At 42.5% G+C, this 144,179-nt stretch overlaps 6 protein-coding genes and 1 long non-coding RNA gene across 10 annotated transcripts in view; 4 read left to right on the top strand and 3 right to left on the bottom strand.

Moving 5' to 3' along the window:
* Positions 1-48,036, bottom strand: part of MOSMO (modulator of smoothened) — a 49,331-nt gene extending 1,295 nt beyond the window's left edge. The window contains exons 1-3 of one of the 3 annotated variants that reach the window (XM_030578616.1): positions 47,754-47,841; positions 47,086-47,216; positions 15,459-15,671 (exon numbers count right to left, since the gene is read on the bottom strand). In XM_030578616.1, coding sequence (XP_030434476.1) covers positions 15,459-15,671; positions 47,086-47,125 — 253 coding nt within the window. In that variant the 5' untranslated portion in view covers positions 47,126-47,216; positions 47,754-47,841. Of the gene's footprint in view, positions 1-15,458; positions 15,672-15,768; positions 15,964-47,085; positions 47,217-47,753 lie in introns of all 3 variants that reach the window. The other 2 variants (XM_030578615.1, XM_030578614.1) reach the window with 2 other exon arrangements.
* Positions 48,037-51,821: 3,785 nt separating this feature from the next.
* On the top strand, positions 51,822-54,253 carry LOC115658426. Its single transcript, XR_004002274.1, has 3 exons — positions 51,822-51,903; positions 52,370-52,426; positions 54,174-54,253. It is a non-coding gene; the product is annotated as an uncharacterized LOC115658426 (long non-coding RNA).
* A 2,472-nt stretch (positions 54,254-56,725) lies between these two features.
* Positions 56,726-62,617, top strand: PDZD9 (PDZ domain containing 9; the record flags this gene model as incomplete). Its single annotated transcript, XM_030579194.1, has 2 exons — positions 56,726-56,934; positions 61,805-62,617. Coding segments are annotated over 2 exons (588 nt in total), but the record flags the coding sequence as incomplete, so codon positions are not given.
* A 96-nt stretch (positions 62,618-62,713) lies between these two features.
* On the bottom strand, positions 62,714-78,889 carry LOC115658424 (cytochrome b-c1 complex subunit 2, mitochondrial). Of its 2 annotated transcripts, none has more exons than XM_030577312.1 (14): positions 78,770-78,889; positions 76,491-76,583; positions 76,205-76,354; positions 75,266-75,330; positions 74,255-74,311; positions 73,788-73,912; positions 71,866-71,963; positions 70,455-70,512; positions 70,165-70,260; positions 68,761-68,960; positions 68,373-68,453; positions 67,609-67,685; positions 64,170-64,323; positions 62,714-63,058 (listed from the first exon to the last, which is right to left on the bottom strand). In XM_030577312.1, the coding sequence occupies exons 1-14, from the start codon at positions 78,803-78,805 to the stop codon at positions 62,975-62,977; spliced, it is 1,374 nt and encodes a 457-aa protein (XP_030433172.1). In that variant the 5' UTR covers positions 78,806-78,889; the 3' UTR covers positions 62,714-62,974. The 2 variants fall into 2 exon arrangements, with proteins under 2 accessions (XP_030433172.1, XP_030433171.1); XM_030577311.1 differs by lacking the exon at positions 78,770-78,889 and adding an exon at positions 77,519-78,494.
* Positions 78,890-78,997: 108 nt separating this feature from the next.
* Positions 78,998-97,184, top strand: CRYM (crystallin mu). Its single transcript, XM_030577313.1, has 8 exons — positions 78,998-80,078; positions 80,831-80,981; positions 81,998-82,060; positions 89,433-89,534; positions 90,083-90,266; positions 93,386-93,507; positions 94,211-94,295; positions 94,986-97,184. Exons 1-8 carry the CDS (start codon positions 79,906-79,908, stop codon positions 95,048-95,050), a joined length of 945 nt encoding a protein of 314 aa, XP_030433173.1. The 5' UTR covers positions 78,998-79,905; the 3' UTR covers positions 95,051-97,184.
* A 7,267-nt stretch (positions 97,185-104,451) lies between these two features.
* Positions 104,452-109,554, bottom strand: ANKS4B (ankyrin repeat and sterile alpha motif domain containing 4B). Its single transcript, XM_030578917.1, has 2 exons — positions 109,391-109,554; positions 104,452-105,538 (listed from the first exon to the last, which is right to left on the bottom strand). Exons 1-2 carry the CDS (start codon positions 109,552-109,554, stop codon positions 104,452-104,454), a joined length of 1,251 nt encoding a protein of 416 aa, XP_030434777.1.
* Positions 109,555-118,456: 8,902 nt separating this feature from the next.
* Positions 118,457-137,386, top strand: LOC115659253 (zona pellucida sperm-binding protein 2-like). Its single transcript, XM_030579193.1, has 18 exons — positions 118,457-118,530; positions 128,085-128,161; positions 128,523-128,606; positions 128,683-128,777; positions 129,271-129,429; positions 129,971-130,015; positions 131,097-131,261; positions 131,778-131,874; positions 131,972-132,153; positions 133,180-133,309; positions 134,325-134,506; positions 134,583-134,674; positions 134,784-134,908; positions 135,285-135,474; positions 136,233-136,368; positions 136,444-136,540; positions 137,097-137,180; positions 137,289-137,386. Exons 1-18 carry the CDS (start codon positions 118,457-118,459, stop codon positions 137,384-137,386), a joined length of 2,112 nt encoding a protein of 703 aa, XP_030435053.1.
* Positions 137,387-144,179: the final 6,793 nt, after the last annotated feature.

The raw sequence follows: 144,179 nt of genomic DNA, 5'->3' as shown, positions 1-144,179 counted from the left end.
ACATATTTTGCTAACAATAGAAAACACGTGTGCCACTAGAGTTTCCTTTAGATTAATTAAAATAAACCATTGTTTTCTAAATGCAGAGACACAGCCTAGAGCCCAAATAAAACATTCTGTTGAAATCTAACCTCCTCTGTAAAAGGCTCCAAGTTCATACTACACAAATAGAGCACCAAGCAATTGGTTTTTTTGTTATTTCACTTGCACAGTTATGTTAATATGCATAGATGGTGTCGCTTACAACACATATCACACTGTGTGCACACAAAGTGCCTGTCACAATAAAAGCCACTTATTAAAATTACATTAGTGATTTCACTCCTTCAGGTACTAATATGGGCTGACATTCCTTGCAATACATTTTAATACTCTACCCAAATCCACTACACGGCATCCAATATTATCTAGCTCTGCTGACATTCTCTGTTTTTCTGTAAGTGCTTATGGCATAAATAATCAATTTAGTATTGACAATGAGAGTGCAGTATACTAAGATCTTGACCAAGGCATAAAATGATGTCCTGACATGGCTTTTTCTACGAAGCAGCATGATTTTCTTCATGATAAAAAGATCAGATGTTGATTGTTTTGATGCTCTATTTACAACTATATAAATAGATGAAAAATAGTATCGGGCAGATACAGAATTTTAAGTGGTAGAGTTGTACAAGGCAACTATTAGACTCTTTATGCTTCTGCAAATCAACTTTTTATGCTTTATCTTGAAATACAATTATTCATTGTGATTTAACATTAAGAATTTCCAATACCCACTGACCCAACTAGTAAGCCTACTACTTTGGTTGGGAAAAAAAATAAAAAAAATAAACTGCATTGCCCCCTATCATAACTCTAGTCCCAGATTTGGACCTTAGCGTCCAAAATATGGGGGTTAGCATGAAAACCTCCAAGCTTAGTTACCAGCTTGGACCTGGTACTTGCTGCCACCACCCAAAAAATTAGAGTGTTTTGGGGCACTCTGGTCCCCCTGAAAAACCTTCCCTGGGGACCCCAAGACCCAAATCCCTTGAGTCTCACAACAAAGGGAAATAATCCTTTTTCCCTTCCCCCCTCCAGGTGCTCCTGGAGAGATACACAGACACAAGCTCTGTGAATCCAAACAGAGTGACTCCCCCTCTCCGTTCCCAGCCCTGGAAACAAAAGCACTTTCCTCTTCACCCAGAGGGAATGCAAAATCAGGCTAGCAAATCCAACACACACAGATCTCCCCCGATTTCTTCCTCCCACCAATTCCCTGGTGAGTACAGACTCAATTTCCCTGAAATTTCCCAGTAAAGAAAACTTTAACAGGTTTTAAAAAGAAAGCTTTATATAAAAAAGAAAGAAAAATTCATACAAATGGTCTCTCTGTATTAAGGTGACAAATACAGGGTCGATTGCTTAAAAGAAATATGAATAAACAGCCTTATTCAAAAAGAATACAAATCAAAGCACTCCAGCACTTATATTCATGCAAATACCAAAGAAAAGAAACCATATAACTTACTATCTGATCTCTTTGTCCTTACACTTAGAAACACAAGATTAGAAAGCAGAAACTACTTCTCCAAAGCTCAGAGAAAGCAGGCAGACAGACAAAGACCTCAGACACAAAATTCCCTCCACCCAAAGTTGAAAAAATCCGGTTTCCTGATTGGTCCTGTGGTCAGGTGCTTCAGGTGAAAGAGACATTAACCCTTAGCTATCTGTTTATGACACCCGCACAAAAACAACGCCTAATTTACACCAAATCATCTTCCCTCCTTCATAAATCAACTCTAAAACCTAGCCACCTCAAAAATCAGTTTAACCAACAATCAATTCTGCTTACACCTGAATAAGAGTAATTAATGCAAGCTCCTCCCTCCTACCACAATCAATCAATTAATGCTGGGCCTTACTTCTCTGCAGAGTACAGAAAGTCCTGTACCAGGGTTCTCTACACCACACTCCACCCCCAGCTGGTGGAAAGAGCTGCAGCTCCAGGGAAGCTCTACACTCCTTACCTCACCTTCCCATCTTGTGAAAAAAGTGTGGGCTCCAGCTGCTCTGCTCCCTCTTGAAAAAGGTGCTTTGGCTGCTCTGCTTCCTCAGCCTCTAGAGTTCCCCTTTCCCAATTAGCCCACAACTGGGCAAGAGCTCTAGTCTCTCTAGATGAGCCAGTGATGGGCTTGTACAGCACTGGAAAGTTATATTTACATTAGATATACTTGCTTTAATACACTTAGAAAGCTTCAGTTTGTCCAGATTTATTGCTTCCTGTCTGTTTCTTGACATACAAATGTTGAAAAAAATACTCTACTCTCTATGAACCTTATGTGTATTCAAGGCAGACATTTTATTGCATCTCTTTAGACCTCAAACGTCTCTTCGTAAAACTATGAATGCTAAGTTCATAGCGCATCACTGAAAAAAAAGATTTATTAGTGTGTTTTTATAGAATAGCCTTTAAATTCTAGTTTAGGTCATACATACAATGACTTCAAACTATTCCCCAAGTATTTGTGCATAATACAATAGGCTAATTTAGCATACTCAGACCAAGACTACAGCAGCAGCTGCATTTCATGTCAGGACTGACATGCACTATCATGATGGTTCTCAACCTGTGGTCTGTGGACCCTTGGGAGTCTGCGGAATATGTCTAAATGGGGTCCATGAAAGACTTAGCCTGAAAACTGACTCAACAGAATTCAATTATATATCCAGACAATAGATTTCCAAAGGGGTCTGCACCTCCATTCAAAAATTTTCAAAGAAGTAGGCACCTAAATTCAAAAATTTATAGGGGTCTGCAAATGAAAAAAGGATGAGACTAGACATGTGAAGCAGCTTACAAAGCACCTGCCTGCATGGTGACTAGCTGCATTACAATCTGTCTCTCAAACTAAAGGACAATATTTAATATTCAAAAGTCAAATTAGCCACTAGAGGGAGCCTATACCTCCTATTAATAATTGTCAGAACTCTATTTTGCGATAGATGGGAAGGAGCTTTGAACCTTATAGATTCTTTCACAAAAAAACCAAGAACGAGTTCCCCATTTTTAGCTGTTATGTTTTCCATAACTGGACTATGGAAGTGATTCTTGGATATATGCTGTTTGAATAGACCTGATAAACATAACAGCAGATGTTGCTTTTGCCATGTCCCCTTATGAAACTTGGTAGAGCTGGTCGCCATAAGGAGCCCATCGGTTCCAAAAAGCTCACTGAGGTGGGCCTTAAAGGAAGGGGACAGGACCTCAGGATGCCCTTGCCAGGGTTTCCAGCTGCATGTCCTGCAGGATGCTGCTGCTTCAGAGTGCATCTCAAGGGAGGGAGGCTGGAATGGGAAAGTAGAAGACCTTTGTGAAAGAATCTATGAGGTTGAAAGAAAGCATAGAATCAAATGAAGTAAAAATCTTAAATGAACCAAACTGTACTATAGAGTCTCTATGGATAGTAATTCTATGCTTGAATAATAAGAATACAGCAGTAGGGATATATTACAGACCACCTGACCAGGATGGTGATACTGACTGTGAAAAGCTCAGGGAGATTAGAGAGGCTATTAAAATAAAAAACTCAATAATAATGGGGGATTTCAGCTATCTCCATATTGACTGGGTACATATCACCTCAGGAAAGGATGCAGAGATAAAGTTTCTTGACAACTTAAATGACCGCTTCTTGGAAATGCCAGTCCTGGAACCCACAAAAGGAGAGGCAATTCTTGATTTAGTCCTAAGTGGAGCACAGGATCAGGTCCAAGAAGTGAATATAGCTGGACTGCTTGGTAATAGTGACCATAATATAAATAAATTTAACATCCCTGTGATGGGGAAAACACCACAGTGGCCCAACACTGGAACATTTAATTTCAGAAAGGGGAACTACCCAAAAAGGAAGAGGTTAATTAAACAGAAATTAAAAGGTATAACACCAAAAGTAAAATCCCTGCAAGCTACATGAAAACTTTTTACAGACACCATAATAGAGGCTCAACTTAAGTGTATACCCCAAATTAAAAAAACATAGTAAGAGAACCAAAAAAAGAGCCACCATGGCTAAACAAAGTATAAGAAGCAGTGAGAGGCAAAAAGACATCCTTTAAAAAGTGGAAGTTAAATCCTAATGAGGAAAATAGAAAGGAGCATAAACTCTGTGATGGGGGGAGGGGCGCCTGAACACATGCTGCCAGCTGTGCGCACTCTGCTAATCAGTTGGGCAGCATTTGAATTTCTCCTGGGTGGCCATGCAAGCGCACAGCTTACAGGGAACGCAGGACACTTTGGTGTTCCATCTCAAGCCACAGGCAATTGAGTATGAACTGGCAGCAGCTCTGCCTTTCCCTCCCCACATACACCCTCCTACCAGAGCAAGAGGATATCTAGAGCACAGGTGTAGACCCATGGACACAGTTGACAAAAATCTCATACTGAAATGGAGCACCCATAGAGATGCTACTCAGAGAATCACCTTAATTCAGGACCCTTGTGCATATGCATTATGATCATGTCATTAAAACTTGTATCATATGCTATTTTTTCACAGGACCCCATCTCATTCAGTGCACTGAATGGAGCCACCCTGGGAATCAATCAGTTTCGTGCAGTGAAGGAGACTTGTCTGTAAAACCCTACCTCATTTGTTGAGGAAATTAGAAGGTGTTCAGTGTGCTCTAGTGGGCACAGACTCTTCTGCGCACCTTCGCCCCCAAACGTGACCCCTTTTGTCCTGTCATCTCAAACCTGTTCCTGTCCCAATCCCGTCTCTTCCTTTCATCCCCCAGCTCCTGGTCTTAATCTTAAGAAATTGTGTTACTAAAACCTAAGAATTCCAATAATATCTTAATAGCATGACAAATAAGTTTGGTTTGAAAAAAAAACAAATAAAACAAATCTTTAATCAATATTCTTCCCACTTTAAAAAACAGCTCACAGCAGAAAGTCAGAGTGAATGGAGAATATATCTTTGAAATTTCTCTTCTGATGTCACTCTTTTTAAAAAACACTAGCACACCTCAAGCTTTATGGTAAGAGGAATCTAAAGATAAAACAGCTTCCAGGATAACACGTTACAGCTGAAACAATGACTACTTAGAAGATGGAGATATTTTAAAAATTAAAATATTTAGAATCAATGATACAAGCCACAGAAGTTAAAAAAGAACATCAAATAAATGAAAAAGATAATCCTTTACCTTAGAGTTTGGAACCCAGCTCATCATAAGCACTTTTGTAATGTTTGAGATGGTGTTTTGAGTTTAGAGAGATGTGATCCCTACCCTGAAAAGTTTATATAGTCTATATTAGACAAAAACAGACCAATCAGCTAGACAAAGGAAGAATCTAGTGAAGAGTGGGCTAGAGTAAATAGCAATACTGCAAGAGTAATGATTTCTGATATTTAACACTGTTCATTGTAGAAATGGAAGAGTCAATCACAATGGAGTTGACTATAAAATAATTAGCCCATAGTATGCAAGAGCCACATCTACATTTAATATGTGATATACTAAAGAAGTCAGGGGTGATGGCTTTAATTATGGAGGTTCCTTTGTGGAGTACCACCAGTTAAAGTTGAGTTTTTATACACAGCAGGTTTAAATCTATTAACACTTAAATCCCTGCCAAACCTGTTTGTTTCAGTGAGGAGCATAAACTTGAATTTACTAGGTAATTTTCATACTCCCTTCACTTAGTTTTCAGAATTCAGGCTCATTTAAAATCTCTCAGTCTTATTTCTGCATCGTCCCTCCCCCCACCTCAAATTCTACGGTTTTTTCAGGCCTCTTATAACTGCCATCAAAACACCAGGACTTAATTTCATAGCCAAGCTAATCTTGTAACAAACACCAAAAAAAGGTAGTTTGAAGAATTTTATTCCATTTACTGGTTATAACTGGTTTCCTTTATCTGTCTGCTCCCCAGGCACTGTAGTGAGGAGACACGGCCTCCCGCCCTGTCAGAAGGGGAAAGACCCGAGCTCGCCCCCTGATGGGCACAACTAGGCAACCTGCGGCCATTCTGCCGGAAGCAGAGGGGTGGGACAGGAAGCTGGACTATAAAAGGCCGTCTCCTAGCTCAGTAGGGAGAGGGCTGCCAGAGGAGCAGGACGTCTCTTCCTTGCTGCTGAGGCCTGAAGCTGAAGGAGACGGCTGCCTGACCAGCAGATTTACCAGAATTGTCGGAGATCACCAACGCTGATGAACTGCTGAGGCTGCCATTGGCTGTTTACCCCAGAGAGACTGAGGATGACCCTGGAGCCCAGGTGCCCCAAACTGGGAAGAGTAGGAAGGAGCCCAGGGACGCCGAATAGGGTTCGACTGTGGCATTATTGTGAACCGACTAGTGTATTGTGGGCTGACCTAATGGTGAACTACCCCACCACTAATAGGGCTCTGGGCTGGGATGCAGTGGAGTGGGAGGGCCTGCATCCCCCTACCCCTGGTACCCCACCTATGGAAAGTGACCACTTCCCCACTCAGAGGCCAGGAGGCCTGAATTGGTCTGGTGCCTGTCGGAGCTAGGGCGCCAGGTGAATTTACTGTTGCTTCTAGTAACAGCTAATTCCCCACATTGAACTGCTGGGCTCTATTGCACGGACTCAGCCTGAGCTGTAAAGTGTGAATTGCCCTGATTGAGGGACTGGGGCAGAAAGACTAATTAAAGGCCTGGGCTGATTGTCGGCCAGGCCTGCTAACTGCTCAATGCCCTGATTGAGGGATTGGGCAGAGGGACTAACTGCTAGTTGGATTAATCACCAGGTGGACTCACCAGCTGGGAGCTACACTCTGCTTGAGAAACAGCAAGGAGGCACAGCCTCCCACCCCATCAGAAGGGAAGAGGCACATGCCCTTCCTTACAAGTGTAAATGTCTCCCTGGGACATGCTTCTCTGCACCAAAACAAAAGGTTGCCAGTCCCTTAAGCGAGGTTCATTATGAGCTACTATGAGCAGAGTTGGCCATCCTAAAGAGCAGTTCAACACTGCAGGAGAGGAGAAGGAAGGAAAACATTATTGCTTCTTTGCTGACTCTCCTGCTAAGGGACCTGCTATGGGTCACCAGGAAAGGAAAAGCCTTGGAACTATGAGCCAGAGTAGGTGCTCTGCAGTGGGAACGCCTTCTGCTAAGAAGTGGTTGTACTGTTTCTTAATTAATTAAAAAAAATTATCCGTGTCTTACCTGAAAATTTCCTTTCTTGGAGTCATGAGGACCATAGATCCATAAGACTGGGACTCTATACAGCCTTGGAGGCAGACCAAATATATTAGAGGTGTGGCGCCACCTCTGAGGGTATGTTTACACTATGAAATTAGGTCTTTTTTTTTTTTTTAGAAATAGATTTTATACAGTCAATTGTGTGTGTCCCCACTAAGCGCATTAAATCAGCAAAGTGCGTCCACAGTACTGAGGCTAGTGTCGACTTTCAGAGCGTTGCACTGTGGGTAGCTATCCCACAGTTCCTGCAGTCTCCACCACCCATTGGAATTCTGGGTTGAGCTTCTAATGCCTGATGGGGCAAAAACATTGTTGCGGGTAGTTTTGGGTACCTGTCATCAGGTCCCCCTCCCTCCGTGAAAGCAATGGCAAACAATCATTTTTCGCCTTTTTTCCTAGGTTACCTGTGCAGATGACATACCACGGCAAGCATGGAGCCCGCTCAGCTCACCGTCACTACACGTCTCCTGGTTGCTGCTGGCAGACGTGGTACTGCATTGCTACACAGCAGCGGCTCCTTGCCTTCGCAGCAACAGATGGTACAGTATGACTGCTGTCATTGTCATCTCCTGGGTGCTCCTGGCCAACCTCGGTGAGGTCGGTCAGAGCTGCCTGGGCAGACATGGGTGCTCCTGGCAGACCTTGATGAGGTCGGTCAGGGGCGCCTGGACATAAATCGGAGTGACTCTTCTTTAAGTTTCATCTCATGGAAATTCAGTCCTGCCTGGAATATCATGCGAGCTAGAGGCTTCTGCCTCAGGCTGCTCTCCCAGCTGGCAGCACTCCAGCCTACCCCTTGCTCCCATGGCTCATGAAGCCTGGACAGTAGTAAGGAGCAGTTCAACTATAGGCTGGGCAAGTGCAGAATGGTGGTAGAACGTGCCTTTGGATGTTTAAAAGCTCGCTGGTGCTGTTTGCTGACTAGGCTGTTTGCGATTAGAATAGCACAGCAAGCTACGCTGCGCATCACAGAGGCTTTGAAAACCAGTTTCATGACTGGCCAGGCTTCGGTGTGACAGTTGTGTGCGTTTCTCCTTGATGCAAACCCGCCCCCGTTGCTGATTTTAATTCCCTGTATGCCAACCCTGTAAGCCATGTCCCGCCCCAGTGAGAGCAATGGCAGACAACTGTTGGGGATGTTGAAATGCCTATAGTTATCCTTGGGCACCCAGCCTACCCCTCAATGCCATGGCTCATGAAGTCATACACAGGCACTCTGGACAGTAGTCAGGAGCTGTCCAACTATAGGCTGAGCAAGTGCAGAATGGTGGTAAAATGTGCATTTGGATGTTTAAAAGCCGTTGCCTCTCGGGTTCTTTGGTAGGCTTGCCTGAGCTCCTTAAGTTTCATGCGGCACTGCTCTGGGTCCCTGTTATAGCCTCTGTCCTTCATGCCCTTGGAGACTTTTTTCAAATATTTGGGCATTTCATCTTTTGGAATGGAGTTCTGATAGCACAGATTCCTCTCCCCATACAGCAATCAGATCCAGTACCTCCCGTTCGGTCCATGCTGGAGCTCTTTTGCTATTCTAGGACTCCACGGTCACCTCTGCTGATGAGATCTGCACGGTCACCTCTGAGCTCACCACGACGGCCAAACAGGAAATTAAATTCAAAAGTTCGCAGCCCTTTTCTTGTCTACCTGGCCAGTGCATCTGAGTTGAGAGTGCTGTCCAGTGCGGTCACAATGGAGCACTCTGGGATAGCTCCAGGAGGCCAACACTGTCGAATTGCATTCACACTACACCAAATTCGACCCAGCAAGGTCAATTTCAGCACTAATCCCCTCATCGAGGAGGTGTACAGAAATTAATTTTAAGAGCCCTTTAAGTCCTCAAAAATGGCTTTGTTGTGTGGACGGGTGCAGGATTAAATCGATCTAACGCTGCTAAATTCGATCTAAACTCATAGTGTAGACCAGGGCCTAAAACCAGCAGTCAACACTTCCAAAGCCTAGGAAAAACTAAGCACTCTCTATAAGGGAACTTAAGCAGTAAGACTAAACAGAACAATCCTCATGCAGAGCAAGCAATTCAATGAATAATCAACTGAGCACCGATTAATAATTCGTCTTTTCTCAATTAACAGCCCATTCAGGGTGGCTTGGATCTGTGGACCTCATGACCCCAAAAAAGGAAATTTTCAGGTAAGACAGATACATTTTCCTATTCTTATTCATAATGAGGTACACAGATCTAGGACATTAGGATTTTTATAGCAGTGTCCACTTGGTGGCACGGAGGAACTATATACAGTTAAGTACAGATAACCCTTTCCTAATAGAAGCTAGAATACTACAGCAATGAGCACCCACTTACGGAAGGTAGCATCAGATGACAACTGGGATGTCCAGTGTACAGCATCTGAAGGTGCTGTAACCAGATGACCCATGTGACTACTTTACAGACTTTCTTGTCTGAGGCATATGATCTATCTGCCCATGAAGCTGCTACAGCATTGAGGGAGTTAGCTCTGATATTTGAAGATGAAGTTAGGCTTTTTGACTTGCATGCTTCTGAGATGCAATATCTCAGCCCCCTGGAAATGGATGATTTTGAGGCTCTCTTTCCCTGTGACACTGGATAAAAAAGCACAAACAAAGCATTTGTCTTTCTGACCCAATCTGTGTGGTAAATATATACTTTGAGAGCTCTGCAGTCATCCAAAGTATGCCACAATTTCTCTCTGGAGTGCAGTGGATCTGGACAAGAGGATGGAAAAACAATTTCCTGTTTTATGGAATCTGGAGTTAATTTTTAGTCTGAAGTCAGGGTCAATTTGAATACCCCTTTAGCTTTATGAACATGCAGTATTGACGTTCCAGAAAAAGAGCTCCTAACTCAGACACCCTGCACAGAAACATTACTTTATTTGGGCATAAGCTTTTGTGGGCTATAACCCACTTCATCATCTGATGAAGTCTGTTTCAGCCCACAAAAGCTTATGCCCAAGTAAATATGTTAGTCTCTAAGATGCCACAAGGACTCCTGGGTTTTTTTTGCTGATACAGACTAACATGGCTACCCCTTTGAAACCCAAAAAAAGACTGTCATCCAAAAAGGCCATTTTAATGGTTAGAAAGTAATGACACACCTTCATGAATTGTTCAAATGGAGGACTTCTAATAGCACTGAGAACCAAGGCCGCCTAGAGGATTCAGGGGGCTTGGGGCAAAGCAATTTCGGGGGCCCCTTCCATAAAAAAAAGTTGCAATACTATAGGATATATTCTTGTGGGGGCCTCTCTGGGGTCCAGGGCAAATTGCCTCACTTGCCCCCCCCCTCCCCACCCCGGGTGGCCCTGCTGAGAACCAGCTAAAAGCCAAAAATCAAAAACAACAAACCCCATTATGCACACCAGAAAGATGTAGAAGAGATGCTGCTCTCCTCAGAAAAACGCTGGATATCTGAAGATTAAATTCACTATCTGTCCATTTCACTAATGATGCTAGACAGACAGCAACTAGACCTTTGAGAGTCTGAACTGTCAGGCCTAACCCAAATCCATTCGAAGAAATTAGAGGATCTGTGGTCCAAATGCAGATGTGGGGGTGAAACCCTGGTGCTAACCCCAATGGTTAAAACTCAACCAGGCCCTTGAATAGGCTGAGTTAATAGATTTATTTCTGGAAGCGAAAATTGTGAGTATTAGATCACTAAATAACCTATTTGGCTTAAGAGGCTCTGGTTCAAGAACCAGGCAGCTGGGCTCAGACTGTCTGAATTCTGATTGGCCGTTGTAATAGCATATCCCTTCTGAATGGAAATCAGGTGGGAGGTTTTTGTATCATATCAAGGAGACTGCAGAACCAAAGCCTCTTTGGTCAGAATGGGGATACTAGAATTATCAGTGCTGCTTCTCTCCTAATAGTCTGTAGCATTCTGGTGTGAAGAGAAAAAGGGAGTTAAGACATAAGAATCCCTTTTGGCTATCTTTGCAACAAGGCATCTCTTGTCTTGGCTCTGTGATCCCACTGGCAAGAGAACAACACTGAAACCTTGTGATTCAGGTGGGAAGCAAACAGATCTATAGCTGAGATACACTTATCACCTGGTAAAGATATTTAGTAAGTCCCATTCTGGAGGATCTAAGTTTTGCCAGCTGAGCCAGTCAGCCACGACATTCAATTCTGCCTTGGATGTGAAGGTAACAAGTTGATTGCAGATTCTTTGCCCACTTCATCAGGAGGTGAGCTTCTCTTTGAAGGACTATAGTCCTTGTTCCTTTTGTCTGTTGATGTATGACATGCCTGAGGTGTTGTCTATCATGGTCAGGGCATTAGGTAAATTTGGATGAGGGAGCAGAGCTTTGAACCCATACTGGATTGCCCTGAGCTCTCACCACTTTATGCTGTGCTTTCTCTCTTGTTTGGACTAGACCCCTTGGGCAGTCCTTGAACCCATGAGAATCCTCCTGGGGTGAGACACCTTCACTGAGGTGCTGATAAGAGACATCTGAGAGATAAGAGAAAGAACCTCATGTGAGCACTGGATCTCTAAGAATAATCACAGAAGAGATCACTGATCCCAAAAGAGTATGAATTGGTACTTTTCTTGAGAGGTTGACTATTTTGATAGAGTTCTCTGCTTCTTGTGTCTTTGCTGCAATAAACAACTTTGTAGAGGGCAGTGACTGTTCCTACTCAGAGACAGGAAATACACTGAGACTTAGCTGATTTTTTTCAGAAAACCTTGGCTCTGAAGCATCCTTATTGCTTTAGTGGTACAATCAATGAGGCTTGGTAAAGAAGTCACCCAGGAATGGGTAGACATAGACCCTTTCCTGTCTGAGAGCAGATATTAACACTACCAGCACTTTCATAAATACTTGCAATGCTGTTGTTAAACCATTGCTGTATTGGTAATGTGGTGCTCAGAAGATAAAGCTAAGGCAGCATCTATGAGACTGTCAAATTGGACATAGGCATCCTTCATATCTACAGATGTCACGGAGACCCTCCATTGATGACAGCTAATGTGGATGTTACGGTCTCTATCTTGGCTTTTTCATTTTTTTTTTTAATGGATCTGTTGAGATACTTGATGTTGAGAAATGTTCTGTAGTCTTCTGACTTTTGTTTTTTTTAAGTAAAGGCACAATATGGAATAAGGTCGTGGTTCCTCTGAAGAGGATGAACAGATTAAATTATTCCCATTTGTAGCAGATGTTCTGTAGCAGATTTGTATGGCTCTCTGCACACCCTGACTCCTCCTATTCCTTAGGGAGAAGCCTTAGGACATGTGTTTTGTTTTATTTTTTACAAAGCCTGAGAGACAGCACACTTGCAACACTGTCCACCCAGATGACAGTTCTTTTGTTTGTTTATCTTGTTGGCCTGACACCCTGAGATCGTTTTCATGCCCAAAGGAGGGGCTAAGATTATGCCTGCGTGGATTTGGCTGCCTGTGAAGGGTCTGTATAGTGAGGAGGCCACTCTTTCAGGTAAAATTTTTTCCTCAGTTAGAAACATCTAGTCCCTGACCATTAGGGGGAAAAAAAAAGGCACAATTGTCTTTGATAGTGATACCAGGAGGACTTTTGACTGGTGTATACTAAGGAACCTTCTGGAAGATATGGAAACTCATAAGGGAGCTGAGGAGAACAGCCAAATACTTTCCCAGTCTTTAGGTGTATTAGGAAAATTGTTACCCCACTATCACACACTCAAAGGATGCATGAGGAGGGACATATAGCTATAGCTTGTCTGACGTATCGACAAACCTCATAATTGTAGATCACCATCCTTGGTACACTTTTTATCAAAGTCTATTCTCTGAGTGGTGTTTATTTTAATAATGTTATTATTTGAGTCATTAGCTATGATTTGGAGTACTGGCCTTCCTCTCATAAGCAGGGAGAACTCCCTTTGTGGGGTTGTGTGTATGCATGGCTATGGGAAACAGTGCATGTCCAAAGTGTGCACAGACTTGCCATGATGCACTCTGAGTGAGAAGAGGGGAACCCAACACTGACTATCCCCTGAGCTGGGCTCTGTGAGGGTGATCTGGGGAACTAAGTGCCTAGGATTTCTGCCTTGCTGTACTCCATGAAAGTGAGCAGAGGAACCAGACACTAAGGATTATCTGTCCTGCTGCATTCTGCAAATTTATGCCGTTTGAGGGAAACTGATTTCACTTTATGCCTTTTAGAGAGCCCCCTAGAGGAATCCCCTAAATCAGACTCTTAGGGTATATCTATACTACCAGCTGGATTGGCAAGTAGTGTTCAATGTATTGGGAATTGATTTCTCGCATCTCGTCTGGATGCCCGTACTCCACCTCGGCAGGAGGAGTAAGCAGAGTCGACGGGGGAGCCACGGCAGTCGACTCGCCGCTGTGAGGACAGCCAGGTAAGTCGAACTAAGATACTTTGACTTCAGCTACGTGAATAGCATAGCTGAAGTTGCGTATCTTAGTTCGATGCCCCCCGCTAGTGTAGCCCAGGCCTTAGAAAATGAAGGGGTCGGGGTTGTGTGTTTGATGTTGGGTTGACTAGAGGGGTCTGAACATCTTTCTTATGCCTACCCTTAAACCTCATCAAAAGAGGAGAGACATTTTAGACTGATGGTTTGGATGGGTGCGAATCTTCTGGTTACCTCTTGAGTAGCTCTGAGAAAGGGGTTTTGTGCTGGATGGGTTTCCAAAGCTTCTCCATGGTCATCAGACACAGCTGTGAATGTGGGCTCCGGTGGTTGGGTAGGAAACTTCCCTGACCCTCTGATATTGTGCTTCAACCTACACTCACCCCAAGTTGTGGGGGAAAAGGGAACAGAGGAGGAGTTGCCACTTTCTGATGCCGGGGCAAATGCTGTCCCGTCATGTGTATCAGGTTCAGGAATTTTTGTAGATAAGCTGCTACCATTGCTTCCAGGAAGCTTTCCTGATCGGGGAGGGAGACGGAAGGAAACCCTGCCCCTTCCTGAGCACTTGAGAAGCTTGGATCTTCACAGAACAAGCAATGATCTCCATGCAGGCACCTAATCGGAGGGCTGCTGCAAGGAGACACAATGTCAGAGTTTTCTTCTCTGCGATGCTGCACTACAGGTGGGTGTGCGTGCAGGGAATACAGAGTCCTCCAGTGACTGAGGAGAAAGGGAATCCTCTCTGTCAATAAAGGCAGATCCTGACATCTTGGAGAGTTTATGCCATTTTTTTCCCTTTTCTTTCTCACTAAATTTCCTCTGAAGCAGGGAGGAGCTGGTCTGCCTGCCTGCAGCTGGAAATGCAAATAGAAACTGACAGTTTCTCAGAGGTGAAGCCACACCTCCATTGCCTCTGATTGACAGGTTTAGTCTGCCTAGAGCAGTGGTTCTCAACCTTGCCAGACTACCATACCCCATTTCAGGTGTCTGATTTCAGTCCCAGGCGGTGGGGCTTTGGCTCCAGCATGTATCTTAGCTTTGCGGGGGCCTTGCTTGACACCTCACTAAAACCATCCCTAGGTCGAGAAACTCTAATATAGTATAAAAAGCAGTATAAACAAGTCACTTCTCTGTATAAAATTTTCACTAGTGCTTTTCAAGTAGACTGCTGTAAAACAAGGAAAATATTTAGATGAGTTGACATGCCCTCTGGAAGACCTCTGTGTACCCTCAGGGCTACATGTAACCAATGTCATGGATATGTGGACCTCATTACAAATAAGATAGAACAACTTTCATGAGAATTGTAACAAAACAGAGTTAGAATCAACCCTGCATCAAATGTTTAGAGGATACTTCAACAGGACTGATTTCAGGACAATAATGAGACCAAGGTCCACCAACACCCTCCTCCACATGTGGGTAAAAAAAGGCTACAACCACTCCATTATTCCAGCCAGCTACACTGGCCAAATTAAGAGTTCACATGACTCAGGAACAGCCTAGCCTTCCCCACTCCTGCACACCCATATCGTTGGGCCACTTTGTGACATTCCCTGTGGGGAGAGGGGCTGGAAGCTACCATGGTCCGGAGGTGTACTACTTTCTTCCTCTACCCTGGGGCTGCAACAGGTGATCAGCACTATGACTATAAAGCCAGGATCCCAAAGATCTTCTCTTGATTCTCAGCCACTTCTGGATACCAAACCCCTGATTTTAAAGAAGAGGATTATTTCCACAAAGCAGGAATTTAAAAGGAAAAGCATTCTGTCTGATCAGGGCAGAGTTTTACCACTGGTCTCTGGCAACAACCCCCACCCAGATTTGTTTAAAAAAATATCTACCAGTTAACCCTTCAGACAGGCTTATTGTGTAGCTGAAGTCACTTACTTCCAGTGAATGCTATCCAGCGGGCATATTTAGTAGCTTGTCTTCGCCAGTGGGAAGCCACTAGCAAACCACACGTGACAGTCAGTGAAATGATTCCCATAATGATGAAAAATAATGTGGTGACCCACTCAGGGGGCAGCCGTGGAGGAATACAGGTCCTGTCACGTCCATGGATGGTTTGACACTGTCGCACAAGGCCGACTGTGAGTGCACCTGAAAATACAGAGAGGTAAGTCTTAGCAGGATCTACTTTTCCAAAGTACTATTCTGAGATGTCCTCATCTTCCCCATTGAAGGCTCAGTGTCATACCAAGACTCAGTCTAGCCAGAGAGGGTGGACGTGGCTCTCCTATGAAGTCTGTCAATGTCATTCAATGTCAGCTGGAGTGGTGATATGGGGGGAGTCAGGGGGGAGAAGAGGGAGGGTGAGTCAGCTGGGTCTAGCGCTGCACCCATTTTGCTCAGCACAGTATTCGGAAAGGTAACACAAATTGTTTCTCCACACCTGTAAAATACAAATTTACTGCTGTAAGGCACAACACGTGTGTGTCAAGATCATAGCTAGAATGTGTCTTTTGAAGGATGCACTTGAGAATATCCCTTTCAGAATTCTTTCATCCAAGAGGGCTAGGTCAGTTCTTCTGATAGTTAAACAGGCAAGTTAAATACATACTAGGGTTTCTATGTTACCAGATTTAAAGGGCACTTTAAGCCATTCAGTACACAGGATGCAAGAGAATGGGTCTAATTATTACAAATATTCTAATGTTGTGCCACAACCTGCAGCCTATAGGAAAAAGAAACTAAGGTAATTAAAAAGTTATAGTTCATTTCCAGTTTAGTAATGGAAGAGTCATTTAACACACAGAATATAGGAAAGACAATAATGCAATGCACAGTTTTGTAAGTGGCACAAGATTAGGTACTTTCCATTAAACCCAAATAGTTTTGATTTTAAAGTTTAAATTTACTGCTTTCAAGCACGGCTGCTGGAATTAGGGGTGTTGAGGTGCGGCAGGGTTCCCATTATATTTACAGTTTTGTTCAATGGCTTTCAGCACCCCCACTATGAAAGCAGTGACATTGCAACAACTTTTAAGACGCACAAAGTAGTTTTTACGGTCCAATACTAACTGCAAAAAACTTAATTTACTGGAAAATTTGAGCCCAGACATAACATGAGAGTCAAAGAGACCGTCTGCCAATGTCTCTAAAATCTTGAATCCTGCATTTTGTGGTACAATCAATTCCACCCCTATTCAAAAATCCTTTTCACATGTAAAGATAATTTCCTACAGCCAAATCAAAGATAATACCATGTACTGCTGAGTTTATCTTACATTAGTTAAAAAAAATAATCAACCCCCTCCCCCAAATATTAGACACTGTAAACAAGTGTTGCTATACTTAAAAGGACACTTTAAAAATGGAACTGGGAAACTGAAGTTCTGTGAGCTATTCAGGAGTAGAAAAGATTTCTTCTGTATCCTATTCTTAATGCTTTTCCAAAAGAGAAAATATGCAAACCAAAAACACTCAACTCACTGACCGGAACAACGGCTGGTGTTTACACCTACCCTCCAGGATGCCAGGGCCAGAAATAGGCACAAACTCCTTTTGTGAGTGCACACAGACTGCCTGCTTATGCTCCCAGCACTCATGCCCAGCAGAATCAAAACAAACGCAGGTTGTTATTTTTGAGTAATAAGATAGTGTCCTAGGTCAGATTTTCTCTTTCTGCTGGAACATTTTAAAAACAAGAGCAGAATCAGGAATAAGCAAGTTCTGAACCAAATCTGTTCAACCAATTCTGGAATCTTTGTCCTGGTTTAGACCCTATTCAAATACGTCCCTTTAGTTACATGGTTTTTTTTTAACAAAAACATGCAGACAGGTTGAGTTCTCTCTTGTTAAGACAACCCTGCAAACAAACCTACAACCAACGAAGTTACAGCAACAAGATTATTCCATATCTTGGGAAAATTAGTAGTTTCTGCTCAAACATATAGAGATGTGTAACAGTAGGATTGATGTAGGTCAGGATTAAGAGCATACTGGCAGAGTTACACAAGGAAGTCTGCACTATACCTACATATGTAGGACAAGGCTCTAGTCTTTGCAAGAACTTTGGACTCCTCAGTCTTTTGCTGCTGAGAGCCACAGGGGCTAAGATAGGCCTTATAGATCTTGGACTGGACCTGAGCAATCTTCCAGAGGGTCTCACGTGGAGGGCTCCCTTTCGGACGAGGAGCTGCAGGAGATAGGGCTGGCGTTAGCGGGTAGCAAGCAGGGCAATTGCCTGGGGCCCCAAGCCACAGGGGGCCCTGCAAAGCTAAGTTACATCACAGCTACAGAGTCACTGGGGGTAAATGTAATACAAGTATTACTGTAATTTAATCTCTAAAAGTGGAAATAAATCACACTTAAAGCAGAGGTTTTCAAACTGTGGGGCACCCCCTCGCCCCCAGAGGGCACAGAGGAATGTTGGGAAGGGGCATGGCAATACCAAGCAGTTCAGGCGTCAGCCCTGGGCAGTGGGGCTTGGGCTTTGGCTTCAGCAGGGTAGGGGCCCGCTCCTTAGTTTCTGGTCCGGGCCCCAGTGAGTCCCGGACCAGAAACTAAGGCAGGAAAGTCTCTTTATCCTTGTGGATTCTGGGAGTGAATGCAGAAGATCAAACACCCAGAAGGTGAATGTCCTTCTCCAGGCACACGAGGCACCGTATGTGGCTGCAGTATGCCAGGAAGACACCTGGGCAGGAAACGCATATTTTAACCCCAGGCTCTTCTGCTTTTTCAGTTCTGCCATCACACAGAACTGAAAGAGAATCACCATCTGACTAAACGAACTGCTAACGCCAGGATGGACAAAAATCAATTATTTTTTAAAAATATATTTAAAAAAAAATCAGATTTTTTTGATAAAATGCTTTTTGAGGAAAAAACCTATTTAAAGATCGTTTTAATTAAGATACATTATAGCGCAAAGACATCTCATCATGGAATAGGGATTATAAATTCTAATTCTATAGTATGAGACAATATATTCATGTAATGTTTAAGAAAAGTTTTGTAAATGAGTTTCAATAGTTCATGGATTAAGGACCTGATTTTATGGAGTTCCAGGGGCTTCTGTATAGATTATTTAAGTTAATCTTTCTAACTACCCAGTGAGACTAGTGCTCAGTCTAGAAGATACCATCAGAGATGCTTAGTTTTGCTGTTCTCAAACTGTTGATTTGCATCTCCAGAGATAACATGCTTGTTAACAGCAAAAATGTTTTCAAAGAAATAAATAACTTACAGAGGTGAGAAATAACAGACCTCAACCCTACTGTCCCTGTGCAAATTTGTGTATACAGAGTCAATCCCTTACCTTTCTCTAAAAGTGCAAAGTTTCAAAAAGTTCAATGAATAGAAGATTGTTCGAAGCAGAATAGATCTGGACAAGGAGAAGACTTCTGGAGATAAATGTGAGAAGGGAGGGGCAGGCAACAGGAACAAAAGTGGAACTGTTTGAGCAGCATATTCCAGAATTTTAGAGGTCTTTATGAGTGTAGCCTTCATTAATTTGAAATCTGCCATTCTCTCACTAGAAGGGAAAATCTATAATGGCAGCAAATCCACCCTGGCTAATGCTAACTGAGAAAAAAGCAGCTCTAGCTTCAAAGAGCCTGGAGAGGTTCACGTCTGTCCAGGCACATGGCTGAAAATAACAGAGGTGGCAAGGGCATTCTGCCCTTTATATAGACTTGTCCTCAGAACGTCGGTGACGTTGAGTGGAGGGACTGGGAGAACAAGAGTGCTCTAATTCAGTGGTTCTCAAACTTTTGCGTTGGTGACCCCTTTCACACAGCAAGCCTCTAAGTGTGACCCCTCCCTTGTAAATGTATAAAAATGTGTTTTTAATTTAACACCATTATAAATGCTGGAGGCAAACTGGGGTTTGGGGTGGAGGCTGACAGCTCATGACACCCCATATAATAACCTTACAAGTCCTGAGGGGTCCCAAGCCCCAGTTTGAGAACCCCTGCCTTAGAGTCTTGTAAATTCTATCTCATGTGCAATCACTATTGCAACTGATTTACATATGCATGCACATGCCAAAGGACAACACTGTATATGTGTCAAAGAATTCAACACAAAGATTTCTACATGTTGCGTTTAATCATTTCAGCCATGTGCCTAATGCAAACAGACAAATTGATACCCAACAGCTGCCTGACACACTAACTCAGCAAAGGAAATCTCAATCAGCCTTTCATAGCCCACTGACAAGATGTGAGACAAGACAAGGCAAAAATACTGGACCAGATGTAGTTTTACACCAATATCTGCAGGACACTCGAGGTGTAGCTAGAAAACAGCCACTGCTTCTCTATTTGGGAGTCATCAAGTTCTATCTAATGTATAGAATGAAAAGGCATTTGTCACTCAGAGTAACAACTATAGCACAATAGCTGAAAATTCAGTAAATGTTCAAAGGTGCTGGATTAAACAGCTGTGGAAACAGAAACACTTTTTAGCCACAGAACGGATACAGCACAGGAACAGGTCCCTCCATCCTCACAGTGCCCACACAACTACTCCTGGGGAAATTCTGCAACAAAAAAATAAAAATTCTGCACACAGTATTTTCAAATTCTGCATATTTTATTTGTCAAAATAGCACAATATAATCACACCAGTTTCAATTATTTTTTGTCATTTATTTCAAAATACCTGTTAGCAAGAATGTCTGTAACAATACAGATAACAAAAAAGATTCAGAAAATGTTTTTTAAATTGATTCTTTACTAGGCATATTAATAGAGAACTCTGAGCAATGATTCATTTAAACTACAATACACAATCATATTTCCTGCACCCCCCCCCAGAAGCACTGCAAAGCCTTGCGGGAGTCAGGGGTAACGGAGGAGCTGAGGGAGAGGGAAGTAAATTGGTGGGAAGGCACCTGGGTGTGAACTTGGAGGGTTGTTGGGTATGGGTGGGAAAAGTATGGAACAGGTTTTTTGGGGAGGGGTTGGGGGAGACCGTTAGGGAGCTTCCCCCACCAGACCCTAGCTGACCCATAGTCTCTCCCATTCAGTCAGGCACATGTGTTCCTGTCCACATGTGTCTGTGCCCCCCCCAGCCACTCCCCTGTCCCTATGTGTCCCTGCACCTTCTCCCCATCCCCATGTGTCTGTGTCCCCATCCAGCCAACCCCATCTCTATGTAGCTCTGCACCTCCTCCCCTATCACCATGTGACCATGCCCCTTTTTCCCCCCATGGTTCTCTGCCTCCACTCTACTCAGCCCCTGCCCCAGTCTGTCCTTCCCCACTAGCCCTTATGAGCCTGTCTGACCCTCCCCCCAGCACCCCACACGGTCTGTCTCCCCAAAGCCCGTCTCCTGACTTGGCCTGGCAGAAGCTGCGAAGAAGGCAGGCTCTCTCTCTTCCCTAGCTGGCTGGGAGCTGCTGCTCTGTTCTACTGCCACAGTGCCCTCTGGTGGCAAAATGCAGAACTGCATCAACTTTTCAGAAGATTTTTTCTGCACAAAAAAATAAAAATATACACAGCTCATTTATTATGCGCACACAGTGGTGCAGAATTTCCCCAGGAGTAACTAACAGACCTTGAACTAGAGGGACCACTTGAAGGTCTGAGAATCTTTGTTTCCACACCATGCCTAACCTAACACCAGTCTCTCTCCTGAGACTGCCAGCAAGGGCGTCAACTAGTGCCAGTCCTGGAAGCAGTATAGGATACAGATATCTGGTCCACTAGGAACTGGATTCAAACTGCCAATTCCTTTCACATAGGACAAAGAGCCTTCAGAAGTTAACAAGTCAGTCTCTACTGACTTGGGCTCAATTTAAACCAGTAACCTAGAGATGAAAGGTTTCATAACCCTTTCCCTACCCCTGCATTGCCCCCAAGTCATCCAGTCCAGTAAAATACTGTCATTTTTAAACATGGCATATTTATGCCAAAACATCCACCTGAATCACTTACAAAAATACTCCTTTGCAAACATTTTCGAGAGGATAGCTTGACTAATAATTCAATGCAGTTTTACCAGTCTCATAAAAATAAAGCATTTCATATTTGTGTAGATATATCTGTCTGCTGCTCAAAACCACCAAAACTTCAACTCTTCCAACATAGTCAATCAAATGCCATCCTACTCCTGGTTCCTAGGTAACCAACAGAGCTACCAAGAAGGAAATCCATATAGTGTTGGAAAGAAAAAGACTGTTGCAGCTATTTCCCTCCCTAACACCTATGAATTATTAAAAGTGTCAATGATACCAGGACTGAGACACCGTGGCATAAGAAATGCACATTATAACAGCAGATTATTACTGTTCTTCATTATTTGCTTGTAGGAGAATCCAAAATTGCCCATGTAATGTATGGCCACAGAAAGACTGTTCCTGCCCTGAAGAGCTTACAACTCAATAAGAAACAGACACAAAGGAGGGTGAGGGTGGAGTGGGGATACCAAGTCAGAAGTACAATAAAAGGTCACATGGCCCATAAGTCTATTTATGAGATATTTCCTTTGTTCTTAAATCTTTCTTACCTCTTCACCTTGATACCCGCCCATCCCCAGTCCTCACCTATCACCCATTGCTATTGAACCTGTTACATTTTCCTGTTTTTATTTAAAAAAAACCAACAAACTACTTTCTTTAAAGGCATCAACTTCTATCCACCACATCTTCCCTAGCCACAGCCTCCATTCCAGTCTCATTACACTCCTACCTCCCAAAAGTAAACCACTTCCTTGGCACAAATGCTCACTACTAACATCAGACACAGTACTGTTACCCTTACAGAAGAGGTAAAAATAGCCAACTGTCATCTATTTACAGTCTACATATACTTAGCTTGCTCCCCCCCCCCCGCCACTTGTGCTAAAAATCCCTGGATTTGATCACCAGGGGAGTGGGGTGGTGAGTGAAGCTGGCAGAGCATTTTTCTTAAACAGGTGAAGCAGGTTCCACAGTCTGACAGAACCCACATCTTCAGTCACAGGACTCAGTGTAGAGCCATTCTGTTTACTCTGGATTTTGCTTAATAGGGTGATGGTAGGTAAAATTTTGGCTTATTGCTGATTGTGGCACATAACTTAGGCCTGCTCTACACTATGGGGTTAGGTCGAATTTAGCCGCATTAGGTTGATTTTAAAATGAATGTGTCCACACAACCAACTCCATTCCGTTGACTTAAAGGGCTCTTAAAATCGACTTCTGTACTCCTCCCCCGACGAGGGAATGAGCGCTAAAATCGATCTTGCTGGGTTGAATCTGGGATAGTGCAGGCACAAATTGATGGTACTGGCCTCTGGGAGTTATCTCAGAGTGCTCCAATGTGACCGCTCTGGACAGCATTTTGAACTCCGATGCACTAGCCAGGTACAGAGGAAAAGCTCCGGCAACTTTTGAATTTAATTTCCTGTTTGGTCAGTGTGGCGAACTCAGCAGCACAGGTGACCATGCAAACCCCCAGAATCATAGAGTGTAGAATGTTTCTACACTCCCCCTATCATCTCTGTCCCTGAGGTTATCGCAGATTAGAAGGTGAAAAAATACGCACTCACGATGACATTTTTCCGAGCTCAGACAGTCCTCCTGCACTGATAGGGCACAGCTTAATGCATGGAAGCAGAGGCCAGGAGAGAATTAAGTTAGCGCGAAGAGCGGAGGTAGGACATGATGCTGAGAAAAGCCAGCAAGAGCACAGACCCCCGCTGCATCCACTGTATAACTGCCTGCCATCCTCCCCATGTTCTATAGCCTCCTCACCGAGATGCCCAAGAACTCAGCGGAGAATCTCCAGGCATCCAGCCACTCCACTCGAGGATGGCCCAAGCAACAGAAGGTTGTCATTCAAACAGTTTGCTTATTGTAGTCACACTAAAAATCAATGTGGCCACATCCTTCCCTCCTCCCCCACCTCACCCGGGCTACCTCGTCCATTATCTCATTTTTTTTTAAATTTAATAAAGAAAGAATGCATGGTTTCAAAACAATAGTTACTTTATTTCGAAGGGTGGAGGGCGATTGGCTTACAGGGAATTAAAATCAACAAAGGGGGCAGGTTTGGATCAAGGAGAAACACACACAACTGTCACACCGTAGCCTGGCCAGTCATGAAACTGGTTTTCAAAGCCTCTGTGATGTGCAGGTGCTCTTCTAATCACCCTGGTGTCTGGCTGCTCAAAATTGGACACCAGGCGATTAGCCTAAACCTCTCACCCCGTTATAAATGTTTCCCCCTTACTCTCACAGATATTATGGAGCACACAGCAAGCAGCAATAACAATGGGAATGTTGGTTGCGCTGAGGTCTGATGTAGACAGCAAACAGTGCCAGCGAGTTTTAAAGTGCATGATGGTGAGCTGAGTGGGCTCCATGTTTGGCATGGTATGGCGTCTGCATGGGTAACCCAGGAAAAAAGGCGCAAAACCACTGACAGCCATTGCTTTCACGGATGGAGGGGCAACTGACTACATGTACCCAAAACCACCCGCGACAATGTTTTTGCCCCATCAGGCATTGGGAGCTTAACTCAGAGTTCCAATGGGCTACCCACTGTGCACTGCTCCGTAAGTCCATCCTAGCCACGGTAGTGAGGACACACTCTGCCGACTTAATACGCTTAGTGGGGACATACACAATCGACTGTATAAAAGCAATTTCTAAAAGTCGACTTCTATAAAATCGATTAAATTTCATAGTGCAGACATACCCTCAGATGCCATTGATATAAAACACTTAGGTTTAGTGTGTTTTAATAATGATTTAAGTAGATGAGCCCAGGCTAATTGGGCACTTTAAATAAAAATAAGGAAAAAGGAAGAATTGTGGTTTTCTAACGCCACACATGCAGGATAGCTTTTTGTATATAAATAGTGGAACAGATCAGCTAAGACTTCTGCCCTCCTCCACACACACTTTTTTTTTTTTTGACCAGAGGAAAAGAAAAGAGCTGCGGAGGGTTGTTCATTGGTGGTGAGAAGGCACTTTTTATGAAGGAAATGCTAACATTTTATTGTAAACTATTACATTGTACATTACTTGATCGCGGACAAGTAAATATTAAAAAAACCTGGCTAAAAATTCTCTCTTGTGACTGGAGAGCTCTCTTCCTCTTCATACACTGGAAAGGGGAACCAAATTTCTAGCTCTCTCTTCTTTTGTGCTTCTCTTGTATATGAGCTCAGTGTCAAAGCCTTCCATTACAAGAACAGTCCATGTTTTATTATGCCCAAATTCAGTAGGAGGGGATCATATGTATACAATAATGTGCAATACAGAGTATAGCTGCTAACAAAAAGAAAGACATTTATTAATTTTTCTGTTTAAAATGCAGCTCCTTTACTGGAGCATTAAGTAAGTAGTTCGGAGCTCTCCAGGAAGCAGCATTTTGTCATAAAATGAATCTCTAAGAGTTTCCTCTCAATAGTGTTCAATTCCTGAACACAGCCACCACATATGTAATAATGTTCCCCTTTCCCTACAGCCCCACCAAAACAGCACCTTCCTAGTAGCAAAAATGATGATGATCTCAACTGGAGTTAAACGTAATCTCTATGGCAATTTATAAAATGTTATAACCTACACAAACTTAAGATGCACAGTCCCTTTCCTATATTTAGAGACCCATTCATCCAGATCCATTTTTTTTTTTGTTCAAATCCCTTTCCCATCTTTTCATCTGGATTGTTTTCTTATCAACATCTTTTTCAATCAAAATTGTATATATCTTAGAAATTAAACCTTTTGTTCCAGCCTGCTCCTAGGTCAACTCCTCAAATGTGGTTACAGATCTAGATAGAGTTACCTGATATCCAGATTTCACAATAAAATCTTTGACTTGTAAATGCTGAAAGTCAAGTATGTCTAAACTCTACCCAACTGGTAACTGGAAAGAAGAAAAGTCCAGACCCACTTTATAGGAGGTACAGATTTCAGCTCGCTCTCTTTTTAATAGTGGTGGCCTGCAGAGGCAACAAGTTCCAACACTCTATGTTATTTGACCCATGTGAAGACCCCAAGAATCAAGATGGAGCACGGTATGGACTGACGCTCTCTATTAAATGTTAAGGATAACCATAGGGCTTACTTTAGCCAACTTAGCCTTAAGCATGTCTGCTTGCTTCCCACCTGCAGTCATGCCTCTCATGGAGGCTTCCATCAGCCAGTCGATGCACAGATGAGGACTTCTGGTGGGGGATAAATAGGACTAATTCAGATTTTAGACTAGACTACAGCAATTCTAATGTAACCCCACCTTATACAAAATAAGCAGAAGCTTTTTTGAAAGAGTATATTTCAAAGTTGTCCAAGGACTTTGGCAGCTATTTAGCGGGATACTTCCAATGCTATTTATAAGGATTTTTCATGTGATATGCTGTTTCAAGTGGTGCAGCTGCAGCTATAAAAGGGTAAAATGAGGCATTTACTTCTCTAAGTATATCTTGGTATACTTTGCCTTTTAATAAATGTACACACATGGAGCCATATTCAGGGCATGAGCTTCATATAAAGCAGAAGAACAAAATTCCATAGCCAGGAAGCTGCAGTTTGTGTGTCATTCCGGCCTTTCCCAAAACTCCATGGAATTTACATTACAGATTCACTGCTGCCATAGTCAGAGTGGGTGTTTCTGGGCATGGGATTATCAAGCTCCATACATTTTAGTGTATAACCCACCCAAGCTTCAAATCCTATAAACTCTGCCATGAAAGGGTTCTTCATGCTCTTGGCTAAGCCGTGCAGGACATTATGCAAGCGCTTTTGAGAAAGCCAGAATAGAGAGTAAAACCCTGCTTTTGCAGTATTCCTATTTTTTGCAGCATTTGTACCCATTTTGGAAGCCATATATGGGTGGGTGTAGCAAAGGGAAAGCAACATGATGAGTAAATGGTAGAAAACGACACAAAACTGGAAAGGGAGGGAAAATAATTTTGGTTAAAGGTACTGGGACAGCCTCTTCTGCTTACAAAACACACCCCTGACTTTTTATATAACTTCACAGGTTGCAGAATATTTGTATTTAAGGTCTTACCAAAAGATGCCTGTAACGTAAAGTAAACCACACGGTAGTCTTCTGATCTTTCTGAGATACAGGATTTGAGTCTATGGTTAAAGGGAATCTAGTTATTCCAAACCTGATGCTTAGACTATTGAGTTATAGACCTAGCTTAAAAACATTTACATAGCCATATGCAGTGCCATCAAGACATTTTCCAGAAAGACTCATATATACACATAATTAATGATTCACAAGGAAACCAGACAACCCCGTTTTCTCACTTCATTGCTTCACCACATACAGCATGACAACAAAAACAAACCTGGATTATACCTACAAAATTACAGTGACAAATTGGTATAGGTTATCCTGCACAATTAAAGCATAATTTTATAACCTGCCAGTTCATGAAGTGTGTTAACACTAACTAATCACAGGAAAGCTTTAAAGTTGAACCTTATTGGCCTTGTCTACAGCAGAATTTTCAGACTCGTAATTCCCAATTGCTACAGCTCTACTCGTAACTTAGGGGTCAGACTTGCTACACCATACTACCCCTACCCTACAACATGGCAGTAAAAATGCACAAGCCCCGACTGCACTAAAGTGTACCACAGTGCTACCACTTCCAAACTATACCAATGAAGTTGCACTTGGTAGTATACTAGGATATTTGGACCCGTAACTACATATAACCATTGAGGAGCCTGCGGACAGAGTGTGTGGGGGAGTATATAGCAGTTCACACTTCTGTTATTCCTGCTTGAAGATTGTTCTCTGTATGGATGATGTAATAGGGTAAATGTTCTTTTTGGGGAAGGCTTTGCAACAAGAAAGGTATAGAGGCTTTCAGTACCTACAAGTGAAAATTTGAGATGTATACACCACCACAGTGTAAGTCCAGCTTCTATCATAGATGGATCTACAGTTGTGGAGAATTAAAGATCTAATTTTTGCTTAAAAGGCATGTTAGAATAAATATTTGTAATTAATACAGAGAGGTTCCCAACATAAAGATTCCTGACTCACTTCTCCCAAAGCAAGTGATTTTTCCCTGGCTCTGTCTACTGATAAAGGACATACGTAACCTGTTCTAGGCCTCCACTCCTAAATTGTTTCACAGTAGTTTAAAATAAGTCTCCTCAATATAACAATTCCTCCTCTTTCCATACATACATTCACTGTCACTTTATCCCTGTACACAACCCCACATCAGCATGCAAGATGTGTGGGAACTTCTCTTTAATTATTAAAATACTGTCTGATGAGGAGACTATGGATTTCAACCAAGAATAAATTAACCTGAGAAGCCATTTGACAATTTAGCCCTACAATAATTTACCTCTGAATAATTAGCACTATGATAAGGTAGAGAGAGGTAGCACACTGATTTAACAAACTGGCTAGAGTCATCTGGATGCAAACAACATTTCCAGTAAAGCACAAGGTAGTTTATTTGCTATTGTTTTTAAACAAGGATTTTCTTCACAGATTAGGTCCAACGGGAGTAATTTAGTGTTTAAGCCTCTAAAGGACTTCACTTTTCTTATCCAAATATTCAGAAAGAAGCATGATAGATTTGTTTTCTACTGCACAGATACTAAGCCTGTTGTTCAGTCTGCAGACTGAAAGGTGAACAAGTCCAGACTTGTTGAAATAAGATTTATGAATGCAGGAGGCTGAATTCAGATAGTGATAAATGTGTTGCAAAACAGAGGACTAACCACTTACTGCAAATTCTGAGGAAGTACAAGAGCTCAAAATGATGTTTAGGTGAGTTTAGAATAATTACCTTTCCTGTCTTTAAGATGCATACTATTTCTTTTTAGCATTCTGGTCTTTCCTTCTTAATTATCTGCCAATTACTGTAATTATGGACCAAAAGCCTAGCAGTCTCACTGCGAAGTAGGCTAGTTTCTATGGACTGTCCAGCTGCAATACTGATCCACTCCCCACCCTTACTTTAACACCAATAGGAAAAAGCCAAAGGTCTGAGAAACCATATGTTCCTATAATGATATGCTATGGTCATAAAAGCAGAGATTTGTAATTGACTACATTCTTCTGTTAACATGTCACGTTTACAGAGGGTTTGCCCATAGATATTCTCCTTTCTGAAAGAACTCTTTAGAAAGTGTCCCTTCATGTCCCAGTTCATGGAGCTCATTATGAGAAGCACTGAGATATCACATCTCATTCTACTGCTAAGACACAGTTTTTGAAGGAAGCTTTGCCAAAATAGTTTCAAATAAACTAGGCCAACACTCTACATTATGCACTGCATCGATTCCACTGATTAATATAGGTTTCAGAGTGGTAGCCGTGTTAGTCTGTATCAGCAAAAACAACGAAGAGTCTTTGTGGCACCTTAGAGACTAACAAATTTATTTGGGCATAAGCTTTTGTAGGCTAAAACTCAAAGTGGTTTTAGCCCACGAATGGTTATGCCCAAATAAATTTGTTAGTCTCTAAGGTGCCACAAGGACTCCTCGTTGTTTTTGTTGATGAAGATAGTTATACTATTTATCATTCAATTTTATGTAAAAAACAATGAACTAGAATTAAAATTTAGGTGACCAAGAGTACATCTACAGTGCAATTCAACATAAGAAGCTGAGCTACGTCAGCCAACTTGGGCTCATGGGACTATTTAATTGGTAGGTGTTCAGGGTTGGGCCAGAGCCCAGGCTCTGGGACCCTGTGAGGGGAGAGGGTCTACATCTCAATTAAATAGCCCCATAACCCCGTGAGCCTGAGTCAGCCGACACAGGCCAGCCACAGATGTTGAATTGCAGTGCAGACACACCCTTAGGGCCCAAGACTATAACTGTTACACATAAGACTCCCACTGACTACATAGGGAGCTTGTAGTGCTTGATTTTATTTCTACTGTGTCTTAAGAGAAACTATAGGTGTCCATAAAATTAGGATACGTAGAATGTAAACCAGCAAAGAAAGTGGAGCTAAGACTTTAGAAAGGCCAGATAACAAGATGGTCACTTACGTCAGAGAGTAAGAGAAAAAAATATAGTTTTTAAAATATTCAAAGAATTTTGAGAGAGATTCAGACAAGGCACAGACTTTAGGTTTGCTTGAAAAGTCATATTTAAGAATAGAGTGCATCTTTTCAATAACTTATGTTAAATCAATATTAAGCACACATAGAGACTGGTTGTGCTACGAAAGCCACCGTTTCCCCTCCACTCTGAATTTTGACTTTGGAGGTGAGGGAATAACCACTCTCCCACTGAAGTCAATTCACAGAGACTATCTTATTTCCCTTTTGTATAAAGGCTATTCTTTCCCTTAATGACAGAATGCCCCCTTCCTCCCACAGAGATGCTTAAAAACTCTTTAAGACCGTGTGTCTGTGGTATCAGAATAGGACATCGTAGGACACTCAGAATAGGACACTGTGGGTACATCTACACTACAGGATTATTCCAATTTTACATAAACTGGTTTTGTAAACCAGACTGTATAAAGTCGAGTGCACGCGGCCAGACAAAGCACAATAATTCGGTGGTGTGCGTCCATGTACCGAGGCTAGCGTCGATTTCTGGAGCGTTGCACTGTGGGTTGCTATCCCATAGTTCCCGCAGTCTCCCCAGCCCATTGGAATTCTGGGTTGAGATCCCAATGCATGATGGTGCAAAAACAGTGTCGCGGGTGATTCTGGGTAAATGTCGTCACTCATTCCTTCCTCCGGGAAAGCAACGGCAGACAATCATTTCATGCCCTTTTTCCCTGGATTGCCCTGGCAGATGCCACAGTATAGACGCCGTTTTGCTTTTTGTCACTGTTACCGTATGTGTACTGGATGCCGCTGACAGAGGCGGTACTGCAGCGCTACTGTCATAAACAGATAAGTAAGAGTTAATAGAACAAAAGTGCTTCATATCTCTTTGCCTGGAAAGGGTTAACAAGAACAGTGAGCCTGGCTGTCACCTGACCAGAGGACCAATCAGAGGACAGGATACTTTCAAATCTTGAGGGAGGGAAGTTTTTTGTGCTGTGCTGTTAGTTTTGGTTGTTGTTCACTCTGGGGGCTCAGAAGGATCAGACGTGCAACCAGGTTTCTCTCCAATACAGGCTCTTATAAGTTCAGACTAGTGAGTACTAGGTAGATAAAGCGAGTTAGGCTTATGGTTGTTTTCTTTATTTGCAAATGTGTATTTGGTTGGAAGAAGTTCAAATTAGTATTTTGCTGAAAAGATTTTAATTTGTACTTGTATACTTAGGCTGGGAGGGTGTTCCCAGTGTCTATAGCTGAAAGACTCTGTACCTATTCCATTTTTTTTTAAATTTACAAAGATAATTTTTACTGTTTTTTCTTTCTTTAATTAAAAGCTTTTCTTGTTTAAGAACCTAATTGTTTTTTTATTCTGGTGTGAGACCCCAGGGGACGGGGTCTGGATTCACCAGGGAATTGGTGGCCAGAAAGGAGGGAAGAGGGAGAGAGAGGCTTATTTCTCTCTGTGCCAGGATTACTTTCTCTCAGGAAGAGTCTGGGAGGAGGAAAAAGAAGGAGGGAGGAAGGTGAATTGTCCTCTCTGTTTTGTGATTCAAGGAGTTTGAATCACACAGTGATCTTCCAGGGTAACCCAGGGAGGGGAAGCCTGGGAGAGGCAACGGTGAGGGAAAGGGTTTACTTTCCTTGTGTTAAGATCCAGAGGGTCTGGGTCTTGGGGGTCCCCGGGCAAGGTTTTGTGGGGACCAGAGTGTACCAGGCACTGGAATTCATGGTTGGTGGCAGTGCTACAGGTTCTAAGCTGGTAATTGAGCTTAGAGGAATTCATGCTGGTACCCCATCTTTTGGACGCTAAGGTTCAGAGTGGGGAATTAGACCATGACAGCTACACAGCAGCATTCATTTGCCTTTGCAAGGTAGCAAAGACGGTTACCAGTCATTCTGTACCGTCTGCTATGCCATTGTAAATAGCGATGAGATGACAGTTATTAGTCATTCTGTACTGTCTGCTGCTGTCATGGTTGCTCCTGGCTGACCTTCACTGAGGTCAGCTGGGGGCGCAAAGACAAAAATGAGAATGACTCCCTGGGTCATTCCCTCCTTTATGTTGTATCTAAAAATAGAGTCAGTCCTGCTTAGAATATGGGGCAAGTGTACCAGACAGCACAGCCGATCCGTGTCAGATCCCGCAGAAATGATGAGCTGCATGCCATTCTAGGGGGTGTCCCTGCAACAACCCCACCTGTTGCTTCCCTCCTCCCCCAACCCTCCTGGGCTACCATTGCAGGGTCCCCCCATTTGTGTGATGATGTAATAAAGAATGCAGGAATAAGAAACACTGACTTTTTAGCGAGATAAATGAGGGGGAGGCAGCCTCCAGCTGCTATGATAGTCCAGGCAGGACATTAAACAGTGGGGGGGGAGAGGAACCCAGCATCCCGCTGCTATGATAATCCAGGCAGTACAGAATCTTTTCTTTAGGCATGAAAGGGGATCAGGGGGCTGATGGAGCTCAGCCCCCAGTTGCTATGATGAGGATGGTTACCAGCTGTTCTGTACCATCTGCTGGGAATAACCGGGAGTCATTCCTATTTTTACTCAGGTGCCCCCGGCCGACCTCACCTGAGGCCAGCCTGGAGCACTCACGGGATGATGACAAGGACGGCTACCAGTCCTTCTGCATTGTACTATCTGACCCCGGAGAGGGGAGGGGAGAGGATGCAGCTGTTCAGTGCCACAGCACCCCATCTACCAGCAGCATGCAGTAGACATAGGGTGACATTGAAAAAAGTCAAGAAATGATTTTTTCCCTTTTCTTTCACGGCGGGGGGGGAGGGAGGGTAAATTGACAAGATATACCTTGAACCACCCTGGACAATGTGTTTGACCCTACAGGCACTGGGAGCTCAGCCAAGAATGCAAATGCTTTTTGGAGACTGCGGGGACTGTGGGATAGCTGGAGTTCTCAGTCCCCCCCTCCCTTCCTCCATGAGCGTCCATTTGATTCTTTGGCTTTCCATTATGCTTGTCACGCAGCACTGTGCTGTGGACTCTGTATCATAGCCTGGAGATTTTTTTCAAATGCTTTGGCATTTCGTCTTCTGTAACGGAGCTGTGATAGAACAGATTTGTCTCCCCATACAGCGATCAGATCCAGTATCTCCCGTACGGTCCATGCTGGAGCTCTTTTTAGATTTGGGACTGCATCGCCATCCGTGCTGATCAGAGCTCCATGCTGGGCAAACAGGAAATGCAATTCAAAAGTTTGCAGGGCTTTTCCTGTCTATCTGGCCAGAGCATCAGAATTCAGATTGCTTTCCAGAGAGGTCACAGTGGTGCACTGTGAGATACTGCCCGGAGGCCAATACTGTTGATTTGCGGCCACACTAACCCTAATCCGACATGGCAATACCGATTTCAGGGCTACTCCTCTTGTCGGGGAGAAGCAGAGAAACCGGCTTTAAGAGCCCTTTATATCGATAGAAAGGGCTTCGTTGTGTGGACGGGTGCAGGGTTACATCGGTTTAACGCTACTAAAATCGGTTTAAACGCGTAGTGTAGACCAGGCCTATGTCACTAGTTCAAACTCAGTCCACAAAGATAGTGACCAAAAGTTGTTACTCAGATTACTATTCAGTAGTCAATAATGAAGCAAGTTGTCTGGATGGACCACCATCCCACATCACAAAAACAATCACAGTGGCACTGACTGAATCCTTCTTGGCACTCTGAGGAGATGCATCAAGAACTGATGAGTCCTGAAACTGAACTATTCTAAGTCAGCCTCCAAGTTAATGTTGATGCATGTTAGCAGAGCAAGGCAGGGAAGATTGCCCTGCTGCTTCTCTCCATGCTGTGTCTATACTGTGGCTATGACAACAATTTAGGTCTTAAGAGTTCTTGATGCAGGACCTTGCATCAGTGCTAAATTCAGACCAAAAAATCAAACCACTCTAAAAAGCGAGAAAGATAAATGATCACTGCAGCAGAGACACTAGGACCAGCTTTAAACTCCTCCTCTACAAGTAACAGACATTTAAATGCATGAGCCCCACATAAAATATTTTTAATTGAACTCAGCTTAAAAATAAAAGGACATCATCCAGTTAAGGTTAGTCTATTTTCTAATTCCAACATTTTGGGTTTCCAGTACCACACAGGTATTGGAGTTTATTTAATTTATGTATTTTTAGACAAGATGGACCACCACATGTTGAGAAAGTTATCCTCAGGCAACAACACAGAAACAGCTCTCCCAAGAACAAAACAAAGACTCTTCTGTGCTCTTACATACCAAAGCCAAGAAATCAGCCCATGCTAACAATAATCTTTCCTAGTTTATAGCACAGCATTTTTTAAAATGTGCGTAATCAGGATCTCTAAAAATTCGCATCCTTCTGCTGGTTTATTTTGACATTATAAGCACTGCCACAATAAGATGATGTTGTCAATGAGAACTAGAACCTTTAGAAATTTTAAAGTGTGACTGGGCTGAAAGGACAAGAACTTTCTTCTTGCACATTTAACATAAAATTTGGTAAAACACCCAAACCCATGCACCTTGAAAACTGACAGCTTGATTGCAAAGTGCCTAAATTCAACTACATCGATATATTTACTACATCAGTATCCAATATTTAGAGTGATTTTTCTAATCAACTGCAGCAGTTTTGTTCCTCACTTTTGGAAGGGAAGCCAGAAGCTACGATACTACAGCTGTTCTGCCATTTAAACTTCTGATGAGTTATATTTGGCTTCAGACAGGAATGTAAAATGATACTCCTCAACAGATCAGACATTAACGTACCACTGGGGGCTTCTCAGAAAGAATGATGAAGAAGTCCTGTTAATTATTTCAGTCTCACTACTGCTAAGTTACTGTTCAAATCTGTTCAATTTTTACATCAGACAATGACATATGACATGACCTACGTCCTAGTCTAGTCACATGGTAGCACAACACTCTAATATATAGCATGAACAAAGTTCAGATCAGCCAAAAGAGGCAGAGCACTATCGGGGTCCACACTGAGGATGGGACGAACTCATATACAAGGAATGCTGTCTTACTCTGGCCTACTCCTGGATTAATGACTAGGTTTCAGAAAGTGCTGATTCTAGCTGATTTTCCATATCATCTGAAAATATCACTTGCACAGACTACTCAATTTCTCCCCTTTGTTTTAACTTGGTAACTGTTCAAGGAACTTGCATAAAAAATTTAATAAGATGAAGTACACTACTGTATGGGCACCATCTTCAGCTTAGTCAAAAATCCAAAGAAATATCAGTTTAGTATCAGTTATGTTTTCTTTTGGGGAGAAAGACAACTAAATCCCACCCACTCAGGGACACGGACTCGATAAGTAACATCAACTACTGTAATCCTGCTTTGAAATTGTCTTTTCTGTTGGCTTATTTATTTATTTAGTTTTAAAAGAACAAATATACTCTAGAAATATGAAGAGGCATTACATTGGTTTCTGATGAACACATTGGCTGGGAACGGCGAACCATGGCCACAGGGAGCCGAGGGGCTCCATGCCTGTGAACGCTCCAGGTAAACAAAATGACAATGTGTTAGATATTCAATTCAATGATTCCACAGAATTTAAAATCATCAAATTTTGGTGTAGACCCGTTTATAAGCCAACCCCCGCTCTTTGAGGCATCACTTTTTTACCAAAAATATTTGGCTTATGAACAAGTATCTTATCTTCCATCTTAATGAAATGGGACTCACTGAAACCTAAAGACAATCGGTGTCATATTGAAGACTCAAAATGTGGGCACAGCATAAAATAAAGTAGATTTAATATAAAAACAAACATACGAGTTGCTACTGTTGTGTTTTTATTACTCATTTTTATATTTCAAATAAATTTTTGTAATATAACTGGAGCTGCCAGCAAATTTCTATCAGTTTAAGGACCCCGCCCCAAAATTTAGGCCCAGCTCGGCATGGAGTACAGTGGATCTTGGTTATAAGTAAATACTACATAAGGTAAAAAAAAAAAAAATAAAGAAACATCAGATGACATTCAATAGGAGAACATTCCTGATCCTTTAAGGCACCAAGCCTCTGCCAATTAAAGAAAATGTCTGAGGTCATATGGCTTCTCCTACTTCAGAATAATCAAGGTAAGAGATGAAGTTGAATACAACAGCCAACAGCAATAAAAACCAAGTGAATGAACAGCTGTGTACAACCTGTTTATAGCAATTAATGATACATGTTGAAGTAGTTCAGTGCTGGCTGTCATCTATTTTACAAAATATGAAACAATACCACTAGGAGAGCATATTCTTCCTTGGACACATACCTAATTCCCATAGATGTTATTGGCTGTATCTCACCCTGAGGACAGACAATATATTAGTATAATTTCCCACTTGATTTTAAAAGGGAACTGGCTATAATATATAAAAGGTTGTTGAAAGTTTCCCATGGAAGTTTAAAACATCAGATGTTTTGCAACCAGTTTGCTGTACTGCAGCAGTAATCTTCACATCAAGGCATTTAATCACTGCTCCTCTGCCAACAAAGGTGAACCTTAAGGACAAAGGAGGGGAGCAAGTGATGGAGAAAATTTAAGGGTGGTCTCACTCTCACAACACATTGTTATCCTTCTCTCCAGGTTAAGTCCTTGTTTTCAAAAGCCTCCCAACAGATGCTGCCTTCAAGGGAAACTCACTCTCTGTCCTCCTTCCCCTTCCCAAAACAGTCACATGTAAAAAGTGGAAGGAAGAATCTGGAGGCTTTAAAAAAAAAAAAAGGCATATGCATACTCTGAAAATGACTTCTCAAGAACAGTTAAACATGGACTTTACCAAGTTTAAAGCACAATGTCAACCTGGCTATAACACTTTGGTCCTATCTGCACAGGGAGGATCATGCTTATAAGCTGTTGGTTTACATTGAGCATAACTATTAACCTGTTTCAGGAACTCAGGCCTATTTCAGAATGAAAATGGGGCCTTTTTGAGTAAAAAGAGTACTTTTATTATCAAAACTGAATAAGAGGAGGGGTAAAAAAAACTGCACACACAAAAAAAGTGAATTTCACCCAGCTATAATTCAAAGTAAGGTAACTAGTGCAATTCAATGGACTCAGAAATACTTTTTAAAAACAGAACCATTTCCTTCTGCAGCTTTATTATTCTTTTAATTTTTAGTCAAAAGACGACTTTCATAATACTTTAAAGACATATGGTATTAATATTTTTCTTGGACTTGCATATTCCTTGGTTCTGTCTGCACCATAACTTTTTAATAGTTTAACTACTGTATAACTCTATGTCATGGGAAGCCATTATGCTTTGTTTGAATAACTGAACAGTAGGCACTTACAGATGGCACCTAGGAAGGAAAGATTATTTCCAGGGGGAAACCAAAACTCTGCACTGAAAGTCAATGGAATTTGTACTTCTCAATCCCTTGCTGCTTTTGAAAGTCTCCTCCGTATCGCAAGTTTACATATGGAAGTCTCTGTTTACCATCACGATCCTAACAGCACACGCCCATGCATCTCACCATGCCCTGAGAAGACAGACTCAGGTTACATCAGGGGTTCTCAACCTTTGTCAATCTGAGGCTCCCCAACATGCTATAAAAATTCCCTGGCCTGTCTGTGCCACAGCAACTATTTTTCTGCATATAAAAGCCAGGGCCAGCGTTAGGGGATAGCAAGCATGGCAATTGCCTGGGGTCCCATGCCACAGGGGGCCCTGTGAAGCTAAGTTGCTCAGCCTTTGGCTTCAGCCCCAGGCGGTGGGACTATGGTTTTCTGCCCTGGGCCCCAGTAAGTCTAATGGCAGCCCTGCTTGGTGGCCTTGCTGAAACCTCCTCATGGCCCCCTAGTGGGCCTCAGACCCCTGGTTAAGAACCACTGCTCTAGATACTACCAACGAGTGTCAACTGGAAGAAGGTTGTTTATGGACATTTTCCACTAAGAACTAGATAGATACCACCAATTCATTTCACAGATACCACTATGCAGCTGTCAGATGGTAATCCACTGATAGTTTAGAATGAGTGCAAATCAGTGAACTCCCAGTGCCATTATGACATTCAAAAACCAGGATTCCCAACCTCTTGGCAGTGGAGCACTTGGGAAAGAGGATGCCTGCCTCTTTTTCTGTCTCAGAGCTGAAGAGTCATTGCTGGCTGCTTGATGGCTCTCCTCCTTTTCCTCTGCATTTCCCTCCCTCCTCTCCCCTAAATGGAACTACACAATACTCTTTACAGCATCTACAAGAGAAAGAGAAAAGTGCTGTGCGTAGGATATTTACCATATTTCCCAAAGAGAAAATTGGACACCCCCAGCTGCTTGCCAGAGGGTCCCCCCCTCCCCCCGCCGCATGCTGTTGCTGGAACCCTGTGGGGGGTCCCTCATGCTGGAAAGCTGCTCACTCTTACACAGTCCTGCTTCCCCCCTGCAGGGAGCCGGCATCTCCACTTGCCTCCTCTCAGCCGCACCCCACTTTTTTTTTTTTTAACCACAAAAGTGGGCATTTGTCCTGTTTGCTCTTGCCAACTGATCATGTCAGCAAGAGCAAACATGACAAATGCCTCCTTTTGGAAAAAAGTCGGGAGGGTCAGGACAGGGCTTAAAAAAGGGACTGTCCTGGCCAAAACAGGACATATGGCCATCCTAGCGGTGTGCCGCCATTATGGGCAGGGATTGTTCAGCAACAGCAAGTGGAGCAGCACTGTATGGAGGGTAAACAAGGCAAGAAAGCTTGGGGACGGAGAATAGAGTGATTGAGAAGGAGAGGGAAACACTGGAAGAAGAAAACTATCATAGAACAAAATGGGAAGAGAAGTAGCGAGTCATCTTCATGATGCGCCTCACAAAGCTAGACTGCTTGTATTTGCTGTCTATAAACATGGTTGTTCGTACCTTTTGGCTGTCAGTGACTAATGGTAATATTATTAACTAACACTATTTGGAACACCGAGCACTAGGACAGACCAGCATTGCTAATGCAGCATTCATACATCTGCAGGAAAAGATGTTGGTGCTGAGGTTCAAAGCCCTAAAGTGAGCACTGTTTAGCTGGACTAGTATTTAAAGATGTAAATGATTATAAAATCATTTATGCTAAGAGGCTGTCATCAAGAAAAGATTCGATGTAAAGAGAAGTGAGGAAGTATATCAAGACCTCTTTTCTTTCTCACAGACATTGTATAGTACTTTTATTTTTCTCTAAATACTTGCCTAACTCATCATACACAAAGCTTTGCCTGTCCAACCTCTGCGTTCATATTCCTTCTTCTAAAAGCATGTATTCATGGTGTGATGTTACACCCCATATTCTTCATAGAAATACTGTTAAGGTATGAATATGGCATAACAGATATATTTTATGCAAGATGGGTCATGTGAGATAATTTGAAAGGTTATGATTTACTAAATGTATAATTTCTGTATCTAAAGTTAGGAATATTGACTATGTAACAATTACAATTGTGTGTACACTTGGGAAACACTTACCAGACAACAGACCATCTGCCTTGATGGGCCATTAGGAAGAAACATAAGACTTTGAAGATAATCTCTCTCCTTCCTGAGAAGCATCCTGGGATGTTGCTTTGACACTGCTGATAGTAAAACATCCTAGCTGTATGGCACATATTAAGCAAAAGCTTTACTTTTAATAATTATATACCTAAATTAATCACGTTAGAATTAGAAAGGCTCTAATCCGTACCATATTGTATCAATAGTAGCTAGATTCTTCTAAAGTGAAAAATCCAGTTATTTGACTGATGAACAGCAAAAGACCAGTAGAACCACAAAGTTAAAATGCTAGCAAGATACGTTTTCCACTATGTATAGCGTACACATAAAGCAGATTCAGAATTCAACATATTTTGAGGGGAGTGGGAATTGAAAGAAAAGACAAGCAGCTTCCCCAGATACTGAATGTAACTCAATTTTAGCTGTGTTGTGACCGGATAACATTTTCAAAAGTACCTAATTCACCAGAGCTTAATGCTTTTGGAAACGTTACTATTTGTGAGCAAGCTCAATACTGAAGGAAGAAACACAGACTTGATACAAAGAAAAAAAGGCAATTAAAACACTTAGTTTGGAGAAGGTCATCCAGCCTTCCTGTAATTTTTATTACAATTTTACCCCCAAAGAGGAAGGTAAAAAAAGCTAGTACTTCATGGCACTTTAAAAATAATTCTGGAGTAACAACTAAAGTTACTGGCTTCCAGATCTGTGCTTAATGAAAAATGATGGCCTGATGTCAGATTCTGTAAAACCAACTAGAGTTTGAATAATTTAACAAAGATGCTGGAAACTCTGGAATAACATTTTGCACCCTTGTGTACCAGAAATAAATATATTGCTACTTTAAAAAACGTGAATTAATACTGTCTCCACTAAAGGGCAAACAGAAAAGGATGATCAGAGCTCTCATACATCTTCTAGCTATGTCAAATAACTAGGCCAAAACAGGTATCTACCTTTAGGAGAGTCTGCCTATGCAGAAAACAGTCCTTCCCATATGCCCAAACACCAGAAATTCAAAAAAGCAAATAATTAACGCTTTCCATCACATCTATGCCTTACTATTATGATGATGATGATTCCTACTACTACAGTGCCCTAAACAGAGGTGGGAGATCATTGTGCAGCCTCCCCCCTAAACAGACTCAGCGGTGACCTGCACCCAATCCTGACATGGGTACGGGTGGGGCAAGAGGACTGGATGCACAGGGGCTTGTTGGAGGGTTCTGGGTGCAGTGGTGATGGGACTCTGCAGGGGGGTCCAAGTGAAGGTGGTTGTGGCTCAGCAGGGTGTGTGTGTTGGGGTTTGGGAGGCTCAGTGGTGGAGTCCAGATGCTGGGGGAGGAGGGCTCGGTATGGTGGATATCTGGGTGCAGGTGGCTCATCAGAGTGGTCCAGGTGCAGGGGGAGTGAGGCTTATCAGGGGAGGGGGGGTCTGAGTGCTGGGGAGGAGGGGAAGGCTCGGCTCATCAGGATGCTCTGGGTATGGGGCGGGGTCTAGATGCACAGGGGTTGGGCAGGTGGAGGAGCAGCTCCCTGTACAACGATCCTTCCCCCTGCAGCTGAGGAGTGATGGGTGCAGGAAGCATGGGGGGCAGAGGAGGGGAGTCTGCAGATCTTCCTACAGCTGGAGGAGAAATCTGGGGGTGGGTCTGACATAGCCCCGGAAGTCGTGCAGGGGAAAATGAAGTCCCGTCCTCCCCAGCCCAGCCGGGGCTAGCAGCTTAGCCCAGCACAGGGTAGGAGCCACCAGCTGGGTCTTCCCCAGTCCCGCCACCTGCCCCACAGTGATTTACCTCTCTGCTGGCTGCCCTGGGCACCTGAAATATACTGCTGAGGAGGGTTGCATGACTGCTCTTGTGGTTTCCCTTTACTTCCCTGTCAGAAAGTCATTTTTCTGTGGAAAAGCAAACAAATTTGCGGGGGGACATAAATTCTGCACATGTGCACTGGTGCAAAATTCCTTCAGGTGTAATTATAGTGCTTGAAGAGTACAAAGTGCAGTACTAAGCCCAAGAAATCCTTGATATAATGGGAATCTTAGTTCTTTTTTCCCTTAATCTATCAGTTTAGATGAAATGCTTATTTTGGAATGTTATTTTTTTTTTTAGTACAAACAAATATTTAAAAAATAAAGTTTTACATTGTAACAATACGTTGTTTTTCATGTTGATACAAATCTAAAAACTAACAGCTTTCTTTTAAGATTGTATCTACTCAGCAGCTTCTTTGGCATCACCAGACAAAAGAAATCTCAGTCTGTCAAAACATTACCTGAATGTCTAGTGCGTTACAAAAATCCATGCACTCCCAAGGTTTGCCAAGCTTTAGCTTAATGAAGACTGTTTCACTTGCACCTCTAAAGGAGATTTAGAATGGAAATGGCATCTGATCCTTAGGTAATAAAAGGTGATATAATTAATATTTAATGACTGCCCAGCAGAACAGCTCAAGTACTGATTTTTACATTATATAGAGATGTGATAAAGCTTGTTTCTTTAACAAGAACTTTAGTGTACTGTATGCAGCACCTTTATATCCACATGATCTTTGCTCATTTGTGTTTCCATAAGAGTTTGGAAGCAGTATTTGTTACCCTGTTTCCACACCAGCAGAGAAAGTAAAAACTTTTTTAGGTCCTACAGAAAGTGACGAGGTGACAATTTGACGGAATCTGTGTATGTGCAATTAAGGAATTTATTTGATATTATGAACTCTGTATACTTAAGCCATTTACCATATTCTTAACTCATGTCCCCTGTCCAAAGTCGGTCTTTGAAAGATACAGTAACTAAAAGCCTCCTACTACTGAACAGACCTGCCCCAGAGAAAATGAGATGGCTAAAGTCTGGCGGAAGCCAGTTTTCTCCAGATTCCATGACGTGGGCTGGGGTTTGTAGCAGCAAAATTTCTAAAGGAGCAGAACAAAGGAAGTAGGGCTTAGTTGCAGGACTAAGGGGTCATTTACATGCAAGTTACTGCACAAGTCAAGGTGTGAATCTTCAGTACACCAGATTCCTACCCAGTAATTTGCCATGAAATTGCTACAACACAGTGAAAGTCCCAGAGCAAGGCTTAGCATATTACGCTCCGAAGTCGTAGTACGTTAAGCCACATGCCACCGCAGTCATGTCTATACAGTGAGTTACTGCACAGCAAGCTGGTGTGCTGCAGCATCACACTCTGGCTTGCTGCGCAGCAACTCAACATGCAGACAAACCCTTATAAACTCAAGGAACTCACAGAGCCAGGAAGAGGAAGGAGAGGGGGCAGGCTTTCATAGCAGGGGAGCCTGTTTAACTGTGAAAGCAGCAGAGGCGATTAGGAGGCAACTGGGTGATTAGGAGGAGAAGCCATGTGCAGGAAAGGGCTGTTCCCAGACTCCTTAGAGCAGTGGTTCTCAACCTTTCCAGACTATTGTACCCCTCTCAGGAGGCTGATTTGTCTTGCATACTCCCAAGTTTCACCTCACTTAAAAACTATTTGCTTACAAAATCGGACGTAAAAATTCAAGGGTCTCAGCACATGATTACTGAAAAATTATAATTTTACCATATTACAAAATAAAGCAATTGGAATACAAATATTGTATTTACATTTCAGTGTATAGCATCTAGAGCAGTATAAAAATGTAATTTATGAAATTTTAGTTTGTACTGATTTTGCTAGTGCTTTTTATGTAGACTGTGATAAAACTAGGCAAATATCTAGACGAGTTGATGTATCCCCTGGAAGATCTCTGCATACCCCCAGTGGTATGCATATCCCTGGTTGAGAACCATTGCCTTAGACAAGTCTGACCGGAGTCCAAAGAACACCTAAAAGCAGAGAGAAAGCTAAGACAAGCAAATGCATATAGATGTTTTATTGTTTTGCCTAGGTCTGTATATCTTTTGTGCTATCTAAAGTAGTTTGATTGGGTTTTGGGATCCCTTACAAAGTCTGTGTCTGTTTCCCATCCACCCTGCCCCCTACTACCATGTGTCCCTGAAGAGCACCCACAAGGCTGGAGCTCTTGGGGCCATGGCTACACTCACACTTTACAGCGCTGCAACTTTCGCGCTCAGGGGTATGAAAAAACACCCCCCTGAGCGCTGCAAGATACAGTGCTGTAAAGCGTCAGTGTAATCAGGGCGGCAGCGCTGGGAGCTCAGCTACCAGCGCTGCACACTACACCCGTAAAGGATGTGGTTTACATGCAGCGCTGGGAGAGTTCTCTCCCAGCGCTGCTGCTCCGACTACACTCACACTTCAAAGCGCTGCCGGGGCAGCGCTTTGAAATTCCAAATGTAGCCATACCCCTTGGGAAAGGGTATGCTTAAGCTACTTGGGAGCACTAGACCTGGAGGCCTAAGCCAGCTGAGTCTTGGGGCATCATCTCCATGAAGGGGTAACAGACACAGCCTGTGTCAAGGAAGCGTGTCAGAGAAGCAAAAGAAAAAGACAGGGCTGCAGTCTACTCAGATCAAGGAAAGCTTAAGAGCACATGACTCCAGTGTGATAGGATACTAACAAAAGCCCGTTGAGCCCTTCCAGGTCTGTGTGATAGAATAACATGAGCAGTGATTTACAAAAAAAATCCTATCTACATATTTCAAACATACTCAACTTTATTAGATTTTAAAATCCCTGCAAAACGGCTTACTACCTAGAGTTCTGCGCAGTAGCAGAGTTATAACAGAGGAGTACTGACCCGCAGACAAGACATAAGGGAGATAATCACAACTAGCTACAGGAAAAGTGCTGTAGTCAGCTAGGAGGTCCTTGCATGCTTAACTCTGGAAGGGGGAAATGCCCTACTCTTCTCAGTGCCATTAACAAGGGGCAAAAGAATTCCCATAACAATAGACGGGCATCTAAAAAGCCACACAAACTCCTATATTGAATGACTGGGCACTCCTGTGGCTAAACATTAATCAACCCCTAATAGCTGACTTGTTTCTAATTGCCTTCCTACACCGAAATTAGAAACCTATGAATCACCACTGGTCATGAATAGTCTACATTGCAATGAGTTTATTTAAACCCTCTAGCAGGGCCTAAACATCAAGCAGTGAAGAGGTGAAACTTGTGTGGGGGCAGGGAAAAATCGAGAGAACGTCAGCACAAACTTATAACACAGATGCTGATAGTAACCTATCCTAAATCCTCTTTTCTTCTAAAAACTGCTGTCCAGCTACCCCTGCACTATGCATTATGCACAGCAACATCTCTGAACCAGCAGCCACTGTGATCATAGACAGGATGGCAAAGGCAGCAAAGTCCAGCACAGAAGCATTAGATCAGAACATTAATTTAAACAGTTATAAATCACCAGGACCAGATAGCATTCAGCCAAGAGTTTTGAAGAAACTCAAATATGAAACTACTAACTGTGGTATACAATCTATCACTTAAATCAGCATCTGTACCAGATGACTGGTGGATAGCTAATGTGACACTAATTTTTTAAAAAGGCTACAGAGGCAATTTTGACAATTACAGGCCAGTAAGCCTGACTCCAGTACTAGACAAATTGGTTGAAACTGTAGCTAAACACAATAAGTTGGGAAGAATCAGCACAGCTTTTGTAAAGGGAAATCATGCCTCACCAATGTATCAGAATTATTTGAAGGTGTCAACAAACATGTGGACAGAGGTGATCCAGTGGACATAGTGTATTTGGTCTTTCAGAAAGTCTTTGACAAGGTTTCTCACCAAAGGCTCTTAAGCAAAGTGAGGACTTTATCCCACGACTGCTCTCAGGGATCAGTAACTAGTGAAAGATACAATAGCTAGGAATAAGTGGCCAGTTTTTACAGTGGATAGAGATAAATAGCAGAATCCCCCAAGAATCTGTACTGGGACCAGAGCTGATCAAAGTTATCCATAAATGATCTGGAAAAAAAGGGTAAAAGGTGAGGTGGAAAAGTTTTCACACAATACAAAATTACTCAGGGTAGTTAAGTCCAAAGCAGACTTCAAAGAGTTGCAAAGGGATCTCACAAAACTATGTGACTGGGCAAGAAAATGGCAGATGAAATTCATCATTGATAAATGCAAAGTAATGCACGTTGGAAAACATAATCCTAATTATACATACAAAATGATGGGGTCTACATTAACTGTTACCACTCAAGAAAGAGATCTTGGCGTCATCATGGATAGTTCTCTGAAAACATCTGATAAATGTGCAGAAGTCAAAAAAGCTAGCAGAATGTTAAGAACCATTAGGAAAAGGATAGATAATAAGACAGAGAATATCATAATGTCTTTATATAAATTCATGATACACTCATAGCTTGACTACTGTATGCAGTTCTGGTTGCCCAATTAAAAAAAATATTAAAATGGGAAAAAGCACAGAGAAGTGCAACAAAAATGATTAAGGGTTGGGAACAGCTTCCACATAAAGAGAGATTAAAAATACTCGGACTGTTCAGCTTGGAAAAGAGACAAATGATAAGGAATATGACAAAGGTCTATAAAATCATGAACGGTGTGGAGAAAGTGAACAAGGAAGTGTTATTTACCCTTTCACATAAAACATGAACCAGGGGTCACCCAATTAAATTAATAAGCAGCAGGATTAAACCAAACATAAGGAGGTATTTCTTCACACAATGCACAGTCAAGCTGTGGAACCTGTTGCCAGTGGATCTTGTGAAGGCCAAAAGTATAACTGGGTTCAAAATGAATTAGATGAGTTCATGGAGAACTGGTCCATCAATAGCTATTAGCCAAGATGATCAGGGATGCAACCCCATGCTCTGGGTGTCCCTAAATCTGTGACTGCTAGAAGCTGGTACTGGAGGACAAGGTATGAATCTCTCAATACATTGACTTTTTCTGTTCACTCCCTCTGAAGCATTTGGCACAGGCCACTTTCGGAAGACATGCATCCGACAAAGTGGGTATTCACTCACGAAAGCTCATGCTCCAAAATGTCTGTTAGTCTATAAGGTGCCACAGGATTCTTTGCTGCTTTTTCAGAAGACAGACTACTGGGCTTGATGGACCACTGGTCAGAACCAGTATGGCCATTCTTATGTTCTTAACAATTCTTTATCTTTCCTGTGGGAACAGCCAGGAGATTGGAATGTCAATGAGAGATCAGTTTAGATTGCTTTGCCCATATTCAGCTGGTGGGGTCTAGCAAGAATGGCATTACTTCCTTCTCTGACAAGCAGCTTCTAGGCTCATTTGGGTGCGAGATCAAAGAAAAACCCTTCTATAGCATTCCTGCCCATCTCATCAGGGCAAACCCAGCCCCACCAAATAGCCAAGATGAATTGTAAATAAAACTATTTATAGACAAAAGCAATTGCAATATTAGCAAAATATTAATACTTGAAAAGTCCTCCTTTAAAGGGACAATGTCAAATATTACAAAACAAAATATAGATTTAAGCCTAAAAGTAGATTAAAAAACATGATGCAAACAACATTTTGAAATAGGGAGGAGGGAAAATCAGATCTAAAGCTCACTTCCAACATTAAAAATACAAACATAACAGCAGAGACCCAAAAAGTGAAACTAATTATAAACAGAAAAACTGACTCTTCTAAATTCACTATCCAAGGTGATTAAATTTCAGTGTGGAAACAAGTAGTGCTCCTATCTGCCCATTTAGCTTGCAAGAGTTTCAATTTGGTTTATTTTGCTTTTGCTACACAGGCAGTATTAAAGGACTTTTCAAAGAGTTTCTGTACCTGTGTACAGCTATATAGGAGAAGACAGATACCCAGAATATTCCAGTCAGAATGGGTTGACAGATCAGGCTCCATCTTTCCCCTTATCCCAGGGTTTTCTCAATGTGAACTTACTATTATTACTCCAGTCCAATTCAGCCAGGCTGGTATTCTCTGTGACTCCTCAACCTGGTCTTGACTCAGTATGGACTGGTGAGGCTGAACCATCTGCACTCTCTTATTATGGACTACCCAGGATTGATCCCACTGGAGAACCCATCAAGAGATATTCCAGCACTGCTCCAAACCAAACTGGCTTCTTATCCACATCTCTCACCATTTTTAATCGAATATGGTTGTTTAGCTACGCACACAGATTTCCTCCAATACTGATCCAGTTCAAATCGGCCAGGCAGTGCCCTAGAATTTCTCACCTGCAGATTTTCCTCTCGCAGAATATCTCACCCAATCCATAGACTACTCCCATTGATTCAGACCCGAGTTGGCCAAATTCACCTGCCCCATGTCCCTCGAGCTCTTCAATAGATTTCCACCAGAATATATCCTATACCAAAAAGCTAGAGTATCAACTTCTCAGCTTAGACTCTGCAGTACCCCTCAGCCCAATCCCCTCTCATCTCAGACTCCCCAAAGATTATCTAGTCCAGGTTCTGCCAATACACAGAACTACCAGCCTCCTTCACCTAGGAACTCCCCACACATTCATTTAAGCAGGGTCCCCCCCACCACCCACCTTGACTGCTCCCTATGACTTAGCCCCTGTCCCTCAGCTTCCTCATCCGAAGGCTCCTGGTGTCAATTGGGGCTATGCCCGTCGCCCCCCAGCCATAGGCTCTGTGGTGCTGACCCACTCCCAGTGGCCCTGCGCCAGCTCCAGACACATATTCCCAGTTCCAGCCCAAGTCCCTCAGCCCTCTCACCCACAGACTCCCCAGTAAGGAGCGATCCAGCCTGCTCAGCCCCCTTCACCTCCTGCTTACCCAGTCCGGGCCCCCTCACCACCCCCGGGAGCCCTGGTTTTGATCCACTCCGCCCCCGACCCCTCGCTGTTGATCTGCTCCAGGCCCGCTCAGCCCCTCACCCGCGGACTCCCCAGTGTTGATCCAGTCCGGGTTCGCCAGGCTCGCGATGGCGAAGATGTCGGCGGCCAGAAAGAGGCATCCTGAGATGATGGTCAGTTTGTCCATCTCCTCCGGCTCCGGCGGCTCCCGTGTCCGGCCTCCGCCCGGCTCCCACACCGGGCGCGGGCCGGGGACTCCTCACAGCTACGGCTCCATGAGACCTCAACTCCCGCCCTCCCTCCGGCAGCAGTACCAAGAACGGGGACCCCCCGTTCCCGACAGCACCGGAAGTGAACCCGGGGGTGGCGTGGGGGGGGACGACAAAGTGCTCCGGAAGTGAAACCCAGTCTCCTTCACATTTTCCCCAGACTGGGCAGGGCTTCCATGGGGGGGGGTGGAGCCTCCACGGAGACGGGGCGGGGATCCCATGAGACTAGACCAGCCTTCTCCAGGGAGGAGGGGCGGAGCGGATAGTGTAGTGGGCGTGGCTTTGGGAATGGACGGGGCGGGTATCCAGCGAGGAGCGGGGCTTCTCCAAGGGGTGTGTAGACATGGCGAGGGGGAATGAGGCTTTTCTAACGGGTAGGGGGCAGGGCCCCTCTAAGAGGTGCTGTCAGCCAGCCTATAGGAGCCTGCCTGCCTGCCCCCCCCCCCCCCCAGTGGTGTAGCACAGGAGAGGCAGGATTATGGGGCCAGAGCCTGGAGAGTCCATTCATGCTGGGGAATGGAAGAGTTTTGGTGTGGGGAGGGCTCTCATTTGGAAGGTGGCATTCTTACAAGGGGGTTCGTATTTGGGGAGGGAAGAGTCCCTCAGGGTTTTTTTGGGGGGGCTCTTATTTGTGCAGGGAGACTCTCTGTTTTGGGGGGAGGGTCTCATTTTGGGGTGAGGAGACTCCCTCCTGTTTTGGGAGTGCAGGCCTCTCATGCTGAAGGAGGCAAGTTCCTCCTTTGTGGGGGGAAGGTCTGGGCCTTGCTGCAAAAATTAAGGCAATGTACCCCATAATCCAGGCCTGCAGGGCAATTTCAGGCTCCAGGGCAGAACAGTTAATGGGCCCCCATATATGCACAAGCTGCTCCCGGGTGGACATTTGGGCTGTGCTGCATCTGTGCTAGTTGGTGCCCAGTGAGCTGCCAGCTGTGCTGCTGGGCACGCTTTTCTGGCACAGCCAGGGTTTCCACATGCCCGCCCAGTAGCGCTGCCAACTGTCTAATTGCACAAACCCAAAGACTCTCGCCCCACCCTTGCTCAGCCCGTTCCCTGAGTCCGCACCCCCTACCCTGCCCCTTCTCACTTCATCACCCCTCCTCTACCCTCACTCACTCTCACCAGACTGAGGTAGGGGGTTGGGCTACAGGAAAAGGTGCAGGCTCTGGGAGAGAGTTTGGTTGTGAGGTGTGGTCTCTAGGTTGGAGCATGGGGTTGGGGTGCAGGAGTCAGGAGTTCAGCGCTTATCTTGCGCAGCTCCCAAAAGTGACTGGCAAACCCCTCTGTAAGTCGCCGCTAGGCGGGGGACCTCCGTCTCCGCTTGCTGCTGCCTGGCCAATGGGAGCCACGGAGTCAGTGCTCGGGGCGGGAGTAGCACATGGAGACCCCCTGCACTCCCCTCCAGGGGCCATCAGGCCATTCTGACTGCTTCTGGGAGCAGCATGGAGTGAAGGGGGGCAGGAAGCCTGCCTTAGCCCTGCTGCACTGCCAGTGGTGGTGGCTGGGGTCCCTCAGGGCCTTTTAAATCGCCTGAGCCTCTGGGCAATTGCCCCCTTTGCTCCCCACTGTCGTCAGGCATGTCATAATCCGTTAAACTTGGATGTGGAGATTGGTACCCAATGATCAAAGAATTGGAGGCATTCTAAATATGTAAATACTAAGGCACTGTTGCCTGGCTTTCTCCACTGTGCAGTAATGTCCTGAAAGTGTTAAGTACTTCTAACTGAAGGCAGTGTGGTCTAGGGGGGATTGAGCTTTGATCTACTACAGCTACTGACTCATGAGATAGAAAATCTATATGTCTGTCTCCCTATATGACCTCCATTACTGTAGTGTGTGAGCACTTCACAACAATAATAGACATCCTCACAACACCCTTATGAAGTAAGAGAAATATTGTCTCTATTTTATGCAGGGATAATCAAAGTGCAGAGAGACTAAAGTAAGTGACTTGCTCAAGTTGTATAGGAAGGCTATAGAAAAGTCAGAAATCAAACTCTGATCTGCTGAATCACAGACCAGTGCTTTAAACACACCACCACCCTTTCTTCTGGGTTCTAATTCAAGTTTTGACCATTGTCAAACATTGTGACCTTGGGCAAGTTGCTTAATTTCCAAGTGTTACAGTTTCAAAATAAGGATAAAAATTGGGGCAGTCAGGATTGATTAATTCATGTTTCTGTAGCACTTTGAAAATGTAACGCGCTATCAAAGTGCTAATTATTATTATCTGTATTAGCAGGTGTCTGGAAGCAAATCTAATTAACCTTATCTGGAAAACTAATCCAAATACAGTGACTATTGATTACATGCTTTTTCCAGTAAGTAACTCCATCTAAAAGAGAATGCTTGGAACAACTGAGCATTCATCCCACCCTTGGTCCTACTGGTTATCAGAATTATAACTCTGTGCCTTAATCTTGCTCCCAGTGATGTGAGCATGTTGTACAATTATTGCTATTGCAAATTCTAAAGTCGAGCAGCCCCAAAATCCACACATAGCTTTAAAAAATGCTGAAAATACTAGCAATACCCCTTCCTGCCAATGCCTATCTTAAAACACCCTCCCAGCTTTACAGAGAAGCCATAATCCTGTACTATACAGAGTATAGCTAGCATACAAACTCCACGCAAGTGGTTATCCAGTTGCCTATTATGTTAATCTCTTATGTAACCAGAAAATAATAGCAATCACCTGTGGTCAAGTCACTTGCCATATGGGAGGTAGCAAGCAATAACAAAGATACTACTAAAAACATCTAAACAGTGTTCAAAAGCAATAAATTGGGGGCAGGGGTTGTTTGTTTTGTTTTCTGTTGTTTTTTTTCAGACCAGGGTAGGAGGATAGGACCTATCTTCCGCTTCTGTTGAAACATCCTGCTCTGAACAGATATTTAAGAGGGATTGAAAATAATAATGTATTTGTTGAAAAAAAACCTGGAATTTTTCCTTCTGAGTAGGACTAGTTGGTATGTGGCAGAGATGGGAGAGCTAAGGATTTAAAATGATGTGCTAACAATATGATTCGGCAATCTTTAAGATAAATTGTGTCCCAGTACTGTCTTTTCATAGTTCACAAATTATCATAATGGACAATAATTTTTTAATTGAGGATTACTGAAAGAAGAATACATGCCCAAGAATATGTGAGGATTCAGCAATGTGGTATAGAAATTATACTCTGTGTGGCTCGTATGTGCATAAGAGTTTAGGCAGGATTGGAGCTTTAGAGAGTCTGAACTGCAGCTATTGGCAAAGCTGCTGTGCGAGACTGAAATAATCCAGCTAATATAGCAATCAGCAACACATACCTAGACAAACCTAAAACTTCCCCCACATCTGTCACCAAGCAAGGGAATATTGAAAGCTTGAGTCCTGGTCATGGTGTATGTGTGTGTTTACTGCAGGGTCGGCAACCTTTCAGCCGTGGTGTGCCGAGTCTTCATTTATTCACTCTAATTTAAGGTTTTGCATGCTAGTAATACATTTTAACATTTTTAGAAGGTCTCTTTCTATAAGTCTATAATGTATAACTAAACTATTGTTGTATGTAAAGTAAATAAGGTTTTTAAAATGTTTAAGCAACTTAATTTAAAATTAAATTAAAATACAGAGCTCCCGGACCGGTGGCCAGGACTCGGGCAGTGTGAGTGCCACTGAAAATCAGCTTGTGTGCTGCCTTCGGCACACGTGCCATAGGTTGCCTACCCCTGCTGCATGGTGAGGCTTTTCTGGTCTCCCCTAGCTGTGGTCTGTGGGAGACTCAGAACCTGACTGCCCTAGGATTCTAAACAGTTACTGGGTGTTTGAAAACTCCTCCTCACCTGCTGCTCTGTTCTTCCCCCACAGGCCACCATGGGGAGACAGCTGCTTTCAAAGAGACATGCCTGAGACATTTGTCCATTTGATTTTCTCTTATAATCTGGGATCCATGGAAGGGGCAGAAGCTTCTGATACACCAGCTGGTGAGAATGAAACCAGAATGAGGTTTAATTCCCTCTCAACCTGTTGCCTCCTTTCCTGTTCTCCCATCTTCTCACCATCACCCCAGTACTTCAGGAAAAGCCCCAGACTCTGCATTTGAAGGCGTTTCAAGCTTTGGGCATCCTCTTATTACCACTATATCTATGACCAGATTACTTGTCTCCTTTCTAGACCTTTGTAACCCCGCTTTTCAGCATCCAGAGACACCTCTTCTTTTGGAGGGGTGGACGGTTGAGTAGTTTGATACATATTGCATTCTTATAAAATCTGGAGTGGGATACAAGGCAGATGGCCAGAGGAGAGAATGTCACTTCAGGGGAAGAGAGCTGAATATTATTTCATTCAGAACAGCTGCAGAATTTAGGGTTGGCCTTGCAGAGCTTTATGAGAAATGCAGGGGTGCTGCAGGGTAAGGTTTGTGAAGTTTCTGATTTTCTCTCGCTACAGAACAAAAAAGAAATCCAGACACTTTCCCTGGAGATTATGGAAATGGACCAATATCAGGTGAGGATAGAATCAAGAGCGTGATCCAAAGTCCCTGGAGTCCATGCGCAGGTCTTTCCATTCATTTCAATGGGCTTTGGCTTGGGCCCTCTCTTATTTTATGCTTTTATTGTTCCTGTCATGTGCTGCAGGGTAATCTAGTGTAGTGAATACAGAGACAGAAATCAGGAAACTTGGATTCTAATCCTCATTATAGTACGGACTTTCTATGTGATTTGGGTTGTGAGTTCAATCCTTGAGGAGGTCAGTTAGGGATCTGGGGCAAAAATCTGTCTGGGGATTGGTCCTGCTTTGAGCAGGGGGTTGGACTAGATGACCTCCTGAGGTCCCTTCCAACCCTGATATTCTGTGATTTTGGGCAAATCATTTAAGGTATGTTTACACTAGCTGGGAGTATGTCTCCCTGCATGAGTAGACAGACATAAGCTAGTTCTGCTTGAAATAGCGCACTGAAATTGCAGTGTGGACATTGTGGCATGGGTGGCGGCACAAGTTAGCCACCTGAGCTTGGAGCTAGGTGGACTCATACTTGGAGAGCTAGCCTGTGCCACAGTGTCAACATTAATTTTAGTGTATTAGTTCGTGCGGAGCTAATGTGAGTCTGTCTGCCCAGGCTGGGAAGTACTCTCCCAGCTGAGGTGTAGACATACCCTTCAGGCCTGATCACAAGCCCACTGAAGTCAATGAATAGACTCCTATTGACTTCAGTGGATTTTAAATTATGTCTTTAATCTTTCTGTGCTTTACCGTCCTCCATCTATAAAATGGTGGTAATCTTTAGGTACTTTCATAAAATGCTTTGAAATCATTGCAGAGAAAGTGCTGTGCAAGTTTAAAGTAGGAGTAGTATTTCTGCCACACTGTCATAGCAGCCCAAAGTTTATATCTTCTTAAAACCGGGTACTCCAGATAAATCAGCTTTAACACAAAAAAGCTTGTTTTAATATACTTTTGCTGCAATCTCATTATTTTCCAGGCTTTTGGTCCAGAGGCAAGCTTAAGGTTGGAGGATTCGTTTTATGATCTTCATTATATTTGCTGCTGGAGTCAAGTTAGAATGAGCTGTCCTTTATTGTGTACTATTTATATTACACATTTTAATGGATAGTGAATGCCCAGAGTCTAGCACCTAAAGAAATGAAATGCATTTGCCAAACACCAGTCTCTTCCTTCATGCAAGCAGTAGTGTGTAAAACCTATCTGCTGGAAATTTGATATGAATCTTATCCAAAAATATTGACACAGGAGTTAATTTTCTCGTATGAATTTAAAATTTTCTTGAAAGCTCTAACAGTTGGTGGCCTCGCTATGCTGTCATTTCTCTACCTTGTTCTCTTCTTTTCATGAATGCATACAGCCATTTAAAATTAATCTAAAAAGTAATATACAATGTAAGCAATATTTGTTTGTTTTGCTCAATACAGTGTGTGAACTTTTAGAAACAGGCTTCAGAGTGTGTTGAGAAAGCGCTGTTTTAGAAATATTTCTTTTTAGATCATTTATGGAATACACAGCATAACTTTTACATAGGTGTGTTTTCTGGCACCAATTCAGCAGCCCATCCTTATTCTGAAAGGCACTTAAGCATATGTTGAACTTTAAGCATGTGAGACTTAAGTGCTTTGCTGCTAGAATGGATTTAAGTACCTGCTTACATGCTTTGCTGAATTAGGGCTTGTGATGATGGAGTAAGAAAATCACAATATCATAATTTCAAGTATTAAAATGTCCCTCTTACTTTTCAAAGGGCAGTTTCCAGCACTGGAAAAGCTCTCTGAACATACTTTGAGTGCTACATTAAAGACCAATATTAAGATGGAAGAACAAGGATTAGGTCTTATAGTAATTCAGAATGGACCATATCTTCAGATGACAAGTCTTGTTGAGAAAGGCTCTGCAGCTAAGAATGGAAGACTCAAACCAGGTAAAAAAACCCCACAACCCTAATCTTCAGAATTTCATAGTTGTGTTCCATTCCAGAGTTTATACTTTGTTGCCCTTCTTTTGACCTCATTTATGCTGATGTAAATCAGGAGTAATATTGCTTAAATCAGTGGAATTACAGTGGCATAGAACTGGTACAAGCAATACGAGAGTCAGGCTCAATATCTCAGAAATATCCAACTGATAAATGAAGCCAGTCCAGTTTTATATTAAAATTCCTATTGTCTTAATTTGATTAAAATTGGCTGATAGAGGTGACTATTTCCTTATTAGATTAAGAAAAAAGCATATCTAAATTGCACACACTTTTTTATGTATATAATATAAACAGGATTGGAATAATGTGTTATGCATCTTACTTTAAGTATTCAAGACCAAAACAAATTGCTTACTCGTGTTTCATACTAATATTTCACAGCTGCACTCTAATGCGCAGTTTTCTTACACTCAATCTATAAACATAAAATAATTAATATAAAGAAATCTGAAGGGATTAAAGAACAAAAAAGAATCACTCAAAGCCCAGCTTAGGTTGTCATAAAAATTAACAATGGAAAAGACATGTATTAGGTCATTTGTTTCCCCTAGACTAGGTTATCCATACTTTCTTTGGCAGAAGAGGGTGGATTGCCTAGTGGTTTAGTGAACAATATTGGATGTTTCGGCATAGTCACCTTTTTCCTCTCTTACTGCCCTGATGTCTTGAGGATAGTAAGAGAACCAGGGTACAGCAAATGAGCAAATGTCAGTAACCTCACTACTGCAGCTGAACTTGGCAGCCTCCAGTTCTCCTGGTCCTTATGCCTTGTGAACTTCTTTCGATAGTTTACTTTATTATTATTCCTGGTTCTTGGACCCCAATAACTGAAGTTCATGAAGAGAGGTCCTCTGCTGAAATGGGGATTTTTTTTTTTAAAGGTAGACCCTCTACGATTCTAATGAACATTTGATTGTGCACAGGAACGGGAAAATGATACTTCACTATAACAGGGTTCTACTGTAGATAAAATTTCTCCTTTCTGGACACTGGATGCGCTTTCACAGCTGACAGCTTTTACCAAATAATTGTTCTTCATGTTGTCAGAAGTCTTGACATACGACTTTCAAAACAATAAATTCATGTCTGCATAAATTAGGATTGTCATCATATGCTGCCTCTTGGAACAAATATAATAGTTCTTTGGTCATCTGAGTAAGAGCCTGATTATAGTTAACATTTCTAACTAATGTGAAAATATCTTAGGACAGTTTGTCAAAAGGAGAATAAGAGTACTGTTTAATCAGGGGTATCGAATTCATGCAGCCATTTTAAATTATAGTCTGCGAACAGAGGATTTACAGTAACTCCTTGCTTAATGTTGTAGTTACATTCCTGAAAAATGCTAGTTTAAATGAAACGATGTTAAGCAAATCCAATTTCCTAATAAGAATTAATGTAAATAGGGAGGGTTAGGTTCCAGGGAATTTTTTTTTGCCAGATAAAAGACTATATATATACATATACACACACAGAGTATAAGTTTTAGACAAACAATTTAATATTGTACACAGCAATGATGATTGTGAAGCTTGGTTGAGGTGGTGGAATATTTCTCAGGGAATGCTTTACTGCTAAATGATGAACTAGCACTTGGCTGAGCCCTCAAGGGTTAACACATTGTTAATGTAACCTCACTCTACAAGGCAGCAGGAATGGAGGGAGGGGAGAAAGCATGGCAGAGAGAGACAGAGACACACACCGTGTATGTGAGAGAGATGCACATTGCCCCTTTAAGTACGCTGTCCCCACTTTAAGTACACTGCCTTTTTAAGTAGATCTGCAAGTTGAGAAGCAGCTGCTGCCAGCAAGCTCCCTCCGTTCTGAGCCCTGTTGTGTCCCCCCACTGCTCTGTGGAGATGGGGTAAAGGAGCGGGGGCTAGGGAGACATCCTGACATTAGCACCCCTCTTGTCCCCCCATCTGTACAGCAAGCAGGAAGCTCCCGGGAGCTGCTCCAAGGCAAAGGGCAGGAGCAGCACACCACCGTGGTGGGAGGGAGAGCTGAACTGCCTGGCAATTGATAGCCTGCTCGGTGGCTGCTGCACAGGAAACTTAGGGGAGCGGGGAGATGGGGGGGGGGCTGCTGGTCCACGCTGGTTCCAAGCCCCCACCAGCTAGCTCCAACGGGCTGCTCTTTCTGCAAGCAGTGGACAAAGCAGGTGGCTGCCAAACACCGTTATAAGGGAGCATTGTGCAACTTTTACATGAGCATGTTCTCTAATTGCTCAGCAACACAACAGTGAAACAGCGTTAACCGGAATGACTAAGTGAGGAGTTACTGTATAGAGTTAGGATTTTTATACTGAATACTCTTAAATTTTTCCCCTGGCAGGTGATATTTTGATTAAAATTGGACACGCTAACGTTTTAGGATGGACACTGCGAGAGCTTTGGCAACTTTTGCACAATATTCCCATAGGAACAGTTCTACAGATCAGGGTTTACAGAGATTTTGTTGAAGTACCTCAGTGCTGGCAAAATGCACTTGAATTAATTCCTGAAGTAAAGCCTCCTGTGAAGACAGAGTAAGAAACAAATGCTATTTTCAATGGGTTTTTTTCACAATATATAGTTTAGTTATACTAGTCTACTGAGCAAGACAGGGCAATGATGTGGTAGCATTCTGGTTTTAATTTAATTACTAATCAAGTATAAAAGGTAAGAGTTCTTTTAAAAATGTACACCTTTCCAATGTAATCGTCTCCTACTCTTAGAAATATCTTGAACAGTGGTCCCCAACGCGGTGCCCATGGGCGCCAGGGTGCCCGTGGTGGCATCTTAATGCGCCCGTGTCCTGGCCCCCAGGAGAGCACCCGCCGAAATGCCGCCGAATTTCAGTGGCATTTCGGCAGGGACGCCTCTCGATGACGAAGCTTGGCACCGACAAGTGACGTCATCGAGAGCGTCGCCCCCGAATTTTGGCAGGGACGCCTCTCGCTGACGCTTGCCGTCGACAAGTGACGTCATCGAGAGGCGTTGCTCCAGAATTTTGGCAGGGACGCCTCTCGCTGATGCCGCTTGCCGTCGACTAGTGACGTCATCGAGAGGCATCCCTGCCGAAATTTGGCGGCATTTTGGCTGGTGCTCCACCGCCGCAGTGGTCCTTCGGCTGGTGCCCGCCAGCCAAAAAGGTTGGGGACCACTGATCTTGAAGGAAGTGCAGCTACCTAGAAACATACCTACCTAGAAAAGCCAACAGGTCTTCCAGTGTTTGTTTCCTATACATTGTTCAAAAGTACTAAGATAAAACACCAAATTTCAATTTCAGACTTTTCCCATCTTCAAAGGGCAACTGTCATTGGGAGAGCACCTCATCTTGCATAAGGTGGCATAGCTTCCTTGACTTAAATGCAGCTATGCCTATTTACAGCAGTTGAGGACCTGATGTTACCAAAATGCAGGCGACCAGAGACCTGTAACCAAGTAAACAGTTCAATGGCTCACTAGTCATTCAACCATATTAACAATGAGGCCATGGCTTACTATGTTTAGTCCTCATGACCTCTTAATTGACCTTTCTAGAAATGTTTATATAGCTGTAGTGTTATGCTCAGTTTCTGTAAAGACAAGTATTATGAGGCCTTTTTAAAAAAAGGTCATAAATTCTCATCTCCTAAAAATAAGCTTCACAACAAATAGTAATTGATGCTATGTGGGACACGAGGCTGTATGTATTTCTAAGGCCGGGGGACAGATGTCCTAGGAAGGAGGGAAGACTAAAGCTCAGGAACAGGAAAGAAGATGAGGGAGTTACAGTGGAGAAGGTAGCTGGGAACAGGAAATTCAAAAGCATCTGATTAGGGTGCAAGATGATAATGGAGGAGGAAGTTCAGGCAATAAGAATAGGAAGGGGGCTGTCTGGAAAGCTAGTTCTTTAAACATATGTATCAACTAGGGCTGTTGATTAATCGCAGTTAACTCACATGATTAACTCAAAAAAATTAACAGCACTGTTAAACAATAGAGTATCGATTGAAATTTATTAAATATTTTTGGATGTTTTTCTGCATTTCAAATATATTGATTTCTATTACAACACAGAATATAAAGTATACACTGTTCACACTATATTTTTATTACAAATATTTGCACTGTAAAAATAAGCAAAACAATAGTATTTTTCAATTCACCTCATAGAAGTACTGTAGTGCAATCTCTTTATTGTGAAAATATAACTTACAAATGTAGATTATTTTTTTTTTAAGAACTGGAAGGGATCTTGAGAGGTCATCTATCCAGTCCCCTACATTCAAGGCAGGACTAAGTATTATCTAGACCATCCCTGACAGGTGTTTCTCCAACCTGTTCTTAAAATCTTAAAATCCACAATGATTTCACACCCTCCCTAGGCAATTTATTCCAGTGCTTAACCACTTTGACAGTTAGGAAGTTTTTCCTAATGTCCAACCTAAACCATCTTTGCTGCAATTTGAGCCCATTGCTTCTTGTCCTATGTGCAGAAGTTAAGAACAACAATTTTTTCCCCTCCTCCTTGTAACAACCTTTTATGTACTTGAAAACTGTTATGTCCCCTCTGTCTTCTCTTGTCTAAACAAACCCAATTTTTTCAATCTTCCCTCATGTCATGTTTTCTAGACCTTTAATCATTTTTGTTGCTCTTCTCTGAACTTTCTCTAATTTGTCCACATCTTTCCTGAAATGTGGCAGCCAGAACTGGACACAATACTCCAGCTGAGGCCTAATCAGTGTGTAGAGTGGAAGAATTACTTCTCATTTCTTGCTTACAATACTCCTGCTAATACATCCCAGAATGATATTTGCTTTTTTTGCAACAGTGTTACACTGTTGACTCATATTTAGCTTGTGATCCACTATCACCCCGAGCTCCCTTGCTGCAGTACTCCTTCCTAGGCAGTCACTTCCTATTTTGTATGTGTGCAACTGATTGGTCCTTCCTAAGTGGAGTATTTTGCATTTATCCTTACTGAAAAGATCATCCTATTTACTTCAGACCATTTCTCCAGTTTGTCCAGATCATTTTGAATTTTAATCCTATTTTCCAAAGCACTTGCAAGGCCTCTTAGTTTGGTATCGTCCACAAACTTCGTAAGTGTACTCTCTATGCCATTATTTAAATAATCAAAGATATTGAACAGAACCGGACCCAGAACCAGTCCCTGCAGGACCCCACTCGTTATGCCCTTCCAGCATGACTGTGAACCACTGATAACTAGTCTCTGGGAATGATTTTCCAACCAGTTATGCACCCATCGAGGTTGTATTTCCCTAAGTTTGTTTATGAGGTCATGCGAGACAGTATCAAAAGCCTTACTAAAGTCGAGATATACCACATCTACTGCTTCCTCCCTATCCACAAGGCTTGTTACTCTGCCAAAGAAAGCTATCAGGCTGATTTGATGCAATTTGTTATTGACAAATCCATGCTGTTATTTACCACCTTATCTTCTAGATTTTTGCAAATTGATTGGTTATTTGCTCCATTATCTTTCCGGGTACAGAAGTTAAGCCTACTGGTCTGCAGTTCCCCAGGTTGTCCTTCTTTCCCTTTTTATAGATGGGCACTATGTTTGCCCTTTTTCAGTCTTCTGGAGTGTCTTCTGTCTTCTTTGACTTTTCAAAGAAAATTACTAATGGCTCATATCTCCTCAGTCAGCTCCTTGAGTATTCTAGGATGCATTTAATCAGGCCATGGTGATTTGAAGACATCTAACTTGTTTAAGTAATTTTTGACTTGTTCTTTCCCTATTTTAGGCTCTGTTCCTACCTCATTTTCAGTGGCATTCACTATGTTAAATGTCCACTCACCACCAACCTTCTTGGTGAAAACAAGTAAGTCGTTAAGCACCTCTCCCATTTCCACATTCTGCTATTATCTTCCCCCTCTCATTGAGTAATGGGCCTACTCTGTCCTTTCTGTTACACAACCACACTCAAAAACAATGTAAAACTTCAGAGCCTACAAGTCCACTCAGTCCTACTTGTTCAGCCAATTGCTAAGACAGACAAGTTTGTTTACATTTACAGGAGATAATGCTGCCCGCTTATTTACAATGTCACCAGAAACTGAGAACAGGCATTCACATGATACCTTTGTAGTTGGCCTTGCAAAGTGCTTATGTGTCTGATATGCTAAACATTTGTATACCCCTTCATGCTTCAGCCACCATTCCAGAAGACATGCTTCAATGCTGATAATCATTTAAAAAAAAAAAAAGAGTTCATGTAATTTGTGACTGAACTCCTTTGGAGAGAATTGTACATCTCCTGCTCTATTTTACCTGCATTCTGCCATATATTTCATGTTATAACAGTCTCAGATGATGACCCAGCACATGTTCATTTTAAGAACACCACAGCAGATTTGCCAAAATGCAAAGAATGTACCAATGTGAGATTTCTAAAAAAAAAATGTTTAAGTATCTGAAGTGCTGTCCACAATCTGAGAGGGATGAGATGTGAAGCACGCTTTCAGAAGTCTTAAAAGAGCAATACTCCAATGTGGAAGAAACTACAGAACCCGAACCACCAAAAAAGAAAATCAACCTTGCACTGGTGGCATCTGACTCAGATGATGAAAATGAACATGCATCAGTCTGCTCTGCTATGGATTGTTATTGAGCAGAACTTGTCACTAGCATGGATGCATGTCCTCTGGAATGGTGGTTGAAGCCTGAAGGGACATATGAATCTTTATCACCCCTGGCATGTAAATATCTTGTGACCCCAGCTACAATCAGTGCCATGTGAATGTCTTTTCTCACTTTCCTTGTAAACAAGGAACGGGCAGCATTATCTCCTGCAAATTGTAACTAAACTTGTTCGTCTGAGTGATTGGCTGAACAAGAAGTAGGACTGAGTGGACTTATAAGCTCTAAAGTTTTACTGTGTTTTATTTTTGACTGCAGTTATTTTTTGTACATAATTCTACATTTGTAAGTTCAACTTTCACGATAATATAAGTATTGTAGTGCAATCTCTGTAAGTGAATTTTAACAGTGCAAATATTTGTAAAAATATATAAAGTGAGCACTATACACTTTGTAGTCTGTGTTGTAATTGAAATCAATGTATTTTAAAATGTAGAGAGCATCCAAAAATATTTAAATAAGTGGTAGTCTATTGTTTAATTGTGTGATTAAACAGATTAATCACTTGACAGCCCTAGGTGTAACTAAGTCAGTAAGTCAAATTCTTTAGTATTCTGAATGAACAGAGCAAGGATAGCTTTGTTTTTATTTTACTGAAAGATACTTAAATTGACATTCCCCTTTGTTGTTTAAAACCCAGATGTTGTCGCATTATGTTAAGTCCAAACAGAAGAATACACACAAAAAATGCACAAATCAAATTTCAATTTTGACACCCTTAAGTAAAGAATTTGTAATTAAAGCTATGACTGTTGTACGTTTTTAGCATTTCAAGTAAAGACAGTGAGACAAAAGACGACACATGGACAAGTAGTGATGATTATGAAGACGTGGACTCGGACAGAAGTTTTAGATACAAAACTACACAATCATTTTGTTATGATTCTACCAAAGAATTGCCATCAATATCAAAAACGTGGCATGCATTCAAAAGAAAAAAACACACATTTACTGTAGGTGCTGACATTGGATGTGATATTATAATTCATAAAGATTTTGATGCATGGTATAGTTCTGACTTTGCTACTGATGGCATTAGATCTTCATACTGGACTATGGAAACACATGACAGTGAATCATCATCATCCTCTTCCTCTATATCAGATGCATTTTGGCTTGAAGAGTTTGCCAGTATTTTGGAATAACTGAATGGTCACATCCAATTTTAAGCCTTCAGAAATTGGATTTTTCTGAAGCACTTCATCAGCTGAAGGTTCACTTTCAAAATATTGATTTTAAAATTAGTTAAATTGAAGATTTAGCACAGCACGCCTTGACTGCCTAGGATATTTGGAAATCTGGATTCTAAGATGATAGCTGCTACCCAAAGCCACACTTCCAGATCATAAAGAAAAAACCTGCTAAAATCTCCATCAATCCTATTTGTGAAGGGAACATTAAACATGCTGCTTCGGTGAGTCCAGTGATCAAGGTACAGCAGGCAAGTGGTAGAGCTGCAGTATATTGCTTTTAAAGGTAAGTTTGATAATTTACTTAAGGTAGATATGGCGCAAATAGTAATTTTACCAACAACTATTCTTGAATGTGTTGAGGATATATAGCTGGGATATTAACTGTGGCCATTACAAATTTAATCTGCATCAAGAATGTAGTTGAACTATTCATCTCTGGTAGTTTTTGCAAGGCACACACCTAAATATAGTGAAACAATGAGTTGGCATTTAAGTATTTTTAATCGATAATGTTCAGTGTTTCCATACTTACACATACCTTACTTTCAGTAGATAAATATATTAACAAAAACTAAGTATATGAACTCAGCACTTAATTCAATATATGCAAGCCCACAAATTAATTATCTAGATTAATATTCTTGACATTTGAATTCATAAACAGGTTGATTGTAACTTATGTATATATAATTGGCATACAGTGAGAAAAGTCCACTTTGAATCTGCCTCAGTTGTGTTTCCTACTACAACTCATCAACAAAAGGGGTATTTCCCAAGTTCCCGCTAGCTGCCATTGATTTCTTCCCATCAACAAACTTCTTTGCAGCCTGAAAATAAAAATAAAAAAAATTGGACATTAAGGAAACAATCACACTTAGATTCCATTAGGCACACTGAACATTAGGCTTGTCTCATTGCTTCAGAGTCCCAGCTTCAACTGATTTATGGAATCAACAATGTGGTATCATTTCTTACAGTGATGATTTTTTAATAAGCTGTCTAAACTGACTCAGTTTGACAGACTGATGATATCAGCCTGAGGAATGTAGAAAAGTAGCAACTTTTGCCAGCTCTCTGAAGTGGTCATACATATGCTTAATAGAAAATATTTTCTGTTCAGGTCAGAAAAGCAGCAGAAAGGTCCAGTGAATCAATCACTGAAGTGAGAGTCAGGAGACCTGGGTTCTAGTCCCAGTTCTACCAGTGACCTCCTGTATGACCTGGGCAAGTCACTTTGGTGCTCTGTGAACTCTATGTCCCTCCCACCGTTTATCTGTCTTGTCTATTTATATAATAAGCTCTTCGGGGTCGGGACCATCTCTTACTATATGTTTATACAGTTCTGAGTACAATGGAGACCTCGGGCACTACTGTCATTCAAATGAGTAACAACAGCTTTGTGAAGAGATTTTGATGTTCTAGATTTGTTTTCCCCACTAGATTTCCAGATGGAATTTGTTCAGTTCAGAAATCAAGATTATTAGAATTGTCATTACCACTACTCAGTGTCTCAATAAAATATTGTGAGGTATTCATTTTGCTTCTTACAATCACACCCTAAAGCTGAATCTTCCATAACCTTGATCAGGTGGAGTATTCCCTACTGACATCAGTGGGACAACTCCTGACTGTAACTTTGTATGATTAGGGAAATAGCTGGAATTTTTTCTACATTTACTTATAATGGTAGAATTCAGCTAAATTCTCACAGCTATATTGACTTTGCCATATACAAAATTAAAGATTGTTCCTATCAGTAAAAGCAGACAACTCAAAAGGCATAGCTAGCAGAGATTTGTAAGCATCACAGAACCACTTTTTATAGGGTCCTTGTAAATATATTCTATACACCGAGAAAAGTATGCTAGTCATAATTGTGCATAGCAAAGCTTCTATGGACTCATTCCGTAAACAATGCATATGGACACATTTACTTACATTCACAATATCAGCAGTGGCTATGGAGTCAATGTTTTGAATTACAGCTGTTGGTGATGTACATGTACCAGATGCCAATGCCTCGGAACCGATTTCATCAAGTAATCCGTCTGAGGTCTCAACTAACATCAAGAATGTGGCTTTCAGATGATTTCTGCCAAACAAAGTGTTGAGAATATCTGAGTAAGTAAATCTTCCAATGTTACTCAGTAGTTATAGACTAAATTAGAACTCCCAGTTGTGTAGTTTTGTGCAACTTGGGGTTCTTAACTTCACTTTTGCTTTAATGCCCTCCTCTGAAGCCTTAGCATTCTGGGGATGAGCACCCTGTGATATTGGGATATTTTATGGCTCTTCAGCCCAATGATTTAAAGTCTCCTACTGTGTCAAAATAGAAGCTCTCTCTTTTGAGCATGGGAGCCTAAAACATATGATCAGCCAAAGAGGCACTAGACCCAGGGCCGGCTTTAGGAAGTGTGGGGTCCAATTCGAATAGTTTTGACGGGGCCCTGGTAGGGAAGACAACACGTAAAAAAACCACGTGTGGCTTGTACTCACCGGGCAGTGCTTCAAGTCTTCGGCGGCACTTTGGCGGTGGGTCCTTCACTTGCTCCAGATCTTCGGCGGCACTGAAGGGCCTGCTGCCGAAGTGCTGCTGAAGACCCAGAACAAGCGAAGGACCCACCGCCAACAGGTGAGTAAAAGGACCCACTGCCGAAGTGCTGCCAAAGACCCGGAGTGCCACCAGGTGAGTAAAAATTAAAAAGGCACCTCTAGCCAGGGAAGGGATTCTCACTGGGTGCGGGGCCCTCTTAGGCGTGGGGCCGATTCAGGGGAATTGGCCTAAAGCCGGCCCTGACTAGACCTATTCAAAAGGACAAATTCCAGAAAGCTGAGAGGTAATGTGGCAGAGGAACTCCCACCCCTGCAATGATCAGAAAGCTCTGGAAAGACTTTCAAGGGTCAGATACCAACTACAGGCAGACATAAAAGATGGAACCCCCAAGCAGGGTCCAAGGTAGGGATCTTAGCACACTACTACCCTGTTTCCTCAGTAGCTAGGGATTTTTTTTTTTTTTAAGCTTCTAGCTGGAATGTGAGTATTTCAAGCTTTGTTGGGCTACTTTCAAATAAATTTAAAGATGTGATCATTTCAGTATATTCTAGCCATAGATGTTCGAGTTTAACTTTGGCTGTTTTTTTGAAAAATGAGAGATTTCTGGTTTTAGGTTTAAAACTAATTATCAGGTCTCATCTAGAAAAGTACAGCCAATTGTTTACACCCTGCCATAAAATGACTAACGCTTTTCTGTACAATAGGTTAGTGCTTTGTTTAAAGAATTGTAGCATAATACTTTTTGTTCCCTTATTATTTATTTGCCTCAAGCAGGTTTCCCACTGCTAGTCTCAATCTAGGTTATGAAAGTTTGTTTTTTTTATTTTTAAAAAGTAGAAACGAAACAGTTTAATACAAAATGGTGATCTGTGGCGCATAGTATAATTGAGAAGTAACGTTAATGTTATGACTGAATTCAACTAGGGCCACTAATATTTGCATCAAACAGTAATTACTTTCTTTTTTTTTAAACTCCTCCCCAACTACAGGAAAAATTAGCAACATACTCCAAGGAAGATATGGAGGAAAACACTGCAGAAGAAAAAAAGTAGTGACATTTATCTATCTATATGTGTTAGGAAGATTTGTATTCAGTACTATAAATAACAGGCAGAAGATTTAACATCTGGCTGATGAGAAAGGATACAATTTGTTTATCATGTTTGTATGCAATCATGCTAAGTGTAATACCAATTTTCTTTAAGTTCTACATATAGTCTTATAATAAATAGATTTTATATATGCAAGACTCAGTGACTCCTATTTGCTGCCTGCGGCTGAATCGACTGTGGGCTGTAATACTTGGGCCTAATTTTGGATGTTAGGTTTACTGTGTGGGTGCTGGGTGGTAGTGGTGGCCATTATATACAGAAGGTCAGATTAGATGATCTGGTAGTTTCTTCTGGCCTTAAACTCTATGGGAATGCGTACACTGCAATTAGACACCCTTGGCTGGCTCATGCCAGCTGACATGGGCTCACGCAAAGGGGCTGTTTAATTGTGGTACAGACATTTAGGCCTAGGCACTATGATCCTGTGAGTTGGGAGGGTTCCAGAATTTGGGCTGCAGCCCAAGCCTGAACACCTACACAGCAATGAAACAGACCTTAGCCCAAGTCAGCTGGCACAGGTTCAGCTGCAGGTTTTTAATTGCAATATAGATATACCCCATAACTTGGGATAGTAGTTGAATTTTACTGCTTTAATTTAGAACCGAAAAATCACAATACAATCCCAGAGATTAACTGCACCTTAATTATTACAGTTGCACCCCACTGTATTATTAGCTAGCTATTGTGTTTGCAGGCCTGCAAATCAGGAACGTCTAAAACTGTTAGTTTTGCCATTGGAGAAGTGGCAATATTACTTTCCTACTTTATACGGCTTTCAAGATTAGATACTTAATGTCCTTGGATAACACACCACCACCAATTTAATGCTTTACATTTTCAGAACTTTTTAAAAAGACTATTTGCAGGGCCTCACTATTAGTCCTTTGAAGATGTAACTGCATGCTAAATATTGCTGGTTGGGGAATCATCTCAATGTTATCTTGTAGGGAATTTCCTAAATAAAGCAACTGAGAGAAGTATTTGAACTGGAATTGTATACTCATGTGCTATAATTGAATCACAGCTTCTCCTAACAGCTGTCATTTACATCTAATGAAGAAGTAGTTATTCAACACTTTTTGCTGATTTAACAAGTTTCTATGGGAATTGCTGCTAGCATAGAATTTACTGTAATTTTCCAAACAGCAACAGTAGTACTTTACTTGGGTAGGCAGTGTGTATCATTCCCATCCCTGCGTGCTTTTGCTAGGTATAATTACAGAGCAATGAGTCTCGACCTAGGCAGTTATACTGCACACCTCCACAGTTGAAACCGTTGCCCTACAGAAGCCTCTTTATAAATGCTTACTGTCAGGAAGCTGAGCATGTGATGTTATAACTCCACTTCTATAACAAATTAAAGCAGTGATGCACACACCTCAGAGCCAAACTAGCGATCAACATTACCTAAGAGTTACAGTAGTGTGAATTAATTGTTTCATTTACTATAGTACTATATATTCATATTTAAACAGTAGGTTTATATAGAAATTCTCACAGAAAAGTGACTGACCAAGTATTATTTTATCAACTACAATTGGTTAATATTAGAAAAAGCATCCTGATCGGTTGTTAATTAAATCAGTGTTTTAATATCAACTGCTGCAAAGAGCCCCAGGAGATTCATTAAAGAGCCATTTGTGGCTTGAAAGCCTCAGTCTGAGTATCACTGAAGTAAAGTGTTTATTAGACATTTTTTGTACCAACTTACTTAGCCCTTGTGACATCTTCATCAGTGATACTGCCCTGAGCAATTGCCTTTACCTGGTTCAAAGCAGCCTTAATGACCTAGGACAAAAGTTAAGCAGTTTTTAAAAAATTTGGCACTAATGGCTTGATCATTCCCAACCCACAAGGAGTTCTCTTTACTGAGCAGAAACAAAAGACATTAAGTTTGAAAGGCTGCTTCACCTGTTTCGCATTCCATTTGATTGGATCATCATTCTTCTCAAGCTCATCATATATTAACTGCCTCCTCCAATAACTAATGTACACTGTATTCAGTCAGGTGAGCTAACAACAAAGTTCAGTCTGTGCTTTGAATCTCATATTGCCTCCAAAATAATCCCAAATCCTTATACCAAATAAAATGTGATCATACTCTCTTCCCCATTAGATTCAAACCCAGCTCTCATAGATGATCAATTCAGCCAGGTTTCTGATAGTTAACCTGCCAGTAGCCTAGTTCATTAGAATCCACTTAAAAATGGATACATTTACCCACTTATATTCAGCACTCTCAAGAATGCATTCACTACTGCTACTTTATTTTTGTAGTTGTACTTTCCTGAAAACAAGCCCTATTCCCTGCTTTGAGGAGTTAAGTCTTGTATCAATAATGCAATGCTAGTTTAAATCCTAGTCAAAAGAAACATTTCAAACTCTTGTTCAAACTACTAGATAGTTACACTAATAACTAGAATTTAATAAACCAATGTATTTGATCAAACCAACAAATTTTACTCAGCAACTTACCTCCCCAGCAGCAGAAGCCTGGGATATAGTATAAATCCCAAAGAGTCCAGAATCAGAGTAATTAACATTAAATGCTGTAGCCTGTGAAAGAACATTTTCAGTTACTGTTCCAATAATGAAAATTGGATACTCAATCTCTCCTTCAACAAAATAGCTATCCGTGGTACCCAATATGCTAGAATTTAGCAAGATGATTTCCTTCTGTTGAAATTAAACCAATTTGGGTAGAAAACATTCCATAAAATATTTTTGTGTGCTAATGATTAAAAGAAAGATTCTAGCATTGGGGGCTTTAATCTCTCCAAGGACAAGAATGGTTTGCTATATATTTTTCTATTGCATTTGTTTTTTCTTGGGAAGGAAAGTTGCAATAAAGCATTATGCTTACATCAAATGGTTGACTAGTTGCCTTAGCGATAGCCTGGAACAGTTTGCTGGAAATATTGCTTCCCCTTTTAATAAGAGGCCCTGCACCTAGAATATGCTGAAGGACACTGAATGCATTTGCTTCTGCACTTCCAGTAGCAACTCCTTCTGCTACTATGGCAGCATGCACAAGGCTTTCACCATTCTGTTCCCTGATTTCACCTGAAAATAAGAACAAAGAAATTATAGTTAAAAATATAATGTATTAAACGTAATATGTAAATTAGTTGCTATCATATACCTCCAACAGTGATTTCTAGTCAGTAAATAAGAAAAGCATTAATGTAGTTTAGTTGTAATATTAAGTTTACAGGATCTTGTTCCAAATACTGACAGTGGACACCAGCATTGACTGTTCAAGAAAAATCATCCCCTTGTTTTATAAAAACAGAAAAAATGTTGTAAGCCTTACTTGTTCACAACTTTCCCACAATCACAAAGGGCCAAATTCAGTGGAGATATTCTTGCATATTCTAGGTCTGCATATGGTCTGTATGGTGATTTAGTGCATGACAAGCTAGGGTATGACTGCACAGTGCACCACCCTGGCATGCACTAACTGGCCATGGGCACCGTGCTGCTCCACTAACAAGTTTGTAGTATGTCAAAGCACACTTATGGACTTAAAGCATGGCTGCAGAGTTCATACAGTCATTTAGTGCACAGCAGGCTAGTGCACTGTAGATTTACATACTAGCTTCTTATGCACTAAATCACTGTATAGACAAGCCCTTAGATCCCCTATTAGTCAATGGATTTCATAGCTTTTCCATCTGCCCCAAGGTAAAAATTTCTCACACAATAGCTGCATTTTGACTGTCTAGAAGACTACCTATTCCATGTTTTAGCCAACCCAAATGTAGTCCAGTTATCTATCTCCTAATTTTCTGGCTTAACACTGTTTTCAGCTGGTTGCAGAAGTAACCCGATTGTTATGCAGAATGAAACTGTATCAATATTAGTCCAAGATACTGCATCAAAAGACCTGAACTGATGCGCAAAGTTTGTTATGAAATATATGATAGAGTTAGTGGCCTTCCTGGAAAGTAAGCTTTTCAATACTCCCAGGTATCCCTTTGTTACCTTCCACATACCCTAGGGCGCTTTACTGTTTCAAGTACACAAATTCTGGTATTGTGCCACTAGATTTTGTGTTTTCATTTTATTGAGTATAGTGGAAGGATGGCCCTGTCTAGTTACATTACAAACACAGGAAGAGAGACAGTTTTCAAAGTACACAGTACAATGGAGGATCAATCTCAATTGGAGTCTTTATGTCATACTTAAGTATTACTAGAAAAGACCAGCACAAAAAACTTGTAGTTATCAAAAAACCCCACCTCTCTCACACACACACTGAGTTTACCTCCACGATATTGGGCCTTAACACCAGAAGAACCAGCCCCACTCCTGATATTCAGAAATTGCTCTCCAACTTGTTTTAGTTCAGAATGGCTTACACCTGCAATATAATATTTATATTAAAAAGAATCGCTTGTAAATTAACAATATTAGAAAACAAACGAGAGATGGCTAGCAAGTACTTTAGATGTACTTTAAGAGTTCTACTTGTATAAATGAAGTTTGATTACTTCTATAGTTTTCTTTTAATGCACAGTATGAGACATAAGACATACACTAATTTAACACACATACCTAGTCCCACTAGAGCCATTCTTGCACTTGTGAAGTTGTTCTGTACAAACTGGTGCAGCTGCAACAATAATGTTTGGTGTGTTAGGTTATTTCCACAAATAAAAAAAAGGCAACAACCATGTCTCAGATTACTCATTTGAAGTTTTTCAAATGAGTTCCCGACCAATGGGAGCTGTGGAAGTGGCACCTACAGGCAGGAACAGTGCGGAAACTCCCTGCCCCATAGAGTGGGGTGCTGGCCACTTCCGGGAGCGGAGTGGGGCTCAGTGATCGACCAGGCGATCGCAATCTACCAGTTGGTGATCACTGCTTTAAAGGCTCTTTCACAGAGCAAAGGTGGTGTTGCTACTAGCATGAAAGAGCTGTTACAAATAGAATTGGAGGTCCAATGTCTTAGGTCAATAAGGAAGTTTGAAAAAGATGGTATCTACAATTGCCTTGACTCAAATGAGTGCTGTTTAAATATTTCCAAAGTTTACCAGGAAACAGGTCATCTACAGAACTGGTTCAATTTTTATAAAAAACGTGAAAAAAACCTCAAGCCTTGAATAAAGTTTGATCTTGCAGTAGCACTTCTTGTCACTGTAAAAAAGTGACAACAGTTGTCAGTTACACAAAAATTTAGGGGCACAGATACTTTTTTAAAAAAAAGTAATTATGATCTAATCTTAATGGGAAATTCTGTGCATCAATCTCTGCAAGAGAAATTCTAAACATATTTCCCCAAATACATAAACTTAAAACAACTCCAAAACATATGTATGCACACAAATCATAAGCTGGAAAGAGCCAGACCCACCTGATTTTTTATTTAGTTTATTTAATCTGAGTGCCCTCGAGAGAACTGCAGTTTTAGCTGTTAAACTGCTGTTAATTTTCACTGCAGTTCCGTAAGTAGCTGTATCCATTGTTCAAATGTTGTAATTCTGAATGCAGCAAGTCCTGATGCTTCTAACAGCAGTTGCTTACAGGACAGACTGTTTTATGGACTCCCACATAGTGACAGTAGTGTGCTTTGGGGAAAGTCACTAGCTCTTTGTACATGGATATCTACACTTCAGTGCGGGTCCTACTGATAAGTAATAGAAAGCCAGACACACACAATACAATGTAGCCTTTTCAAAGGCTTTGGAATCACAGTTCATAAGAGTCAAGAGAATTTTATACCCAATAACTGAATTTACAGTCAGAAAAAGACTGACTTTACTTCAGCAGCAGACTAACATTTGAGATGGGGACACATGACAAATCTATATAGAAGTCTCGCTTTGGGAGAATTGAATAAGCCAAACATGCAGCTTTAAGTGATTGCTAGTGTCATGAGAGAATAGTTTTACAAAAGAAACTAGAGAGGCAGATTAGGTGCGACTCTTTATACTGTGGCTACAATATAAAAGATATATATTCATACCTGCTCCGGTGTAATTTTCCCAACTGCATAATCCGGACAGTACAAGGAGTTAGCAAGAGCATTCCGATAAGCTGCAGCATGCAAGTTTTCAAGAACACCTAAAAAAAAATGAACAAAGAAACAGACTGTTACTAAAATGTAGTTTAATAGCTACTTTCACTGTAGAGTAGAGATGAGATGAACACAGGAATTGCGAAAATGGATCAGCATTGTGGTTTGTCTCATCTAGTATCCATTCAACATCACATGTTTCAGAGGAAATCACAAGAAATTTTGTATTAGGCAGAGGTGGAATAATCCACAGGAGGTCTCAACTTTATCCCTACAAATCAGAAATTGTCTTAAACCCTAAAGCATCACTTGAAAAAAAAAAAAGGAAATGGATATTTAGCATTAAATTTTAACGAATCTGGATATCCTTACTATCCACAGAGAGCTCCAATCCCTCTTTGAATCTCAGTTCTTCACCTGAACAGCAGAGTGTGGCAATTAAACTGAAGTAATTATGTGTTGTGTTAAAAAGTATTTTCTTCTATCACTTTTGGATTTCCTATCACTTGATTTCATTGAGTGTCCCTTGTTCTGAGACAGGGAGAACAGCCACTGCCTGTTTACCTTTTATAATACTAATAATTTGTGTACTTATGTTCCCCCTCATACAACTCCTTTCTAAAGCAAACAATCCCAGTTTTTTCTTTATCACTTATCACACTTCTCTGAACCCTTTCAGAGCTTAACTGTTCTGAATTTTCACTTCTTGATAAAGCTGACATTCAGCCCTCAATGGTCTTATGCCTAAGTATTACACACACATAATAGCAAACAACATATAGATCTGAAACCCGCCCTCCAATAGCTAGATACAAATAGGATGGGTTTAAGAACAGTGCCTCTTTAACTTTATATTTTCTTGCTTTTGGTGTTATTTCTATATTACTTAAACCCAATTGTTTTTCCTTTTAAAGATGTTCTTTAAGAACTGACATGGTAGATCATGCTTACAAACCCTTTTAAAAAATAGGAGTGTTTAGGCAGTTTAGCACTTTTACAGAAGAAGCTGTGATGTTTCCTCAAAAGTAATAATTGTATATTTGCACAATAAACATTACATATATGTTTTTATAAATTATCTTACCTACTCCTTATGAATAATATTGTATAAAAATACTCAGCTTTAATAGTTCAATATCTTGGTCAGAAAAAAGAGTTTCATCAAAATATCAGGAGTATGGCTTGCAGACAAAACACCTATTTTCAGATAAGCTTAAAGAAACTAAAATGATTCAATTTTATCATTTAAAAATACTTATTTGAACATCATCTGTTCTTCAGTGTGTTGGAGTTTTAGGAAAAGTGGCTGTGCTTCAAAATAAGCTACCAGTTTCCCAGAGATTGGAACAGAACTTCAGAAATCAACAGGGCATGAAAGTTTGGAGACTTCAATATGACTAAAATGATCCAAAACAATGAGTGTCATACAGGAATACTAGTATTACTTAGATGATAGGGCTGAAGTCTCAAGATCTCTAAGTTACCCTGGAGCAAGCTCACATCTCAGTTGGGTTATTACTAACATATTGATGTAAGACTAGATTGCAATTTAGATTAGTTTAATGAAAATGTTTGTTTTATGCAGCATAGGTAGTAAAATTCCATAGAACTTCAAGAAGCCATTTATCCATTCAATCTTAAATAGCTCTTATAAGAAAGTTTTTATAATGCAAATAGCTTCGTTTATAAAATGGGCTTACTGTGCTGTATCTCCCTATTCAGTTCTGATTAGGGAAAATTAACTGGAGTGGTCAAATTGCTCAAAGTTAAGTGAAGAATCCTCTTTACATTTGTGTAAATATATATATGTGTGTGTCTGTGTAAATATTCTTGTGAAACTGTCATAGCTGGTCATTGGAAAGCATACTTACTAACTTGTGGATTTTGAAAGGCAACCGCTTTATCAACTTTCAGTTGTGCCTGAAGCTCTGTTACTTCCCAAGGTCTGAATTCTGGAGCTGTAGTGACATTAATTAGGTACTCCATTACTGTATCACTGAAACAAAAAGGCAAAGTTATGAAGGAATCCAGTTAAAGATTTCTTTAAATAAAAGTGAATATAAAGCAGCACATATCCAAAATATACTGTACTGATAGACCATTGTGTACATTAGTAAGAGTCCAATTTCATGCTACAAAGCACCCACGTGAACACTGTAAAACTGTACGTAATCAAGTACAGTGCCAAACCATTAATACTTTGATAAAGTAAACAATAAGGGCATATGTTAGAAGTGATGTTGTTCCTTCCCCTTAAAATAATGGTATTCTGTAGCTTAACTACTGTGGTTTCTTGCAGAATATACCGTAAACTCAGTTGTTACATCTGAATACTTACACATAGTCACGTAGGCATTCAACAGAATAAATCATGTTCTCTCTTGTGGAGGTTACACTAAGTGAGAAGAAATATAGATCCATTTCAGAAAGTTATGTTGAAAATGCTGGATTTGAACATATGTTCCTTATTGATGTAAATTCCCTTGCCCAAATTCTGGACCAGAATGCAAAAACTCCATTATTAAAAAAACAAAAAAACTGTACTGCTCTTTTAAACATTCAAATGGATAAAAAAAGTGCTAATGTAAAAACATCTCCCACCTCTACATAAATTCTGAAAAATGCCAATAGCTATGAGGCATCTGTAATTCAGGTACAATTTGACATTTTATCATTAAATTTTTAAATTGCAAACTGAACAGAATTTAGGTAGAATTGCCCAGAAAACTTGTCAAAAGAGAGAAGTGTATTTCACTTTTGTCTTTCTGTTCATATTCAATAAAAACCAAGCCACCTTATATAAATACTTAAATAAAGTATAAACATATCCCTTTGGGGGTCAAAGGCTGTACCTTCAGCTTAATATCCACTGAGCAACTTTAATATATTGTAATAGAATACATACAAGAATGCATTCAAAAATCAGCAATGTCTTCTGTATTTCTAAGTGTTAGTTTTTGTACTTAAATTCCCCACCAATTACAAAACCTGCTAAAATTCATGTACACTTGTATTCTCTTTCAAATTTTTCATTTGTAAGACTCTGAATAATTGGTCTTTAAATATTTTTCTCTATTATGATAAAGAAGTAGAGAACAAGTTATTTTTTGTCTATCAGATAATTTTTGAAGCATGAAAAGAAGATGCATGCATCGCAATTTACATATAATCACATCAGGCAGATCTGTCCATGTAGTATAATGTTCCTTGGGCATGTTTGTTTCTTCATTCATTCATTCATTCTTTTGGCACTTTGGGTCATTTTGCACATGGAAGTTTTAGCCATACTACCTGCAGTTTCCATTGTTTTCTCAGCAATACAGATTATCTTTAAATAATAGTTACAAACCTTAGGTTACCTCCAACAGCTTCAATGCCACGAGTAATTTTGAAGGACGAGGCTCCCTTAGTAGTCTATAAAAACACAGAAGTTGCTTTTACACTTTTAGGTACTCTAAGAACAATTTTATTTGCACCAGATTATTAAATATAATCCTAGGCACAATATTAAAATAAGATATTTCCAGTCTGTTTACCAAGAAATATTTTTTCATTTTCTTGTGTGTACTAACATGTTTTCATAATCTTGAATTTTTAGCCAAATAACTAAAATTAACATGCTGTTAAAAAGATCAAGATATCAGTTTTATCGAACACACTTAAGCAGCGGGAGACAGCTAAAACAGCACAGGCGGTATTAAGTCTATAGCTATAATTGATAACCAGGTCAGTACTCTAAAAAAATGGTTTCCTCTTTAACCACAGATATGCCTATTCACTAATCAGTTCACCGGGGAGTGAAACTGAACTCAGTAAGACTTCATAAGGCACCCCGGAGTTTAAGATTTTATCATCAGTAAGAAAAACTTTATTTGGACGTCAATTAAATAGTAAAATACCTATTAAATACTCAATTTATCTTTTACTGCATTCTGTGTGTAGCCTCATTAAGAGATTGGTGCAATAACTCAATTTCGTACAGAGCAACACTGAATTAATGAATCAATGGTTCTGGCTGTTTGTGACAGATTTCTGACTACTAAAAGTATGGGTCATCGATTCATTTCTCCCAGACAACTAATATCATCATATGGTAACAGTTTTTTCACTAGCCACCTGTGTTCTATATGAACCAAGAAATCAGAGGTGGAATGATGCATCATCATCATTCACTTAAGCAATCCAGTACCCACAGAAAAATTTTAATTACGTGGGTTTCTCTAAAAGATCTCAAGCTTTTCAGCATTTTACCTGTCTTCAAAGAATTAAATAGAGGAAAGATACCTACCAAATTTGATGCAAGACGGAGCAAATGGGAGGTTCCCAAATTGTTGGTGGTTTCATATCTGCTACCTGCTTTAATGAACACACCAATTCTTGAAGCAGGGGAATAGTTTTCCAGAGATGCAATCACTAAACCATTTGGTAATCTTGTGATCTGTATTATAAAGAAAAATAAAGACCTATTATGGTTTAGTGGTCCATTGAAGATCAGGGTCACCACACTATTCCTTTGTGATCTGGTTCAGTCCAATACAAAAAAAAAAAAAAGTTAAAAATCCATTTGCACTGACCTCGAGATCCTGTGGCTGTAGACGTAACTTTCCTCGCTCTGCAGTTGCTGACGCTTCAACTTTGGGAGCAACGCTGAGAGAATAAAACCTCTTCTAAAACAGAAAACAACATCAAGATAGATTCAAGAGGTACGCATTTCTACTTGCAAATTATATATCACTACAGTATCTAACAGAACACATTACGCAACGATTCATAACATAAAATGGTTAATGTATTTCAAAACTGTATGGCAGGATGGCTACCACATCTTTTACTCTCTGAGGGTTTAATCTGAGCAGTTTCACATGCCTGTTGGAGTCCATTCAAAAAAACACACAGGTGAAGATCTACAAATTTAAGAATTACAAAATTAATTCTACAGTCTCAGACTACTTGGGACCTTGATTATCATCACAGATTCCATATTGCACTGTTGTATTAAATATTTAGTTACATGAAAATTATATAGCATACTCTGTGGTCACTACTGCAACTCACCAAACAATTCATCACATGGAATTTAACTAAAATCTAATATAACATGGGAAAGTGATGCTCTTAGCTCCTTGGTATAAGCAGCCCTACCCTTAGAGCAGCACCGACCAGCAAATTGACCCAACTTCACTAATAACTGCATAGATGACATATTGACTTTGAACAAAACAGTCTCAAACTTTTTCAGCTGAGCCCCTCTTTGGAAATTCCTTTCCTATATATGTCACCCCCACTCCACCCCCCATATATCCGGGGGGCTAGTCACCATGTGGCAGTCAAGAAAGACTTCTGTTCCCTGCAGCGGCCTTGTCAGCCCCCACAGCTTCCCTAGCACGGGGCCTGTCTGGTAGGGAAAGCAGACAGGGCTCTGTGCTGTTGGTCAGGAGAGGGTTCTGTCAGCAGGGCCAGTAGTCCAGAGTAGCGTGGGGGGCCGAGTAGCCTCTACAGCAGAGAAAGATATCTGCTGTTACATAGCAAGAAGAGCAGGGAGCCATGGACAGGGTCCCCTCCTGACCCTGGCCCTTCAGCACACTCTGTCAGGTTCTTGCACCCTTAATAGTCTTGTGGTGTCCCCTCCCCCTGGGGAGCGCATCCCACTGCTTGTGCACCTCTGGGTTAAACTCAGGACTGCAAAGAAAATACAGCAGTAGTTAAAGTCAGAAATGGAAGGCCTCCAAACTGGACAGACAGACAATGACATAAGAGCATCCCACACAGCCTAAAATTCCGCAAACCAAGAAGTATAATCAAATTTCAAGTGTGAAACATTATTACTCACTTCCTCACATATTAAGTCTACTTTTCATCTAAAGACTCACTTTCTCCCCAAAACCTGAGAGTAACAAGTAAAAATTAAGTGATATAAAGAAATGAACCAATCAGACATGTTGAGGATCTTTAGGCAATTAACATAAGTTACCATGTCTTTCTGGTTATGCTATTACATGCTTTTCACTTAGTGACAGGTCTAGTTAATATATTTTGAAGCTACTAGTATCTCAGTATAGGTTTTATCACCACAAAGGTGATAATTACTTTATCTCCAGACCCTTTCCCGCTTTGAGTCAGAAGTGCAGACATGTCTACAGTTTATTCAGAAAAATACCAGGGCTCCCAAGATATGTATTAGCCTACCTGTGCCACTATCTGCAACAGAGAAGGCACCTTTCCCAGTAGGCCCGCAATAATGGTTAGAGTTTCTCCAGTACGCGCCTGACACAAGTCAAATCCAAGAGCAAAGGGGGCAGGCTAAGGCACGAACAAGGGGAGGCTGCAGGTTCAAGGGCCCTGCAGGGAATAACGCTGGCAAGGGAAGGAGATCCCGTCCACCTGCCTCCCGAGGATCTCCTCCCACACCTGTTCACTGCGCGGCTCCCACGGGAACTCGGAGCGGCGGCCCAGGCTATCCGGCCCGGCCTCCCCCAGCAGGGAGCAGACTGCTCGTCCCCGGGAGGTAGGGAGAAGAGCAGGAAGCGGGACCCTACGGGAACCCGCTCTGGCAGGGGACAGGCGAGAACTCCCACCCGCCGAGCGAGTGTCGGGCTGGGGCTGAGGTGACCTTCAGACGCTCGGCCCCGGACACCCGGCACCGCCGCGGGTTCCGCTCCATTCTCCCACACGCCCCTCCCTCGGTCTCAGCTCCGCACCTCCGCAGGGAAGGAGGCTGCCCTCGGTCCCCTTACCCACAGCAAGGCCAGGGTCAACCCCGCCTGGCCCTGGCCCAGACCCAGCCCCCTTCCGGGTGCAGGGACTCCTCGCTCTGCCCCCCCAACAGAGGCCGCCCCCATCCCGCCGCACTCACAGAGAGGGAACGAGCGATCGTCGGGATCCCCTTCATCCTCTCCGTGCCGCTCGCCCCGCTGTCCGCTCCGAGAAACAAGATGGCGCCACCGGAGGATGACTCTGCCTTCCCAGCATACACCGCGTTGCTTTGACCTTCTAGCTGTAGGCGACCAGCCTCTACTGCTCTCTGCTCGGGATTGGACGAGACACCCAGACAGTCCTCTTTCACAGATCGGTCAAAAGCCCCTCCCACTCCCGCTAGTAATTCCCACGGCTCGCCATTGATCCTCGCCTTCTCTTGAGGCGCGCCCCTTGTGGGATGTAGGCCAGGGCTCTCTGTGCGCTGTGCCCAGTGATCAGTTCGTCTTTGGGTGGATTGTGCGGCGCGCGGGGGGCGGTTCGAGGCCCTGTGCCCCACGGTTAAATAAATAGCCATCACAAGTCCCGCATTCTCCCTTTTCATAGCTGTGCTCGTACCCGGAGATTTCGTAGGCTCCCTCAGTAGCTGGGGTAGGAGTGGTGACTCCACAGCACAGGGCGTGGGGTTAGTGAAGAGACATTGCAAAAACTGGGATCCCGTGGGAACCAATATGCTCCTGTATGGGAAATGCACTGTCCGTGCCCAGAGTGTGTCGCCCACGTGGAACAAACGGGCTGCAGAGCTGGGCTCAGACGGGGACAGTTGCCATAACGGAGGCTCCCTCCATGAGGCATTACGTTATCCCCTGCCCACACGCACCGTTGGTTTAGCCTCTCCCCGTGACGGGTGACCTGCCTCGGCAGCGAGCGAGACACCCCACGGTAAGGGATAATAATGACTCAGAGCCGCACAGTGGGGGGAGTTCCCCATAAGAGCGTGTTCCTTAGAATAACGAGAAAAATGAGCCGCCCGTGAAGTCTAGCTCTGAGATTCCCCCGCGCTGATTCCCCGCTTTCCAAGATAAGGGGGCTAAGCCCATAGCGATTGGGACGTGGCAGCAGGGTCACATCCCGGCCCTGTCTTGTGCACCCACTAGGTGGCGCAATTGCAGCAGCCTTGCAAGGAGGGTGGCAGCGGGGGTCCCGGACAGAACTTACAGCCAAGCGGGCACAAGAGGCGGCAGCCGGAGACGCACGAGAATCTGTGCTGCCTGTCCGGCCCGTGCGCTGGTCACCATGAGCGCTGCGCCGCCGGTTTTCCTGGGCTCCGAGGTGGTGGAGAAGCACTTGCACCGCGCCAGCCTCCTGATCCCTTCGCTGGAAGCTGCCCTGGCCAATTTCTCCAGCGGCGCGGAGGGAGGCGTCGTGCAACCCATGCGCACCGTGGTGCCGGTGCAGAAGTACAGCGGGTAAGTAGGGAGGAGGGGTGCACCCTCCAGGGATCCCCATCACGCCCCAGGGCGCCCCTCTCGTCCTGAGCCAGAGTGGGGAGAGGGAGGGATCCCTTTCTCAGTCCCTCCCCACGGTGAGGACTTCCTTGGCTGGGCCTTGGGAGCTGCTGTGATATTCCCCAGTTGTGTCTGGTTAGGGAGATTTCCAGCTCGGATACTGCAATAAGAGCAACCAGGCAGGCAGAGCGCAGCGAGCTTTCCCCTCACCTGTCATGTCCCCTGCCCCCGTCTACTCCTAGCGAGCACTGTGCAAACCGCTACAGTCTCTGAAGTGCCCGACCAAGCTAGTGCAGCAGGCAGGTGCCCAAGATTTCCTGGTGCCTTATGCAGCTGCGTAGTTTTCGTATGGGTAAGGACGGCCCTGGCTGATGCTTCCTTCAAACGAGTTCTCTGGCTGGCTGTAAAGGGAATGGAGAAAGTGCTTTGTGTCCTTTAAAATCTATGGTGAAGATCAGCCATCCAGGCTGTTATAAAGTGTGCCCATCGGCCCGCCCTCTGCAGTACCAGAATACATTGAAGTCAATGGCAGAACTCATGTTTAAATAGCCTAAAAAATGTCATGCAATTTAGAAGTGGAGAAGAGAAAAAGTAGGGCTATAGAGAGGGTTATATTATATTAGAGATCAAAAGCAGTTGCTTATTAACTTCTGTTAGTTAGCTAACAAATTACAAAATTTGATGTTAAATGTATATTTTTTTCTCTTTCAAAGATTTTTAGGGGTCATGCCTGCTTACAGCTCAAAGGCTGATGCTCTAACAACTAAACTGGTAACCTTCTACGAACACAAAAAGGATTCTTCTGTTCCCTCTCACCAAGCAACTATATTACTCTTTGACCCAAGAAATGGCTCTTTAAAAGCTGTAAGTTCAGTGTGCATTGATGCATTCTGTTTTGTTAACAGTCTGTCAAAATCATATTTCGATTTTAGATGACATAGCTGGTGTAAATCACTATCACGCCATTCACTTCAGTAGTTATGGCTATTTGTGTCATCTGAGAATCTGGCCCTCAGTCTTGTCTGTTTCATTCTTTTTAATCTGTACTTCTTTCTTTGTTTTCTGAAACTGGTGATTTGAAATGAAACTGTTTATGTGAAGAAATCCCCCAACACCATGTTTAGTTGATATTTTAGGAGGAAAGAATAAATTGCCAAATATTCTGAACTGTTAAAGGCAATGCGAGTTTTGCTGTTGGCCTCTGTGAGGAAGGGATTGGGGGGCTATAGTAGGAATTTTGGGATATTATCTTTCTTAATTAAAAATGAGAATAATGGTTTGAGAAGGGCCAGAACAGTTAAAGTGTCTGTTTCTCAGCGAGGCTCCACAATCCGTTTTCACATGATAATAGAATATATAGAGCCAGAGTCTATATAGAGCCAGTGCCTACCCTGAGTGCAGCACAAGATAGGGGAGCACCTGATTATGGCTCCATGATTCTCTGCCTGGGCCCTGGCACAGGGTACAGCAGCCCAAGGGCTGCTCCATCATATACTTGCTTGCAATGGTCCCCAATGCTAGCCAGAGTGCAGTGTGTTCTGGCCCTGCCTTCATTGCCCTGAAACACCCCCGGTACTGGGGTCTCCAGGAAATGTAGTGTAGAAATGGTTATGTTGGGTCAATGCCACTGTGATGATGGCCAATTTCCACTCGCTTTGTGCTGCCTGAGTGTCATGAAAGCAGTGGAGCACGGAAGAGAACCTGCCAATTTTACATAGAATATATTTGCAAGTGTTCCATTAATAATCATCTTCTCTCGGGTTTTCCTTGTCCCTTCACGTGATATATAAGTTGTTAAGCACTAATTCACACATGGAGAAAGCATCTGGCATTACGTTTTCAGTGTTCATTTCAGTCTGTTTGATTTTCTTCTTTTAAAGATCATGGATGGCAGTGTCATTACAGCAAAACGAACTGCTGCAGTTTCCGCGATAGCTACTAAGGTAGGTCTGATGCTTTATAAAATGGGAGGAAGTAGATTATTGGTATGTGACAAGGCAACCCTTCCTCAAGTGCCCTCCCGCAGAATGCCACTGCACAACCCAGGAACCTGCTGCAGTTACCCCTTTCATCCAGAGTCCCCAGTAACTCCAGGTAGTCTTTCCAGGTACCAATACCCTTTCCAGCATTTATTTATTACAAGAGTCCCAAAATTGTAATCCAGAATTCCTCAACACAGTCCACATTCCCCAATTCCACAGTACATCCAATCTTTCAAGTCACAACAGCCCATGAACACACCAAGTATAGCTCTGATGTATCTCACCATGGTCAGGCTCTTGGGTACAGCTCTGGCATCTCTCACCATGCCCCTTAACCTGGGTTGCTTCTCTGCTCTGTTTCATTCTCAGGTCTGGCTCTGGCTTTCACCTGGAGACATCAGCAAGCTCACCCCTACATCCTCCGCCAGCCTTTAGCCCTCTCTGGTCTTTCAGCCAGCAGGTGTCTCCCTTTGCTGCTCTCAGCCTTCAGCCCTCTCTGTCTATGGTTCTCTGGCCTGGGGAAACTTGTGTGTGGTTCCTCAACTGCCTTCCACTTTCACTGGCTTGATCTGGCTCACTGCTCAACACGGAACTCACAGCTCTTTCCTTCAGGGCCAGCTCTCTCTCAGCCTCTGAACTCTCTCTTGCCTTTGGGCTGTCTCTCATAATTCCCAGGGGCAGTCCCTTCCTCCTCATAACACTAAACTAGGGCACACCTGGATTGGAACAGGAGAACTGGACCAGTTTCCTGTGACATGGTGTCATGTAAAATAGCTTAGAGGTCTTAGATAGTATTTGCATCTGAGGCTTTCAGTCCATGGCAGTTCTCTTTAATCATAGGTACTAGATTTATGACAATGTTCAATCCTCAAAGAAAAGCCTAAAATTTGGTTGTTTCTATTTTAATTCCAAGGAAGTTGTGTAGAGTAATATAGTTTAAGGTCAGAAGGGACCACCAGATCATCTAGTCAAACCTCTTGCATATCACAGGCCACTAGCTCCATCCAGTTAGCCCAGTATTGAGCCCAATAACCTGAAATAGACTAAACTATTGTTTACCATAGCGAATAGGAGGGACCAATGTGAACCAATGACCTAGCTCTCTGCAATAGCAGGGAATTGATTAGGTGAGATATCCAAGATGATCCTAGTAAGTCGTATGTCGCAGAGAAAGGCAAGTAACCCGCAAGGTCCCTGCCAATATGACCTGGGGAAAATTCCTTCTCAACCTAAAATAGCAATTGGTATGACCCTGAGCATGTGAGAAAGACCCACCAGCCAAGCATCTGAGAGAGAATTTTTCTGTATCACATCAGAGCATTAGCCCACCCCATCTGGTGATGCCATCTGTGGCCATCTCCAATGCTTTAGAGGAAGGAGAACCACTTCTCAGAATACAACAGGGAAAAAATCCTTCCTAACCCCTACAGGTGACCAACTGAAGCCCTGCATCATGAGATTTAGGAACATCAGACAGAAGACTGGAAGGGACCCCCTTTGCCATGAAGCCCAACTCCCATCACTGCAGCAACTCCATTATATAGTCCCACTCAAAAATTTATCAAGCTCTATCTTCAGACTAATTAGGTTGTTTACCCGAACAACTTCTGTTGGAAGGCTGTTCCAAAACCTCATTCCTCAGATGATTACAAACTTTCTTCTAACTTCCATCCTAAATTCAGTTATGGCCAGTTTGTACCCATTTATTCTTGTGCCAACATTTTCCTTTAACCTAAATAGCTCTTCTCCCTACTTGTTGTTTATCTCCCAATGTCTTCGTAGAGAGTAATCACATCCTCTGTCATCCTTCATTTTGCTAGGCTAAACAAGCCACGCTCTTCCAGTGTCCTTTCAGAAGATAGGTTCTCCATGCCCCTGATCACCTAGTAGCTTTTCTCTGCACCTGTTCCGGTTTGAAGTCATCTTTCTTGAACATGAGTCAGGGGCAGCTCCAGGCATCAGTGCTCCAAGCGCGTGCCTGGGGCGGCAAGCCACGGGGGGCACTCTGCCGGTCGCCACTAGGGCGGTAGGCAGGGTGCCTTCAACGGCTTGCCTGCGGAGGGTCCGCTGGTCCCGCGGCTTCGGTGGACCTCCTGCAGGCATGCCTGCGGAGGGTCCAAGTCTAGGAACACAGGAGGTCTGCCGAAGCTGCGGGACCAGTGGACCCTCTGTGCTTGGGGTGGCAAAATGTCTAGAGCCGCCCCTGACATGAGTAATCAGATTTGTACACAGTATTCCAAATTAGGTCTTACTAGTGCCTTGTAGAATTACATTAATACTTCTCTATCTTTACTGGAAATAGTCTTCCGTGTATACACGAATGATATGCCTGAGATGATAGCGCAGAAGTTTGCGTACGCTGATGTTTTGGCACTCACCGCTTAGGCCCATAGCTTCAAAGAACTTGAAGTGACCCTTAGATCTGACCTTAAGCTCATGGAGAAATACTTCCAAAAGCTGAGACCAAATCCAAGCAAATCAGTTTTTTCTATTTTCCACTTTGGCAATAGAATTGCACAAAACACTCTTAACTGTCGAGTTTCATGGTGGAACTGTGCATTACAACCAAAGCCAACATATTTCATTGGCATTCCTGACTGCACACTGACCTTTCATGACCACCTCAAGAAAGTAGCCTTGAAAGCAAAAACTCATGTCGACATTATTTAAAAGTTAGTGGGAACAAGCTGGGGATCAACTGTCCTGGTTTTAGGAACATTGGCGTTGGCCCTTGTTTACTCAGTTGCAGAGTATTGTGCCCTGGTGTGGATAAGAAGCTGCTATACTCAGCTTGTGGAGAGGCAGCTGAATCAGACCATGCAAATCATCACGGAAACTTTAAAATCAACACCTCTACTGTGGCTTTCTGTATTAACAAATATCAAACCTCCAACTGTCCGTTGAGAGAGAGCCACAGCACAAGAATTTAAATGTGCCGAAGACTATGTGGAACCTCCCATCTGTCTGGATATGGATAACATACCCCCTCAGGCCTGAAATTGTGAAAGCTAGTATGGACCACACTTGATCACTTCTAGTCTCTGGATCTGGCGAGGGAATAGCAAAGTGTCTGGACCTCATCTGCTGTTCCAGACAAGCACATTATTACTGACCCAACAAGTGCCTCCTCGGTTACGACCTGCCACACAGACTTGAGACCACGTTGACCCACATCCAAAGAAATAGTGGAAGATGTGGCTACTTGATGCACAAGTGGAAAATCAAAGACTCTGTTTCATGTGACTGCAGTGAGAACATCCAAACCAATGAACACATCAGAACACAGTGTCCCAAATGTGGATTCAAAATGAATTGGATGATATCCACAGTGTCACAGAGGAGACCCTGAAATGGCTTATGTACCTACAACTGCATCTATAAAATGTTGCTCTGCAGATGCCATACATGCCTGCAAGAGAGACTGGAAATGCCTCACCTGATATATCCTAGGACCACATTTGCCTATTTCACAGTTATATCACATTCATGGCACATAGTCATCCTGTGATCAACTAACACAACCAGGTATCTCTCCTCCTCTGTCATTTTCAACTGATGAATCCCCAGCTTATAGCAGAAATTCTTATGATTAGTTCTTATGTTCATGACCTTGCACTTTTAAATTTCATCTCATTTCTATTACTCCAGGTCATCAGTCTCATCCAATTCTTCCTGTATAAAATTCCATTTCTCCTGTGTACTGACAATGCCTCCCAAATTCATGTCATCAGTAAATTTTACTAGCACCTTCCTACTTTTTGTGCCAAAGTCATAAGTCTCATGTCTGATCCTTTAGGAACTCCGCTAGTAACCTCCCTTCAGCCCAGTTGTTCTTTCAGCACAACCATTTGTCTTCTCCCCTTTTGCCAGTTTCTTAACCTCCTTACAGTTCTTACCCTAATCCCCATCTTCATCTGAATTACTAATTTCCCGTATGTATGAAATGCCTTACTGAAGGCTAGATAGATTAGATCTACTTCATTTTCCTTATTTTAAAAAATCAGTTATTTTATCAGAGAAAAGGTATTCATGCTTATATTGTATGTGATATGGGAGTGATTCACTCTGTGAAGTGTTCTGAGAATATATTGGAGTAGTTTTGCTCAGTGATTTTTTTGTTGCCTTATGTATGCACCTATAGGACTTTGGGTAAGCGCAGTGATAAATTAAAACTGATTAGACTACACAGCCTCTTCCCCAGTCTGGCCACTCTGCTACTCCACATAACTTCCAATTCAAAGTAGGAATATTAATACAAATAAATCTTCAAATACTAATTTAAAAATATTTGGCTGGTTTCTTAATGCTGGGAATAAAGCAGAGAACCCTTCCGAGGCCATCAATTTGAAGGAAAGTTTTAGTCTTCGAAGCGCAAGAATGATAAAATGAAGAAGATGGGCAGATTTGATAAGTGCTATGTTTTCTGGCCCACTAACTCTTCTGCTTTAGATTGATGAGCAGATTCTCTTCTCAGGTACATCAGTCTTATGCTGATGTAATTCCACCCACATCAATGGAGTTACAGCCAACACAAAAGTGGAATATCTATCCCCAAGAGCCACTCCATTTGGAGAAGGGGCGAACAATGTGTGACTGGGGTCCTAGTGGGGACCCAGCTGTGGTCACTCAGTTAGGGTGAACTGCAAAGAATGGGGCAGCCAAACCCCAAAAAGCGGGTGGATATTCCAATATTTAGATTTACCAAGCCAGCATAGAACAGTTTCTATATTACCTTACTGGTTACTCAGAAATCCAAACAACACAGTTCCCTTAAAGTCATCCAGCCTCAGATCTCCATCCAGGTACCCATGTCAAATATGATGAAAATTTCTGTAAATCTTATTTCATCATAGAAAAGGTTCTACCAATCCCAAAGGATCGGACATATTACCTCCCAGGTTATTGAATGTTTCAAATCTTACCCAAATACACACTACAGCCAGTTCTTATTAACTAAACTAAAATTTATGAAAAAACAAAAGAGAGAGTATGGTTAAAAGGTCAATATACATACAGACATGAGTTCAGTTCATTTAGATGCGGATTCACAGCAGAGATGGTGAGCTTCGTAGTTGCAGAGTTCTTTCAGAAATAAGAACAGGAGTACTTGTGGCACCTTAGAGACTAGTAAATATTGACTGGACTAGTCTCTGAGGTACCACAAGTACTCCTGTTCTTTTTGCAGATACAGACTAACACGGCTGCTGCTCTGAAACCTTTCAGAAATAGTTCTTAGTTTATAGTCCAATGACCAAATATCACATTCAGGGCATATCAGCATAACTGGAACCTCAGTCTTGTGACTCAAACTTCCCCTGAAGAAACTTAAGCACATCTGAGATGACACAGCCAGGACCCAATGATCTTTTGTACAGTTTCATGTCTTTTCACAAGTTGGAATTCCTCAAGGAACAAAAGGTAATTAGGATGACTTGGAAGGAGGTCCATCACTGGTACTTAATTATATGAATTAACATAAGGCCATTTGCTTTTTCCCTCACCATTCACAGTACATTTCAAAGAGATGTTCACAATTCATTTAAATTATATCAGAATACAGCATAGACAGGGACTGTTGATTACATTGTGGACCCTACTCATACATATGTAAATACACAAAACCACAAACATTATCTCCCTACATGTCTTTTGAGGGTTATTTATTTTGTAGGATGTTTAACCCTTTCTAGCCATGCATCACACAATGAATTCCTGAGATGTTAGACTGTAGGGCTACTCACAGCTCAGACCTTCCCCCCTTAAAACCAGATTCTGAACACGTCACACAAGCAAAGCTCCACAAAAAGAAGAAGGAGTCCGGCGACACCTTAAAAACTAACAGATTTATTTGGCCATAAGCTTTCATGGGTAAAAACCCCACTTCTTCAGATGCAGTGACTTCAAAGGAGCTGTGCCAGTATTATAACTTCCAGATCAGACCCTTATCTGTCACCTGCTGCTCTGTGAGATTTTCAGAACTGTTTGAACCCAGCTTTCAGTTGTCATCTTGTCCTCTTTATGACAGTTCCTCTTCAATAAGCCAATACTTTTATGTACAGAACTTTTGAAATCAATGCTACAGAGTCAGTGTAACAAGAATCAAAATGAGCTCTTAGCTTTGATAAATCTGCTGGATGAGATTTTTTTATTTATTTGCAGCAGAGTCAGTTCAACAGGCATTGAAAGCCCATATAGTTCAAAGGCTCCAAGTACAAGAGTGGTCATAGCAAATGCACAAACAAGAAATGCAGGTGGCTGAGGCTAGGTTCAAACATCCTTTCTTTTCCCTTCTTAGTTCCTAGTGAACCAGAGAAGATAATTAAACAGGGCAATTCAGAGCTACCAGAGGAGTGAATTTTAAGTCTTGAGCCTCAAGCCACTCTTGTTTGTAAATATTGACTGGTGGACACATATCCTGTTCTTAGCAAAGTTCATCCTCTGGAGTGCGGTAAATCAGGGATGTCAGACATGAGCCATACCTGGCCAGGGCTGAAATGTAATCTCTCTTGTTCAGAAGGAAAAATAATTGTCCCAAACTGGTACCATTTTCAGCAATTTGACTCAGTTTAAAAAGGGATATGAACAAGTGACAAGTAGGAAGTTTCAGTTTTAGTATTTTTCTTCCTCTTCCTCCTTTTTTTTAAAGAGCAGATAAATAACTTTTTAAACAAACACTCGGACTGAGGTTAGATTAGCCGGTTACTGTCTGGGGGAATGGCAGTTCTTCCAAGCCCATTATCCCAGTTTTGGGATGCACATTGTGTCCTACAGAATTGCTAAATAAAAGGCATTTCATCGTTTCTTTGAGTGGTGTCTGCAACAACAATATATAATCTGCAAAGTTTTGTGGGATAAGGATTATAATTTACAGGGCTACATTTTGCCCTAGAATGCCGGTGCAACTGGTGGTGGTAATGGAATTGCACACCAGAAAATGAGGTCCTGTCTATCCTGGGGATATTTATACTCTTACAGCTACCCTGATGTAGGTACAATCCCTCTGTGCCAATGCAGTGCACTGCATTAAGCCCTGCTTCACCCCCAGTGCAGCATTTCTGCACTGGGGGTTTATACTGGTGTAACTACATAGATGTAGCTACATCAATACAAATGCACAAGTGCAATTTGAATCAAGCCCACAAAAGTTTCTCCTAGAGATCAATGACCCCTTTGTACAAAGTTTAAAAATAATTGCTCGAGTGTAAATGTGCCTCTCCTATGTAAATATGCCTAAGATTGAGTTCTTTTAATTTAAATAGTGGATCATCATCACAACTGTGTTTTTTTCCATGACTACTGTCACTGATTTCTTTTCTGACTTGATATATTTTAGTTCTTAATGCCAGCTGATTCAGAAGTGCTGTGCATTCTAGGAGCTGGTGTTCAAGCCTATAGCCATTATGAGGTCTTCACAGAGCAGTTCTCATTTAAAGAGGTAAGCCAAGGACTGCATCTCAAAGGAGAAGATTTATTTTTCTCAATTATTTTTTCAGTAACACCAATAACAAATAACGTATATAATAACTAATAAAGTTGTATCTAATGGCTTCAGCATATTTCAACAAAATGTCTCTAGACATTGCACTTCTATAGCCTTTCCTCCTCCCATCTCAAAGCATTTTAATAATGCATGCTGGAAACAATGTCAAGTTTCAGACTTACTCTTTTCTCTATTTGAGAAAATCCTACCATATATAAGTTTCTTGGACAAGCTTCCTGCAGCCTCGATCAGTTCCGATTTTCTATTTAAAATGTATTTTATAAATATAAAGATGCCATGAACTGTTATTCTAGCATTGCATGATAATGATGAAGATATACTAGCCCAGATACAAAATCTGCTCACCTGTTCTTTGCCAGGATGAGTAATGATAATGAAGAAAACTCATTGAGCATTTTAAAATAAGTGCTTGTTCGGGAATTTTGCAAGGACGGGTTACTCATATTATATAATCTCTATGTGCTTTCCATGTTGCTTTGCAGGTCAGGATATGGAATCGCACGAAGGAAAATGCTGTAAAGTTTGCTCGCTCAGCTAAGGGTCCAGTGCAGGTTTGCTCCTCTGCTCAGGAGGCTGTCACCGGAGCTGATGTGATTATAACAGTCACTATGGCAACAACGCCAATTTTATTTGGAGAGTGGATAAAACCAGGTGCCCATGTCAACGGTATGCCAGACTCTCATTGATTATGGGGGTTTCTCTGCTATTATTTATATTATTATTTTATTTAGCTCTGATGTGCTCAATGCTGTGCTGTATAATACTCACAAAGTTGGTTTCTGCCCAGAATGGTCTAGATTTCTCAGAATAATCACTTCTCCTCTTTGAGCACAGTCCTGCAGGGTGTCTATATTCAGTGCTATTTAGGGATTCTGCTATTGTATGTTTGAGCAGCAGGTAATCTCATCTTTGCTATGGTGGCCAACAGGGTGTGGTCTTGATGTCCATTTCATCTTAAACTTAAACAACACCCTAGAAACATGTTCCCAAAGTGATTTTTTAGTAGTACTTCTATTTCCCAGGTATTTATCATCTTTTCTACTGCCCTGTTTTGGAAACTCCTTTATTTCTTCTTTTGGGGCTGAATCCTTTTGATCTCAGTGGGAATTTTGCCTGAGTTAAGAACTGTGTAAAAATTGAGAGAACGCCAGGATTTGGTCCCTTCGCTGTGTTCTTTTTTTAAAAGGTGTTTTCTGGTGATGTTGTTGCTGCCCTAGAATACTGAGTCCCTGAGCTCCTTGGCATTTATTTACGTTATTTAATTTGGAGCTGGTTCAGATGACCTTGTGAACTTTCCAAGTTGTCTGGTAATGAAACAAAGGCAACTTGTAAGAGGGAACAATTTAAAGGAAGTTCCCACCAATTTTTCAAACTCTGTTTAATTCTTTCCTAATGATGTTATCTGTGCTGTCTCACAGCATGAAGGCCATGGGTACAACCAGAATCAATTAGTGTCTTCATTTGCTGAGGCAACACATACACAAAGACCACCTCTCCTGGTTTTTTTCCCCAGAGGCATTCCTAATGCATGAGTAGGCATTCAGACAACCCTGGAGTTTTCACATCCCTACTGTCTGTAAAGTTGTATAGGCAAATTGTTTTACCATTTGGTTCAATATTATTTGTGTTTATCTGTACAAAAGAAATTGCTAATACTAGGAGCTTTACATTTTTTTTTAAAGATAAGCCTTTGTTCATAAAACTGTTTCGGTAAGTAAAGATCTGTAAATGGGCTCCAATTGTACTGCTTACAAAGTCACAAGAAAAGAATGGAAACTGCAGGTTTAGAAATCCCAGATAATAATGTTCAGTTGTCGGTCTGCACATACAGTTCCCTGCAGCAAACTGCTTCTTTGGTTCTGATCTGATAAGGATAAGAGAGGGATCTTTTAATTGCATTTCTCTCTACAGCACGTAACATCAAGACAGTCTGGATCAAAAACACTTAATAAAAAAGAATTATGAAGTTCAAGGCTTTTGCAAATGAATGGAGGAGAGGGAAGTGGAGAGGGGCAAGAGATAATAGGAAAAAGGGGGTGATTGGGTCATTTACTTTAGATATCTATATCCTGCTGAGGAGGATGTTACAATCACAACATCCAGCAGGGCTTTGTCAGGAGCAGCAGAAAGAGGGTGAGGAATAGAAGAAGGGGCTGATAGGATAAGAGAGGATATGATAGAGCAGCATAGCATCAGCCAAGCCTGTTCTTGGACAGGATACCAAAGTATAGTACGGCGTGGTTGTTTGTTAAACAACTTTATAAATACGCTTTTTATTCGAGAAAGGGCTGGGCTTGGCAGTCTTTGAGACTGAAGGTCTGTGATTTATGATGAAAAGCACTATATGAGCCCTAAGTACTTTTATTATCTGTAGCAGAGATACAGCGTAGGCAGTGACAGAGTGAGCTTCCCTGGGCCTTGCCTTGTCAGACTTGCCCTAAAGGGCGAAAGGGTAGTTGTTGTACATCCGTCCTTGGTGCTAACCAAGCACTTGGCTTGTCTGGTTTTGTATTAGTTTGTTAATGTCTTTGACTGGTGTGAGATGGACACTCTGAGAATGGGAACAAGCTGGACATGGGTAAAGCTCTTAGGCCAAACTGGGCAATGCATCTTTGTAACAAATAACATATTTTGCCCAAGGAGTTTCAGGTTTGTTGGCAGATATTTCACTGTGATTACTTTGTAAATGCTCTGCAGAACACTACCTCCCGTTCTCTGCTCCACTATGATCTCTTCTCTTTGGCTAAGCCTTCCAGAGGAGTAGAGATGTAAGCAAGAGGGCCAAGCCTAAGAGCAAAAGGCTGTCTAATGACAAATGCTAACAAAGAATCCTGCTCCCCTTGTGAGTTCACCCTGCCGTTGTGGATTTGCTCCCACATGAGTTTTATTTTACTGCTAGCAGCCTGATCCTACAAGGCAGAGGTGGCCAACCTGAGCCTGAGAAGGAGCCAGAATTTACTACTGTACATTGCCAAAGAGCGAGAGTAATACATCAGCAGCCCCCATCAGCCCCTCCCCCCGCCAGCTCCTGCTCACCGGCAGCCCTGCCGATCAGCACCTCCCCGTCCCTCCTGCCCGCGGCAATCAGCTGTTTCGCAATGTACAGGAGGCTCTGGAATGGAGGGGGGAGGAGCAAGGGTGCAGCAGGCTCAGAGGAGGGGGCAGGAAGGGGCAGGGGCCTTGGGATAAGGGATGGGGTGGAGTGGGGGCAGGGCCTGGGGTTGAGCAGCGGAAAGTTGGCACCTGTAGCTCTAGCCCCGGCGTCAGCACCTATGCAAGCAGCCACATATTAACTTCTGAAGAGCCTCATATGGTTCCGGAGCCACAGGTTGGCCACCCCTGCTGCAAAGGAACTCATTGATTTCAGTGATCCTGGTCATGTTTTCACTGAATACAAGGATTTCAGTGGGAGCAGGATTAGACCCAATGAGGGCTGAGGGTGCTCAGCAGGCATAACAGGAACAGCACTTTGGAGGATTGGACCCTAAGGGCTCAATCCTGCTTTGACATCAATGGGAGTAGAAGGTGCTCAGCAGGATCAAGCCCTAGATGCACAATGTACAGCTCAGTCTGAATGGAGAGAAGCTCAGGACTTCCTCTAGTCAATCAAGCTGTTCTTGTTCTGTATCAGTGAACTTGTCTTCAAGGTTAATTTCAGGCTGTTTGTGCATAAGTGACGACACTGCTGTGGAAAGACATTATTCACCTCTGTTGAACACGAAATGTCTTTCTGTTAAATGCATTTTAAATATTTCTCTCTGAAGTCAATCACTTTTATCTTTTAGCCATTGGGGCAAGCAGACCAGACTGGAGAGAGCTGGATGATGAAGTGATGAAGAAGTCTGTCCTGTATGTGGATTCTCGAGAGGCTGCTCTGAATGAATCAGGAGATGTTATATTATCACGGGTAAGTCTTTCTTAAACGCTAGAGCTTCGCCTCTCTAGTGCTACTTTTGCATTGCGCCATTTCTCATTGCTTTCAGATCCATCCTTTATTAGATCTACACTTGAAAACGTTTAATGTTTCAAAAATGATTCCAAATCTTTCACTTTCATCCCAGAAGATCCCAAAGCAATTTATACATGATGGGACAAATTCTGCTCTGTTGCAGCTATGTATCCTTATGATACACATTTTAACATCATTAAACTGGAACTGCCTCTAATGTGTGGAGGCCAGCAGCCAAACAAATGGCTGTCACTGCACAAAATTGAGGAGAGGGGACCTTTTGTCATGCCCTTACACAGAGTGCCATAGGATTTTTTTAATGTCCACACATAATAGATAGGGCTTTCATTTTTAAGATTTCATCTGCAAAACCAACAAACTGTAAACTACATGGAAGTCAATTTATCTTTGTCAGCAAGGTAACAAGTCAATCATTTTGAGTAATGAAATTCAGGCAGATATTTTTCTCTGAAAGCCATGTTATTCTTCTGGAATTTCTGTCTAGTTTCTATATTACTTGACCTAGCAATGATCTGTTTTACCAGTAACAGAACCTTTCCAATTTTTTGTCTTCTCTTTCTTTTAAAATCACTCAAAAACCAGTTTATTTCTCTTGATGGCTGTCATGGATATCAAGCCTAAATGTGCATTTGTTTCACAGGCAGAGATTTTTGCCGAGCTGGGGGAGGTAGTGAAAGGGACAAAACCAGCCTTGCCTGAGAAAACAACAGTGTTCAAATCACTGGGTAAGAACAACCCCCTCCTATGTGTAAATCTGATGAGGAACAATGCCTTGTTATTTATTAAGTCCCTCTTGCATGGGAAAGTTGATGATGTTCAAAGCTGCTGTCCCAACACACTCTACAAAGGACAGTAGCTACAATATAAGATGTGTATTTTCCCTCCTTTCTCAATGTAGCAAGACTCATAAAATCTGAATTGAAAGAAAAGCAGACATGCTAGAAAAATACATTGTCCATTTTGTTTAAGTTCCATTTACTCAACTCATGACTACATTGTTTAGGAACATAGCTCCAACCTGACTGTCCTACTCTGATGCCCCTGAAGTCTGTTTGACTTGAAGGTGGTGTAACAAAGAAGTACGGTATTGGAGGTGATCAGAAGACTGGATTACCATGGTAGAGGTTCAATGTCCTGTTAGCCAAGATCCACTGGTTCCAGTTATGGTAGCTTTTACAGAATGGATACATGTCCAATGCGAATTGGATTGAAACCAATAAACTCCTTTTACACATGGCACCTAACAGCTATCTGATGGTGATAACTTCTTGTCATTACCAGACTGAGGTCCTAGATTGTGGTGTGAAAGATTCTCTAGTCCATTGTCTAGTCATTCTATTTCCCAGTGAAGTTAAATTATTTCATTCAACCAAAGTGTTGGTTGTAGGTGATTTTAATTCTGTTATATATTTCAGGGATTGCAATTGAAGACACTGTGGCAGCAAAATTAGTTTATGATTCCTGGTCAGCTGGTAACTAAAACAAAGAGCCTGCAATACTAAGAAGGACAAAATAAGATAAAGAAAATGGTTCACGCTTAGTTTTCTTGTACCATTTCTTTATAAGAAAAGGAAGTAATTCTATAGGGAATATAGTACTTTATAACTTTCAATAGCCAATATTAAAGTTACAACATATACAACATTTACTTTTATTCTTTAATGTCAGATATCTAATGTTTGTAAAGTTACTAACAAATGTATTTCTGTGCATTTTGATGTCCTTTGGAATAAACCACTTTTGCTCACTTATGTATCATAGCTAGCAGAAAAACTGTGTGCAGATTTCATGTCTGTGGAGAGCTAATTGGTACTGTGGTAAAATGCACTAGTGTGGAGACTGCAGTTTAAATCTGGTATCATGTCACTAGTAATAGCGGTCTCACTCGAAATCCCAGTGAGATAGTTCTTAGCATGATGAAACCATCCTCCTTCAGACATCTATCCATCTGGTCTCTGGAAAGGTCTGAATCTGGAATGCCAGAAATGCTGAAGGTTGCAGTTAGAGTGTGTTAATCATGTTCAGTGCCTTGCTATGCTGGGACTTTGTATTATCAGTTTATGATGGTCATGAGATTCACCCAAAACTTCAGCATTAAACAATTTTTTCTTTAAAAATAAATAGATAATATTGCACATATTCTAGTGGGAGATTTCCTGATTTAATATGTTCATAAATTCTCTACTAAGGCTCTCTTAGTTTAGAGTCATGCTGACTTATTCCAGTGGGATAAACTTCCCAGTGTAAAGACAAACATTTTCAGTGCTGAGGTTTGTTTGTGTCTTGAGTAGGTGAATGCACTGGTAATCATGCTTTTAGCCATATGAGCATTGCTTTAAAGGAGCCTCTCTATCTTTCTTTCAAGGAGCCGGGGTGATATGCTAGGTAAGGAAAAGTTCCTGTTCTGTGCTAACAACCCAATTGTTTTGCATGACTGCACATCTGTTAATAGCTGGCTCTTGCCTTGGGAAAGAGTACCGAGTTTCAGGCTGCATTTGTGCCTTATAAAATTGTATCTATATTTTGTACCATGCAGGTAATTAAATATTTCTTCATTCCATGGGACCGTATATAGCACAGTCATTTGTAATGCTGCTAATACAGTATAGAGAAGCAATAAACAGGAGGTACAGCAGAATTTATTGTTAAATCTCTAAGTGGTGCATGAGTAAATTTATAAAGAGAATTATGGGCAAATGTCACAGGTGACATAATTTGTGTGTAAGTTACAAGGCTTTTGTAAACTAGTCAGAAAATGGGAGTAAATTGCACAGTAGTGTAATTTGCATAGATTTAGCATTGAGGGTAACAAATCCTTAAATCTTTTGGGTCAAACGATGCTCTCTTTTACATGGATGCAAAATCCAGAGTAACTCCACTGACTTTCCACTGGCATAAGTGAATGAAGAATTTGTCCTCTTAACCTTTGCATTTTTAAGTTGTAATTATGAGACCTTACAAATTCTGTTATGAAAAAAATCACATTTAATGTACTCAATATTTTCAAATGTGTGCATTTATTTAGCAGTGATGGACTAACAACACTGGGATAATCCAAGTGTAATGTGGACTGCCAGAGCAAGTTTCCACATATAACTCTGGCAAAACAGCAATACCATCTAGTAAAACTGCTATCCCAGTGCTATGCCTCTCTTGAACAAGGATTGCAGTTCTGGCCAGACTGAGTAATGTTTTGAGGTGGGGCACCAACGGGGAGTGAAATGAGAACACCAAATAGTTCATTTCCACATGTGAAATAAGCCAGCCTTTGTGTCTCGTTCTCTGAAGGTGGAACAATTTATGCACTAATTCACTGCCCAGTGTTTTATACTGATGTTTGAAAATAAAAAATGAGATGGATCCAATTGAAGGACTTGATCCTGACCACCCGGAACTTCTATTAGCTTCAGTGGGAAAAGCAGGTGCTCAGAGCCAGGCTCCAAAACTCCACAACTGGCCATTTCTAAACCTTTGGGAAGTTTAGATTGAACTCTGGATCCATTTTTCATAAACCAAATACTCAGGTCCAAATGCTCCCCAACTTTGTAAACATTCAGAGCTGAATCTGAACATTACAGCTTGGTCCCATCTCTAATAAAAATAATTCTTGGTCATTTTCCATTTGGGTATTATGTTAAATAGTTGCCAAAATGTGGTGGTTATCAAGGTGCTGTATCAGATGGTTCACTTTCTGACTTGACATTTCTCTCTGTATTTTCTATTAGCATTTCCAATACCAGATTGCTGGGGGCCATTTAATTGTAGCAAAATTGCAGCACGTTAAGATGGGATTTCCAAAGGAGCCTAGGAACATTAAGTGCCCAGTCCCACTGAACTTCAGTGGAGTTGTACGCCTTGCTTCCTTTGAAAATTCCAGCCTAGATCTAAATATTTTTCTTCTTTCACAAATCCCAGTGGTACAGCCTCAGGATGAATATCATGTGCAACAGACATGGAAGTTAAAATGAAAGGGAAACTTTTTTATTTTTACTAATCTTTCATTTTATTGTCCATTATTTGTTAAAACTCTTTTTTAGACAATTAAAACAACTTTTTCTATCTAATTTGTGCTGCATCTTCCTGTGATTTTTAACGCTGCAAGTATCAACATGGCTGTCCCTTGTAGTAAATGACTTGCTGAGGGGAAAGAAAACAAGCCAGCTCTGTCTCACTCTTGAGACTAGACGTTCCAGTCTCTGGTAATGCAGCACATTTTGTTTTCCCTGTGCTACCTGTCCAGTTTAGACTGTAAGCTCTGTGGGGAAGTGGCCAGTGCTTCTGTATGCTATACAGGGCTGAGCACACCAGTGGGGCTCAACAAATATTTATGCAGGCATAGATTTGGCTGGATGCTTTTACCCACAGTGTATAAAGTCCTTCTAGATGAAAGGCAACGTATAAATGTAGGCCATTATTACGAATGGGTCAAATTTTGGGCCAATTGTACAGATTTGTGAGTGGGCGGAGGGTTTGTTTCAACAAGGAGAGCTGCTTATGAAAGAGCTTCAGGAAATGACACTGCAGATTTCATAAATGAAGAACAAATGCATCCTTCTCAATTATAGCATATTAACAGATGGGCCGGAGGGCTGTTCTACAGTAGGAGCCGCTTATTAACGATGTCGTTCTTCAAGGGAATTGCTTCAAGAAACATTTGTTTTGTTTTGTTTATCATTTAAAATGAAGGACCTTTATCATGTGCATCCAGGCAGTCAGTCCCCAAATAGGATTTTGCTGTCTGCACCGTTAGGGGATGTGGCTGGTTCTCAAAGTTGGTATCAATAAAGTAGATTTACAAGTGGAAACACAAAGGGTCAGATTTTAAAAGGTGTTTATGTGCCTAAAGATGCAGATAAATGCTTCTGAAAATCCCATTAAGTGATTATCTGCATCTTTAGGTGTCTGCATACCTTTAAAACTTTGGTACAAAGAGCCATTTTATACCTATTACATTGTACTCTGGTCCAATTTCTTGTTGGCTATATTTTAACTGTACAACACAGTACAGAGATTGGTTATTTATTTCTACTGAGTCTCCAGTCAAAACAGGCAACAAATCAGCATCAAATTACCTATAACTGTTCTGTGGAAAAAGTTTCCATGTAGCAGTTCCATCTTCAGTGGCTTCATTCACAGATGGGTTGATGATGTGGTGAGAGAGTCCTAAATAAACCCTGGTAATGTGTAGGGGGAGTCAGGGGAGACTGCAAATTGTAATTGGATTCCAGCCCTATGGAAAAGTCACTGCAGGTGGCATTTAGCTGGTAAATAAGGCCCAGGAGGGTAATCATGGGCCCAGTCCAACAGTCTGTACTCAGGCAAAACCCACTGAGTTTTTAAATCAATTTGCCTGGCCAAGGATGACAGGATTTGGCCCTTTGCGAGTCTCTTGTGAAAGGGCTAAGCCAGGACGCCTTCAAGCACATAAATATTTTCAAGATCCTTTTTCTTTCTTTCTTAAACATTTAGTTAATTATCTACTGGGTTTTTTTATGTGGAAAAAAATGCTGTCTGGTTTAATTAATGTTCTGAGCCCTGCAGCTGTTGTAAGTTTCACAGCATGGGACTCCAGAACAACTGCCTAATGGAAAGAAGTGTTGATGCATCAATACATTGTCTTCTGTGGAGAAAAATGAACAGTGTAAAGTCTGGTTGAGGCAGGGAGCTATGTTGTTTCAACAAACTAAGGAACAGGAGGAAGGAGCAAAAAGAGTGGATCATTAAAAGTGTAAAATAGATTAAAAGCTGGTGACAGTGTCCACAAAGGCAGTGTAGAAGTATAGCTGTATTCAAAAAAGAATTAGACAAGTTCATGGATAGGTCCATCAGGGACTATTAGCCAAGATGATCAGGGCTGCAACTCCATGCTCTGGATGTCCCTAATTCTCTTGACTACCAGAAACTGGGACTGGAGGATGGGATGGATCACCTGATCATTGCCCTGTTCTGTTCATTCCCTATGAAGCATCTGGCACTGGCCACTGTCAGAAAGCAGGATACTGGGCTAGATGAACCATTTGTCTGAGCCAGTATGGCTGTTCTTAATGTACTTTTTAGGATCACAGCTGAGCAACAGCACAAATCCTGTATGTACAGGCTGAGATTTTCAAAGGCACATAGGGGATTTATAGGCCCAGCTCCCATTAATGAGTAATGCAGCCTCTAAGTACTCTATTTGGCTTTGAAAATCTATCAGACTGTGGTAGCTCCAACAAAGTCATTGGATCATAGAATCATAGACGATTAGGGTTGGAAGAGACCTCAGGAGGTCATCTAGTCCAACCCTCTGCTCAAAGCAGGACCAACACCAACTAAATCATCCCAGCCAGGGCTTTGTCAAGCTGGGCCTTAAAAACCTCTAAGGATGGAGATTCCACCACTTCCCAAGGTAACCCATTCCAGTGCTTCACCACCCTCCTAGTATAATAGTGTTTCCTAATATCCAACCTAGAACTCCCCCACTGCAAACTTGAGACCACTGCTCCTTGTTCTGTAATCTGTCATCACTGAGAACAGCCGAGCTTCATCCTCTTTGGAGCCCCCCTTCAGGTAGTTGAAGGCTGCTATCACATCCCCCCTCACTCTTCTCTTCTGCAGACTAAACAAGCTCAGTTCCCTCAGCCTCTCCTCATAAGTCATATGCCCCAGCCCCCTGATCATTTTTGTTGCCCTCTGTTAGGGGGCTTATTCCTTCACCTTCTTACTTCCCTGGTCCTTCTCGCATGAACAGAGAGCAACAATACCCAAAGTCCAAAGGCGCAAACAATTCGATGTTTATTGAGGTGAACTTCCGGCAAGCATGATTCCAGTTTCCTTCCTTAGTGTCCCCCTTCCCAGCTCTGACACTACAGAGCCTTGCCTGTGTCCCTGTTTCCATCCCCTCTTCCGATTCCCCCTTTAGAAAAACATGATCTCAATTCCCCCATCCCCAGTCCCTGTTCCCATTCCCCCCCGCTTCCTGATTGACTGCAGACTATATAGTAAAACCTGCATTTTGCTTAGCTATACCTTAACCAATTATTTTACTGAAATTTAACTCATAGACTCATAGACTCTAGGACTGGCAGGGACCTCGAGAGGTCATCGAGTCCAGTCCCCTGCCCTCATGGCAGCACCAAATACTGTCTAGACCATCCCTAATAGACATTTATCTAACCTACTCTTAAATATCTCCAGAGATGGAGATTCCACAACTTCCCTAGGCAATCTATTCCAGTGTTTAACTACCCTGACAGTTAGGAACTTTTTCCTAATGTCCAACCTAAATCTCCCTTGCTGCAGTTTAAGCCCATTGCTTCTTGTTCTATCATTGGAGGCTAAGGTGAACAAGTTTTCTCCCTCTTCCTGATGACACCCTTTTAGATACCTGAAAACTGCTGTCATGTCCCCCTCAGTCTTCTCTTTTCCAAACTAAACAAACCCAATTCCTTCAGCCTTCCTTCATAGGTCATGTTCTCAAGACATTTAATCATTCTCGTTGCTCTTCTCTGGACCCTCTCCAGTTTCTCCACATCTTTCTTGAAATGCGGTGCCCAGAACTGGACACAATACTCCAGTTGAGGCCTAACCAGCGCAGAGTAAAGCGGAAGAATGACTTCTCGTGTCTTGTTTACAACACACCTGTTAATGCAACCCAGAATCCTAACATATTGTAACATGGTTATTTAACCAGTTATACCCCACCACCTTAATTGGTTTACACCCAACAAAACTAATTATACAATAGACAGAAACAATTACAGAACCAGCCAAGAGACCATGCAAATAAACATACAAAACAATACAGAAGTGAGGATTTCACAGCTACATCTATACAGACATAAGGGTTCTCCAGCTGTGTCTATTGATAAGTGAGTTCTTGCCAGATAGGATGCGATCAAACTAAGTTTCCTTTTACATCTTCTAGGCTCTTCCCTTTTTCTGGAGGTGATAGGAATATCAGGACAGGATTGTATTCCTAATAGCCCAATAGCACCTTATTTCAATGTGACTAGTTTGGAATGTGAGGATGTGACCATACACTTCTCAGCTTATGGCTGCCTAACTACATCTTAGCTGAAGGCCTTAGCCTGTCACAGTAAGAGGAGATTTTGATTCTTTCTTTTATACCTCTGTAACTAGCTAAGTGATAAGAATACACCTAAATTCTTAAAATATAGGCCTCTCCAGATAGGCCTGAATATCTATATCCTAACACTCCACCCCCCCCTTTTTTTTTTCTTTTGGGATCCTCCTGCCCAGATATCCCTGGAAAAGCATAGGACATATGGCGACACATTTCCTGATAGGACCAGGCATCAAGGTAGAAGATGTCAATATTCCATTTGTCCCACTGCCCCTTGTGTAGTACAGCGCCCTGCACCTTCTCTCATACGGGCGTACCACACCTCTTCCAATTAGTATTTCAGACTTCCCATTATAGTGGGCCCGAGAAGGTTGGGTCCAGGTTGTCCTGCACACTGTGGGGTGGAGAGGGCTTACTACATTACTTATAGGTTATCTGCATATGCAGCGTAACACAAGTACTGTTAACAATATACAATGCACAGCAACACTGAGTCCTGACCACTGCAGTATGGTCCCATGTCCAAGCCACTACCAAAACACTGCCTCTCCTCCTTCGACAGGGTTAAGATCTTAATGTGTCCAGTTGCTGGCAGTTGCCTGCCAGTTTTACGTGCTTTTGTTCACATCATAAGTTCATTGAATGTCCATGGAGAAATGGGTTATTGTCCAAACCAACTTAACCACTTGGTATGGAATCAGACAGTATGCCCTGGTTTGATTATTCACAGCAATAAGATTTACAGATCCATTTGTGCACCAGAGTCCTGATAGCAGCATATAGATGTGTGTAGTTTGGTTGGGGGCTGGTGTAATTGTGCCCCCAGAAATATATACATTTTCAGCAAAACACTTTATACACAGTACACCCAATTGTCCACCCCTTGCCATAGGCCATAGATCCTGCTCCTCCATAGCCAGTCAATCCCCAGCCTGTAGCAGTGCATGGGATTCTTCCATCCTAAGTGCAGGACTCTGCACTTGTCCTTGTTGAACCTCATCGGATTTCTTTTGGCCCAATCCTCAAATTTGTCTAGGTCACTCTGGACCCTATCCCTACCCTCCAACGTATCTACCTTCCTCCCCAGTTTAGGGTCCAGTTGACTTCAGGGGTCACAGAGCAAGACCCAACATGGGTTAAGAGGAGGGATTAACTCCCATCACACAGCCCTGGCTCTCTAGGGGACACTGCACCAGCAGTCCTACAGAGGATCTAACCCTCTGAGCAATCACATCTCGTAAGCAGAGGTCTTCTCAATCCAGCAACTGGGAAGAGGCCGGTCCTCCTTGGAACCAAGGCCCTCCTGCATAGTACCATCACTTTGTTTTGAAGGCCTGCTTCTTTAATGAGGTGAGGCCAGCTGTGCATGCCTCCATCTAGGACAGAGTTATTTTTCCTTCCTCCCCATGGGTATATACACCCTGTCACATACAGCTTCCAAGTTGAAACCATGAGTGACCAGTAGAAAATACTGGGCATTAGTAATACAAATTCCATTAAAAATGGTAGGGCCCTAATTTCCAGAACTCTGCAGGGAAAATGCATTTCTTTAGAGACCAAGCAAAGGGCATGTCAAATTAAACTAATACAAATGCTAGCCAACCCTCCCCTGGCCTCAGTAAAAAAACACCCTACATCTTCTTGTAATTGAAGGCCCTTGTATCCATTATCAAACAATAACTTTTGCAACTAATGTGACAAGAAAGAGGAACATACAACTCAAACTAAATGTGGCTCTGCCAGGAGTTTCACTTTTTTAAAAAACTAAGGAACATCTCTTGAGCAGTGAGAAAACATGAATGACAAGAATATGAAACTTATTGGCACAAAGAGTTCATTCATTCATTCAGAGCCTATAAGAAAGTCAATGGGATACAGTCAAAATCAAGATCAATCACCCAGTTCTCAAATAGTGTCAATGAAGACACCTTGCAGCAATGTATTCAGATTCTGAAAATTACCTTATTTTGTGGTACAGAAAATCAAAGATCTCTGGTGGTTGGAAATGCCTTGTGGCACATTGCTTATAGAGTGCAGGGAAGACTTTTATGTAACTGGCTGTCAGTAATATTTTAAATCATTAAGATTGTTAAAAGAAGATATGCCTAGCAGGATCTTTAAGTGGGAAGGATTAATCTCTGGAACTATTTCTTTTACATAAGAATGTAATAACATAAGAATGGCCGTATTGGGTCAGATCAAAGATCCATCTAGCCCAGTATCCGGTTTTCTGATAGTGGCCAATGCCAGGTTCTTCAGAGGGAACGAACAGAACAGGTTTGCCAAACAGTTTAAACACAGGGGTGGGATAGCTTAGTGGTTTGAGCATTGGCCTGCTAAACTCAGCATTGTGAGCTCAATCCTTGAGGGGGCCATTTAGGGATCTGGTCAAAAATCTGTCTGGGGATTGGTCCTGCTTTGAGCAGGGGGGTTGGACTAGATGATCTCCTGAGGTCTCTTCTAACCCTGACATTCTATGAGAGGCAAGGGTCACCATACCTCATCCTGGCTAATAGCCATTGATAGACCTATCCTCCATGAGCTTATCTAGTTCTTTTTTGAACTCTGTTATAGTCTTTGCCTTTTCAACATCTTCTGGCCCTTTCTTTACCTATCTGCATACTCTTTCTTTTTGTCAGGATCTAAAGGTCATCCATTCAAACTGATGTTCTTTATTGGTCCCATTGTGCACTCTTAATCAGCTGGAAACCCCTTTGTCTTTTCCTGTGGAAGATGCCAGAAAAGAATCATACATGGCTTTAAAATAGCAAAAGGATGATGAATTAATGCATAGTTATTGCAACAGGCACATTTATTTATAAGCGAGTATCTACAAGCTTTCCAGGTTTCTCCAGTGCCTGCTTTCTTCTATCTGCTGCACTGAGGACTTTCTTCCTTGGGCCCAGCTGCATTTGTATGCTCAGTAGGTCTTCATCGGAGCATAGCATGAGGGCATCTAAATCAATCTTTTCTCTCATGAAGACAGGTACAAACTCATTCAGATTCTGTGATGCCAGAAATACCTCAAGAGGGGTGCTCTCAGCTTCATCATCATCCCATCCAATTTCATCCTCATGCCAAGGGACATCGAAATCATTTTCAGTATCTAGCTCACTTGTGCTCTCAGCCCTTTCATGCCGAAAAAGCTCAGTTGGCATTTTAAAACTTATTTCTTCTTTCTCTGAGAACATCTCTTCAGCATTTATCCCTGCAGACAAATTCCGTCTAAACACAATATTGCCGAGACCTGGCCGTTTGAAAATGGACACATGCTCCTGCTCGCCATCATCTTCAGAAATATTTTTCCCTTTAAAGTCATTACATAATTCATCCTCATCTTTTTCACTGAATACATCCATCACGGTAGTTCGCCCAGCCCTATCATCTTCTTGGCCATTGCTTTGTGCTTTCTGATAACCTGCGTTTTCATCTTTCTTTTTTGACTTCATCCTGAAGGTGTCCTTCAGATTTCTGGGGAAAGAGCCCAATGTATTTGGAATAAAGAAATTGGACACCTTTGTCCTGGAGGCTGTTGCACTGGTAGAACTCATTGATCCAAACTTTTCTTTGTTAAAATTCCTGGTCATTTCGTTTTGGTATTTCTCTTGGCGCTTTTCACATTCTTTGATTTGTTTCTCAGCGTTCCTCGGGGCCTGGGCTTTGAGTTTGGCGACTCTTTTGGGATTCATTACACTCTGTTCGGAAGCAGCTTTGTCTAGGATTCTGACACATTCATGCTGGTCCCTGCTGGCAGCTGCATCCAGAGGAGTGCGCAGATCATTATCCAGGGCAAATATATTGGCTCCGAAGTTAATCAAGAATGAGACACAGTGAATGTGACCATTAGAAGCCGCATGATGGAGAGGTGTGTTCCCCCAGATGTCACATTTGTCAGGGTCACCGCTGAAAAGCAAAATAGGAGTAAGGTGGGCATGTCAAAACACAGCTCAAACATGGCACTCAATGCAATCGGAATGAACTGTGATCCAGGGCCAAATTCAGTCCTGCTGTAACTGGATGCAGCTCTATTGAAGAAAAGTGGGTGCAACTCCACTGTCTTTAATGGTGTTGCACCTGCTTAGTCCAGGGCTGAACATGGCTGGATGTGTGGCCTGAGCTCTAATCCCAGGGCTGACACCAACTCCCTCTGTGGTGCTGAGAAAACTCTTAAGGCTAGAACATGATGTGAACTACAGGCCCACATAGGCATAAGAACTGTCCTTTGTACCCTGGCATGGGATTCCCAGATCTTCACTGCAGGCACTCCATGCTTGTTCACTAACTCCCTGGAGCAGAGGGGTGGGAAGTGGGTGAGGGCATGCTGCACCTGCCAACAAGCCAGCTAGTATGACTGAGGGGGTGTCATGCCTCATGTAGGCCAACAACAAATTACCATCTCCCTCTCCAGCCAAGGAGAAGCTGTTCAGGAATGGTGTTTCAGATGGGCATCTCAGAGAGTTTTACTATTGATTTCAGTGGGAGGAGGATCAGACCCTAGATTCAGTGAAATCCTAGCCCCATTGAAGTCAATGGCAAAATTTTCATTGAATTCAGTGAGACTAGGATTTCACTCAAAATGTTTTTAAGAATTATTGATGAGCCTTTCCTTTTGAATGTAAGATGCAGGCACAATGGGTGGAGACTACTGTATTCCACTGCCTCAATAAATACTTACAGTCTCCATGGAAGCAACTTGATTGATAATTAATAGGTAAATTATTAGGAGCAAAGCCCTGATGCTAGACATTTGTCTTCTCTGCAATTAAATATAGTTCAGAGAGAAGCTATCCTTTTTCTTCAACTCCTTTGTTCTTCTTAAACTGTTTTTGCCCCTGGGTTTTTAAAAGCAGAAACTCATTTGAAAATAAAATTGTCATATCCATTCCTTTTAATTTAAAGCCAGTGAGAAGTATAGTTTCTCTCTCCCTCTTGCACTAATTTCACACAAATAGATTAGAATAAACTGGAATCTTTTCTCTGATATTAGGCAGACTTAAATTATATTATCAGTGGCTCAAAAGATAACTCAATTTTGTGCATCCTTTTACCAGTGTGGTCACACTTTTTCACAGATTTTAAAGTTCAGAGCCTGGTTCACCAAATGTGAATGAAAGAGATCGTATCATCACAAAATCTCCAGCGGGTATTAATCTCTGGCATCAAATGTCACTGGAAGAGATGCTTTAAATGATTCACCGTTAATTCTAAGTTATTTTTTCAGCCCCCATTACCATGGTATCTGAGCACCTCACAACTTCTAGTGTATCCTCACAACCCTGTGACGTAGGACAGTGTTACCACCTGCATTTTGCAGCGGGGGAACTGGAGTACAGAGAGACTAAATGACTTGCCCTTTGTCCCAAGGGAAGCATGAGGTGAAGTAGGGAATTAAACCCAGTAAGATTAGCATCCCTACTAGTCCATCCTTTCTCTCATTGTGATATGTATTAAAATGGTGGTTGCTTATGTCCATAATTTTAGCCGTCGATCATTTGTAATTATTTTCCCTTCTGATGCCTTCCATCCTAGCATCTCAAAGCACTTTGCAAACTAGATTTTGATTCTAACTCAGCTCAGTGGGACAATGGATAAAATTAAGCACGTGTTTATGGGTTTGCCCTCTTTGAGTTCTCTTGCACACCTGGACACGAGGAAGCAATGGGCCTGATAACTCAAAGGAAGCTGATTCTCCCAGTCAATGGGGTTGCAAATAGGGGGAAAGCTTTCTTGCTTTCTCCTCCCCTTGTGCAGTACACAAAGGCCAGGCACAATCTGGCCCTTGGTGACTGTGAGGGCAAAGTGCAATGTAGATGACAATGGCTCCTTATTACTGTGGTTTTGTTTTACGTTAGAATGAATACGTTCCAAGCTTCAGAGCCTGAAAATCTGCAGCCATTCTGAGGAAAAACTTCCACTTTATATGAGTGTCTTTGTCAGAAAACTGCAGAAAGCTATTCTGCTTCGAGGATAAGAGGATTTTATTAAAAATAATAGCTACCAAGAAAATGCCATCTGACTGGAGCCTCGTTTTAAAACCTTCCAAAGTGCAGCATTTCCCAGAGACCCAAATGGACATTTTTCAGACTAGAATAGTGTCTCTGTGAGTCACTGTGAACTACCTACAAAGTCAGGGAATCTCAGGTTAAAATGGATGATGAGTTCCTGAAAGCTGTAACTACTGTTTGAGGCTCTCAATGGCAACAGCATCCCAAAGTTGTCCTGTCTCAAGCTGATTTGAGTGAAAAAGATTTAAGATTTAAAATGAAGAGAGAAAACAGTCTTGTGGGAGTTTGGATGCTCTGTGACACATGCCCTAACTTACACATCATACATGGGACTTTGGAACCTAGGAAAATATAATCTTTTCTTTTTCTCTGTTAGTTGCTCCTTCTCTTCTGAACATTGTGGGTCAAAAATTCAGCTGCTGTAAACTGATGTAGCTCTGCTGACTTCAGTAACTTCAACAGAGCTATGTCAATATACAGCAGCTCAGGATCTATTTTTGCTTCTCCTAAGGTAATCGCAGTAACCACACAGTTTATAGGTCTTCTTTATGGGTAATAAAATAATTACTATTGCCACACCTAAGATCAATGAGCAAAGAGGAACCTCTAGCTGTTACGCTTTACCATGCACAGAACCCATTTGCATTCTATAGTTTACATTCTGTCTTTAAGAAAAAGACAAAACATGTCTAAATAACCATTCATTTTTTCATTGGTTTTCTGATCTTCCCTCTGGTTTATTGTACCCTATATGAAAGAACACATTGATTTAATTTCCCTCTCATACTAGAAAGAACATTTGTTTCAATGGGACCCAGCACAGGAAAAAAAAAAGTATCCTCTGGTGAATCTTATTGCAGGATCAAAGCCTAAAAGACAGACTCAGAGGAGACAGAATACAGTGGATAATCTAGAGGAGGGAATGACTTTTTATGTTAATTTTTGCTATTTGTACATTTAGTAATTAGAATTAGATATATTACTGCTACCAAGTACCGAAGTAGAGAAAGCTCCTGGAGGAATACTCTATATTTAATTCCTTTTCAGTCTGCAGGAAGCCTAACTAAAACTCCAACAACAGCTCTGAATGCTATCTAGGCATTACGACTGTTTCTAAAACTACGAACAGCAGAGAAATCATAATTTTGTGTTCAGTCCTCTCTAACACACAATTCTGGTTTCCTTCTGAAAATCACCGTGAGATTGTTAGGTATTTACATTTACAAAATATCTGTACTTTGGAAACAAGAGGCATTAACATTTTGATAAACTGTATTGTTTGCTGCTGTTGACTTCTCAAGGAGGGATTTCTCTGCTGAGCCAGTTTCTAAGGAATATTAAAACAAAGGGTGTGACCCCCACCACTGAAGTCAATGGCCAATCTCCTGTTGTCTTGAAGTGTTAATTGTGGAAGCTGCTCCATGAAGGCAGCCGCCTATAGCCCCATTGACTTCAATGGGGCTCAACAGGAATACAGGGGTCTGTTCACCCTGATCAGTTTACAGGATCAGGGCCTAAGGCTGCATAACTGAAATGAAGAAGCTACTGAAACCAGGTATAAAACAAACTACAAATATTGGTTTAAATGTTAAGTGCCATTCCCACCACCACCATAACCCCAGTGTCACATTCAAGTCAATTAGAGAAGAAGGAATGATCTGTTTGCTTCACAATTTGCATTAATGGAAGCCAACTACTAGCTATAATTTTGTCTGGCAGGCTTTGGGAGACTAAGCACCACTATGCTTACCCTCTCCTACATATGACTTCCACTGCCTCCAGGTACCCATGGTAAGCTGCCAAGAGGGTGGGTGTCATTCCATCTTCATCTGAGGTATTGAGATCTTTTCTGGTGGCTTCTTTCAACAGATCCAGGTTGCCATCCGCGGCTGCTTTGTGATACCTGGTCGACATTTCCAATAGCTCCCAGGTCCCTGAGGCTGTGTCTCTCACTCTGAATTACAGCTGAGATGCACAGCTGCACTTCCGCTATCAGGATAGTTAATTAATAATTACAAGCCGAGACGTCAGCTTCAGCAGGATAGAAATGAGAAGGCAAAGTTCATCCCCATAGAACTTGTCCAGATCTCTGCATAGTTAATGCGGCAGCTGTGCAAATAGGTGTCTTGGTTTTCCAGAAGGATGACTGTGCCATCTGCCATTAACTCCAGTATTCTACATCTGAAAGGCATCTGGGTTTCATTCATCTACCATTGTCCCTCCTCCCTTTTTTATAATATGGGGTGAAATTCTGACTACGCTGAAGTTAAAGGAAACTTTGCCATTGACTTACATGGGGCCAGGCTTTCACCATTGGTGTTAAGACGAATCTCGATTTTGACAGGTGAAATACTGGGGAAGAAGCATACCTTAGACTGGGCAGCATTTGCCATTACCATTTTGTAGCAGAAGCTGAGGAGAACTAAAAGAAGATTGAGTAATAAAATGCCTCCTTATCATCTATCCTGGTCATGATCAACACACCTGCCATTTGACGTATTTTCTCCCCTTACAGTTTTCTATATTTAATTTGCACTTGACAGAATCCAAATGCAATAATTAGGAACAACAGTATTTGACACGGTGAGCCTTTTACTATTTATTATGTTCCCAGGAGGAGTAGTGGTAGCAATTACAAACCTGGCATTTTAGGTGAGTGAGGAGTGTAATTACTGACTGCAGTAAACCCTCATTCATTTCCCACAATGCATACCACATAATTCAGTGAGGCCTCTGCACAGGTTTCCCCCACCCCCCCTCCAGATGCTGGTTAGGAGCACTTCAAGAGATGAACTTTTCATACGTTTTCCTATATGGAGAAAGAGAATTGGACCAGACTGATCCTGTAAGGGCATGGTCCATTCTCTGGTGCCCCAGAAACCTCTCAGACTTTTTAGTAAGTGGCAACTTTGTGTGAATTTATTTATATCAGTATGACCCATACAGTCATGCAGCAAAGTATTTACAGTACTTCTTGCTCTTTCCCACAGGGCCAGGGAGGAACTGCAGTCTCCCTTTTTCAATATATTAGCACTTAATAGATTCAGCTAGCTAAGGTCCTCACTCCTTTCCTGTCTCTTCTTTTATACCTCTTGGCTGATGGCTAACTGATTCATCAGCCCTCCCAGCCTGATTAGCTAATTAACTGTATATTCCCAATCAGCCTTCTCTGGGAGAACTAATTAGTGCCTAAAAGTCAGAGTGCTGGGTCACTGTTAGCTCCCAGCACTCTACCACGCACCTCCCTCCCTCGCTTGCTGAATGCTGAGGATCCTTTTCCCTGACACCTGCTCTTCTTTAGAGGAGGCACCAGGTACTTTTTGACTGTGTTTGTCCTCAGGGTGGTTATCCTGCCTCCACCCACTGAACTCACACTTTATGGGCAGGGGATGTGCCCGTAATTCTGTTTCAGATCACTGGTCTTCACACCAGGGGCAATTCAGGGATCTAGTTTCCTCCTCTTTACCCTCATTCTTTTGGGGCAGGGCAAGTCTTAGCCCTTCATCATCTCATTTTCCTATGGCCCCTCATTCTCCTAGTCCTACCAATGTATCTTGGAGTTCCTCCTCTCAAGGCCCTGGTAGTGAACATTCTGTGGACAGCCTACCCTCCTCCAATACTTTCCGGTTTCCTTTTCCTCTGATGCCTGCTCGGCCAGTTCTTCCTTTTCTCCACATTCTCTTCACGAATGTTCATCCCCCTCTTTCACCCCCTGTTTTGTATCCTGTCATCTAGGGTTCTCCAACTCCCCTACTTTGAGTCCTTTCTCTATATTCTGTGGCAGCTCACTTCCCTTCTTTCATGGGCTCTGGGTGCCTACTTTCTTACTGAAGGGGGGTCCAATCCATCCCTGAGAGTACTGGATTGGGACACCTATCCACACCACCAATCCTTTTTCCATCTGACCTTTCCCTAGATCTCCGGGAGTATCTCAGCCATTGTCAGGGTAGTTAAGCACTGGAATAAATTGCCTAGGGAGGCTGTAAAATCTCCATCACTGGAGATTTGTAAGAGCAGGTTAGACAAACACTTGTATGTCAGGGATGGTCTAGATAATACTTAGCCCTGCCATGAGTGCAGGGGACTGGACTAGATGACCTCTTGAGGTCTCTTCCAGTTCTTTGATTCTATGATCCTATGCTTACTGGATCATTCATAGCTAAAACTATGTATCCAGTGAAGAAAAAAATTGACCTGTCTCAAGAAATGTTGATGCCAAACATTAAAATTACATACTGTGGCATACATGGCATATGGCTTCATACAGCTTGTCTTTTCCACATTTAGCTCAGAAGCAGGGGAAGCAGTGGACACAGCCACTGGCAAATGAAATAAATTTATTTAAAGTATCTGGTAAGAAAACTATTGCTGGTGATGATGTTATTTGCCCATGGAGACTGAGACAGGGGCTACCCATGTGAGTGGAATTGTGTTCTGAGCTAGGGCTGGATGAACCTTGTCGTGCCCTGATCCAGGTACACAGTAAGTGCACGGTATGAGAGATGAGGCACTGTCTAGTGTGGGCCTGAATTTTAAATTGTTAGCTGTATCCCTTTGTTGCCTTAAAACTAGGGAGTTACAAAATAATATTTTCTGTATGGCTCTCCAAAATTATTGGTTTCTATTATAAAGATAAATGTAGTGGCTTCTATAGCACAAAACACTGATCTCTGAGTAATCTCTCAGAATGAAAAGACCCACTTTTGTTTAGAATGTTAATCCAACAAAACAGGTTTTTTCTTGCAAATTTTAATTGGAGGTAAAGCAAAACCTGCTTCAAAAAGAAAGAAACTATAGGACTTCACAAGCCTTATAGTTATTTATGTCACAAAAACAGGCAGCACAAAAAAATCAAACAAAAACTTCATTTAGTTCTAAAACCCTGGTGTTTGGTAGCCTTTATTTTTGTCGCCATTCTAAAAACTTCAGCTTAAAATGTAATAAATGATTCAGTGCCAAATGAGCTGATTTTTTCAGCCTGCAAGGAGATTTTTCTTCTTAGAGGAGAGCTCAAAACTGTGAACATTTTAAGGCTCCTGAACAATTAGAATGAAGCTTTTCTTTTTGTGCTGAAAGGAAGTTCCAAACCTTTCCACTTCAAATTGAAATGTCTTACCAGGCGCAGAAGAAACTCTGCTGTTGTTGTACGTGTTGTTGTAAACTAATGGATTATTTAACTAGCAGTTTTCGTCTGTGATTGGCTTTCTCAACATCCACGATTATTGTTCTCCTATTTTCTTCTAAGGTCAGGGTTTAAATAAAATATAGGCAGATAGACATACTGTTCGGATTTTAAGACCACAGAACGATTTGTTAGTAATTTTGTTCAGAACAGTTCCAGACAATTCAGAGCCCTGTTTTTCTTTATGCCTCAGAGAAAGACAGGCTGTTGTGCCATCTGCTTTGCATGAGCTATTATCTAGCACACCATTTCCTGACTGCACCTTTTATGAATAGTAACTGCAGTATGGTAAAACTATAGGAGGAGAAAACAAGTGTGTCCCCTCTGCTTGTCTAATGAAATGCACTGCTACTAATAGGCTCAGAGATGAATGAATCCAATCACCCAGGGTAGTTGCAGCTACACGATTTGACGATGACAACAGCAGCTGCTAACAACAGCAAGAGCTCAGTCGTCCAGTCCTTATGTAAGCGAGTCAGGATGAGCGCTACCCTGACATCTGGTGGTGAATTGTAGGGAATGTGGAAAGAATTCCAAGAATTTCAAAGAGTGAGGAAAGATTTGCATTGGCATCCACTCCCCACTTAGCATAAACCCACAGCAGATGGGGATGGTTATTTTAACAGCTCTGGGATCCCCAATTTCTTTGTTATTGGGGCAGGAGGAAAAAAGTTTGTCACCCTGATTGTGTGAATGGGGAGCTGTGGGACTGCTTTGTGACAGAGATGACTCAACCTCAGTTGGGTGGTACTTGCTAAACATGGGACATGGGGTCCAAAACCTCATGAAGAGAGAGAGAGAGAGAGAGGTTGGGGACTGGTGTGTGTACTGATGGTAGGGGCCCCTTTTGAGGGCCTGGAACACCAATTGCACATCCTCTTCTCTCCACTGTTAAAGAGTAGAGCTAATTTTGATTCTATTAGGAGTTCCTCTAAAGAATGCTGAGCTGAATTCATGTTGAGCCAATAATGCACCAACACCAGGGCTCCCCTGCTAAGAGCTGAAATCACTGAGCACTGTGTTAACCTGTGGGGGAGCCTGAAGACCTATCGTTAAGCAGCTGACAGAGTGGAGTGGTTTGCAACGTGTTGGAGCAGCCCATGGAACAGTGAGCAGAGTGAAGTGGTTTGCATGGACAGCTGGAGGAGTGGCCCAGCTGGTGTGGTGAAGCGGATTGTGGTGAAGGCTACAGCAGAACTTCATGGAGAGGTGGAGCAGTTGGCCATGGCCCATGTAAGGTGCCCCTTAACACCCTGTGTGGACTCCCCCCCCCTTCCACCCAGGCTGGATTCTGGGGTGGCACTGACCAGAGACTTTTGCATTGTTGGACTTTAGGGTAATTTAAGACCCTAAAGGGGAAAGGACATTGCCAAATGTACTTGGAGGTGGGTTTTGTTTATGGTTTGTGTTATAATCCTGTTTGTGGGGTTTCTCCAATGGGATGCCACATTGTTTCCTTCCTTTATTAAAAGGATTTTGCTACACTCAGAGTCCATGCTTGCGAGAGGGGAAGTATTGCCTCCTAGAGGTGCCCAGGAGGGTGTGGTATGTAAGTGTCCCAGGTCACTGGGTGGGGGCTCAAGCTGGTTATGCATGGTGTTATTAAAACAGAACCCCTGGATACTGAACCCGGCCCTTGTTGCTGCCAACTCAGAGGGGCAGAAGGGTTACACTTACACAAGCAAAACTCCCACTGCAGTCCCAAATGAACTTTTAATGGTGCTTCAGTTGCTGCTTGGGTCAGTCCTCGCCCGACCATCTCCTCTCTGGGCTCCCAATGAGGGGTTTGAGAGCATAGAGCAGGAGAATATGGTCATGTGGACAAAGGCCCCCTCCTGCAATGATCTCCACTTCAGTGAAGTTAGTGGGGCTTTATGCAGGCACAGGCGGTCTGCTTGTTGTGGCAAATTGCCAGTACTGTCATGCTGGGTCTCACGCTTTCTTCTTTGGGGAAGGTTCAGGGCACCATTGCTTGCCTCTGAATCAGTATTTTAATTACCCCACTAGTGTCCTTGAGGAGGGGAGTGGAGAGGGTGGGACCTGGGCCCGCCCTCTTCTCCAGGTCCCAACCCAGGGGCCCTGAGGTTTGTGGTGAACCACTTGAACTAGCAGTTCCTTCCCCTGGGCTACGTCCCTCTCCTGCCCTTCAGCTTGTGAATAGGCTTCTAGCCCTCCTTCTACATAAGCCAGTTGCCCTTTACCTAGGGTTTTTTTGATTTTTCAGCTCTCCGCAGCACTCCTCCAAACTTTCCTTTTGGTCTCTCTTCAAAACTGTTCTCTGTTCCAACTCCCACACTGCCTGACTGAAGCAGGGGTTTTTACCACATGACTGACTGCTGGTGCTCTAGTTAATCTATAGCAAACCTTCCTCCCCTTGCAGGGAATAAGGCTTCCTGCTAACACTCTCCTGCTGCCCTCTGGCCATGCTGTATCACATTGTGCACAGCTCATTGCAGGATTGCGGGAGCTGATGCCAGCACTCACAAAGCGCCATCCATTTTCTACTCATCCATGCTCCTGATACTCACAAGAGCATATATAGGGGCTTTTGTAGAGCCAGAGGGAATGGAGGAGTGTGATCCCACTTAGATTTATCTTCCCTCCAACCAACGATATTTGTTCCTGCTGCTAGTACTTAGGAGCAAAGGACATGATCTGTTCTTTTGCTTTTTGCACTCCTGAATTTCAACCCCACTCAGCAGATTCATCCCCCACCCCCGATAACTTCTGTAGCGCAAACAGCACTGAATAGAAAGAGAACATTGCCCTTCTTGCTATCTGAAATTCTTGCTTCCTATTAATGTCTGACATAAACTGACATTCAAGGCCCACAGAAAACTGTGCCCATGCTCAGAGGAGCTGAATTTTCCCGAATTGCTAATTCACTGCCTCAGTGAGTTCAGGTGGCCAGAGCTAGCCTTGGACAATGACATTTTTTCCAAAGTCAGAAAATCAAAGCGAAAAAGACAAAAGCTGAAGAGTGGGAGATGTGCCAGTCTTCCACAATGGAAGTGATATTATTACAGGGCCGGCTTTAGGAACTGCAGGGCCCGATTTGAATACCCGGGAGCAGTCTGGGTCTTTGGTGGCACTTTGGTGGAGAGAGGTCCTTCACTTGCTCTGGACCCCCCACCGCCAAAGTGCTGCTGAAGACCCAGACTGCCGCTGGGTATGCAAAACAAATTTAAAAATTTGGCACAGGCATGGGGCCCTCTTAGGCATGGAGCCCGATTCCAGGGAATCTGGGGAATCGGCCTAAAGCCAGCCCATCAGATAATAACAGGGCTTAGACACTGCAGGGATGAACACTGTAGAAGACCCTAAACTAGATGGCAAATATTTATATAGTTTAATTCCTGAATTAATTATTTTTCCCACTGAGCTCAGAAACTAATTATTCTTTCTTGTTTCTACAATCCTAGTAGGTTGAATTTAATTTCCTGAGAAGAGGAATGGTGGTTGTTTTCTGTAGTTTAAATAGCACATTTTAAATTCAGAAATATAATAAAGCAACTATTTATTATCTTACCATATTGTTGGTTAATCGTCTTCTAAAAACTCATAAGCTAAAAGACTGAGACAGTGAGCTTCTAGTGCTGCAGGTCCCTCTAGGTTATATTTCTTTCCCTCTGTGCTTCTTAACATTGACTGGTCCAGCCCTGTCCTAAGCTAACATGAGCTTTCTATTTAGTTTATAACCTGCTGCTAGACATCCAGAAGCCACCCAGATCCAATAAGATCCCTAGGTTGCGAAATGTAGCAGTAAAAGGAAGGCACGTCCCTCAGTTAAAGGATCAGGATCATCTCCACCGCCTCTTCCTGTTGTTTCCCCCAAAAATACCAGCATCACCTTTGTCTTACCTAGATTGAGCTTCAACCTGCTAGCTTTCCTCCTAGCCCAGTCTCTCCATTGACTTCCAGGGACTTTGAGTCAGGCCCTGGGGAATCGAGTGAGTGTAACAGTGTACAATTTGGCCCTAAACTGGAAATATCAGACATATAATTCAGAGACAAGGTGGCAAATCTTTCTCACCTTTTGTGACTTACCATTCCAGGGATCTCAAAAAAGTTTACTTCTTACCAAAAATGGGCCAAATGCTAGTCCCACCAATGTCAATAGCACATTCCCATTTACTTCATTGCTACTAAGATTAGCCTGTATCTGATCTAATCTATTTTAGGATTTTAGATAATACCCATTGCCATAATATGTAGTGGGTAATCTAGGCACCCTATGTTCTGCCTTGCCTTTCCATGCCCACTTGACATAGTGGTGTGTGACAGTGTTAACTCTGAATTTCCCATTATCTCATATAGACAATGAACAATTACCTTAAAGGAACATTGTCAAATAATGTAGGTTCCCAAACTAGCTACAGTATCACCATGTGCTGATGCTATACCAGCTCTTCTATGCAGAACGCTGGTGACAAGCAAACACACTACCACTTGCCTGCTACTATTTATTATCCTAGTGACCAATGCTTTGGTTCCCATCAGCATCTGGGACTACAGGTCTTTCTTCCTTTTCAAACTGTTGTTCCTACCCATAATTCCGTATCTAGGGTGACCAGACAGCAAGTGTGAAAAATTGGGACAGGCGATGGGGGGTAATGGGCGCCTATAGAAGACAAAGCTCCAAATATAAGGACTGTCCCTATAAAATCAGGACATCTGGTCACCCTAGCCGTATCAGAGGGTGAGGGCGTGCCATATGTGGCTGCAGCTTATAAGTCCTTAAGATCAGCTCTGAGTATGATTATATAAACTGCAGAAAGAAAGCTACATAGATGTCTAAAGATACTTAGACCTTGAACAAAATACTTCATGATTCCCCCATGCACCAATTTAACATCCCACTCACTAATTACCATCTCTAATCTTAAAATTTTCTACAATTCCTACAAGGAATCTCTCAATTTTCTGATCTCTGAGAAGTCCTGGTGAATTTGAGAACATCAGGAAAGCTGAAAGATAAAATAAATAACTCAGAGAGGCTTATAGAAAGAAGGTGGCAATCAATATTGGCCTACTGATCACTGCAGTTAACTAGATAGCAGGACTCTCCTGGATCCTCTCTGGAGCTCTGACACTGACTTGTGACTCAATCCCTTCAGTAAAGTTAATGGCGAAAAAATCCACTGTGGAAGTACAGAAAGAACTGACAGGGGTTTGTAGGGGATCTTAATGCATGATAGTCTCTGTTAGCAAGAGTTAGACTAACTGTAACCCTAGTAACGTGAGATTTGTAGAAGCAAGGATTGTGTGAGGCGAGTGGAAAAGAACTGTGTGAGAAGTTGTTTTTCGACCTTGTGTAGATAATACAATATGTAGACTGGCTTCTCTTAAGTGAGAAAAATAAGATAGCAGGATGCCCTATGTATAAACAAAATGCAGCTGTTGCTTATTATTGTCTGTATTATTGCTTGTTATTGTCTGTAACAAAGGTATAAATACTTGCTGTAATTGTTTACCTGTGGAGAGACCTGTCCGGGACTGGGGCGACCCTGTGTCCTAGGGCACTCCCTCCCTCTATTGCAATTGCTGGAGAAATAATAAAGTATTTGATTTTGCTGCACCCAAAAAAAAAGTGAGAACTGAATTTATTTCCGACAATCTGGGGGCTCGTCCGGGATGGCAACGCCTACTGAGACACAGGCAGCTGCTACGGATCATTCCCTTTCGAACCCCATGGTGCCACAAGAGAGGTATGAGACCTTTTGAAATCTCTATTGAGGTGTCATTGGAGGACTGTCCGTGGGGCCTTCTGTCTCTGTTGGGCTCATGCCATCTGAACTTATTGACTGTGCAGCAAGATCAGATGCAGAGTGGTAGTGGGGAAAGGCCCCAACAAGGTTAGTTTATAGCAGTACTGGGGAACTGCTTGGTTGGCCAACAAGGTAATGCACAGGGAAATGAATTAGGTATGCACCGGTGCTGAGGGGTTTTTACAGCCTCAAGAGGGGTTGTCATACCGCCTCATGGTATTGGGTCCAGACATAAGGTACAGATGCACCGTGGTATTTGGAAATAAAGGCCTTGGTGTGTGTGTGTGTGTGTGTGTGTTTGTGTAAACACCGGTGTGAGTGATTGTTACTGGAAGATGCCCAGAGTACCCTGTGAAGCAAAAGCTCGTGACCAGGACTACTCTAACGCAAGCCTGGTAACTAGTGGATCTTTAGAAGATCCGACCCACGGTGGGCTGACTCAGCCTGGCATCGTCCGATGAGGAAGCTACCTGGGTCTAGGAGCATGTGAACCCATCTTCCCTGCCCCTTTCCTTTCCATGTGGGTTACTGACAGTCTGATCGTTTCACTGGACGCAATGAGAGGAAGCGTCGCCGTCTCCCTGAGACTAGCCGACGCTCTTTGCTGAAAGGAGATGTAGGAGGGTCATGGCCATCCTCGTTAGCCTCTCCTGTGTGAGTACCCTGTAGGGAGAGACCCTTAGTTTATGTGCCGCTAGCGCGGACAGGGCATCCCCCTTGTGTGTGTGTGATTGGAAAATGGGTAGGGGACAGTCTAAGCATTCCAGCTCACCCCCTAAGGGTACCCCATCTTATTTCATGTATGTACATTATGGCCCAACAACCTGCAGGTATTTAGACAATTGGAATCTTTACAAGTGTGAAAATCTATCTAAACATTGCCCACTAGAAGGTACCTTCAATCTAGATAAGATCATACATCTAAGAGGAGCTTTTAATCACCAAAAAGCCTCTGATAGTGTGAGCAATTTGTCTATTGAGGAAAAGAATGGGTTAATTTGAAATTCAGCTTGGCCCAGAGATAAAGAGAAAGCTTCTCTGCGTTCAAGGTCAAGAAGCAATGCAGACTATGCTAAGTACAAAGAAAAACTGCTTTCAGCCCCAGCTGGCTGTGAAAAAAATTATAGACAGAGGCAAACCAAAGGCAATACAAGTTACAGAACTATGATTACATTTGCAAAGCTTAACTCTCCAGTAAAATCCAACAGCGTGCCTTTGTGACCCTGCAGCCGGTGTGGCTTGGTGACACTGAAGAAGCCACAGGCAGCCGACCTGGACTGGAATCTCTGAAAGAGACACTGCAGGAGATTCCAGGGTGTAAAAGAACAGCCCTCCCAAGAGCAGAAGCATGTTGGAAATTCTGGACAAGCTGTATACAGGATAATGTCCTGTCCACCTCCCCCCCTTCTCTGAACGTTATACACAGACGTGGCCTGTCTGGACATGTGTGAGTATAAAAATGGCTTAGGGCTTGAGGCATTAATGTTTTTCCAGAGTGATGTGGGAGCATTCTCAACACTCTCCATTGTTGTTTTATTATTTTATTAATGAAGCTTTAAAATTCAGTCATATGGTGTGTTTTCTTTATCTTCCCCAACGTCCTATAGTGTCAGCCTGATCACCTGACACGAGGGATAGATTGGTAACAGAAATTTGTCAGTTTGGTGAGCAATTAAGAAGGGGGGAGCCCTGCAGAATTTACACCATCTATTTGTTTTACCCTTGTTATTTTTATGTTTGCTTTATTTGGTATTGTTGATGTTATATGTAGAGGATTGCATGATTAAAGGAGTGCCCATTCTCAGCCGCAGTAAGTCTGAGAACTGGAGAGGGGTTTAGCATTCCTCTCTCCACCCTGGTTGACCGGGAATGGTGGCAGGTGGATCTACCCCAGTTGTAGCAGGACTGGGCAATAGATAAGTTGGAGAAAAAGGAAGAGATGTGTACTTGATAACTAGAATTGAGCAATTAAGAGCATAGATCATGAACCAGGCAGCAACTCAAACCTACGCCCAGGGCAAGTTGCAGGCCTTGATACAGGACTTCCAGGTAGAAAAGGAAGCCCTGGCCAAGCAAGTACGGTCCTTCAGGGACTTGTCAAAATTTAACCATTGTGCTCAGCTTACGCCATAACAGCACTGTGTTTGCTACAAGAGGAAATTGAATAGTTCAACGCCAATGGGCCATGCCTTTCTGCCCAGGTGGCAAGCCTCACGAGGGAGGACTCGGGTAGTCTTGTGAGTAAGAATGTTTAAGGGAAGAGACCAGGAAGGGCGGGGGCTACTTGAGAAGCTCAGCCTCCTAGCTAAACTGGTAGTGGAACAAGCCGGTGCCCATGGAAGGGACAGTTCAGCAAGAAAAGCAGAATCGGGCCCAAGCAGGCAGGGAACAGACAGAGAGATTGGAAAACATGTTGGAAAATTTTGAGGGCATAGTGGAAGGAAGGAGTAAGTAAGTATAATCATGGGGATTTCAAATACCCAGGACAATACTTGAAATGGTGATTTGAGTTGATAAAAGTGGCTGTTCGGAGACAAACAAGTGATTTAAGGAAGAAGTGAGAAGTTAACTCTGTAGTTGCTGGAGGGAACAGCAGTTGAACTTTGTAAAAATGCTAAAGAGGAAACTTCTTGGTGTCTTTAAAATGTTTGTAAATAAATTCAGGCAAAGAAATTATTAGATCGCAATTATTTGGCTATGAACAATTTAGTAGAATTAGCTAAAGAATGTATACAGTGCTATGTAATCAAAACCCTGTTAGGCTCTAAGGGGCACTATAAGCAGTGCTTTTCTTTCAGTGTTTGAAAGCAGGAGTTAGTAGTAAAAAGCCATCAAAATTCTGGTAAAGTTAATTACGTCCCTTTTAAGGTAAAAATCTTTAAGCTGTGAATAGCTTTGGATCCAGAAGCAAGCCAGAAAGCATTTGTATTAATGCAAATTATCTAACTAATAAGGTAGAAGCCACTGAAACCTGGGCTGCCTTTGAAACAAATACAAGAAAATATGGGGTAATTCCTCTGTTTTGCCTGAAATCAACAAGGGTATTTGTATATTTTAAGCGATAATTGACTGCCCAGAAGGGGTAGATCTCTGTTTTTTTTGTCTTTCAGATAATCAGAAAAAAACTGATGCCAGCTAAACAGCATTCAACATATCATGCATTTACTGGCAGAATAGGAATTATGTTTTGTGTTCTATGTCCTGTCTTGTGGTGTTTGTCTTGTGGCCAGAATTGTTGTGTTTAATATTTTCATAGGATAGTTTAGTTTAAAATCAAACAGAAGGATTAAATTAAAATGCAGATACTTTCATTCAACTTTGGAATACAAAGTGTTTGGCTAAATCAGGAAAATGTGATATACTAAAGTCTAATACATTTCCTTAAGTAAGTTAAAAGAAACTTCATTGACCAAATCTTTTAATTGAAAATTGTTGTTAAAATTTTCCTACCAACAGTCTTTGGAAGCAAGGACATGAAAAGTTAACCCACTCCCCATATTGTACATGGGATCCTTCTGGCTACCTCAGATTTCTAGCCAGAGGGCTGGGGATGGTGGGAAGCTATTGGACCCCAGAGGCTGTATTGAGTAATCTCCTCAAAGTGGGTGTGCTTGTCCTGGCTTGTTGCTCCATAGCTCTGTAATAATATTATTTTAGTGGAAGGATATATGTGGCATACATTGAATAATAAGACTAATGTACTGTATAATGGCAATGTTTATGTGTTCATTGTTGGGAAAAGGTGTATGAGTGAAGATTCCTTTGTAAGTTAAAAGATGCCAAGAAGGGAAGAAGGAAAAAGAACAGAATGAATTAACTGGAAAAAAATAGCTACCAAGCTCAGGCCAAAGATAAGACATTGGCCCCATTCAAGGACACTGCTCACAGCTAAGACTTGGCTGACAACCAAGAAAAGGGGGGGGGCTTGAATGTGCCCAAGCAGCTATGAGATCTGCAAAACACTGCCAGGCACTAATGAAATGTGTTAAGTTTCTTTTCTCACAGGTAAAGAAGTGCTACCCAAAGACCCTAGCAGCCCTGCCACTCGTTGGAACCAGGAGATCTATGTAAAGGTCCACCAACGAAAGATTGCTTTGGCTGCATGCTGGAAAGACCCTTATTAAGTCCTGCTGACTACCAACACTGCTGTGAAGTGCCAAAGACTGACTGCTTGGAGCCATGATTCTCACTGCAAAAAGAGTCCTCCACCTCGAGAGAATTCTCCTCCTGATGATTAGCTTATTTCTCCTTCTAGCTATGCTGTGCCTTCTGGACAGCAGAGAAAAAGGACAAGGTGAAGTGCTAGTAACCTCTCCCTTGTCCACTGACAGACCTACTGTGCCTTTGGATTTTTCTAGAAGAAGCAAAACCATTACAGTGTGATGTGGTAACCTCTCCCCTGTAGGATGCTGAACCACGACTGTTTCGGGAAAGAAGAAGGAACACTCATTCCACTGAAATTGCCAAAGGCCAGGAATTCCTGACTAGAAAGGACATTGAGAACTGATCCTGGTGAAGAAACAAAGAATTATACACTGGCAGAAAGAAATTTGTGGGACCCTGCCTGGGAATGTGGTATTGATTGGATTTTGGGGTTTTTATTTACAGGCTGCGCCCTGTGTTTTGCATAAATCCTTCAGCATGTATTGCTCTCTCTAATTGGATTTTTAAATAACAAGTACCAAAGGCACTTTGTTGCCACTGCCTCTGCCATCTCCTCCATTACACATTACCCCTGTAATACATCCAAATACAGACAATGCCATATATTTGATAAAACCAATGGCCAAGGCCTTCACACTTTAGTGATTTATTTAAAGATTGTTTGGACAAAAAATATTTTTAAAGTTCAGGATATCCCATATAAGTGAACAATTGAGTGGAGAATAAATGGATCAGTGGAAATAGAAATCTACAATATCACTACAAATGAACCCCAAGAATCTGTAATCGAAATTGATGGGTTCCATAGTGAAGTAGATATGATGGCTATTCTTGGAATTTGTACTGTGTAACATGAAAGAAGCCCTTATTGTTATTTGGTTACCCAATTAGTGAATAATCAAACGGATACCCAAAGAGTTTGTTCTGTCACTGAAAATTTTACTTGTATTGAAACCATTCCAGTGACTAATAATGTAACCTGTACCTTATTACAATACACCCCCTCCTATGCTATGAATGTCAATGCCTCTTAAAAGTACCTGAGATTAGTTATAGATATACAACCAACAGATGTGATATAGTACTACACCTAAGAGATATGTATTAGGATATCAGTGGACTGTGATTAATACAACACTAGGGACTGTCAAATTTACATTGCCCTTATCCAGTTTCCAGATCACCTCTACATACCCAAATTGCTCACAAGGGGCTGCCATTAGATTAGCACAACAGAGGGCCTGGGTTATTTCCTCTGCAAGAAGAGGGACTTGACCAGACCCCTATGGGATGGGGCCAATAGTGCAGCAGCCATTTGGAATATTCTTAAAAGCCAAGAACATGATGAGAAATTGGGCCAACTAAAAAAGGCCACTAGCCTTATTTCTGGAGCTCAGCTAACCCAAGTACAGGATGGAGTTTGTGAGTTACATGTCATTTCCATCCTTAGTTACTGACAGGGATGGTACTGAATATCACTGAGGCTGGGAAGGCATTGCAATGGGATCTAGTATGTTTAGAAATTCAGGATTTCCTAAATGACCAGCTGATGGCCATTTGGAGTGATCATGAGCACCAGACTTGGCTCAGAGCTCTTACAGACACATCAGGAGTACCATCTGTGGTCATGGAGACATACTTGGACACTTTCTGGGTGGAAGTGTGGACATTCACAGTGCTCCTTCCAAGCATTTGGACTAGTTAGGGGGGTGTGGGCTCCCACATACCGAATCCTGAGGAGTCCATGGGGAGGATGCATGTGGGACTGGATTATTCACTGAGACATCTGGGAAATTAGACCACCTGGTATACCTAACTGATTTATAGTCAGTGCCCCTAGAATAACACCTGATATTTTGGATAGGAATAGGGAGTCAATGGACATTTGGCTGTTCGAACCCCTACTGCTTCAGTGTATCCATAAACTGAAGCCAGGGGAAGTTGTCACTGTTCATTATAACGTTTACTGGGAGGGTAGAGGACAAGGAACTATCCTGACAGGACACCTACTTTTTCAAGCTAATGATAGCTGTGTGTATGTTAAAACCACCACATTGCAACATATACATTTTAATCTCATTACCACTGCAAGCAATCATATTGGTTATTGGCCTGCAGATAGAATTTTGCAAGTAGCCCTTAGCTTCCAGATACCCTTTAATTGGACCAGCTTAGTACCTGATCTATTTCAAAATTTGCTTCATTGTTACAGGAGGTTCAAAGAATCTCTGAAATATAAGGGCAAATTCACATGCTTCAGAATATATATCAAGTTGAAAAGTATGCCTTTCATACAACTTATAGAATGTTTACTTTATGTACTAAGCATGATGTATTGTGCGTTCTGAACAAAACTGTACAACAACCCCATCATATTATTGCTATGGGAATGTTATTGCTTATATTGCTGTTAGTTTAGGATTATGTTATTGTTGTAAAAGATGTGATAATAGTAATACCTTTCATGTCCATGCTAATCATGCATTGTCATTACATCCAGTGAAAACCCCTAAGGTTGAAACATCTGATGTAGAATCAGAAATCCATGGCTTAATGCAAATAGAGATTTGAAAATATCTGTTGTACTAGAAGTACAAAAGGGGGGAGTGTGGAAGTACAGAAAGAACTGACAGGGATTTGTAGGGGATCTTAATGCATGACAGTCTCTGTTAGCAAGAGATAGGCTAACTGTAACCCTAGTAACGCGAGATTTGTAGAAGCAAGGATTGTGTGAGGCGAGTGGAAAAGAACTGTGTGAGAAGTTGTTTTTCGACCTTGTGTAGATAATACAATATGTAGACTGGCGTCTCTTAAGTGAGAAAAATAAGATAGCAGGATGCCCTATGTATAAACAAAATGCAGCTGTTGCTTATTATTGTCTGTATTATTGCTTGTTGTTGTCTGTAACAAAAGTATAAATGCTTGCTGTAATTGTTTACCTGTGGAGAGACCTGTCTGGGACTGGGGCGACCCTGTGTCCTAGGGCACTCCCTCCCTCTATTGCAATTGCTGGAGAAATAATAAAGTATTTGATTTTGCTGCACCCAAACAAAAAGCGAGAACTGAGTTTTTCTCCGACAATTTGGGGCTCGTCCGGGATGGCAACGCCTACTGAGATACAGGCAGCTGCTACGGATCGTTCCCCTTCGAACCCCATGGTGCCACAAGAGAGGTATGAGACCTTTTGAAATCTCTATTGGGGTGTCGTCGGAGGACTGTCCGTGGGGCCTTCTGTCTCTGTTGGGCTCACGCCATCTGAACTTATTGACTGTGCAGCAAGATCAGATGCAGAGTGGTAGTGGGGAAAGGCCCCAACAAGGTTAGTTTATAGCAGTACTGGGGAACTGCCAACAAGGTAATGCATAGGTAAATGCATTAGGTATGCACTGGTGCTGAGGGGTTTTTACCACCTCAAGAGGGGTTGTCATACCGCCTCATGGTATTGGGTCCGGACATAAGGTACAGATGCACTGTGGTATTTGGAAGTAAAGGTCTTGGTGTATGTGTGTGTGGGTGTGTGTGTGTGTACACCGGTGTGAGTGACTGTTACCGGAAGACGCCCAGAGTACCCTGTGAAGCAAAAGCTCATGACCAGGACTACTCTAACGCAAGCCCGGTAACTAGTGGATCTTTAGAAGATTCGACCCATGGTGGTGCTGACTCAGCCTGGCATCGTCCAGTGAGGAAGCTACCTGGGTCTAGGAGCATGTGAACCCATCTTCCCTCCCCCTTTCCTTTCCATGTGGGTTACTGACAGTCTGATCATTTCACTGGACGCAATGAGAGTAAGCAGTGCCGTCTCCTTGAGACTAGCCGATGCTCTTTGCTGAAAGGAGATGTAGGAGGGTCATGGCCATCCTCGTTAGCCTCTCCTGTGTGAGTACCCTGTAGGGAGAGACCCTTAGTTTATGTGCCGCTAGCGCGGACAGGGCATCCCCCTTGTGTGTGTGTGATTGGAAAATGGGTAGGGGACAGTCTAAGCATTCCAGTTCACCCCCTAAGGCTACCCCACCTTATTTCATGTACGTACATTATGGTCCAACAACCTGCAGGTATTTAGACCATTGGAATCTTTACACTCGTGAAAATCTGGGGCTTCAATGGGAACAGGATTAGCCTCCACATAGCCCTTATAAGCCCTATGTAAGAGGATGAATAGGTGTGTGGTAAAGGTCCTAATTCAGGCATCACAAGATCCAAGTTCAAGTACTAGTGCCTTCTGTGTAACCTTAGCTCTAACCACTCTGTAATGTAAATCTCAGTCTGTATAAATGGGTCTAATGATCCTTTCTTTCTCCCCCACTCTTCTGTGTTCTCCATTTAGATTGTAAACTCCTCATGCCAGGGACTGTCTCTCACTCCATTCATATAGCACCCAGCACAAACAGGAGGGGTGGGGGGTGAGAGGCTACCATAAAGCAAGCGCCAATTAATAAGTGGCTTTGGGCAAATCACTTGATCTCTGTGTCTCACTGTTCTTCATCTACAGAAGGGCATTTAACAAAATATTTCTAGGCCTTTCCATTATACAGATTAATACTGACTACAACCATTCCTCTACTTCCCTGAGGGTTGGGAGGATTCATTCATACTGGTAACAGTTACGGCAAACTAGATACTGGGCAAATTGTCCCTCCTGAAGAGAACTATCCTGGCAATGTAGATTTCCCAAGCAAGGGCTACTGAGGATAGTTCCCAAGCGTGGGATGCCCTACAAGCTCCCCCACCTCGGCTGAGCACAAGGCTGTTTTAGTGGGCAGAAGAGCCCAGCAATGCCAAGTGTTCTCCTTGGTAAGGGACAAAGGGCCAGGGGAGCTTAAGGCTGCAATACAAACTGTTCATCTGTTTCTAGCTCATCAGCTATTTTGCCCCATCTTCCAGCAGAGGGAGAAAGGCAGTTGAAGAGGAGGGTGAAAGGAAAAATGGATATAATGGAAATAATATTAAAAGTGAAGGGAAACAACAAATTGTGCAAGGGGCATAAAATCCCCTTGAAAGAGGAGCTTTGTCCCTAACCCACCCCCTCCTCCCTGATTGCAGCACAGAGCAGAGCCAGGTGCAAACCATCAGGCTCAGAGTCAGCTGCTAGCAGGTGATGAGGAAAGCATCCCAGGTGTTTTCCAAGAGCTGCTCCTGTGCTGGGGCTGTAACCCCTTCATCTCAGTATGAGGTGAGCTGTGTTGCTGTCTTGTGTCTCAGCCATGTGGTTGCCTGTATTGCAGCCAGGCTGGTCCTTTTGCAGCATGTGGTAAGGGAGGGGATTAGGGATGTATATGTGGTGGGTTCTGTTTGCTGTGCTGGTTTCTGAGCATTTTCTCTCTTGTTTACAGGCTGCTTCTTTTGCTGGGTTGCCTTATAGTGCCCTTGACAACTGGTGTTAATAGTTCCATGGCTCTAGACTTTCCAGGTAACCAGGGCATTCTCCTAAACATGGTGGACTTGTCTCTAGGCTGATCAGATAGTCTTACTGACCCTGGGGTGTGCTCAGAACTAATGACCCCTCCTTTCATTCAGGGGAATGAGAGAAAAGCTTTATCATATTAACAATTTGTATGTTAATTGTCTAGTGCTCTCTGTGTTACAAGTTTCAGAGTGGTAGGCTGTATCAGCAAAAACAATGAGTTCTCGCATCTGATGAAGTGGGTTCTAGCCCACAAAATCTTATGCCCAAATAAATTTGTTAGTCTCTAAGGTGCCACAAGGACTCCTCCATTGTTTCTGTATTGCAAGGAGTTGATATCAGACTGATTGTGCATTCCCTCTTGTAGGGACAGTGTCTTGTCACAATGACAAAATGTTGATTGAGTTTCCCAGAGAGCTTGGAAGCAACTTCTGGCAGGTGCATGTAGTTGGTATGTATTGCTGCATGTCTAGCTGGGTTCTCAGGGCAACATCTAGCAGCATAGCTGACCAGTTTCTTCTTTGTAGATGCAAGTGGTGAAGAGATTATAGACTGTGACTACATGGTGGATCATAAGAAGCTGACTCTAACTGCTCTGTATGTGAATTGCACCAGACTAGAGGTATAACTGTCCCTCTTCTTTGGGAACATGCAGACTTGATACAGGCTCTGAAGTGAGCATGAGGTTGATGGGATTCATGAAAACTCAACCAAGTGGTGCAATACTTGAACTATGCATGATATGAAATCTTTCCACTTTTAAGGTGAAACCTTAAAATAGCCAGTGAAAGACTTCCCCAGCCAACTTCTGTTGTATACCACTGTCCAAGTATTAGTACATATATAGAGTCTTGTGTGGTGTGACTTGATGTACTAATCAAAGGTGATGGGCAACCCAAATGGCCTATCTGATTAAGTATTAATACTGCTGTGCTTGCCTTGTCTATAGAAGGTGCAAGGTTAGTCATAACATCCACTGTCAGCTGAGGCAAACTTTAAGTTTGGACATCTACCGTCTGTGAAGATAAGATCTAATTGCTGATCTGAGGCAGCATCTAGCAATGTAAAAATATGCTACTGTATCTTACTCTGACCAGTGTGTTCTGTTGCTCTAGCATGACCAACACCAGCTGAGAATAAAGCTGCTGCTGAACAAGACAGTTGAAAGGAACAAGAATTTAACCTACAGTATTGGCTGTGGTCATCTTCAAGCAGATGAAGTTACCCCTTCTACTTTTACAGGAGCTACAAACTGTACTAAAGACTTCATGGCAGTAAGTAGACAGTTTTTGACAATTCTTTGGAAATCTAACTGATCTTATCTGTAGAGATGAGTTTGATAATAACTCAATGGCTTCTCAAATCAAGTCTTAAAGATGATATGCCTGTAGATTCTCTTCTGTAGGCAATAAGTGTGAGGAAAGAAGACTTGTGGTGGATTTTCCCCTTTCTGGTTTCTGGGGAGACTCAAGTTAGTAACTGGAGTTTTATTGTCTGTAAAACCTTGCTGGCTACCTTTGACTGTCTTTTGTTTATGTTCAGGTTAGGCTGTGTCAAGCATATCCAGTGTATGTGGACATGTCCACTAGATCTACAAGGGAAAGTTGCATTGATAGTGGTTTTCCTCTGTTCTCCCACAAATGCAGCAACTAGAGGCTAGATGCATTATTCTCAAAGCAAGTGTGCTGTAACAGATAAAGCTTCCATTACTGTAATGGATTGGAGGTTCCTAGTCTCTGTTGCCAGACACATTTTTTTTTAAAGCCTGTTAGAACTTTGTGCCTTGCACTCAGCTGCTGTCTCATTCTCTTTCAGGTTGTATTTCCAAGACTCATTCCCAGCTTTGATGATGAACATGTGGTATGAAACATCTGTCAAAATGGGGGCTGGGGTGTCCAAAATAGCATGCTGCTAAACCAATATTTTGCCTGCAGAAACAACTTCTGTTGCTTATTAAAGTAGCTTGATCAGAGTCTTGACAAAGTATATTTCTAGGGTTGGATAGCAAAGCTGCAACTACTAAAGCCTTGACCAGTGTGGATAAACTAGTCTGAATTTAGTAAAAATCTAACAATTTAAAACTTAAACCAACTTATAATTTTATTAAGACCTAAGATTGCTTTTAATCTATTTAAATCTCTTAAGTATGGAAGAGTAGAAGCTTGAAATTCTAAAACTCAAACAACTGAGTTGGTGACAGTCACTGCCTAAGCATCTGGAACCAGAATTCCAAAGTGCCAAACCAGCTTTGTGCCTGCTTCTGTTTTAGCTATGTCAGTTTATTCAAAGTTAAGATGAAGATCACTGGGAAATAAACAGGAAATCATATGGTCTCCTCTTCTCTGCCCCCGACCCCCTTGCAATCTGGGAGGTATGAGGATGAGTCCTGCTAGTTCAAAAAGTTTTTGGTTATGTCCTTTAACAATCTGTTCAGGTCACTAAAGATCATGAGTCTGAGTTTTAATAGCCATTAACTTGAAATACAAACTATTTTCATAAACTTTTGTATATCCAGAATGCTCAAGGTAGCTTAACTAATAATAAACACCTTTGAATGGAAACTTGAATTCAATTAACTTGACTAATCACCTAGCAAACATCATTCAGCACTATCTAATAACAAACATAGTAAACTATATAAATCAAAGCTATGCAATTACTTAAATATGTATAGGTATCCTCCTGGATACCAAAAATTACTGCATGTAGCATACAGTGCAAATTAGCACCACTAATGGTTATACTACTGAGAATATTTTAAATCTTGTTTTGCATTTGTTTTCATAATTGACTTTAGAATCTACCAGATTCTGATTAACTAAGTTTAAAAACTAGTGACTTCAATCTAAATCCATCCTAGTCTCAAAGTCTTAAGGATAAGAACAATGACCATACTGCTTGCTAAGGCCTTGTCTGACTAACCAGAAGTTGCAAATTGCAGACTACAGAATCTCAGATGGCCTGGATACTGTCCATAGATGATGGAACAAGAACACACAGGCTAAGCCTTCGGCAAGCCATGCAGCAAGGATACACATTCCTAGCTGACAGCAATAACTTAATCTTCCACGTTTCATTTGGTGCTACTGGAGTCACCTCTTACAAGGTAGGAGCTCTAGAGAACTAGGAAGCTACCAAAAAGGCAAAATATTTTATATGCAGAGAAGTGGGTTTGTATAATATAAATTAATAAATGGTGCAGGACTGTCCTAATGACCTAAGCATCTTAACAATGACTCATGGTAACATAAGTAGCTTGGCCCATCTTGTCATATGGACAGCACTGAAATCTCTACTGCCAACTCACAACAGCTGTAGCTTGACTTCTGGCTATGACACAGTGTGGTTCTTGAGGCCCTAGAATGGAGCCTGTTCACCCTTTCCAAGAGCTGCTCTGCATAGGAGTAACAAACAGCTAGTGTTACTCCAGCGGATACTTCTGCCCTAACAGCAACTTAAATGGCCAATGTGGCCTGCAAGACTTCTCTTAACATCTGAAGTCTCTCCAGAACTGCAGCCTAGTTTACTGAATCCTAACAGACTGCTTTTTTTTTTTTTTTATGCTGATACTGGAAACATCACTGAATAACTTGCTGTTCACAACTATGTCTGTCCTCTGAAGCAAGACAACCAGATGCTATATACTGTGGCACTCAAGCTTTCATATGGGCCTCCTAACCAGCGACTAACTGTAGAATCAAGAATGATCTGTGCACCAGGTAAAACTTCCCCTCTTCACAGAAGAAGCTGGCCCCTCTGACAATAGAGGGACTCATACCTTAACTTCTATGGGAACTAACAGAGCTATTCTTGCAGGTCCGGCAACCTGTAACTCCACACACATGACTGTTGCCATCCCAGCTTTCCCAGGGATCCTCTCAGCTGTGAGTATAGAAAACAGAAACATTCCCATGAATGAACTCAAAGCAAATGGAATTGCTCTGGATGCACAAAGAGGAGTGAAACTGCACATCAACAGAAGGATCCTGAAGTCCAGAGTAAGATTATTACTAGTTTGTAATATCTCCTTTAGGAAAGGTCACAATTCCATCTTTTGAAAGATGGAGTAGAGAAGGACTTAGTTACAAAATCACAGACATCTGGGGTCAATACCAAGGCACCGACTAGATGGTCAGTCCTTCTCATGCCACCACTTGGCAGCTGTCTGAACCTCCCTCTCACAACCTTCCCCCTACACAGACCGCCTCAATCTTCCTAAGCATAACTTCTAATACAACTAAAACTGTCTCCATTATGGCAACCTCCTTCCTGATACCCACACAAGCCCCAACTCTACCAGCCCTCTCAGATACATGTGCTAAAAACTCCCTTGCTGACCATTCTTGCAGTGTCTCCTGTCAACAAATTACCGTTTGCTACCTCAATTCAGGCTACTGGCTCTAGCATCAATAGTTCTTCACAGGGGTTGAGCTACTGGCAAGACAAGCAATCACCTGGACAGGTTTCATGTCTGCTACTTGCTAATCATGGAGCACCCTCCTGAAATTCTCCATAAAGATATAGATCATCCCTAATGGCTAGATAAGAGGCAAGGGGAAGCTGGCCTAATCCTTAGATATGAAGGGGAGGGAATAACATTGTATGTTTTGCTAATATTATCAGTTTGGGGCCAGAATGGCTGTTGGGACAGAGCATAGCATGCTGCAATCTGATGTCCCCTAAATAAGAGTGAGGTTCAAGTTGAAAGAAAATGGACCACATGCTGAGTCTGCAGGGTCAAAAGTACACTTGAATGGCCCACTTGAAACTTCAATCTAGGTCTAACAGGCATAGTTCAATGAACAGCCACTTTAGATCTAGGCTGTTACTGATTTAAAACTCTCTAAATCCCTACTACTTGATCCAGGAGATGTATGTATTAAATGGCTGAGAAGCAACTTAAACACTAACATCTGGGTAGATTAGTCCAGTTGAAATGATTGTCAGATTCAGAGGCAAAGTGCTAACTTTGCAGCAAACATAACTACTTGGATACAAAATGTCATGGCCTCCTTCTCTTTCAGCTGTATGAGGAGAACTGCTTAGGACTTCAGTCATACATAGCATCTCTAAGGCTAACTTTCAACTTCCATGGAGAAATGGTGTCAATGGTGACTTATCCAGAGTGTCCCTGTGACCAACATGCACCAATAGGTAAGACAGCCCATTCTTCCTGGGAACTTTCTGTAGCAGTGTGGCTTCAGCTGTCTCTGAAGTATTGATCTACAGACTGATGTTGCAAGTCAGTGGCTCCCTGAGATGAATTTCCTTAATGCAGGAGACTGAGTAAACCCCCAGCACATTACTCTATGACTCTGGGGCTTCTATCTTTGATAGAAACATAAGAGTTGAGCTCAACTTGTGGCTAAAAGTGAAGATATGTCTGGTGCAAGCTCCTAGTGACTGCCAAGCAAAACTTCCTATATAGGGACTCTGTACCTCTGTCTTGGAGCCCATTTAGTTGCAGTCATGGTTCCTGGGTCTATATAGATGCCCTTCCTTTGCTGATGAGGACAGTTTTCTTTGACATTTTGGGTGATCTGGACATGACCCACTACTTGGTGATCACCTGGCTCCCCTGACAGTCCACATAGTAATGACAGCTTTTCATGGAGATGGCAGAAAGCACAACAGATCACAACTCCATCTCTGAGGACTTTCCCTCTTCTGCCCTCCCTGTTCAGCCTGTCAGCAGCTACTAGAAAGCTTTGTTCTTCCCTGTTCATCCCCTTATACTCCCTTAAGCTTGGCTCTGGTACTGACACCCAGCCCTTTATCTATCCCATAGGGAAGGTAAACAACTAGAAGCATACACCAGGTTCCCCTGTCTGAGCTGATTAAGGCAGGCTAATAGGTAGACTCCAGCCTACACTTCAATCTGATTCTTCTTCCTCTCTGACCTATAGAGCACAGCTTTGTAAGCAGTTCTGGGTCCTCGAGCTTCCTGGCATGAGCTATTGCAGGATCCTTGCCCTCCAGAAAATGCTATACAAAATGGAGACCAGGAACAATCCAGTTAAGTGCAGTACAACTTAGGGTAGTCAGGGCCCTTGTGCGCGCACACAGCTCAGCTAAGACTAGTTCCTCACTGAACTGAGGCAGGATCTGCTCCAGTGCCGTGTACTGGAGTCATCCTACAGCAACCCATGCACCTCCTTGAATGTTTCAGCTGCTGTCTGCACTCGGGATGGCCATATGGACTTTGAAGTCCTCAGTGAGAGGACCAAACCAGCCCTAGACTTGGATACTGTCAGGCTAAGAGATCCTACATGCAAACCAGTCTTCAAGTCTCCCTCAAATGACATGGTTCAGTTTCATGTCCCGCTGAACAAGTGTGGGACAAGGCAGAGGGTAAGTGTCCAGGACTGTGACTGCTAACAGAGCTCCTGTGGCAGGGCAGTCACTAACACTCCTGCATCCCCTGTAGTTTGAAGGCGAGAGAACAACTTATGAGAATGAAGTGCGTGCCTTGTGGGCAGATCTACCACCACGCAGGATTTCTAGGGACAGTGAATTCAGGTCAGTCTGCAATTCTGCCAGTGAGAGCCGGTCCACAACAGTAAGCAAAGTGACTGTTCAAATTGTCAGGTAACCTTTGTGCTGAGATGCTGAGCATTCTGTCTTTCAGGCTGACAGTAGTGTGTACCTACAAAAGTAGTGATGCATCGCTGAACATAAGGATAGGCAGTCTCCCTCCTCCAGTTTCTTCAACAAACCAAGGTCCTCTCTCCTTGATCCTGCTGATCTATCCAGGTAAAGCTGGCCATGATTTGCTGCTAGATGCAAAGACAGAAATGAAGTTCCTCCTTCCATAGTCAAAGGAACAATTCTATCCCTACTAGTCAAAATGAATGGCATGAATCCTTCACAGCATGTCTGACCTAGAGCTGGCAGACTAAGGTTTTAATAGAGCTGCTTGTTCTGGGGGAATCCAGTGGGGATGTCAGGCTTAGGAGGCTTGTTCTCTATGTAAGGAGTTCAGCTAAAGAACCCACTGTGTCCTTCTAGCCACATACAATACTAGACTTCTTACATAGTTGGTTTATTCTATCTCTAGACTGAGATTCCTGCAAGAATTACTACCTCTTGTTAGAAAGCAAAGTACACTCTACCATACTTGGTTTTTCAGATGGCTCCTACTTGGAGCCCTACAGTGATGACCAGTATCCTATTGTGAAATATCTGCGGCAACCAATCTTCTTGGAAGTGCAAGTTCTGAACCGCAATGACCCCAACATCAAACTGGTGTTGGATGACTGTTGGGCAACAACATCCCAAGATCCAAGCTCTCTGCCCTGGTGGAACATTGTTGTGGATGGGTAGGTACAATACAAGTGCTGCAGGAACATGAGCAGGCCAGCCTCACCTAAGAGTTTCCTGAAATACCATGCAAAAACTTGTTGGAGCTGTGAGAGCAAGGTGACTTTGTACTATCAGGCTCCTCACATGGAAGTAGGAGCAAAGAGTTGCTGTCTTTAAGATCTGATCACAAAAGCATAAGTCATTGTAGCATTAGGTCAGGTATGGCTTGGTGGGTAGCAATTAATCGGGAATAGATTATCACATCTACACTACACATGATAAAATCGATTCCCTGATCACACTCCAGTCAACTTTTGAACTTCAGCTCTGCAAGATGCTGAAGCAAAGTTGTCAGGGGAGCTGCAGTAATTGACCCAGCACTGAGGATATGAGGTAAGATGACCTAATGTCTAATTCAGCTATGCTATTCTCATAGCTGAAGTTGCATATCTTAGGTCAATTTCCACCACCGCTGCCCCATGTAGACCAGGCCTTGAGTGCATGTGCTCAAGTGCAAATTCCAACTGCAACTCTAATTCACAACTGAGTGAATCAAACCCTCAATGAATTGCTGTCCTAATGTAGGCCTGCAAGCTCTGGCAGACCTCTTGGAAACAGTATTGAGGGTCTCTCTTGGGCAGTGGACTAAATGTTAAATATTTATTAATGAAGCAAACATTCCAAGACACTCTCTTTTCTACCTGATTTCAACTCTGACCTATCTAAAACTGCCTTCCTCTCCTCCCCTCATGACTTTCAACATGATCTCCTGTAGCTGTGACTATGAACTGGACAACTACAGAACTGTATTTCATCCAGTGGACCTAGCAGTCAGCTATCCCAACTATCGCCAGAGATTTGAAGTGAAAACCTTTGCCTTTGCCTCAGGTGACAAGGCTCTCACTAGCCCAGTAAGTGCAGTCCCTCTTGCACTAGCTACATGCTAGGGGCCTTCCTATGCACCAAATGTCTCATTTTTGCTCTAGGTGTACTTCCACTGCAGTGCTCTACTCTGTGACAAACTTCATCTGGATTCCCCTCTGTGTTCACCAAGATGTCCTCAGTCAGGCAGAAGCAAACGAGGTAGGATCTAATCACTGCTGGCAACTAGAATGTCATAGTAAACATGCTGTCATACCATAGCAGAATCATAATGTAGGTGTGGAAGGGAACTTGCTAGGTCTTCTAGGCCGGTCTTCTAGGCCAGTCTCCTTAGTCCTGGTTCAGTGCAGTACTAGCTAATCTACCTCTGACTTTTTTTTCTTTAACTACCACCAGTGACATTCTGCAAACCATCTAGGTAACTTGTTCCAGTGCTTAACTACCCTTACCCTTAGGAAAGTTTGCCTAATGTCTACCCTAAACATCCCTTTCTGTGATTGAATCCCCTGCTTTAGTCTTTTGTAAGGTGACCTAGCCCTGTTATCAGTGGGAGGTCTAAAGTATGTAGAAGTAAGGTACTCCTGTCTCTTCTGGACTAAACAACCCACCTTTACAACCTTTTTTGGAGGACATGGTTTTCTAGACCTTGAATCATTCTGTTCTCTTGGACAGAACAGGAAAATAGCCAGTTAGCTTGCTAGATTAGTGGATTCCATGACTCCAGTTACTCAGTCATGTGGTGACTGATCTCTTACAGATGTGATGCAGGCAAAGAACTCTAGTGTAGCAAGCTTGCCTGGTGCTGTTATCCTTGTAGCAGATGAATGGCCTTCAACCCAAGGTATGGAACAAATGCTCTTCTTTACCTAGCTGATGCATGTTACTAAGTCAAGTTTATTGCATAATGTGGTCACTAATTTGTGGTTCTACTTTTTTTTCCTCCCAACAGAAGAAACTCAACTAACAGATGGGGCATGGACCACTGTAGCAGCAGCTACTGTGATCCTTGGTCTGATGGTCACTGCCCTGGTGTCAGTAGCTCTTTAAAAATCCAAAGAGGACAAAAGCTGTAATGGTAAAGTGAGACTAAATGACTAGTGCATCCAGCAGTTTATTTTGTCACTAGTTCATGGTGGAGTCTCCTTATTTCAGAAGTAGCTACTTTAATACCAGACTTCTAGTTTGGTATTTAGAGATGAGCCAAGTCTGACTTGCTTCCGTTAAGTCCAGACAAAACAGGTTCCATGGTACAAAATTAACAAGCATAACTGCGCTAGCCTGATAACTGTCCTAATTTTATTGCTAAATTGTCATAAGTACCTACTCTACTATTCAGCTGCTCCTTACTGCTTAATTAATACAGTAGGGTAAAGGCACTTGTATTGTTGCCAGCCTTACCTACAGAAAAATGGGCTCATTTTAGGTCCCCCTTCTCTCCTTGGTGCAATCTCAAAGAAAACTAACCTATGGTGACTTATGTCATAATTAAGGTGACAACCCTGGGAACTTGGTCTCAAGCTTAAGAGCTCCATATTTTTTCTAATCCTGTCCATAACTCTACTACTGGAAACTAGTGCTCATGAGCACTAAAGTCGACTCGTGCAGGTCTACCCTGCTGCTACTAGCACTAAATTTTAGGAGATGATGCTGTTGGTATCAAACATAATGTCTATCACTAACAGGTCATAGTGTCTAGTTCAGACTCCATTTGCTTTTTGTAATATGCACTATCTTCTAGTAAATGTGCTGTCTGTAAACCTGCTCTGCTACTCTTCTAGCTCACCCAAGCCGTTGTATGGCTGGGGTATGGCTCAAATGTCGTGGCATGGTGGTGACTCTTGCAGAGTGGGCTCAAACTTAGGCCAGCAATAAGGGTTTCATAAATCTGTCATCCATAGCTGTGGCCTTCTGTGAGCACAAACTTCCAAAGACGCAGCAGGAGAAAACAAACTAGCCCGATTCCAATGTTGGACATTGCCCTAAACTCAACATAGTCACACCTGCAGTCAGTGACCAGCAATGGACCTAGAAAAGTAGACTCCTGCAACACAAGATGTTGCTAAAATTAACCCTATCACTTCTCTACCTTAGTCTTGGACAACTGCATGCAGGCTGAGGTATCCACAGTAAATGTGGAAAGTGACCATTGATCAGGAATGGGCAGTTTTATGCCAATTGAAAGGGGAAATGCAGAGATTGGGCTCGTTTTTTGGCTTAAGTAGCTTGTGAGTTGCTTGTTAGCTAGTTTTTTTGGCTTGTTGCTGCTTTTTATCAGCCCTGGGCAAGTGGGGGAAGAGTCAGGGGTACACAGCAGGCCTGCCATAGTCTGACTGCACACCAGGGGATCAAATCAAATAGTGTTGGGGTTCTTAGGGACTGGTTTGTTTTGGCCTTGTTTTGAAATGGGATTAGCTTTTTGGCTTATTGTGAAAGTCAGGGTGCTTAGTTACCACATGAAAGTTGGCAACAGAGGCACAGCATAACCTCCTAACTGAAATTTGAAGGTACCTATTTATTACCTCCTCCTCTAGCCATGGCCTTAGACCTTCAAGCATCAAATCACTGAAGATGGCTCTATTCTTTATGGAGGTATCTTACTAGCTGCTCTCATAGTTAGCCTGATGCAGCATTCACTTAAAGGAAATCTATTTACTCAAGGCTGAGTAACTTGCCTGACTGTCAAGACTGTCTTTTTTTTTTTTTTAAAGACAGCTGAAAACCAAACCTGAGGGTCCTCTCCTCGGGGCTGGATAGTAGCTTAATCCTGGTGTCAGATATAATTATACTAGCATCTAATTTTAAGGTGATTGTATTCTTCACAGCTGCTGCTTTCCTATGTGTGCAAAATTGCTAAGAGATCTAGTTCCATGGAAGTAACACTACATTTTCCTCCAAAAAACACTAACTGCTTTTCTCTTAATAAACTAGAATTTAATTCAAAAAACTGTCTGACTTGTGATTTTTTTTCTCTCTCCATGAATAACTGTAACTCTCACTGCTTCCTGTTTTCCTCCTCTCACACAATCCTTTAGCATCACTATAGCTACCTTTAGAATGAGAAGAACAGAGATTCTTCCTCTTGCAGTTTTTGAAGATTTGTTGTTGGAATAGTCACTCATTTCAATCACCTAACCCTCCTCATTTCTCATGCTTGTATACCAAGGGAAGCTCAAGTAATAGCTGTGAGGAAGCATGGTTAGAGTGCTGGCAGAATCTGAGAAGACTTCCACCAAGGTTTTTTTCCCCCTACAGTACCTCTCTGGGCAAATCACCTTCCTTCCTGTAAGAACTGCAGTAGGAGGCCTGGTCCTGTAGCTACTTCTCTGTATTGTCCACCCTGTGCAAAGAGATGACAGTGAACAAATGCACTTTTCAAAGCTCTTTCACTTAGCATAAACTTTGAAATAGCATGGGGGAAAGGAGACTAATGCTAGCTTCATATAGCCAAATTTCAATTGCAGTGTTCATATTAGCTGTGTAATGGTACTCCTCACAAGCATAATGACCAGACCTAGTGTTCTTAATACATGAAAGCACCCACCTCCAAAAGCAGGATACCCTCTGCTATTCTACTGGCGTAGTGTTAAACTCAGTGCCAGCGAAGGAATCAACACCACCCTTTCTTCCCTCTAGGCAGTCTGTTCATACAAACTACAGCTCTGCCTACGGTTGTATTGAAGCTACATAAACAAGCACAGCCACCTCTCTTGGCCAGAGCACTTGGCAGTAGGAGTTCTGGCAAGGATATCAATATGCCATTCTAATACTGTAAAAGGTGGGGATGGAATGGTAGGATCCTTCTGCCAGGGGTAGTGGAAGGAAGGCATGTGGCAGCTGAAGAGGCTGGCACCCCTCAGGTGATTCTCCTAGTATCTGGTCACAACCAATCTGCATGGCTTCCAACTAGCCTTACCATATGTATGAATGGATGAGTTCATTGCTGGGTTTTCTTTATACAGGAGCCAAGCAATCAGTACTGATAACATGGTAGTTCTTAGCAGGACTGCTTTGGATGTGGGTGGGGGAGGAGTGGTGTCCACATTAGTACAAATTACAGGATTACATAACTGCCCCATGTCATTTATGCAGGGGGTCTGTGTGAATACAGGTTCAGCCCCACAGGGACTGTTCTAGTGAGCAACCAAAGGAGAAAAAGAATGTCTGGATGAAGCAGGTGGGGCCCTCTGCCTGCATATTGGCTCATATATTCCTGTGCTGTAGAAACAATTAAATTGTCATGGGCCTTTTCCCCAGAGGGAAATAAACTGGCATACTTGGGGAGACTGCACCTCAGTCAAAAAAAAATGCATGGGGAGCAATGAAAGCTAACAATCTCCTTTTGTTTCCTCTTTAGCTTTTCTCCCCTGCTACAGCATTAATCCAGCCCAATGACCATCTCCAAAACTACAAATGCATATCTTGTAAACAGCTGCACAGCTAGTGGAAGAATTTTCTAAGCCCCTTCTCTACTGCCCTTACTAGTAAAGCTTCATTTCCTATAGCTCAGTGGTTTTCAGCCTTTTTTCATTTTTGGACCCCTACAATTTTTCAAATGGAGGTGAATGAAATTCACCCTGTGGTCTGTAGACTCCTACCATAGAAGTCTTGGAATGAAAACTGAACAGAATTTAGCTATAATTGTTGCACATGCTCAGCACATCATGAGAAAGGGCACTAAACTGTGGGAATCTGTGGTAACGACAACACTTCCAGGTTTTGACTTGTAAGCAGATGTACTTGCATACTTTTGATTGATCAGAAAAACCGAAAGCCTTTTCTGGGATCTGAAACTTTTTATTGTCACCTTTCCTGGACCCCTTAGACATAGTCTGCAGACTAGGGTGACCAGAAAGCAAGTGTGAAAAATCAGGATGGGATGGGGTGGGGGGTCAGGGCTGACTTTAACTTTTTTGCTGCCCCAAGCAAAAAAGAAGAGTGCCGCCCTGCCGAACCCCTCCCCAGCGCTGTGCTGCTGAAAGCCTCGCCCCCCTGAGCACCACACTGCCCGAAGCCCCACCCACTGAGTGCCATGCAAGCCCCTGACACCCCCAGTGCCGCACTGCCCGAAGCCCCAGCCCCCCCCGAGCACCCTGCCAAGCCCCTGCTCCCCCTCCGAGCTCCGCACCACGCCAGCCCCTGCCCCCCAGCACCACGCTGCCCAAAGCCCCCGGCCCCCGAGCACCACACCACACAAAGCCCCGCCCCCTCTGAGCAGCACCCAAGCGCTGCACTGCCCGAAGCCCCACCCTCCCCAAGCTCCATGCCACTGAAACAAAATAAAAAACCCTCCAGCGCTGCCCTGACAAACCAAAACAAAAGACAACCCCCCCCCGAACACCGCCCCGCCCCAACGTGCTGCCCCAAGCACATGCTTGGTCAGCTGGGGCCTGGAGCTGGCCCTGTGTGGGGTAATAGGTGCCTATGTAAGAAAAAGCTCTATAAATCGGGACTGTCCCTATAAAATCAGGACATCTGGTCACCCTACTGCAGAGCCCCAGGGTCCATGGACCACAGGTTGAAAAGTGCTGCTCTATCTGATTAATAAGCGGTACATGCACGCTAGGAACCAGCTCTGCAAGTAACTGAATACCCTCAATGCCTGATAAAGCCAGTAATTGCTAAGGGGTGGCAGTAAGTTTTAGGGCCTGTCTCTTGGTGAAGAACATCATGGGAGCAACCAGGTACATAATTCATTTCTGTAGGGAAGTGGCCTGGACAATGAATGCACTATTAGTGGCAGAATTAAACTAAGCCTATCTGGACTCATTGGTTTCTGTATAAAAATGAGGCACTAGAAGCTGTGCATTTTGAAAGCTACCTTTCAGGAAGATGGATATTTGAAGGATTTCTATAGTAGCATTGTTCCTACCACAGCAGTTAAAGGTCTGTTGGCATTTCCTTACAAATCCTTTTTCTTTTTCTTCTTGGGGAACAAAGTCACGAAATTCAAAGCTAAGATAGAGAGAGAGGCCCAGATCCTCAAAGATATTTAGGTGTCTAAATCCCATTTCTTTCAATGGGAATTACCTTTGAGGTTCTGGGCCATCCTGCCTTGCGAAAGAGATACTAGCCTTAACTTTGAAACTTCCTACATTCTCTGTGTTAGTTTTGGAGCAGAGATATACCTTGTCAAACTGGTGTTGGGGCTGCTTTATGGAGTTCACTATCAAAATGTGCCTCCTACATTTTGAAACAAGAACCTTTGTGATTTCCCCCCTGCTGCCCCTCGCACCTGGGAGGAGCTCCCCATAAACATCACAAAGTCACCTCATTATTCACCTTCAAATCCCTCCTCAAAGTCTCCTTTGCTGTGATGCCTATAAAAGACTAGACTACACTTAGGCCTCTGGAATGCTGAGGCCACGGCCTACCATGCTGGGTGATACTGTTTCCCTGTATTGACCTGTCTGATTCTCTGTGCCTTTCTGTTGTCTCCTGTCTTATATGTAGGCTGTCAGCTTCCTGGGGCAGGAGCTGTCTTTTTGTTCTGTTTGTACAGTGCTTAGCACAGTGGGGTCCCAGTCCCTGATGAGGGCTTCAAGGCACTATGGTAATACAAATAAATAATAATTGTAGAACTGGGACGGCTTTCAATACTGGTCTAGTGGTCAGCGGAGGTAACTAGATAATAGGACCTTGGATACCTCTGTGACTCTGCCACTGACTTGCGGCCCAATCTGTCAAGTAAAGTACCTGGGTTCAGGTACTAGCTCTTTTCTCAGCTTCCTGTGTGACCTTAGCATTAATCACTCTGTAACATAGCTCCCTGTCTGTGTAAATGGGGATAATAATCCTTCCTTTCTCCCACCCTTCTTCGGTGTTGTCTATTTAGACTCCGAAGACCTTGGGCCAGGACTGTTTCTCACTGCATTCAACCTCACTTAATACAATGGGGCCCTGATCACGGGGGGGATGACAAAGTGCTACCATAAAGCAAATGCTAATTAAAAAGTTGCTTTGGGAAAATCACGTGACCTCTTTCTGTCTCACTTTTCCCCATCTCTAGAATGGGGTTTAACAATGTGTTTCTAGGCCATTCCATCCTACAACCATTCCTCTACCTCCCCGAGGGTTGGGAGGATTCATTCACACTGGTGACAGTTATGGCAAACTAGATATTGGGCAAACTGTCCCTCCTGAAGAGATCTATCCTGGCAACGTAGATTTCCCAAGCAGGGGCTGCTGAGGATAGTTCCCAAGTGTGGGATGCCCTGCAAACCCCCTGGCTGAGCACAAGGCTGTTTTAGTGGGCAGAAGAGCCCAGCAGTGCCAAGTGTTCTCCTTGGTAAGGGGCAAAGGGCCAGGGGAGCTTAAGGCTGCAACACAAAATGTTCATCTGTTTCTAGCTCATCAGCTACCAGGGCCGGCTCCAGGCACCAGCTTATCAAGCAGGTGCTTGAGGTGGCAACTCTGCAGCGGGGTGGCACTTTCAGGTATTCAGCGGCAATTCGGGGAGGGTTCCTCACTCCCGCTTGGAGTGAAGGACCTCCCGCTGAATTGCCACAGATCACGATCGCGCTTTTTTTCTGTTTGTTTTTTTGGCTGCTTGGGGTGGCAAAACCCCTGGAGCCAGCCCTGTCAGCTACTTTGTCCCATCTTCCAGCAGAGGGAGAAAGGCAGTGGAAGAGCAGTGAAAGGAAAAGTGGATATCAAAATAATGTTAAAAGTGAAGGGAAACAGCAAATTGTGCAAAGGAGCATAAAATCCCCTTGAAAGAGGAGCTTTGTCCCTAACCCACCCCCTCCTCCCTGATTGCAGCACAGAGCAGAGCCAGGTGCAAACCATCAGGCTCAGAGTCAGCTGCTAGCAGGTGATGAGGAAAGCATTCCAGATGTTTTCC

Source organism: Gopherus evgoodei, chromosome 10 (assembly GCF_007399415.2).
Source record: "Gopherus evgoodei ecotype Sinaloan lineage chromosome 10, rGopEvg1_v1.p, whole genome shotgun sequence".
Classification (NCBI taxonomy): Eukaryota; Metazoa; Chordata; order Testudines; family Testudinidae; genus Gopherus; species Gopherus evgoodei.
Note: the sequence above shows the minus strand (reverse complement) of the source record. Positions and strands in the feature narration are given on the sequence as shown.

Coding starts and splice junctions, on each gene's coding strand:
- LOC115658424 (XM_030577311.1), bottom strand. CDS start 77,668: ATGTCATTGTCTGTCTGTCCAGTTTGGAGGCCTTCCATTTCTGACTTT. Junction 70,513..71,865: donor GGAAAATTACACCGGAGCAG/GTATGAATATAT, acceptor TTATTGTTGCAG/CTGCACCAGTTTGTACAGAA. Junction 63,059..64,169: donor CCACTGCTGATATTGTGAAT/GTAAGTAAATGT, acceptor TTTTATTTTCAG/GCTGCAAAGAAGTTTGTTGA.
- CRYM (XM_030577313.1), top strand. CDS start 79,906: ATGAGCGCTGCGCCGCCGGTTTTCCTGGGCTCCGAGGTGGTGGAGAAG. Junction 80,079..80,830: donor CCGGTGCAGAAGTACAGCGG/GTAAGTAGGGAG, acceptor TCTCTTTCAAAG/ATTTTTAGGGGTCATGCCTG. Junction 82,061..89,432: donor TTTCCGCGATAGCTACTAAG/GTAGGTCTGATG, acceptor GATATATTTTAG/TTCTTAATGCCAGCTGATTC.
- ANKS4B (XM_030578917.1), bottom strand. CDS start 109,554: ATGTCGACCAGGTATCACAAAGCAGCCGCGGATGGCAACCTGGATCTG. Junction 105,539..109,390: donor GAAGTCATATGTAGGAGAGG/GTAAGCATAGTG, acceptor TTTGCTTTTCAG/CGGTGACCCTGACAAATGTG.
- LOC115659253 (XM_030579193.1), top strand. CDS start 118,457: ATGGCAACGCCTACTGAGACACAGGCAGCTGCTACGGATCATTCCCTT. Junction 128,162..128,522: donor CATGGCTCTAGACTTTCCAG/GTAACCAGGGCA, acceptor TCCCTCTTGTAG/GGACAGTGTCTTGTCACAAT. Junction 128,778..129,270: donor TGAATTGCACCAGACTAGAG/GTATAACTGTCC, acceptor CTGTTGCTCTAG/CATGACCAACACCAGCTGAG.